At 36.4% G+C, this 142,597-nt stretch overlaps 7 protein-coding genes and 2 long non-coding RNA genes across 15 annotated transcripts in view; 6 read left to right on the forward strand and 3 right to left on the reverse strand.

Annotated features, from left to right (window-relative positions):
* Positions 1-17,865: 17,865 nt before the first annotated feature.
* LOC109158698 (putative F-box protein At2g16220) lies at positions 17,866-23,197 on the forward strand. Of its 2 annotated transcripts, none has more exons than XR_002050433.1 (2): positions 17,866-20,056; positions 20,843-21,388. XR_002050433.1 is itself a non-coding variant. In XM_019306594.1 (2 exons), exon 2 carries the CDS (start codon positions 21,778-21,780, stop codon positions 22,960-22,962), a length of 1,185 nt encoding a protein of 394 aa, XP_019162139.1. In that variant the 5' UTR covers positions 17,866-20,056; the 3' UTR covers positions 22,963-23,197. The 2 variants fall into 2 exon arrangements, 1 of the variants encoding a protein (XP_019162139.1); XM_019306594.1 differs by lacking the exon at positions 20,843-21,388 and adding an exon at positions 21,778-23,197.
* A 28,055-nt stretch (positions 23,198-51,252) lies between these two features.
* On the forward strand, positions 51,253-56,402 carry LOC109158993. 2 transcript variants are annotated; one of them, XM_019306954.1, is made up of 8 exons: positions 51,253-51,561; positions 51,984-52,342; positions 52,494-53,875; positions 54,017-54,703; positions 54,797-54,880; positions 54,983-55,058; positions 55,187-55,503; positions 55,662-56,402. In XM_019306954.1, the coding sequence occupies exons 3-8, from the start codon at positions 52,535-52,537 to the stop codon at positions 55,872-55,874; spliced, it is 2,718 nt and encodes a 905-aa protein (XP_019162499.1). In that variant the 5' UTR covers positions 51,253-51,561; positions 51,984-52,342; positions 52,494-52,534; the 3' UTR covers positions 55,875-56,402. The 2 variants fall into 2 exon arrangements, with proteins under 2 accessions (XP_019162499.1, XP_019162498.1); XM_019306953.1 differs by lacking the exon at positions 51,984-52,342.
* A 159-nt stretch (positions 56,403-56,561) lies between these two features.
* Positions 56,562-69,245, reverse strand: LOC109158992 (probable polyribonucleotide nucleotidyltransferase 1, chloroplastic). The gene is made up of 25 exons (XM_019306952.1): positions 68,798-69,245; positions 68,638-68,706; positions 68,311-68,417; positions 68,187-68,229; positions 67,575-67,658; positions 67,370-67,434; positions 67,117-67,273; positions 66,640-66,696; positions 66,188-66,301; positions 65,598-65,861; positions 64,425-64,499; positions 63,309-63,422; positions 62,451-62,543; positions 61,644-61,822; positions 61,235-61,418; positions 60,183-60,230; positions 59,933-60,005; positions 59,382-59,455; positions 59,199-59,303; positions 59,011-59,105; positions 58,488-58,551; positions 58,330-58,383; positions 58,206-58,247; positions 57,672-58,104; positions 56,562-56,933 (listed from the first exon to the last, which is right to left on the reverse strand). The coding sequence occupies exons 1-24, from the start codon at positions 69,056-69,058 to the stop codon at positions 57,739-57,741; spliced, it is 2,787 nt and encodes a 928-aa protein (XP_019162497.1). The 5' UTR covers positions 69,059-69,245; the 3' UTR covers positions 56,562-56,933; positions 57,672-57,738.
* Positions 69,246-70,997: 1,752 nt separating this feature from the next.
* Positions 70,998-75,582, forward strand: LOC109158995 (chromatin structure-remodeling complex protein BSH). Its single transcript, XM_019306955.1, has 10 exons — positions 70,998-71,143; positions 71,290-71,378; positions 72,132-72,226; positions 73,162-73,233; positions 73,354-73,401; positions 73,563-73,646; positions 73,956-73,994; positions 74,613-74,695; positions 74,822-74,884; positions 75,153-75,582. Exons 1-10 carry the CDS (start codon positions 71,091-71,093, stop codon positions 75,250-75,252), a joined length of 726 nt encoding a protein of 241 aa, XP_019162500.1. The 5' UTR covers positions 70,998-71,090; the 3' UTR covers positions 75,253-75,582.
* A 6,009-nt stretch (positions 75,583-81,591) lies between these two features.
* LOC109159118 (aquaporin SIP1-2) lies at positions 81,592-84,412 on the forward strand. The gene is made up of 3 exons (XM_019307143.1): positions 81,592-82,176; positions 82,485-82,757; positions 84,047-84,412. The coding sequence occupies exons 1-3, from the start codon at positions 81,883-81,885 to the stop codon at positions 84,197-84,199; spliced, it is 720 nt and encodes a 239-aa protein (XP_019162688.1). The 5' UTR covers positions 81,592-81,882; the 3' UTR covers positions 84,200-84,412.
* A 1,285-nt stretch (positions 84,413-85,697) lies between these two features.
* LOC109159117 (cytokinesis protein sepA-like) lies at positions 85,698-94,549 on the forward strand. 3 transcript variants are annotated; one of them, XM_019307142.1, is made up of 4 exons: positions 85,698-86,253; positions 86,349-86,471; positions 88,199-88,456; positions 94,537-94,549. In XM_019307142.1, the coding sequence occupies exons 1-3, from the start codon at positions 85,747-85,749 to the stop codon at positions 88,427-88,429; spliced, it is 861 nt and encodes a 286-aa protein (XP_019162687.1). In that variant the 5' UTR covers positions 85,698-85,746; the 3' UTR covers positions 88,430-88,456; positions 94,537-94,549. The 3 variants fall into 3 exon arrangements, with proteins under 3 accessions (XP_019162687.1, XP_019162686.1, XP_019162685.1); XM_019307141.1 differs by lacking the exon at positions 94,537-94,549 and adding an exon at positions 88,789-89,118 and having other exon boundaries at positions 88,199-88,435; XM_019307140.1 differs by lacking the exon at positions 94,537-94,549 and adding an exon at positions 88,789-89,118 and having other exon boundaries at positions 85,699-86,253; positions 88,199-88,431.
* Positions 94,550-103,196: 8,647 nt separating this feature from the next.
* On the reverse strand, positions 103,197-106,089 carry LOC109159119. The gene is made up of 4 exons (XR_002050502.1): positions 105,896-106,089; positions 104,682-105,779; positions 104,113-104,593; positions 103,197-104,010 (listed from the first exon to the last, which is right to left on the reverse strand). It is a non-coding gene; the product is annotated as an uncharacterized LOC109159119 (long non-coding RNA).
* A 13,470-nt stretch (positions 106,090-119,559) lies between these two features.
* LOC109158843 lies at positions 119,560-121,528 on the forward strand. 2 transcript variants are annotated; one of them, XR_002050450.1, is made up of 3 exons: positions 119,560-119,611; positions 119,734-120,835; positions 121,039-121,528. It is a non-coding gene; the product is annotated as an uncharacterized LOC109158843 (long non-coding RNA). The 2 variants fall into 2 exon arrangements; XR_002050449.1 differs by having other exon boundaries at positions 119,574-119,996; positions 120,728-120,835; positions 121,039-121,523.
* A 19,063-nt stretch (positions 121,529-140,591) lies between these two features.
* The window catches only part of LOC109158871, a 2,539-nt gene continuing 533 nt past the window's right edge, over positions 140,592-142,597 (reverse strand). For both annotated transcript variants that reach the window (XM_019306758.1, XM_019306757.1), the window contains exons 3-5: positions 141,127-141,304; positions 140,866-141,022; positions 140,592-140,795 (exon numbers count right to left, since the gene is read on the reverse strand). In XM_019306758.1, coding sequence (XP_019162303.1) covers positions 140,790-140,795; positions 140,866-141,022; positions 141,127-141,281 — 318 coding nt within the window. In that variant the 5' untranslated portion in view covers positions 141,282-141,304 and the 3' untranslated portion in view covers positions 140,592-140,789. The remainder of the gene's footprint in view (positions 140,796-140,865; positions 141,023-141,126; positions 141,305-142,597) is intronic.

Consider the following 142,597-nt stretch of genomic DNA (forward strand, 5'->3'; position numbering starts at 1 on the left):
GCACTTTATGACTATTAAGTGGTAGCATTAATGTTGTAACGGAAATAACGTTTTCCGTTACAAAGCCTATATTGATGGCATATAAGGCTATAAAAGTGTAGGCCCTGCCACTGCTCCGGAACACCTGAAATACACCATCTATACTGTCTGGAGATCAAGTGGGAGACATTGTTGCTATGCAGAAATTGCTACTAGAAGATTTACAATGCAATGCACCAAACGTATCAACTATGGCTGGAGTTTTTCTTGATTCCTACGCTTCCGCTACGAGGTTAGATCATTACAAGTATATGATTATATATTTATTCTAACATTTGGTATCAGAGCCTGTTTAATCTCTGCCTAGTTGTTTAAATTACTTGATAGATACATATTTTGAGTTATATATATGCAGTATATATTTTTACTGTTTTTTCCTTGAAAATATGTATCAAGTGTGTATATGTTTTGTATATAAAATGTATATGCTATACGGATACTCGTTGCCAATAGAATTGTTGCATTTTTAGAGTATATATACATTAATGTATACAAGTTTTCAATTCACTGCATATATACTCATAAATATAATTTGTACATTCTATAAAGTATGTAACTGCATATGCATATATAATTTTGTTTTGAAAAATTATTCATATGCAAATGTGTTCCTTTGCAGATGATTAAATGCATCAATTCATTCCTGTATATACATTTTGTATATGTTTATTATTGAAAAAATTGTTTCGAAAACATTTTATTTGTGTTAAATATTTATACTTGCCGGAATTCCTTTTTGCCATCATTGTCGGCGAAGCATCGTTCCTGCTGCCGCCCATTCTGATGGATGTTGAGTGACACGATCGAGAAACCAACAATGGTGGTACCTTGAGCCGTTAGAGCTATCATCACCACTCCTGGTTCGTGTTCCGGCAGAGGGAGGCAGTGACGATGGTGGTAGCATGACGCTCCAGTGTGAAGGAGGTAGCGACGACGGCAATCCTCCTTGTCGCCTTCCGCTCCGTGTTAATCGCAGGGCCGTAGAGCCGTTTGCTTCCTGTATAAGGAATATCGCAGGGCAGAAACGTTGAGAAGAATATATATATATATATATATATATATATATATATATATATATTTGAACACCGGATCTGCCTTTGTCCATCGTCTGAGCGCTGTTAGAGCTTTTCGACTAGCACCGTTGGGAGCGGTGTTGTAGTCAAATAGTGCCAACCTATATTTGGTTTCTTGGCGATGAGCAGTGCCATTGGGCGTTGCGTCCAGTATCTGCCTTATAGTTGCGGCGTAGTTTGGCGATGATGGCTGTTACAAATGGCGGAGGTTCGGAGAGACCGACGCAGTCAGGCGTGGTCTCAGCGTTCAACGTTCAGCGTTCGACGGCGTTGTAGCCTACTGCTATCTTCGCTGGAGTTGTCTTCCGGCGGTTGACAGTACATGGAAGGATCATTGTATCGCCATTGAGGTATGCAAAGTTTGCCTTAATTTGATAGTTAATTGCTTTGTGTGTAATTTCTTCCGTTTTGGACTCAAGAGGCTGGAGCAATGCAGATTTAAATTTTGCTATTAATTCCTCCCTTTTCTCTATGAGTAATTATCGGCCTGTATTTCCTTTTCTAGATTATAATTATCAAAAATTAATTGATTTTATAATGAAAAATGGAATAATTAAAGGGATATTAATTATCAGTATTTGTATGAAATGTTTTATTGTTATTAATGGCGATTATGTATGCAGAATCTCTTGATTGCAAATTAGCTTTCATTTTTCGTGAATATTACATGGCTATTTTGTATATTACCATTTACTTAATTTTATAATTTTAGATTAATGGTAATTTCAGCTTAATATTAGCCTGATATTACTATAATTTAAAGATTTATTTTCGGTAATATTTAAGATGATTGACAATTGTTGGAATTGTTATGGTAATTAGTAATGTTAGTTGAAGCTGATTACTTTTGTTACCATAAGTAATTGTTTGACACGTTTTCTAGTCATTCAATTTGCATTGTGATTTTGCTGTGGTAATAATGACAATAAAGTTGCAGTCAAGACCCGCTTTTAGTTATGCCTTTATATCAGTTCATTAAAATTGAAAATGTTGGTTATTATATTTTTCAGCTTTAATGATTTTCAGATTTTAATTTTATTAAGTTTTAAATTTTCCGAAAATGTTTTAAAGGCTTGCGGTTTCAGCAATTGCTTTTCCATGTTAAATCTCCTAATTGTTATAATATTATGTGATTATTGGGGCTATTCATTGCAATTTCATAATTTTGCAACTTTGTCATAATTCGATAATATTTTTAATTATGGAGTGTAATTTTGAATAACAATTTTGGAAAATGCATATGTTGGCAATTGAATATTGTTTTCCTTTCCAGTTTTGCCATGATGATTTGGATTATGATGTTAAGAATCATATTTTGAAATTCATTTGAATTTGCTTATCCAAAACTTTTATAGTAATAATGATGATATTATGTAACATTTAATAATAATGATGATTATCATTATTATAATTAAATGTTGTTCGGTCACAATTAAGAAAATTGGTTATTCCGTTATTATTGTTATATAATAATTATTAGAATTATTATAGTAATAACGATTATTGGTTTTTGAACCTGGTAGGGAATATCCCGACCGACACAGCTTCACCACAACCGAGATGCCTTTGTCCTTTTGTCTATGTCTTTGCAGGTAACAGGTCGGGCTCCTTGAGGAGAACCCGGTCGGGGACCGACCGGGAGTTGCCCGAGCGATGCTATGAACCCCGAGCGGTGGTCCTTAGGCGAGAGAGCTGGCTAAAGACACGTGGCGGCTTTCTACGACGACAGGCAGGGCACCCGGGAGGAGGACGCGTGGAGGCTACGTGGAGAGCATGCCGAACGGCCGGAAGCTTGTCTCCGGCGCCGCGGCTATAAGTACCCACAGTAGCTACAGTGTAGAGGACTTTTGGACGATCGATAGGTTGTTATTAGAGAATCCCGACCGCACTCAGTCGGTACTCAGAGCAACCAAGTAGATTGTACTTAGGAACTCTACCTTGATCAATAAAGACATTACTTGCTTTACTTGGTCTTGTGTTATTTATATTGCTTACGTAGAATTAGCAGTATCATTTTGGCGCCGTCTGTGGGAACCGGTGCAACGAGCCAACGTCTTGACGAGCACCCGGTCTCTCTTCCAACATGTATCCGTGGGCACACAACAACTTCGCCGACGACCAGGCGGATGCGGCGAGCTCCTCCGACCACTATGCTACCCAGCAGCAGGGTCAGACGATGGACCTCAACCTCAATCTCTCACCGCCACATCCGTCAAATACGTACCCGGCCGCCCAGCAGCCGGTGAATTATATACAACCGGGATACCCACCACCCGGTCTGCCATACCAGCAGCAGCCGATGATGTATCCCGCCCAGTACCCGTATCCGGTTCCACCTCCACCATACGGGTTTTGGCCAGGCCAACCGATGTGCTACACTTCCCCGGTTGGCTATCCACCATATACGCCTGCCTATACAGCTCCAGCCGCCGCCCCTCCAGTACAGCCGACCGCACAAGTAGAGCCGCAGCGTCAGTCCACTTCCCGGGCTCGACGCTCGGCTCATTCGCGGTTGGGGTCGGGGGGTGCTGATGCGATGGAGGCACCAGTTCAGGCCGTTCAAGCGGAGGACCCCGAGGAGGTTGCCCGGGCGGTAGCTTTCGATCGTCTCCGACCAGAGATGCGCCAGCGTCTGGGACCCCAGGGCCCGAATCCCAGGCAAGAGGATCTACAAATGCAGGAAGCTAGCCATGAGGCCTCGTCCGGGTACAGCGGGTCGAGATCACATCGACGCCGACGCGCTCGGGATACAGCCCAAGCCGCCCAGAACGCCGAGCTCAACGAAACCCGAGGATTGCTCTACAACCTCCAGGCTGAAGTTGCGCAGCTCAGGAGTGCGTATCCTACAGCACCCCCGACCGACCGATCGACCCTCCACCAGACGCCTTTCACAGCAGCGGTAATGGCTCAGCCTTACCCGCTCGACTTAAAGGTCTCGGGAGAGAAGAGCTACGACGGTCGGACAGATCCTGAGGCTCACGTGAACGATTTTTTCAGCAACATGATGCTGAAGGGCGTTTCAGACGCCGTGATGTGCAGGGCCTTCTACTCAACCCTCACCGGTCGGGCAGCAGAGTGGTTCCGCACCTTGCCCCCGGGGTCGATCGACAAATTTGAGACCCTGGCGATCAAGTTTGTACGGAAGTTCATTACTTCCAAAGTGGTGAGGAAGTCTTACATGTACCTCGAGAAGGCCAAGCAGCTCGAAAGGGGAAAGCTTGACCGACTTCCTCATCAAGTGGAAAGCAGCGGTCGGGGAGGTCGAGCCCATGGATGATGCGACCGCCACTCACATGCTTCACATCTCCCTCCGGGCGGGGTATCTATACCAGGATTTCATCCTTCACCCCCCGACCACATACGAGGAGGCCCTCCGAAGGGTCACGGATTACGCCAACGCGGGTGAGGCGAATGCCGTCAAGCGCTTGCAGGAGGTCGGCTCTTCTTCCCGTAAACCGGCCGGCCGGGCGGAGCATCGGTCGGGAGATGATCATCCCCGATCCCGCACCAGGCCTGGCGAGTTTACGGCCTTAAACCGATCCGCCGCGGAGGCTATGCAGTACGCCCAATCTTGCAACCTCATCAAACTCCCCCATCCCGATCGAGACGGCCCTGATAAGAGTAAGCACTGTGCTTACCACCGATGCGCCGGGCATGATACCGAGGAGTGTACCCACTTGCGCCAATTGTTGGAAGATTTGCTCAATTTGGGAAAATTGGACAAGTGCGTGGGGAAGAGAGAAGAAAGCAAGAGGAATACCGATCGGAGGGATCACAGGCGATCTCATCACCGCTCCGATCGGTCGGGTCAGGACCGAAGAGACGATCGAGGGGACGATCGTCACGATGACCGACGGGACCCTGATCCTCCGACCAGCAGTCGCCCGGTCGGCAAGCCCACCATCCATGTCATATTTGGTGGCCTAGAAGACGCTTCCCAGCCGAGGACGAATTGCCCGGTTGCGATTGTGGATTCCCGAGAGACCGGGAAAAGACAAAAAATGGAGCCCATAACCTTCACCTTAGAAGACCAACCTAGCAGCAGTGACCACGGCATGGAGGCGCTCGTGGTCACAATCGACGTCAAGGGAACGGACGTCCAGAGGGTTATGGTGGACACGGGTAGCAGTGTGAACGTCCTATACTTGGACGTATTCGAGAAGCTTGGCCTTGACAGGCAGGAGCTGACTCCGGTCGGTGTACCACTGTCGGGGTTTACCGGGGCCCTCATCTACCCCGAAGGCAAAATCACTCTCCCGGTCGAGATCGGCGCCCCCCCGAAGTCGATCAAGACAGAGCTTGAGTTCGTTGTGGTCAACCTCCATTGCGTCCACAACATCATCCTAGGCCAACCCGCCATCATGAAGATCGGTGGGATAATTTCCATGCCCCATCTCTGCATGAAATTCCCCACCCCCAATGGGGTCGGCGTGGTCCGTGGCGATGTCCAGTCCGCCCGGAAGTGCTACACCCGAGCGGTCAACAGACGCGATTCCGGTCCGTCTTCCCGGGTGAACACTATAGCCAAAGAGGAGGCCAAAGAACGGAAGGAGCAACCCGAACCTTCCGAAGAGATAGAAGAAGTTCCCCTATCCGAGGACCGCCCGGATAGGAAAATTAAAATTGGCCGGGCCCTAACCCCCGAGCTCCGAGCGGCGGTTCTGAGCATACTCAGGGAGTATGCTGATATTTTTGCGTGGGGACCCGAAGACATGCCCGGGATCGATCGATCGGTCATTTGCCATAAGCTAGCCGTCGATCCCGCAGCGAAACCGGTCGTGCAGAAGACACGACACCTATCTTCCGATCGCCGCGAGTTTGTCAGAGAGGAGGTCAAGAAAATGGCGGCGATCGAGCACATTCGCCCGGTTATCTACCCCGAGTGGGTGGCAAACATTGTTCTAGTTCCAAAGCCCCCAGCTTGGAGGATGTGCATAGACTTCACGGACCTTAACAAGGCCTGTCCGCTCGACCCTTATCCTCTACCGAGCATTCATCAAATGGTCGACGAGACGGCCGGAGCCGAGTTGATGAGCTTCATGGATGCCTTCAAGGGATATCACCAAATAATGATGCACCATGAAGACGAGAGCAAGACAGCCTTCGTAACCCCGGACGGGCTGTATTGTTACCGAGTGATGCCGTTCGGCCTCCGGAATGCAGGAGCGACCTATCAGAGAATGGTCAATATGCTCTTCGCCGATCTATTAGGCCGAACGATGGAGGCTTATATTGACGATATGCTGGTCAAGAGTCGGGACCGATCCGACCACACTCGAGACCTCCGGGAGTGCTTCCAGATCATGAGGAAGTACCAGTTGCGGCTGAACCCGACCAAGTGTACATTCGCGGTTCAGACCGGCAAGTTCCTCGGCTACATGATGACCAAGAGAGGAATTGAGCCCAACCCGGCCAAAGTTAAAGCGATTCTGGACATGCAACCACCGTCTACCGTTCGGGAGGTCCAGCAATTGACCGGTCGGTTGGCAGCCCTCAGCCGGTTCCTCTCCAAGTTAGCCGAGCGTGCTTTACCTTTCTTCAAGGTATTGCGAAAAGTTAATGGGTTCGTCTGGGACGAAGAGTGCCGAGCAGCTTTCGATGAGCTGAAGGAGTACCTCATGTCACCTATTGTGCTCTCAAAGCCTGAGCTCGGAGAAGAGCTAGACATGTACCTCGCCGTCTCCGATCGTGCAGTAAGCGCAGTGTTGTGCCGAACCGATCCGGAAGGGGTCCAGCGACCGGTGTACTATGTAAGCCACGCGCTACATGGTCCCGAGCTCCGGTACTCCCGGTTGGAGAAGGTCGTCTACGCCCTCTATACCGCCGCGAAGAAGTTGGCTCCCTACTTCCAGGGTCGAGCGGTTCGCGTGTTGACCGATCAGCCGATCGGACCAGTCCTTCGCACCGCCTCCTCATCCGGTCGCCTAGTCAAATGGGCGTTAATGCTGACCCAGTACGCGATCGAATACCGACCGAGACCAGCAATCAAAGGTCAGGCTCTGGCAGATTTCTTGGTCGAGTGCACCGCCCGGGATACCCGACCCCCGAGGTTGAGGATCCCGAGGCCGAGTGGTGGTCGCTAGCTACTGACGGGTCAAGTAGCAAAAAAGGAGCGGGCGGAGGAGTAGTGGTCACGAGCCCAGAAGGTTTCAAGGTGTATTTCGCTCTGATGTATCAGTTCCACCCGACCAACAACGAAGCCGAATATGAAGCATTTGTGAATGGCTTGCAGTGCGCTCGGGACTTGGGGGCTGAATACATCCGAGCCCAAACCGATTCTGCGCTCGTGGTCGGGCAAGTTCTCGGAGATTATGAGGTCAACGGAGAACGCCTACAGTTATACCGAGACCTCGCCATGGAGAAGCTTGCACAGTTCCGGGGGTACACCGTCCGACACATTCCCCGATTGGATAACGCCGATGCGGATATCTTGTCTAAATTGGCCCAAGACGCCCCGGAACACATGTCGAAGATAGCTCGGATCTTGGTGATCCCCAAACACAGTATCCACCGCCTGCCGGTTAACCCAATCCAACCGGTGGAAGATAGCTGGATCACTGATCTGAAGGAATACCTCGAGCACGGTCGACTCCCAGACGACCCGCAGCGTGCTCGAAAAGCCAAGCTGAGAGCCCCGAGGTTCCAAGTCGTGAACGGTCGTCTCTTTCGGCGATCGTATGGAGGCCCCCTTATGCGTTGCTTGACCGCATTCGAGGCCGAGTTAGTCATGAAGGAACTGCACTCGGGAATCTGCTCCTCGCATCAGGGAGGTCGATCCCTGGCCCGTCGTATCATGCTGATCGGGTACTATTGGCCGTCCCTCCAGCTAGACTGTGAGAAGCTAGCTCGGGAATGTGAGACGTGCCAACTGTATGCCCGGATGCCTGGACGACCGGCAACCTTCTACCAGCCAGTCACGACCGCCATTCCTTTCGCTAGGTGGGGGGTAGACATCTTGGGCCCCTTTCCTCAGCTGTCCGGTAGGAGAAGGTTCGTGATCGTCGCCGTGGATTACTTCTCCAAGTGGATAGAAGCCGAGCCCTTAGCCACGATCACATCTCAGCAGTGCGCTCGGTTCCTTTGGCGCAATGTCGTTTCCCGTTTTGGCGTGCCCGTACATCTCATCAGCGATAACGGTCGCCAATTTGTGAGCCAATATTTTCAGAATTTCTTGGCCACGATCGGGACAACTCATGTCCGGTCATCTGTCGCTTACCCGCAGGGAAATAGGCAAGTGGAAAATGCTAACCGGACGATTTTGGAAGGTCTGAAGAAGAAGTTACACTCGGCCGGTCGTAGTTGGGCCGATGAGTTACCATATGTCTTATGGACTTATCGGACGACCCCGAGGGAAGCTACTTCGGAGACCCCTTTCGCCCTGGTTTACGGAGCTGAAGCCCGGCTCCCGATCGAGGCTTGGATCCCGACCGATCGAGAGAGAACCTACAACGCGGAGGACAATGAACATGCCATGGCTGTGGACCTCGATGCGGTCGAAGAAAAAAGGGAGCTAGCCGCTCGGCGTATGGCCGAGTACCAGAAGCGCGTCAAGAGCTCGAAGGACGTCCGGGTCAACCCTCGTTATTTTCAAGTCGGAGATTACGTCTTACGACGAAGGGAGGCCAGTCAACCTTTAGAAGGGGGAAAGCTAGCTCAGAATTGGGAAGGGCCGTACATCATCAATGCTGTCATCCGGCCGGGAACATACCGACTAGAGACAACGACGGGTCGGTTAATAGAGGGGACTTGGAATTCCGAGCACCTCGTTCTTTTTAGGCATTAGCCTATTTTTTGTATTTTTAGACGAAGTGGGGGCTGGACCTGCGAGTTAGTCCCGGTCGTCATTCCTATGTAAATGTTATGGTTGTAAAATTAGTTCAACCGCCTGTGAGCGGGAAAATTTAATGTATATACGATCGGTGATTGCTCGACCGTTTGTATGCGGCGGCACGATCGGTTATTTTCTTTCACCCTCGTCATGAGCAGATCAATTCAACATTCAATCGATCGGGCGAAGTCTGTCGACCGGTCAAAACGCGCTCCACATAGGCGGACACTCAAGTCACGCCACCGATCGGGGAAGCCAGGAGCTCTCAGCATTGTTCCCCGATCCGTCCAACTTCTGTCCACTATCGCACCCACTCGTGCCTCGAGCGCACAATAGTGTGGGGGCTGGGATAAGGAAGTATGGTACAAGGCCCGTCGCTCGGTTACATTCCGACCGTAGAGGCTTGCTTGTTCCCGGCCCGTCGCTCGGTTGCATTCCGACCGTAGAGGCTTGAAAATTTTTTCGGCGAAGGCCTGGAGATCGGATAAACCCGATCGTTTGGCCAGTTTTGAAGTCGAAACATCGAACGCACGACCAGGCCGTAAGGTCGTGAGGTCGGGCGTTGAGCGGATCGAGTATCGCGAGACCGGGTCTAAAGGCCAGGTGGTCGAGTGATTATGATCAATGTGTGCAAATGGAGAGGCAAGAAAATAAAAAATGAGCGACATAAGATGGAGCAAAAACGAATTTTATTAATCAACAAAAGATGCCCGGTACAAAGCGGGACCGGGCTCCCGATCAGTCAACGTTACAAAAAAGGGGAGACAAGCCTAGCCTACTTCTTCGCCTCCCGAGCTCCGGCAGCTGCTTCCTTCCCACTCGAAGGGGCCGCCGACGATGCCCCGGGCTGGGAAGCCTTGGCTTTTGGGTCAAAGGGAGAAGGGCCGGGATCGGCTAGATCGGGGGGCAAGACCGAGAGGACCAGCTGAAGGTCCTCCCCCTCTAAAGCTTGCTCCAGCCGGGTACGGACCCGCTCGAGCATCTTCCGCTTCCCGGCCATGAAACCCCAGCGGCCGAACGAGACGATCAGCTCTTCACCGATCGCCGTTCCCCGGGCTTCAGTGAGGAAGGCCGAACCCAGGTCCTTGTCCTTGAAGGCGGCCCGCGCCAGCTCGCCCGGGTTCTCGAGCTGAGCCTTCAGCTCCCGGGCCTCCCCAATCGCCCGGCTGGCGACCTTCTCGGCCAGCACCCGCTCCTCATCACCCTTCTTCAGGGCCTTCTGCGTTTTCTCCAGCTCAGCCTGGAGTTCCTTGATCTCCTTTAGACGACGAGCAGCCGTCTTCTTGTGGTGATCGGCCTCCTCGGCCAGCAAAGCTTGACCCTGAAGAAGTTGGGTCGCCCGGGAGATCTGCAACACGAAGAAGATAGTCAAAGTTAGCCCGATCAACGATATTTGGGCAAAGAAAGATCAAAAGTTGGGACTCACCTCGGCCAGATCGTGGCCAATCCGTTCAGCCACCTGGGTCGGGGTCATCTTCCCCAAATCCGCTCGGGCTGGCGCGGCATTACCGATCCGTGCCAACACGGATGTAGGCTCCCTCTCCCGCCCGGCCGAAGGGGTCGGGCTGTGCTGCTCACGGCGGCGCTTCAGGCCGCCCGCCTCGGTCGCGCCCTGGTCGGCGACCTTTTCCTTTGCCCGGGCGACCTCCACCCGAGTGACCAGGACGTCCGGCTGCTCCACGATGAAGCCCTCGCCCGTCGACACGGTCGAGGCGCTCAGAGGTCGGGCAGATGGGATCTCCTTCTCCCCGGCCGCCTTGGTCTTGGCCTTCTTCTTCCCGCCGAGCGAGATCTTGACGGGTGGGGGAAGGGCGGTGTCTTCGTCACCAAACTCGGCCATAGCTGCAAAACAGGAGCAGAGTTAGTTTGTTCAAAAATAAAGCTAGGTCGGGAATAACAGCTCGAGCTAAACCTTTCTTCTTTCGTTTCGAAGGCTTGGCGACCGTCACGCCCATCGGAACGGGCAGATACTTCTCCGGCAGCTCGTACGTGGGGGGCGGGAGCATGGCAGCTGCGAGACTTTCAGCCGTCCGGTAGATTGTATATTCGTGCACCTCGCTCGAGATCCGGCTGACCGCGTCCCTCAGCGCTTGCGTCTCGGCCGGCACCACTTGCTTTCTGAAATGTGTGCTCCAGACGCGATCGACCGGGAAGACCCAGGGCTCGTACTTGAGGGAGAAAATCCTGTTTTTCCACCCCTTGTTGTTCCCGGGCAAGCCTCTGATCGAGCACATGTCCGTTCGGGATTGCAACATCAGGAACCCACCCCCGTAGCGGCCCGGGAGAACCTTGATCTGATAGATGAAGTTAAACAACTCCATCGTGCACTCGGCCCCGTGCCGAGCGCATATCTGTGGGAAGCAGGCCAAGATCCGATGAGCGTTTGGACAGATCTGGGCCGGGACGACACGGTAATAGGCCAGGAAGGCGTTCAGGAGGGGGGTGAAGGGAATGGCGATCGGAGCCATCAGGGAGTCGTAATGCATCCCGATCCACTTGCCCCGATGCCTGTCGATCACGTTCCCCAGCTGCCGGCTCGTATCGAATTCCGCCCGACCCCGGAGTACCTCGGCAATCCGAGCCGCCTCGCCCTTGGACAGCAAGGTCATCTCTTGCTCGACGCTTTCGCTGTTCAAAAATTCAAGCTCGACGGCTGGTACGGCCGGCCCGGCCGGGTCTTCTTCGGTCTGTTCGGGGGTATTTTCTCGATCACCCCCTCGAAGAGCAGCTTCCGGGTGGTCCCCAACCACCCGGGTGGGCGTTTCCCTAACGCCCTCGGTTGGAGAACCTCGCCCGCTTGACGTGGTCCTCTCTTCCCCTTCTTCGCTGGAGCTCCCCGATCCGCGTGAACTTGAGCTTGACGATCCAGAGGAGCTTGATGCGTTGTCTCGCTCGGCGGCTTGCTCGGGGGCTGACGTCGCTCGGGGACTGGCGTCAGGGGTGTAGGACATAATGTCCACCTCCTCGTCGCTGACGTGCTCGACCTCCTCGTCGTAATCGGCAATCGAGGCGTTTTGACTGTCCGAGTCTGTCATATCGATCTACCTAAAGGTCGGTCGGAGTTAGTAAGGACTTGAGACGTCCGGGACAGTTAGTTGACCTAGCAGTTCTACCTATAAATGAGAGCCTAAAGTAAAGAGGAGGGTTGAGAGCTTACCGATTGGAGGAAGATTGAAGTTCGAAGCTTGAAAGTTGGAGTTTGCTTGCTCGACTGCCTTGCTAAGCTGCTCTGCTCGGGACTCTCTGAGGGTACCGACTGATGCGAAAGAGTGAGGAAAGTTCAAATGAGGGCCTCAAGGGCCTATTTATAGGAGGACATTTAGGCGGGAAATGGGCCAACTTGGCTGACACGACCCGCGCTGAATCCGAGACGACGGATGGGATCGCCAAGGCCGGCAGAGGCCGACACGTGGCGTAGAATGGAATGACAGCTGGCAGGTCGGCTTGGTGGCTGACGGTTGGGCTTCTTCATCCCGTCCCGTTTTTTCCCGACTGATCAAAAAGGCCCGGGCTGGGGGGCTCTTGGTAGGGAATATCCCGACCGACACAGCTTCACCACGACCGAGATGCCTTTGTCCTTTTGTCTATGTCTTTGCAGGTAACAGGTCGGGCTCCTTGAGGAGAACCCGGTCGGGGACCGACCGGGAGTTGCCCGAGCGATGCTATGAACCCCGAGCGGTGGTCCTTAGGCGAGAGAGCTGGCTAAAGACACGTGGCGGCTTTCTACGACGACAGGCAGGGCACCCGGGAGGAGGACGCGTGGAGGCTACGTGGAGAGCATGCCGAACGGCCGGAAGCTTGTCTCCGGCGCCGCGGCTATAAGTACCCACAGTAGCTACAGTGTAGAGGACTTTTGGACGATCGATAGGTTGTTATTAGAGAATCCCGACCGCACTCAGTCGGTACTCAGAGCAACCAAGTAGATTGTACTTAGGAACTCTACCTTGATCAATAAAGACATTACTTGCTTTACTTGGTCTTGTGTTATTTATATTGCTTACGTAGAATTAGCAGTATCAGAACCGATGGATCAATGTTTTGTGTCGTTACTATCATCATTTGGTTTGAATTTTGATAGTATGATTTGAAATCATAATTTTGAAACCATTTCATTCTCGATCCAAATCATATGTGTTAATAATGATAATATTTTGTAGTTGTTGCTATTAAATGTCAGGGGCGATTACGATTGAGGAAATTGATTATTCTGTTATTACTGTCAGTAATAACGATTATCGGTTTTGAACTGAGGAATCAATATGTCGTAACATTGTTATCATTATTGTTTTTGGATTGTTGATACCCACTTTGATTGAGTATGGATGTTTGATTTTATATTCATATTTTTAAGTTTGTTTTATGCTTTAGTGTTATGTGAATTTGCAAAGAACATTTGGGACCGATCCAACCTTCCAATCCCCAATATTATAACGAATATTTTTCATATTTGGTTTGGTGAGCTCCTAAATGTTTTAGATTTTGATGGGATGTTATATGCAGCATCAATCCTCTACAATATTTGGAGAGCACGGAACGGGGCGGTTTGGAATGCTCTATTACCACGGCCACAATCTTTGTTGGCAGCAGCGAATTCGGCATTGCATGCATGGAGAAGGGCAAACCCGCCAGCAGTCCAAAACCACGTACCACTGCCTGCAACGCAATCTCAACATCTTGGCTCTCATGCGCCACTCGGACCTCACGGTATTGTACAGGAAGAGCCACCTCGGAGGCTATGTCGCATCGACGCGGGGTTTATACACAATACGGGCAAGGCTACGGTTGGGGCAATCCTCGTAGACATGAATGGAGGGTATGTCGCGGCCTTCAGTGCACCCCTCCCGGATTGTTTCTCACCACTTATGGCCGAGGCATTGGCATGCAAGGAGGCTTTGTCATGGTTAAAGGATCAAGGGGAACAGAACATCGAAATATATACAGATTGTTTAATGCTACAGCGTTATCTTACTACACCGTCTACTACGTTTCGCACTTACGTCGACTATGCCATTGACGCCTGCAGAGCAGCTACAGCTTATTTTCAGTCTTGTTCTTTCCATTTTATTTCTAGACTAGACAATTTTATAGCTCATGCCTTAGCTACTTCAGCATATCAGCAATCGGCTACTATGTACTGGGATCTTCTCCCACCAGACATTATTTCGACATATTTTTAATAAAGCACCACATATATTTTCAAAAAAAAAAAAATTAAGTGCATAATATTATTGTTTAAATTATGCAATTTAGTTTTGTGAGAATTTAATTCGTAAATGTCAACATATCATATGGTTTTGATATGGTTAGAATTTACAATTTTAAGCTAGTTCTCATAAAGTTTACTATATGCATTGAATCACTTTTGTATTGGGCCTACAAGTTAAAACTTTTCAATAATTGAAAAGTATATGGTTATTATAAATTATTATTCAAATTTTATGATCCTTTAAGTTTTGGATTTATGTTGTTATTTGAATAATAATTTTATAGCTCATTTTAAATTGTTATTATGATGTACAATTTATTTGGATATGAGCATATTGAATTTCACATATAATTGTTCACTAGCATAACATTATATTTTCTAGTTATGTGAATTTAATTATGCCTTTGGAGTTGCATAAGTTGGGAATTATAATAATTCCTTGTTAAGGTGAACCTTGTGTGTGGAATAATAAACGGTAGTGCATTATATTTAAGCACCTTTAGACCGTTTAGAATGTTCACTTGAGATTAAAAGTCTTTCCATAGGCGAACTATTAAAGATTTGGAAAGATTGCTCGTCAATTATGCCTTTAGTGTGAGAAAACATAAACCGGTGAAAAGTTTCTCGGGAATGGGCCAATGTGCTACTAGTTCCCTTGAAACATTACCCTGTCTAAGGAGTTGGTTATTTTTAATGAGGCTCCGTCCCAACCAACTTTCCTGGGAGTACACTTGGAATTGTTTATCATATTGTTGCATAATTATTTTTTAGGCTTTAAAGTTGATGCCTAAGATATTAAGAACAGTCTAGTGATCTTATAATTTTGATTAATTAAGTAATAGCCACGGTATCTTTGATTAATTGAAATTTTGTGAGATCACATACAGTCATAGACGTATTGATTGTGATTAATTATATGATATAATAAAATTTAGCCCACAGGCAATTTTGTTATGTTTATATAATTAATTAGGGTAAAAACACCAAACTATGATCATAATTTAGCCCACAGACAATTATGCATCGGAATATAGTTTTGGTGAGTTTTATCATTACAGATAGGAAAGTCAATTTATTTAACATATCGTTTTAATATAAATAAATTGGCGCCTTCTATCATAAAGTTATGATATATGTACATATTTAAATGTATTTTTTATGTGTACATTTTGTGGTATTAGTCTAGTTTCTTTTATGTGTATTTATTATGTATGGAAGAAATTTGGATTAATATCTTGGTACATTAATATTCTTTTGTGTACAAATATCAAGTGATCAATACAATTTCATAACTGAAATCATTAAGTTATTTTGATCACTTTGTGACTAATTACATGAAGTATAATAAAATCTACCCACAGAAATTTTATTATATTAATGTAAATAGTCAAGATAAAATATTAAATCATATTTCTTAATTTACCCACAGGGATTAAGAAAAGGAACATGGTTTGACAGTTTTATCATAAATTTGTAGATGGATCTAATTGAATAAAACTTTAGCCCACAGGTAAGTTTTATGTCACTAGATTCTTCTATCCCCTTTGATAATAATTTTATCATAAAGTTTTAGTTGAGTCTAATTGAACAAAACTTTAGCCCACAGGCAAGTTTTGTGTCACTAGATTCTTCTATTTGATTACCATAAAGTTTCAGTTGAGTCTAATTGAATAAATCTTTAGCCTACAGGCAAGTTTTATGTCACTGGATTCTTTTGTTTAAATTGATGATCAAGATAAAATTTTATCATACCAATTTTTAGAATTTATAACTTTAAGGCTAGTTATAATTCTATATTATGTCACATGGGTTGCATTGGCAACACATGTATTTTGTTAACCTCCAAAACTTTAGTAACTAGAAATTGTTACTGTATGTGGCTTACTGATAAGTGCATAATTGTTCATATTTATACCTCATGTCTACCCCATATTTAACCTTGTTTTGCTTATGAAGTGTCACAATGTTGTTCAAAATGATCTTTGTTTTGCTCATTTGATCCATTATGCACAATTCATTATCTTTGAGTAGAAATGAAGGATTTTAGATCATGTTGGATGCATTTGGAGTCAAGGGGAGCCAAGGTGAAGCTAAGGAGATGGATGCAACACTTCCAAAGGAGTCAAAGAGTGATGTTTTCTATGGTGTTGATCATATGGACAAATTAAACCAAGGCAAAAGTGGAACAAGTATCAACAAGCTGAAATTCTCGCGTGAATTGGACACTGTTCTGTTTTCGGGGCATATCTCGGTCTAGAAATATCTAAATTATGTGATTCTTGTCTGATTAGAAAGAAGACTCAAAGAGCTACAACCCATATTCAGACATCAAAGCCTAAAAAGAAATCCACAGTGGTCAAAATCATTCTTGAAGTTGAAGTTCCGAACTTACAGATTTCACCCGAAACTGACCACTGTTTGGTAATTTGATCATATCTCGATCTAGGATTGTCCAAATTAAGTTATTCTTGCTCCTTTTGAAAGAAGACTCGAATATCTACAACTTTCGTGAAGACACCGAAGCCTAATTCGGAAGAAAAAAAGGGTCAGCACTCAACATAAAAGAGGGAAAAGTGATTGATACCTACTCCACTACTTTCATTTAAGTGGAAGAAAGTAGTGGAATTTTCTCCTTTTTTGGGTGGATGCTCCATTATATACATAATGTAATATATGTGATTAGTGGAGTGGGTGAATGGAAGATAAAGAAAACCAAAAAGGGAGAGAGAGGTAGCAATTGGGATGAGTATAAAAAGGGGGTGAAGGGAAGACAAAGATTCATTCCTTTCATTCCTTTCATTCCTTTCAATTCCTTTCATTCCCTTTCACTTCCTTTCATTTCCTTAGCTTAGATTAGTCTAGTATTTAGGTTTTTTAACATTTTTCAAGCTTGTAATCAAGGATTCAACACTTGAATTCCAAGATTTACCATCCATTTCTTAGTGAAGTTTTCTTATCCCTTTTATCTCTTTATCTTGCAATGTTTATGCTTTACATTTATGTTTTTGTGTTCTTTATGCTATTGAATCATGAGTAGTTAGTCTATGGACTTGAGTTAGGGTTGTATTATCTATCTTGATGCTTGATTTGTGATTAAACCAAAAAGGGGAAGAACACTACCTAGGGTTCATGTGTTTATGAAGGTGTTGTGTTTATATCTTGTTAATGTTTGATGTACGCATTCATTAGCTTGTTTTTGGAGGATTCCTTGCTTCAACGAGAGTTGGGTGATGAATCCAAGCCACCCCTTGCATAGACCCGATTTCTTCCTATGAAAATAGGGGAAATTGGGGGCTTTAGATGCTTTGTGTGCTTGATGGACTTGGAATTGATTCACCACGAAAGTGGGGCAATTCTTTGTTCTAATTCTTGTTTATTAATCATGAGAATGGTTCGTAGACTAGGATACCTACGTGCATTCCCGTTTGATTCCTTGGTTACTTGTTCTCCCTAATCCTTTAGGTTGTTAAAGCATCTAGATGATAATTCTCCCTAGCTTGAGTCCAATTTCTTTATTTCGTATTTACATCTTGTTAATATGTGTTTGTGTTACTTTGTTTAGTTACCGTAACCTCAATCTCGTTATGATTTGCTTAGCTTCTTGTTGATTTCCTTATGCTAGTGCCTAGTTTCTTGTGATTGCATATTGCGTGCCATAACCCCCAATCCCCTGAGGACGACATTACACACCCATACACTCACCATCACTCATTTTTGCTACAATCACTTACTTGGTTTTTCAGCCCCCAACCACAATAGAGCCTTTGAATTTACTCATGATATACTTTTGGATCCTTATATTGGAATTGTACATATCTAGCCAAATTTCAACTAACTAAAGCAATTTAATTTGTTTGAGTAGTTGGAAATTGTGTCTGTTACATGTACATATTTAACATGTCCAACTATGGTGGAGAATTATAATCCTTGTTAAATTAGTTGGACTTGAGGATCATTAGTGTGTATATCATTTATGCTCAAGAATAACTTTATTAGTGAGAGTAATGGTTTGATCAGTGGGAGTGATCATTTGAAAAGATCCAATAAAGATACCTCGTTTGATCAGTGGGAGTGATCATTTAGAAAGATCATTAAAAGATGTCCCACCTCAAGATTGCTCCACTTCAAGGATAAGACACCTTACCTTGTTATTATAAAATCAAATAGTTCAAATTTGTTGAACTAGCTACAAGTTGTGCAACATATTTCTGAAAATGTTGTAACAACATTAATAGTTTTTATTATAACAATGACATTAAGTTTATGGTGAACTATCACGAGTTAGATTCTTCAGCATTTATTGGAGTCTTTCGTTTCATCAAATTGATCCTGGGCCATTAAGATTTAAAAGGTTCAAGATTCAATGTTGAGAGACATAAAGCATGCAAAGACTCATGATGTTGGTTCATATAGATGAATCTTGAGGATTTTTTTGTTTTTATGATGATACAATATTTTTGTTGTTTCATAAAGTTACATTAAAAAATCCTCGGTATTGCTCTATGACATGAAAGTTGGGCTTCCTTCCTTTGTTTTGGAGATCATTTATAAGGTGCATGTTTAAAGTTCCGTTTATGGGCTTAGACTCATGAATTTGTTATCTAAGTCGTTGGAATATGGACTACTCAATTATTATCTTTGGCTAAGATTACTAAGAGTATGAGTGACAGACGTGTCAACTCTGAAAACTTAGCTGTCAGCGATAATATTAAAGATAATGAGTTAGTCATGTAATATATTAGCATTTTGCTAATAGTTTCGGATCCCTACTTAAGGCATGCTTATAAGAACTTTAGGGATCGTACATGGTACATGGAACTTATTATGTGACTATATTGTACGTACATTTATATTGTCACTTCTATGTAATAATTTGGATGGTTTCTCCTATGGTTATGCGCATATTTATTTGAGAAACATCCCTAAGGTTGGACCAAGAATAAACGTAGGGTTTATTCATAAAGGACCTGAGTTGGGAATCAAAATGCATGTGATGCATAGATGGTATTACTCACCCTTTAATTTAGAGGACATACCACTATGATTCATGTTTTTTGATCTTCAACAAGGGTTGTGCCAATACTTGCACCAAGTGAAAAATTGTAACATTTTTTCCATTAATATTGTACAAATAAAGTTGTGCAAGTTTATTAGGCCAAATTTAACCATTGAGGCAATAATTAGTTTTGATAAACTAATTATAATCAAGAATGAACATAATGTTTATTCATTAAGTTTTGTTGCCACATAAAGACATAAAGTACTTAAAGGAAAAGTTACATTGTGGTCATAGTGGATACTACTCCCATTGAGAGGAACTATCTCTATGGTTACATTCATGTTTTCTATTTCTTTAAAGTTTATACTTGCACCAAGTGGGAGAATGTAAACAATATTTTCATTAAGTCACTTTAAATGTGGTGCAAGTTTAATGAGCACTTTATGACTATTAAGTGGTAGTATTAATGTTGTAACGGAAATAACGTTTTCCGTTACAAAGCCTATATTGATGGCATATAAGGCTATAAAAGTGTAGGTCCTGCCACTGCTCCGGAACACCTGAAATACACCATCTATACTGTCTGGAGATCAAGTGGGAGACATTGTTACTATGCAGAAATTGCTACTAGAAGATTTACAATGCAATGCACCAAACATATCAACTATGGCTGGAGTTTTTCTTGATTCCTACGCTTCCGCTACGAGGTTAGATCATTACAAGTATATGATTATATATTTATTCTAACATGATCTTCTTTTTTTTTTTGAAAACCAAAACAAGCTTAAATTAAATCAAAGGAAAGAGCATTACAGATAAAGGAAGGAGGGTTAGAAAGCTACTCCATACGTTCAGTCATAGAAACGGACTCCCTTGCAAGGAGATGGTTCGAGTCATCTTAGATTACCTAGGTAATCTGAGTCTGGTAATGTTTTATTACTTTGTTTGATTCAAGTGATCCACTCAGTCAACCTGGTACACTATCCATCATCTTATATAACGATTTTTTTTTTTTAGAAAATTACCGAATTAACATGTGATAACTTGAACCAAGTATATCTCTCTCTTTTTTTTTTTTTTTTTGAATACCTAGCTTTTTTGAAAGGCATTGTGGTCTAGTGACACACTAGTACAAAAAAAAAAAAAAAAAAAAAAAAAAAAAAAAGTTTTTTGAATCACATATAAAACACTTTCTGAGTCACCTATACACGTGACTCGAATCTCGGGGACTTTGAAAGTCCTTCACTTTTCGAGAGACCCATATAGAGTGACGCGGAAAGCGGAAGAAGATTTTTATTTTTATTTTTTTTAATATAGACTTCCTGAGGCACCTGCTCTAGAGCAGGTGCATCGGAAAGTCATTTATTTTTTTATTAATTTATTTTTGCGACACCCACTGATAAGTGGGTGCCGCGGAAAGTCTCCCCTTTTTTTTATTAATTTGTTTCCGAGACACCCACTCTTAGGTGGGTGTCGCGAAAAACTTTTTTTTTTTAAATATAATTACTTTCCTCAGCACGTCACGGATATATATATATATATATATATATATATATATATATATATATATATATATATATATATATATATATATATATACATATATATACATATATACATATATATACATACATATATATATATATATATATATATATATACAACACTAAGCAAGGGTAGGGTTTTTATGAACGCAGATTCGAGTAATGGGGAGAATAATGTTGTATTATTTCTCAAGGGTTTCAGCCGCTTAAGTGCCAAAGATTCGAGAGCGAGAGCTCGGAGCCCCTTACATGATGATCCCGGGAGATATTTATACTAGGGTACAAGACTCCTACAAGGAAAGTAGGGCCAACTCTATAAGGGAAGTAGGGCTGACGTAGAGCCAACTCAAATAAGGAATCTAGCCTACTTACCACAATAACTGTCTAAGCTAATAAAGGAAGTTGCTTAAATAAATGGAGAGATCTTCGTAAAATATGCTTATAACCGCCTCTGTGTGAGCGCGTAGCCGGAGGCGTCTCAACTGCCTAGGAGGGGTTCTGAGGGGCCGCGGTACTTGGGTGAAGACACCCCTGCCGTGGAGCTTGGTCGCCCGATTAAGTTCCTGAGTGATACCCGATCGAGGATATACCTTAGCTTCTTCATGTATTCGTTTTTACAAAATTTATTTGGGAGATTAATTTCCATTCCTTGAGATTGCTGCTTTCGAATTATTATTATTATTGCATTGATTTTTTTTATTTAATAATTGCACAAATTAAATTATATGATTATGGATGACGAAAAACTCATCGTAAATATACAAGGGTATGCACTAAATCTTATATTGTAACTATAATTAATAATTGATCAAAACGAGATAAACTAGTTTAGGTTGTCATTATTTAAACAGAAAAGGCTAAGATAATTCTAGTCAAATTTGTATTTACCAAGTTTACCAAATTATATTGTTTCAATAAATAAAGTGTATCAAGAAAGAAATAGATTTATAATAGGACCCAAATCATACCATAATTGTGTGTTTTACTCCCTATCAACTACTGTATAGCATCTAAACGCACTCTATATATATAAACCTCATATTTAATAACCTAAAAACTGCAACTATCATTCTTGATTGAATTTGCAGATGGAGGATCAAAGACAGAAGAACGCTTCAGCTTCAACTTCTATAACTCGTCTTCCGCGAGAGATACTTGTCAAAATTCTCACCGGTCTGCCTGCAAAATCTGCTGTACGATTCAGATGCAGTTGTAAATTCTTTTATTCTTACATACCGAAGCCACGCTTTGGCTTCAGAATCGTCGTCGTACTCCCATCCAGTGTACGTTCCGTATTAAGTTTAAACTCCTTGAGTTACAATGAAGAAAGCCATGGAAGGCTCCAAGCAGACAGTGCCCAAGTTTTAGATTTACGAGGTTTAAGATGGGCGGATTCTACGAGTTCCGCCGATGGAAAGATGGTTCTGCTCAACAACAAACTATGGGGAGACCAAGCTCTCTTCGATATTAGTACAGGTCGGCGTATTTCTGTGCCGTCCGATAGTAGTTTGTCGTATGTGAGCAGTGTGTTCACTGTTGATGTGGTGGCGTTTGACTCGGTTTCCGAAAGGTACAAGGTTTTCAGGTCATCACCACTGTATGAGAATTACAGGTGGGTGTTGAATCGGTATTGGGTTTTAACTGTTGATGTGGATGAGTCATGGAGGGAGATAGAATTCACTACTGGACACCTCTATGTTGCCATGGTCCACATTAATGGGATTATCTATTTCATACCTGATATGTCTGAATGGTCACCTGATGATATAAATGAATTGTCATCATCACCAAAGATAGCTGCAATGGATGTTGCGACAGAGAGTTTTATCACGTTTGTACCGTTTCCATCTGGATATCATCCGTACCCGCATGGGTATGTGTTGTGGTGGGTGCCATGGATAATGAAATTGAATGGTCGCATGTCTTTCATTAACTTTATTATTCCTGATGCAAGAGAAGACGAGAGAAAAATAGAGATATGGACGTGGGAGAGATCAATGGAGGAGTGGGAGAAGCAGACTATCCTTCTTCCATTGGAGGAGAGTAAGGTGATCAGTCAAGCTAGTTCTATGGGATTTGCTACAAATAGTATGGGGGAGATTGTGTTCTTGCTTCAAAGTAACACGATGTCTCCATTGATTTTAGTTTATTCGTTTGGAAGAGATGTTTGGAAAAGGTTTGAGATAAGTGGAGTTTCTAATTATAAGCTTCATCTATCAAGTATGAAAAGTCTTGTGCATGTTGAGGATGAGATTGCATATTTTTTGGAATGAAGAATTTTGGTTTTTGTTTTTCCTTGATAGAAGATCGAGGATGGATTTAAGCTTTGGTGTTCTTGTTTTGATCGAGCACCAAAGCTTTAATGTTATTGAAGAGAGTATATCATGATTGGTATTCTTAATGTTATTAAAGAGAGTATATATTTAGACGAAGTTAACTCCTCCATATCATGATTGTTTTGCTTATTTTGACAATTATTTGAAGGCTAAATGTCATTATGTATTACTTTTTCAGAATGAATTTAATTTAATTACCTTAATGTTATAATAAGACTATATTATTCTTTGATTGTGTCGTTAATTAAATTAATTTTCTATTCCAAATGAAAAACTGCATGAATCATTGTGCATAGGGTGAAAATAAGTCTGGGTGAAAAACGATCGTGGATCTTGATGAATGCCGTAACCAGGGCCCTTATATAATTCTTGTATGTATATATGTTTTAGTATAAGTATTAGGAAATAGACAAATGTTACAAGAAATTGGGTAGCCTAGTTGGCTGAGCATCTTTCATATGCTTTCAACACTACCTTTTCTTATTATTTCACATTTTCACTATTATTAATTATGCATATTGCTTCAACACAATTTCATATATATATATATATATATATATATATATATATATATATATATATATATATATATATATATATTAATAATAAGATGAGATGTGTAATTTATAGTGGATTTTTTATTCAAATTATTTTATCATATTGATTATGTTCATATTTTGTTATGAATATTTTTATAATGTTTTGATCTGTTTTATAATTTGCCTATATCCAACAATATTTATGGCTATACTTTTTAAGTTTTTCATTCTTTTTTCTAATTATCATTTTTGCTTTAATGTTTTACCCTCTCCTAAAAAAAAAAAAAATTAAATCCGCCACTGGCCGTAACTGATTAATTAAGACTCAGAATGGTCGCTTCCCGAGTCATACTTATGAGACGAGACGAGGTATCCGAGAGGTTACGAGCAAATGGCGAGTCGAGGCAACGAATCATTAGCCCCAAGCCAACCACTCGTCCACTCTGGTTAGCTTACCAGAATGGTTTAGTATAAAGTTTGGCATAACTTATACTTGCAAGGCCATTTTTCGGATCTTGAATGCATATGGATCTGTAAAGTTCTATTTAATTGTAAATGAAAATTAACTTATCTTTAATTACTTTGATTTTCATATAGAGAAAGAACAAAATTAAAAGACTAGTATAAAAAATAGAACTAGGGACTGAGTAATTGGTAACGCAATTCGGAGCTAAAACTCTTATGTTTGCGGGGCAACTCACATCAGTTAATTTAAATCCACTAGATTTCACCAAGATTATAGAAGTTGGTATTGTAACATTTTATCCGTTACTATTATTATAACATTAGGATAAGTTATGATAATATTCAGTGTTTGAAATGTGTTGCAACACTAATAACCTAATAGCTAGACTACCATTATGATTAGGAGTCTGGTTAGGGTTTAGGAAACCTAAAGACATACAACCACAATGATGACCAGTGGTTATATAAGATCACTAGTCCTCTCACTGCTCACATTACATAACACATACACCATCAAGAGAGAGTTGAGTAAAGTGAGAGACAAAATACTCGTGTTATCCCTGCAGCAGTCCGGATCGCTCAACTGTATCAAGAACTATGGCTGAAGGTTAGTCGGTCTTGTATCTCACAGTAATATGCATGTGATATATATAATCTCTGCCTAGTTCTTTTTTAATTGCTAAATATTTGCATATGTTATATATACTTTTCTGTATAATTGAATGTGAATATTTTTTTAGTATACAATTGTATGTCTGGGCTGCTGGAAATTAAGTTTTTTTTGCATTAAGAAAGAAAGAAAAAATTGGATATTTATTATGTGCGCTACTGCTACGTAATTAGGGAAGATGATGAAGATTAAGTTATTGGGCTGGGTTTGGCCCAATTAGGCCAAACCTAGGCTCATATTAAAAAAAAAAAAAACAAAAAAAAAAAAGAGATTTACTCGGCCAGTTTTGATTTTGGGCCAAATATAAATTGATATTTGTACTATATCAATTCATCTATATATATATATATATATATATATATATATATATATATATATATATAAAAGTAAAATCTTCCTAACAAATTTTCCCCCCAAAACTTTTGTAGTAAAACTTATTTAGTAAGTAAATGTCAAATGGAAATTAAATAAAATCTATTAATTGTTAATATTATATATGGTATTATATTCTATAATATAATTGGAGCTCTTGATCTCCTCTATATAAGAGGAGCAATGCTCCTCTTATAGCCATACAATTGCTTGCCCATCAATGTGGGCAAGTATTGAGAAGTCTAAAGGTTTTTTATAGTACTATTGACCGGACAAATTATGCTGTGAAATTGTGTCCACATTGCAAGGTAGACATGGTTCAAAAATAGTTCATAATTATGAATATAATAATCAATATATAGTTCAAAAATTATGAACATATAGTTCTATAATTATGAACATAGTGTTGTGAACATACTTATGAACACATAGTTATCTAATTATGAATATAGCGATTCAATAATTGTGAATATGAAGTTCAATTATTATGAAGTTCAACACATAATTGTGAATATGAACACATAGAACTATGTCATAGTTATTGAATTATTATGAAGCTAAATCGAACTGTGTTCAGTATTATAAAGCTTACATAATTGTGAATATGAACACATAGAACTGTGTCATAGTTATTGAATTATTATGAAGCTAAATCGAACTGTGTTCAGTATTATAAAGCTTATTATGTGTTGTATTAGTTTTTAGTCATTTGGAGCAAATTATTGAGTTACTATATAATTTTTTGGGGGTTTTGATTAAAGTTAAAATGATGAATTTGTTAAAATTTTGACGAATTTATCAATAATTAAATAAAATAATAATAATAATAATAATAATAATATAATAATAATAATAATAATAATAATAATAATAATAATAATAATAATAATCCAAACAAAACGATATACAAAATAAAATTGAAACTAAAATAAATAAGAAGAAGACAAAAGGGTGCCACGGACTCCCCTTTGTAAATGATGTTGGATAATTTGATCCCACATTGAAAATGTTTAGAAAATGAGCTATTGAGTTCCTCCATATAAGAGGAGCAATGCTCCTTTTACACACATAATAATTGTTTGCCTACCAATGTGGACAAGTATTGAGAAGTCCAAAGTTTTTTTTTTTTTTTTAGTACTATTGACCCGATAAATTATGCTGTGGAATTGTGTCTACCTTGCAAGGTAGACACGATTCCAAAATTGTTCATAATTATGAATGTATAGTTCAACAATTATGAACATATAGTTTTATAATTATGAATATAGTGTTGTGAGCATAATTATGAACATATAGTTATGTAATTATGAATATAGAGATTCAATAATTGTGAATATGTTCACATATAGTTCAGTAGTTATAAATATATAGTTCAAAATTTTGTTAAAGTTTTGGTGAATTTATAAATATAATCAAATTACAATTACAATAATAATAATAATAATAATAATAATAATAATAATAATAATAATAATAATAATAATAATAATAATAGTCCAAACAAAACAATATACAAAATAAAATTAAAATTAAAAAAATAAGAAGAAGACAAAAGGGAGTCACGGGTTCCCCTTTGTAAATGATGACGCACATTGAAAATGTTTGTAAAGATGAGCTCTTGGGCTCCTTTATATAAGAGGAGCAATGCTCCTTTTACAAATGAGAAGTTCAAAGGCTCTTAATTTTTTTTTAGTACTATTGACCCGGCAAATTGTGTTGTGGAACCGTGTCCATCTTGCAAGATAAACACGGTTCTAAAATTATTCATAATATGAATATATAGTTCCACTATTATGAACATAGTGTTGTGAAAATAATTTTGAACATATAGTTTAGTAATTATGAACATAGAGTTCTGTAATTGTAAATATAGAGTTCAATAATTATGAATATGAAGTTTAAGATTATGAATATATAACTTTATAATAATGAACATATAGTTCAGTAATTATAAACATAGAACTGTGTCCACCTTGCAAGGTGGACACGGTTCCACAGCATAACTATTCGATTGACCATGTTATATGTATACTTTCTCAACCTATTGAAGACCAACGTGTCAAAATGCTTTTATTTAAGAAACCTTATCTTAATGGCTTCTTATTTTAGATTTTTTTAAAATTTTATTAATTTATTAGGGGGTTTAAGAAAGATTAACCCAAAACGTATATGAGTTGTTTTAGTTTTTAAACGTTTGGAGCAAATTGCTAAGTTATTCAATAATAGTTTTGGTGTTTTGATTAAATATAAAATGTTAAATAGACGAATTTGTCAAATAATCAAATTAGAATAACAACAACAACAACAATAATAATAATATCAACAACAACAACAACAACAATAATAATAATAACAACAATAATAATAATTCAAACAAAACTATATGCAAAATAAAATTAAAATTAAAAAAAAAATGAGTCACGAGCTCCCTTTGTAAATGATCTGGGATCATTTTGATCGCACATTAAAAATGTTTGAAAAGAGAGAGCAATGATCCTCTTACAAACATAATTGCTTGCCCATCAATGTGGACAAATATTGAGAAATCAAAATGTTCTTATTTAAGAAGTCTTAACTTTGTCTTCTTATTTTAGTATTTATTTATTTATTTTTTATTATTAGTGGTGGGTTATGAGAGATTAACCCAAAATGTATGTGTTGTATTAGTTTTTAGCAGTTTGGAGAAAATTACTAAGTTATTATATAATTTTTTTGGAGTTTTGATTAAAGTTAAAACTTTAAAATGACGAATTTGATAAAATTTTGCCGAATTTATCAATAATAATAATAATAATAATAATAATCCAAACAAAATGATATACAAAATAAAATTAAAATTTTAAAAAACAAAAAAAAAAAAAAATGAAGTCATGGGCACCCCTTTGTAAATGATGTTGGATCATTTTGATCCCACATTGAAAATGTTTAGAAAAGGAGCTCTTGAGTTCCTCTATATAAGAGGAGCAAATGTTCCTCTTACAAATGTAATTGTTTGCCTATCAATGTGGGCAAGTATTGAGAAGTCCAAAGACTTTTTTTTTTTAATTTTTGATTTTTGTTTTTTTTTTTTGTTTTTTTTTTTTGTTTTTGTTTTTGATTTGTTTTTGATTATTATTGACTTGTCAAATTATGCTGTGGAATTGTGTCTACCTAGCAAGGTGGACACGATTTTAAAATTGTTCATAATTTTGAATATATAGTTTTAAAATTATGAATATATAGTTCTATAATTATGAACAGTGTTGTGAACATAATTATGAACATATAGTTATGTAATTATGAATATAGAGATTCAATAATTGTGAATATGAAGTTCAAAAATTATGAATATATAGTTTTATAATTATGAACATATAATTCAGTAATTATGAACATAGAGTTTTGTAATTATGAAAAAAAATAGAGTTCAATAATTATGGATATGAAGTTCAAAGATTATGAATATTTAGCTTTATAATTATGAGCATATAGTTCTGTAATTATGAACATAGAACTGTGTCCACCTTGCAAGGTGGACACGACTTATTATGTGTTGTATTAGTTTTTAGCCATTTGGAGCAAATTACTGAGTTACTATATAATTTTTTGGAGGTTTTGATTAAAGTTAAAATGATGAATTTATTAAAATTTTGACGAATTTATCAATAATTAAATAAAAATAAAAATAAAAATAAAAATAATATAATATAATAATAATAATAATAGTAATCCAAACAAAACGATATACAAAATAAAATTAAAACTAAAATAAATAAGAAGAAGACAAAAGGGTGCCACGAACTCCCCTTTGTAAATGATGTTGGATCATTTGATCCCACATTGAAAATGTTTAGAAAATGAGCTCTTGAGCTTCTCTATATAAGAGGAGCAATGCTGCTTTTACAAACATAATTGCCCATCATTGTGGGCAAGTATTGAGAAGTCCAAAGATTTTTTTTTTTTTTTTAGTACTATTGACCCGATAAATTACGCTGTGGAATTGTGTCTACCTTGCAAGGTAGACACGATTCCAAAATTGTTCATAGTTATGAATATATAGTTCAACAATTATGAACATATAGTTTTATAATAATGAACATAGTGTTGTGAGCATAATTATGTAATGTAATTATGAATATAGAGATTCAATAATTGTGAATATGTTCACATATAGTTCAGTAAGTATGAATATGTAGTTCAAAAATTCGTTAAAGTTTTGGTGAATTTATCAATAATCAAATTACAATAATAATAATAATACTAATAATAATAATAATAATAATAATAATCCAAACAAAACAATATACAAAATAAAATTAAAATTAAAAAAATAAGAAGAGACAAAAGGGAGTCACAGGTTCCCCTTTGTAAATGATGTTGAATCATTTTGATACCACATTGAAAATGTTTGGAAAGATGAGCTCTTGAGCTCCTCTATATAAGAGGAGCAATGCTCCTTTTACAAATGAGAAGTTCAAAGGCTCTTAATTTTTTTTAGTACTATTGACCCGGTAAATTGTGTGGTGGAACCGTGTCCATCTTGCAAGATAAACACGGTTGACACGGTTCCAAAATTGTTCATAATTATGAATATATAGTTCCACTATTATGAACATAGTGTTGTGGAAATAATTTTGAACATATAGTTTAGTAATTATGAACATAGAGTTCTGTAATTGTAAATATAGAGTTCAATAATTATGAATATGAAGTTCAAGATTATGAATATATAACTTTATAATAATGAACATATAGTTCAGTAATTATAAACATAGAACTGTGTCCACCTTGCAAGGTGGACACGATTCCATAGCATAACTATTCGATTGACCCTGTTACATGTATACTTTCTCAACCTATTGAAGACCAACGTGTCAAAATACTTTTATTTAAGAAACCTTATCTTAATGGCTTCTTATTTTAGTTTTTTTTTTTTTTAATTTTATTAATTTATTAGGGGGTTTAAGAAAGATTAACCCAAAACGTATATGAGTTGTTTTAGTTTTTAGAAGTTTGGAGCAAATTGCTAAGTTATTCAATAATAGTTTTGGTGTTTTGATTAAATATAAAATGTTAAATAGACGAATTTCTTAAAATTTTGACGAATTTGTCAAATAATCAAATTAGAATAACAACAACAACAACAATAACAACAACAATAATAATAATATCAACAACAACAACAACAACAAATAATAATAATAACAACAACAAAAATAATAATAATAATTCAAACAAAACTATATGCAAAATAAAATTAAAAAAAAAAAAAAAAAAAAAAAAAAAAGAGTCACGAGCTCTCTTTGTAAATGATCTGGGATCATTTTGATCGCACATTAAAAATGTTTGAAAAGAGAGAACAATGATCCTCTTACAAACATAATTGCTTGCCCATCAATGTGGACAAATATTGAGAAGTCAAAATGTTCTTATTTAAGAAGTCTTAACTTTGTCTTCTTATTTTAGTATTTATTTATTTATTATTATTTATTTATTTTTTATTATTAGTGGTGGGTTATGAAAGATTAACCCAAAATGTATGTGTTGTATTAGTTTTTAGCCGTTTGGAGAAAATTACTAAGTTATTATATAATTTTTTTTGGTGTTTTGATTAAAGTTTAAATGTTAAAATGTTAAAATGACGAATTTGTTAAAATTTTGGCGAATTTATCAATAATCAAATAATAATAATAATAATAACAACAACAACAACAACAACAACAATAATAATAATAATAATAATAATAATAATAATAATAATAATCCAAACAAAACGATATACAAAATAAAATTAAAATTAAAAAAAAAAAAAAAAAACTAAAAGGAATCATGGGCTCCCCTTTGTAAATGATGTTGGATCATTTTGATCCCACATTGAAAATGTTTAGAAAAGGAGCTCTTGAGTTCCTCTATATAAGAGGAGCAAATGTTCCTCTTACAAATATAATTATTTGCCCATCAATGTGGGCAAGTATTGAGAAGTCCAAAGACTTTTTTTTTTTGTTTTTTTTTGTTTTTTTTTTTGAGTATTATTGACCGGTCAAATTATGATGTGGAATTGTGTCCACCTAGCAGGTGGATACGGTTTTAAAATTGTTCATAATTTTGAATATATAGTTTAAAAATTATGAATATATAGTTCTATAATTATGAACAATGTTGTGAACATATAGTTATGTAATTATGAATATAGAGATTCAATAATTGTGAATATAAGTTCAAAAATTATGAATATATAGTTTTATAATTATGAACATATAATTAAGTAATTATGAACATAGAGTTTTGTAATTGTGAAAAAAAAAATAGAGTTCAATAATTATGGATATGAAGTTCAAAGATTATGAATATTTAGCTTTATAATTATGAGCATATAGTTCTGTAATTATGAACATAGAACTGTGTCCACCTTGCAAGGTGGACACGACTTATTATGTGTTGTATTAGTTTTTAGCCATTTGGAGCAAATTACTGAGTTACTATATAATTTTTTGGGGATTTTGATTAAAGTTAAAATGATGAATTTATTAAAATTTTGACGAATTTATCAATAATTAAATAAAAATAAAAATAATAATAATATAATATAATAATAATAATAGTAATCCAAACAAAACGATATACAAAATAAAAATTAAAACTAAAATAAATAAGAAGACAGATAAAAGGGTGTCACGGACTTCCCTTTGTAAATGATGTTGGATCATTTGATCCCACATTGAAAATGTTTAGAAAAGGAGCTCTTGAGCTTCTCTATATAAGAAGAGCAATGCTCCTTTTACAAACATAATTGCTTGCCCATCAATGTGGGCAAGTATTGAGAAGTCCAAAGTTTTTTTTTTTTTTTTTAGTACTATTGACCCGATTAATTATGCTGTGGGATTGTGTATACCTTACAAGGTAGACACGATTCCAAAATTGTTCATAATTATGAATATATATAGTTCAACAATTATGAACATATAGTTTTATAATTATGAACATAGTGTTGTGAGCATAATTATGAACATATAGTTATGTAATTATGAATATAGAGATTCAATAATTGTGAATATGTTCACATATAGTTCAGTAATTATGAATATATAGTTCAAAAATTTGTTAAAGTTTTGGTGAATTTATCAATAATAATAATAATAATAATAATAATAATAATAATAATAATAATAATAATAATCCAAACAAAACAATATACAAAATAAAATTAAAATTAAAAACAAAAGAAGAAGACAAAAGGGAGTCACAGGTTCCTCTTTGTAAATAATGTTGGATCATTTTGATCCCACATTGAAAATGTTTGGAAAGATGAGCTCTTGAGTTCCTCTATATAAGAGGAGCAATGCTCCTTTTACAAATGAGAAGTTCAAAGGCTCTTTAAAAAAAAAAAAAAAAAAAAAAAACAAAATGGAATCATGGGCTCCCCTTTGTAAATGATGTGGATCATTTTGATCCCACATTGAAAATGTTTAGAAAAGGAGCTCTTGAGTTCCTCTATATAAGAGGAGCAAATGTTCCTCTTACAAATATAATTGTTTGCCCATCAATGTGGCCAAGTATTGAGAAGTCCAAACACTTTTTTTTTGTTTTTTTGTTTTTGAGTATTATTGACCGGTCAAATTATGCTGTGGAATTGTGTCCACCTAGCAAGGTGGACACGATTTTAAAATTGTTCATAATTTTGAATATATAGTTTAAAAATTATGAATATATAGTTCTATAATTATGAACAGTGTTGTGAACATAATTATGAACATATAGTTATGTAATTATGAATATAGAGATTCAATAATTGTGAATATGAAGTTCAAAAATTATGAATATATAGTTTTATAATTATGAACATATAATTCAGTAATTATGAACATAGAGTTTTGTAATTGTGAAAAAAAAATAGAGTTCAATATTATGGATATGAAGTTCAAAGATTATGAATATTTAGTTTTATAATTATGAGCATATAGTTCTGTAATTATGAACATAGAACTGTGTCCACCTTACAAGGTGGACATGGTTCCACAACATAACTATTCGATTGACCATGTTACATATAATATCTGTTCATATAAACTTTCTCAACTTATTGAAGCCCAACGAGTAAAAAGACTCTTATTTAAGAAACATTATCTTGTGGTTTCTTATTTTAATTTTTTTTTTTAAAAAAACTTTTTTAATTTATTAGGGAGTTTGGGAAAGATTAAACCCCAAAAGGTATATGTGTTGTTTTAGTTTTTAGCAGTTCGTAGCAAATTGCTAAGTTATTAAAAAATATTTTGGTGTTTTAATAAAATATAAAATTTTAAACATGCGAATTTCTTAAAAATGGAACGAAAATATTTCAATAATAATGTCTACATCATCAATTAAAAATGGAACGAAAATTATGTAAAAATATCACTGCATTTGATATTCTAATTGACTAATTGACTGGAAATATAAAATGATAACTAATTGAAATTCTACCATTATATATTTTCACCCAAGTAACCCGTCCTGTTGGATTGAAGGTGTTAGCTCTAGACGAAGATGAACAAGATTGTGTTGTCACTACCAATGTCGTCTAGAAATAGGTTTCAATAATGTCTAAATATAACCGGTGATATTAAGTTTTTTTAAAATGAAAAATTGTTATATATCTAGACAAAAAAAATATATCTTCCATACAAATGAATAAGGATAGCAATTCATTTCTATAACTGAGCTGTTAGAGAACGAGCATATTTGCCTAATTTATGAAAATACTAAACAATGATAAATAAAATCTTTAAAGTTATAGCACCACATGCGTACATCTAGACATTAGTTATTAATTTGAGCAATTATTTGCACAAATTCAAAAAATAATATCATCAAAATATATAAACGATCTAACCCATATCTTTAATTACACTATATAATATTTGATGTTCTAATTTAAATAATTATATATAAATTCATATATTCTTAACAAATTCATTCCGTGCATCGCACGGGTGCAAATACTAGTTTAGTTTAATATCTTCATCATATTTGGACTTCTTCTAATTAAATTATCTAATTAAATTTTTTTTATTAAGTCTATTATTAAATTAAATTTTTTTATTAAGTCTATTATTAAATTATTATTCAACCTTAAAAGGCCTTAGCCAAATACGCATACACACTTAATCTTCAAAATACACAAAAAGGCCTTAGCCAAATACAAACTTAATCTTCAAAATATCTAAGTTGAAAGGCTTGTGCATGCCAAAATACAACTTCAAATTTCACCACGCCAAACACTCTTCTTGAAATAACCTTGAGAGGATTTCTACCAACTTAATATAGATAAAATAATCAAATCAATATAGATGATTAACCCTGCAAATTAATTCCTTAAAGTGTGTCAATAGAACTCCAAAATGGCAAATTATATCATGCACTGCGGTGCATAATCAAGTATGCACTGGACTTCAAAACGACATCGTTTTGTTTAATGAAAAGAAACAGAACCAGTTTCGCACCGTTCTGCAAAAAATAACTCTGTTATTCAGTTTCATTTTATATACACTGCAGTTTCAGTTCAACACAACTACAGTTTCATTTCGATATAACTACAGTTTCATTTGATAATATATAAAATAATGCGTGAGGCAATGTCGGTTTAGATATATAAAATAATACGTGAGGCAGTGTCGGTTTAGATACAATATAGTACGGAGTATTAGTTTAGATACACTGTACTTTCAGTTGATAATTAACACACCAAAAAATAGACTCTCTGTTAATAGTAACGGCGTGTCATTTCTTCACTTAAAAAAACGGTACCGTTTTAACCGCGGTCCACACTGTAATGACTGCTCCAAAATCACGCCCTTTTATACCCAAAATAATGTAATTAACTTCACTAATCATAGGCCCGAATTCCCTTGGATTAATGCTGACCATACGTTTAAAAATCAGCCTTAAAACTTGCTCAATCAAACTTTTTTTTTTTTTTTTGCTCAATCAAACTGAATTTAGTTAGATAAATTTGTTGATTAAATTCACCAGGCGCTGACTCACTTCCAAAAAATATCTGATATAGTCCCTGGCTGCAATACGGTCCAAACTAGTCTAAACAAATATAGCCAAAATTTTGACAAATAATTTAACCAATTAAATTAAGGGTGTGTTTAGAAACTCGGAAAATGACTTTTGAAAAATATTTTCAGAAAATGAGTTATTTTCTAAAAAATATTTTAATTTTTTATGTTTGGCTACACAATGAAAAATTGTCTTTGTGTGTTTGGTTCATTTTTCAGAAAATGAGTAGAAAAATGATAAAAATTGTATACTTCAACATTTTAATTATTTGATATCTATCTATCTATCATCTAGTAGTTGCACCCGTGCGATGCACGGCTATATATATAGTACATAGAATATTCAGTATAATATAATAAATGGAAAAATATACAGTTTAAAAACCTAATAAATTTGAAGTGATCAACTTTAAAATTTTATTACACATTGTTGAAGACTTCTTTGTACACAACATTTTAGTCGTACTTAGATATGATACATTTTCTCCACAAATCAAATTTTTAAAACTCATTGGGTTACTAACTCTTGAAACATCTATGTACATTTGCCCATGATTAAAGCCCGAATTTTTCAAAAACTATCTCATTTTTTATAGTGTTTTCCCTTGAATTTTGTTTATTGTCATGACATAAGATATCATCAAAGGATTTTGCATTATTTTTTGCCTTAAATATATTTTTTATAAGTACATTATTAAAATAATAAAAGTACCTTTGTATATATACTATCAAATAATATAACTTCAGTAAAAAAAAAATACTTTTAATATATTTAAAATGTACATGATATTCATGATCCACACAACCAGTTGGACCAGGCCATGATCAAACAATAATTTGCACTTAAATAATCAGAATTTATTAATATAATATAATACATTAATCAGGCCTTAATATATGTTAACATTATAATTTAAGGCCTTAAATTACACAGGCCTAGAACATCAACCTAACCCAGAGCGCTGACCTGACTTAATAGCTCGGAGTACAATCGTTATGCGTTGGACCCGTGTCCAGCATGCATGCTGGACACGGGTAATAGTGCCGTTAGGCACTGTTATCTTTTTTTTTTTTTTTTTTTTTTTTTTTTTTTTTTTTTTTTTTTTAATTTCAGACCGCTTCGTTATAGGGGTATATGTTCATAATTTTTATTACTATATGTTAATAACTGTACATTCATAACTCCATAACTGTACGTTCATAACTCTATGACTGTACATTCATAACTCCATAACTGTACATTCATAACTCCATAACTGTACATTCATAACTCCATAATTGAACATTCATAATTTTCGAAGCTCTATGTTCACAATTTTAGAGCTCTATGTTCATAATTTTATCACTATATGTTCATAATTGTAAGTTCATAATGTCAGAGCTCTTTGTTCATAATTCGATCAATAACTGTACATTCATAATTCCATAACTGTAGATTCATAATCTCATAACTGTAGATTCATAACTCCATAACTGTAGATTCATAACTCTATAACTGTACATTCATAACTCCATAACTGTACATTCATAATCTTCGAAGCTCTATATTCACAATTTTAAAGCTCCATGGTCATAAATTTTATCACTATATGTTCATAATTGTAAGTTCATAATGTTAGAGCTCTGTGTTAATTTCATAATTGCATAACTGTACATTCATAACGGCATAATTGTACATTCATAATAAAAAATAAATAAAATCCGTTAACGCCGTTAACGGCAAAACACGCGCGATTTTTTTTTTTTTTAACTAAATGACGCGTTTTTTTTTTTAAAAACGACGTCGTTTTGGGCCCGTGTCCACAATGAATTGTGGACACGGGTCCAGGGCATAATTTGCCCTCGGAGTATATAATCAGTTTTTGCCCTCATTTTTTACCATAGCACCGACCGTTCGTCTTCTTTCTCATCTCTATCCCCTCTTTGCCGTTCTCATTATCTTGGTCCGAATCTCTACATTCCTATCTCAAATCAAACGTCTCCGACCAATTTTTGGTTGTAGAATACTGACAATTTGTTTGTCGGAGTTTTATAGGGCAGCAAGAACAATCCTATATATAATAAAGCCATATGGTCTTGTGAAAATTAAATGTTGAACATTTAATTTTCACAAGACCATAATAATATTGTTAATTATAATAACAATAACAATAATAATAATAATAATTGCAACAATAATAATGATAATAATTTTCACTGACAGTTTCTAATATATATATATATATATATATATATTATTTGTTATATGAAACAAAAGAAAAAGTGAATGGGTTTCGAACCCTCAATTTAATTGATGAGAAATAATTAAACGACCTTTGAATTTTAAGGTTTGGATAAATTTGATTAGGAAGATAGGCCAAAGAATTTTAATGCCCAAAAAATCTAATTAATAACTTGACAAAGTTGACAATATTAGATCAATTGACATTCCTAGCTCAACCTTTTTCACTCGTTATATGAAACAAAAGGAAAAATTGATGGGTTTCAAACCCTCAACCTCGTGTACAACAAATGAGACTCTTCCCACCAGCTATTTCAACTTCAATTATTATATGCAGCTATTTCAACTTCAATTATTATAGAGTTAATACCCATTTTCATCCCTCGTAGGTAATACTCGATTTAATTTCAAAAAATTAAAAGTACTCAATTTAGTCCTCTAACTTGTAAAATCCACTCAATTTGATCCTCCGTTACAAATATCATCCAATAACTGTTAATTAGAGGGGCAAAATCGTCAATCACTATTCTCAACTACCTTTCTCAGGTCTTCCCTGGACCCTGGCTGGTTCGTAGTTCGTGATGCACTTGACGCGAAGGTAATACTTGCACTGGCCGTCGCAGTCACGCGAGAAGCGCATGCTCATAGCGCGCTCACTGGTTGGGTCCTCTCCGGCAAAGTAGATCCAGCAAGCAGCAGCTCCTCTGGCGACCTCTGGTTCCCAGCGAGCGAGCAAGGCAGCAAGCAGTCTGACGATGCTTAGGCAACTCCAACGTATCCTCCTACGGCATTGAGCTCAGCGAATGGCGTCGGTGACATCTCCCCTGTTTTCCGGCGAGGCAAAGCAGCAAGCAGATCTATGTCTCTGAATGCATAAAACCATATTATATTAGCATGCATAAAATTCTATGTGAAAAAAATATGAATCATCATCAGAAACAAGAAACTCAAGGGGGTAAAAAAAAATGGCAAAAAACTGTAGACACGCATCAGTTAAACTTTCTAGGATCAGTAACATTGATGTTCAAATGCTCATCTTTTAACCCCATTTTCTAGCCTTATTCCTATCCCATGCATTCCAACTCAATCTTCCTCTGCTCCGATAATCTGCAAAATTTCTGCAAGATTTCATCCATGGAGCCATGAAGTCTCTACCACGTCACTGGCGTAAACCCGACTGATCCAGGAGGATCATAACAAGCTGTTGCCCGGGCAAGTGGTCGAGAAGAGCGGCCAAGACTTGGTCGAGGTATGATTTCGTTTCTTCTTTAATTTTAGCAAATTGTAGTCACTCGAGCTAACGTATTCTATTTTGCAGCTGTCCCGAGCGATCCAATACCTTCAACGCCAAGCGTTATTGGCAATGATGCCGATGCTCTAAAGAAGGTCGCCGAGCGGCGAGGAGTGGAGAATGCCGAGCTCCAGGCCAACTTGAAGAAGGCCCAAGACGCACAAGGCATCGCCTAGAAAGCCGCTCGGGAAGCGCTGGCCGAGGCGGCCGTGCTAAAGGCCCGACTGGGCAATTTTGAGGGCCTGGCAAGGTTCCTTTGCCGGGATGAAGCCTCGGCCAAGAAATTTTTCAAAGAATTAATGAAGAATAAGCTCGGGGAGGACATGATCTGGACCTTCGACTATTGGGCCTTCAAGTCCGGTCAGCTGACGATGCGGGAGGAGACCCGAGCCATCATGGAGGAGGTCTTCGAGGGCGACGATCTAAAGTCCGTCCTGTCGACCCTTCCGGACGAAGTCCCCGACCCCGGCCCGACGCCTTTCACCGACTCGTCCGCCTCCGAGAACACGGCCGAGCCTAGCGGCGCTGCGAAGAAAGTAGACAAGGTCGTGTAGTTGCCGACCATGTAATAATTTGTTTTTGTGTTTTTTATGAAGTGTACTTCATCGGGAGTCCGGTCCCGTTTGTACCGGGCACGTTTTTTTGTTAAATGAAATAACTTTTTGTCAAACTTTGTTTTTGCTTAACTTTTGCGACCTTAGTCGATCGTTTCTTGGTCGTTCTTTGCCCGACCTATTGACCTACTGGCCTCCTTCTGATAGGGATGGCAATTTCAATCCGACCCGTGGATATCCACCCGAATCCACCCCGCATGGATCTGGTTTTTTGGGTGATGGTGGGTGGTGGGTCAGGGGTGGATCTTAAAAAAGCAAACCCGCGGTGGGTCGGGTTGGATTCGGGTTCTATGTACAAGACCCGCCTAGAACCCCACCCGACCCACCATATGTGTGTGTGTATATATATATAATAGTAAAATAAGTACTAGTATGTAGTTATTTATAAAAGTTTATATAACTTCGTGTATCTTTTTACTATTTTTTATATCAAAAGTACTAAGTTTATTTTTAAAAATTAACAATTTAGTTATTATATTTAAATATTTTCATTATTTATGTTTTAGTATGACTAATTGATTTTATTTTTTATTATGTGTAAATAATTTAAATATTATTTTTTGAAAAACATAATAAGATGATAAGTGGTGGGTACCCGTAGTGGGCACCCGCACCCGGTGGGGGTGGGGGTGGGTCTGAAAAAGTCTACCCGATGCGGGTTGGAGGTGGGGGTGGGTGGAGAAAATATAAGGTGGGTCGGGTGATGGATGTAGCCCTCCCCGGCCCACACCCGACCCATTGCCATCCCTACCTTTTGACCTGTTGGCCTTTTCATCCGGGCGTTTGCCCGACCACTTGGCCTTTCTTCCCCACCCTAGCCTCCACACTGCCGTGCACATGAGGCACGAGTGAGTGCAACGGTGGAAAGAAGTGAAGCTAATCGGGAATATGTCTTGAGGTTCTGCTTTCCCCGATCGATGGCGTGACCCGAATGTCCGCCGAAGATGAGCGTTCTAAACCGGCCTTCATAAGTCGTCCGGCTGAAATGTAGACAGCTTTTAAAGCCAATTAGGTTTATACCCCTATCGGTCGGAACCGAGGGAGAGGTGTGTACCTTGATCAGTTATAACTGAGATTAGACCCCGGTATACTCGGGCAAGTTTAAGCGACATTGTGGTCGTGGGGCTTTCGCCCCTCTCGATCGTTGTTGCTGAGTCTCGGTCGGGCGAAGCACGAGTAAAACCAACTTCTACTTAACATTTAAATGAAGCGCAAACCGATCGGGGCGCCGTGTGCAAACAGTCGAGCAATCACTGATCGTTGATACATTATTTATTCCCGTACGCAGACGGTAAAATATTTACAAAATTTACAAAGGCGATTAATGATGGCCGTGCCCACTCGCAGGTTGAGCCCCCACTCCATCTACAATTACATGATTACATTAATGTCTAAATAGCACAAGGTTTTCCGAGTTCCACGTGCCCTCGATTACTCTCCCGGTCGTTGTCTCCAACCGGTAAGTGCCCGGCCGCACGACGGCCGTAATGACATAAGGGCCTTCCCAATTCTGGGCTAGTTTGCCTCCTTCCAACGGCTGGCTTGCTTCTCGACGTCGTAATACGTAATCTCCAACTTGAAAATAGCGGGGATTGACCCGGACGTCTTTTATGCTCTTGACCCTCTTCTGGTACTCGGCCATGCGCCGAGCCGCAATCTCTCTTTTCTCTTCAACGCCATCTAGATCCACGGCCATGGAGTGTTCATTCTCTTCCGCATTGTAAGATCGCTCACTGGCGGTCGGGATCCATGCTTCGATCGGTAACCGAGCTTCAGCGCCATAAACTAAAGCGAACGGCGTTTCCAACGTTGCCTCCATAGGGGTCGTGAGATACGTCCAAAGTACATATGAGAGCTTATCAGCCCAGCTACGACCGGCTGAGTGCAACTTCTTCTTCAAGCCCTCCAAGATTGTCCGGTTGGCGTTCTCTACTTGACCATTACCTTGCGGGTAAGCCACAGACGATCGGATTGAGGTCGTCCCGATCGTTGCCAAGAAATTTTGAAAATATTGGCTTATGAACTGCCGACCGTTGTCACTGATCAAATGAACGGGCACACCGAACCGGGAAATAACATTCCGCCATAGGAACCTGGCGCATTGTTGAGAAGTGATTGTGGCTAAGGGCTCGGCCTCGATCCACTTGGAGAAGTAAACAATGGCCACTATGACAAAGCGCCTCCGACCAGATAGCCGCGGGAAGGGTCCCAAGATGTCCACCCCAAACGAGCAAAAGGAATTGCGGTCCTGATCGGTTGATAGAATGTGGATGGGCGACTGGGCATCCGGGCATACAGCTGGCATGTCTCACACTCTTTAGCAAGCTTATCACAATCCAACTGAATAGATGGCTAATAGTACCCGATCACCATGATGCGTCGGGCGAGTGATCTGCCCCCCTGGTGCGACGAGCAGATTCCCGAATGCAATTCCTTCATCACCAGGTCTGCTTCAAGGAAGTCAAGCACCGCATCAATCGACCTCCATACGACCGTCCTGGACTTGAAATCTCGGGGCTCTTAATTTCGCCTTCCGAGCACGCTGAGGATCGTCTAGTAACCGATCGTGCTGAAGATAATCCATTAAATCAGTGATCCAAGTTTCTTCGGCCGGTTGGATAGGCACGACCGGCAATCGGTGAATGCTGCGCATCGGGATCATCAGAATGACAGAATTCGAGCGATCTTCGACATGTGTTCAGGGGCATTTTGCGTCAACTTGGATAAGAAGTCCGCATCGGCATTGTCTAGTCGGGGAACATGACGAACGGTATACCCCCGGAATAAGGTAAGCTTCTCCATATAGCGAGGTCTCGGTATTCCTGTAAGCACTCTCCGTTGACCTCATAGTTACCCAAGACCTGCCCGACCACTAATGCAGAGTCAGTTTGAGCCCGGATGTATTCAGCTCCCAATTCTCGAGCACATTGTAGGCCATTGACGAAGGCCTCATATTCGGCTTCATTGTTGGTCGGGTTGAACTGATACATCAATGCATAGTAAACTTTGAAACCCTCCGGGTTTGTTATCACGACTCCTCCACCTGCCCCTTTCTTGCTGCTCGATCCATCGGTGGCCAACGACCACCATGCCGCCTCAGGATCTTTAACCTCCGGGGGTCGTGTTTCCCGAGCGGTACACTCGACCAGAAAATCTACCAAAGCTTGGCCCTTTATAGCCGGTCTCGGTCGGTATTCAATTGCATATTGAGTCAGCATCAACGCCCACTTGACCAGGCATCCGGAAGAAGAGGCGGTACGGAGAACTGCCCCGATTGGTTGATCGGTTAACACATGAATAGCTCGACCTTGAAAATAGGGGGCCAACTTCTTTGCTGCTGTGTATAAAGCGTAGACTATCTTTTCTAACCGGGAGTAACGGAACTCGGGACCATGGAGCGCGTGGCTCACATAGTATACTGGTCGCTGCACTCCCTCCAAATCTGTTCGGCATAAAATCGCACTTACAGCTCGATCAGAAACGGCCAAATAGACGTCTAACTCTTCCCCGAACTCGGGCTTTGATAGGACGATCGGTGACATCAGATACTCTTTCAGCTCGTCAAAAGCCGCTCGGCATTCATCATCCCGTACGAACCCATTGACTTTGTGCAATACCTTAAAGAATGGTAAAGCACGCTCGGCTAATTTTGAAAGAAATCGGCTCAGGGCCGCCAACCTCCCGGTTAGTTGTTGCACCTCCCGAACGATCGTGGGTGGCTGCATATCAAGAATGGCCTTAACCTTGGCGGGATTAGGCTCGATTCCTCTCTTTTTCATCATGTAACCGAGAAACTTTCCCGTTTGCACAGCAAACATGCACTTGTTGGGATTCAATCGTAGCTGGTATTTCCTCATGATCTGAAAGCAATGTCGGAGATCCCGAGTATGGTCTGCTCGGTCCCGACTCTTCACCAGCATGTCGTCAATGTAAGCTTCCATTGTTCGGCCTAGCAGGTCCTCAAAGAGCATATTGATCATCATTTGGTAAGTCGCTTCTGCATTGCGGAGGCCGAACGGCATCACCCGGTAACAATACAACCCGTCAGGTGTGACAAAGGCCGTCTTACTTTCGTCTTCATGGTTCATCATAATTTGATGATAACCCTTGAATGCGTCCATGAAGCTCATCAGCTCAGCCCCGACCGTCTCATCAACCATCTGATGGATGCTCGACAACGGGTATGGATCAAGCGGGCATGCCTTGTTCAGGTCGGTGAAGTCAATGCACATCCTCCAGGATGGAGGCTTTGGAACAATTACAATGTTGGCCACCCATTTGGGATAAGTGACCGGGTGGATGTGCCCAATTGCCGCCATCTTCTTCACCTCCTCTCGGACAAACTCTCGACGATCGGATGATAGATGCCGAGTCTTTTGAACGATCAGTTTCGCCGCGGGATCTACAGCTAGCTTGTGGCAAATTACAGTCCGATCGATCCCAGGCATGTCTTCAGGCCCCCATGCAAATATATCAGCGAATTCCCGGAGGATCGATAACACTTCCAATCGTAACTCGGGGGTGAGGGCCCGACCGATCTTGATCTTCCTCTCCGGTCGTTCCTCAGACAAGGGAACTTCCTCAATTTTCTCGGAGGGCTCGGGTTGTTCCTTCCGATCTCCGACGGCTTCCTTGATAATGGTGTTCACTCGGAAAGAACCAGCATCACACCGATTGACTGTCTGGGAATAGCATTTTCTCGCCAACTGGACATCACCTCGGACAACTCCAAGTCTCCAACCCCGGCCGGGGTGGGGAACTTCATGCACAAGTGAGGCATTGAAATGATTCCGCCGACCCTCATAATGGCCGGTCGGCCCAAGATAACGTTGTGGACGCAATGGAGGTTTATCACAACAAATTCAAGTTCCGTCTTTACTGATCTTGGTGGGGTGCCAATCTCGACCGGGAGCATGATTTTTCCCTCGGGGCGGATGGTGGCCCCAGTAAATCCTGACAAGGGTATGCCGACCAGAATCAGCTCCCGCTTGTCCAATTTCAGCTTCTCAAACACGTCCAAATAAAGGACGTTCACACTGCTCCCGGTGTCCACCATTACTCTTTGGACATCGGTCCCCATGATATCAATCGTGACCACGAGGGCTTCCATCCCATGGTCTCCGCTTTCCGGCTAGTCTTCTAGAGAGAAGGTAATGGGCTCCATCTTTTGCCTCTTTCCGGTTTCCCAGGAGTCGACGATCGCGACCAGGCAACTTTCCTGAGGTCGGGAAGCATCTTCCAAACCTCCGAATATAACATGGATGGTCGGTTTGGATGCCGGTCGGCTGCTAGATGGAGGATCGGGATCTCTGCGGTCTTGATCCGACCGGTCTGAGCGATGGTGGGATCGTCTATGATCGTCGGTTGCTCTTGTGCTTTCTTCTCTCTTAAGTAGGTGCCATTTAGCTACCACTTAGAGACGAAAATATCCGTCGCTAAATTTAGTTATAGAAATTTCCATCGTTATTCTGTTGTCGTTATAAGGTATTTAGCTACGAATTTATTACAATTTACGTCCGTCGCTAAATTTTAAAAAAAAAATTAAAAAATTATCAATTAATTAATATCACATACCTATATTAAATCATAATATAATACTTCAATAATATAATTGAAAAATATATAATATTTACAATCCTTCAATAATATAATTAAAAAATATATTATATATTATATTAAAAAATTCAATGTCAATAACAATAACTAAAGTATTCATAGAATGAAGTACATATAGAGTTGATGCTTATAAACAAAAAACCTCTTTTTGGCATGTCCATAGGAAATGGGCTCTGATGAAAAACGAAAATGTATATCTATATTTGTCTTCTTAAATCTACCAAAGTTTTTCATATCAATTAGTACGATTCTTGGGAACTTGAATCACCAATGTACTTGAACTGTTTGAAGTGACGTGGATGTGACATCTGAGAACCTGGATTCAGGAGAGAAAACAAAATTATTTCAGCAATCTACCCAGCCAAGTAATTTTTGTATTCAAAAAATCAAACCCTTAGTTTACTGAGCACCCTGAACAATAATGATAATGATAATAATAATAATAATAATAATAATAATAATAATAATAATAATAAATATGCATTTAGAAGACAGAAGCCATATTCATAACACTGATTTTGTGTTCAAAGGAATACTCAGACTTAATTATATATTTGGATATCTAAAAGAACACCCAAAAGAAATAAAAACAAAGCCTAGTTCAATAACATTCTATATGTGGTGGGTTCACAAGAATACTTAGTTATACATTCGGATATTTAAAAGAACAACACAAACAAAAAGCAGAATGCAGAGACAAACATATGAACAAAATTTCGCAAATTTACTTGGTTATCACATGCAGGCCCCCAAGCCTTTTCACTTCTAATCCCTCATTTAAACAATGTGACTCACAATCCTTCAAAATTGATAAGAATGTAAGTGCCATAGATGGGCCAAGAGGGTACATTTCAGATTGATCATCAGCAAGCTTCTGCAGCTCTTCCAATTCCATGGATTGGCTCATTTCTATAGATTCAAAAAAAATCTATTGTCAGTTTGAGGAGCATCTTGTGTTAGAGATGAAATTAAGCTGTCCTCCAAAATTTCTTTTGCTAGCATCTTTTTAATAAAAGAGGCAACAGGTCAGTCTAGTAGAAAGGCAAAAACAAAATTTGAACTTACTGAAATTGAATAAAGAAAAGAAAAGTACACTTGCCTTTGGATTTCCTCCTAGGATAATGTCAGTACCCCTTCCTGTCATATATATTAGTAGAGATAGTGATAACATGCTTTCTCCCTGCTTGGGCAACAATTTCGGCCTCTCTAGCAGCATACTACAAAATTCAATAATAATTAGATAACGGTCAGATTGAAAGAAGCAAAACAGTAAAATGCATTAATATATTTGAAAGAACTGTATATAGCTGCTAATATACTTACATTGGAATCATTGAGAAAAGAAGAAAAAAATCCTTACAACTAACCTGAAGTTGGGAAATGTCAAAGTGAACAGCAAGCGAGGCTCTAAACTGAGGAGATACGGAGATGACGACTGCTTTGCCTTTGTTTATAATTGAAAGGAACTTATCTAGCCTCTGCTTCTCAAGCATAACTATCCATGCAGATGTAATGCATATGTTGCAGTCAATAAATTAGACTAAGCACCTTAAACCAAGATACTTGAATTTCCAAGCTTCAACTTGAACAAATTGAAACATTGTTCAAGCATCCGGTGTACAAGGAAGAAAAGAAATACACCAGGATTAATCTTCAAAGGAACACCTTTACCACTTCTAAAACCAAAAATATCCGGGATGAGAAATTCTAAACTAGAACCCACAGCCATTTATAGTAATTATTTCAAATATATTACCAAGATTGTAACCAAGTTATTCCTAAAATCAGAAGCTATTCTGCCCATGACCTACATTGTCTTTAAGCTGTGAAGTTCAAGACTCTAATGAGCATATATTGAGGTTACTTTGTTGCTCACATTGTTTTCTACTCTTGCTCAATTTAATTCCAAATCAAGCCGAAGAAGATAACAAACATCATAATTAACACATTCAAAGGCATATAAATTAGTATTTTAGAATACCTTTCATCCATAATCATATACAGATCATTATTAAGCCCATAACACATGATAAAAAAAAGCTCTATACACTTCAACACCTTAAAACCCCTAAAACACATTTACAAACACATCTCTCCCCTAAAATAACATACAAATGATTAGAAAAAGGAAGAAAGCGAGGGGTTGTAAATACCTGCAGGCTAAGCAGTCCTTGAGAGGAATTTTAACAGGTCAAAAAGTAAATGAACATAAAGAAGGCTAAAAATTCAAAGCACTATAATGCGAATTTTCTGCATTACTTGAAAACATATAAATACACATGGGAGACTATAAATTTAAAGCATGTGAAACCAAAGTGTCTTCTTCTGGCCATTTTATTAGCAAATACAACCCCTAAAACTCATAACCAGATAGAAAAGTCCCTTGTTACTGCTTTATCTCACTTAATTCAGATCAGAAATCGTCATACTATATTCCAAACAATAACACAGAAAAGAAATTATGGTTTAAGAGATGGAACTTACCCCCATTGAACAGTAAGTGATTCGTAATCTCAATACTGATGTCTGCATAAACTCGAGATCTGGACATAGCTTTCGAGCTAATCCCCGTCACGGAGAAGCAAAAGAACCCGATTAACGAGGGGAGACTACTTGCGGCTGAGGAGGGCGGCAGGGGACGTAGACACACCTAAACCCACAAAAAATTACCCAAGGTATGCACTAGGTTAGGAATTTAGGATTATAATCTACAAGTTAAACATACCGACGGATTTTGAATCGGTCGCTAAATTATAAAATGGAGTAACTTTTAACCGTGTAAAAAATAGTGAGGGATTTAATCCGTCGCTAAATTATAAATATAAATTTTGGCCTTGTAAAGTTCAGCTCCGGATTCTATAATCCGTAGTTATATAATTGCGGGGAACCCGTCGCTAAATTATTTTAGAGTTAGTCCATGAATAATCCGTCTCTAATCCGTCACTAATTCGTTGTTATATTTTGCGCCAAACTTTGCCGCTAAGATTAGCTACGTATTTAACGACGAAAAAATTTCATCGCAATATTCATCGCAAATCCGTCGCTAAATGTTTATTTACTCAAAAAATTAAAATCCTTCGTTATTCTGTCGCTATTCCGTCGCTACATCAGCAACGAAAATTATCCGTCGCTAAATCCGTCGCTATATAGGCATTTTTTTGTAGTGCTTGCCAATACACTTATCTAATTTGCGCAATTGAAGCAAATCTTCCAATAGCTGTTTCAAGTGTGTGTACTTCTTCGTATCATGCCCAACGCACCGGTGATAAGCACAATGTTTGGACCTATCCTTCCCATCCAGTCCGGGATGGGGTAGACGAATAAGGTTGCAGGACTGGGCGTATTGCATGGCCTCTGCCGCTGATCGGTTCAACGCCATGAACTCTCCTGGCCGGGTACGGGGTCGGGGATGATCCTCAACCGACCGATGATCCGCCCGACCGGAAGGCTTTCGGGATGATGTCCCGACATCTTGCGACCTCTTGACAGCATTTGCCTCACCAGCGTTGGCATAATCCGTCACTCTACGGAGGGCTTCTTCATAAGTGGCTGGAGGGTGGAGTATAAAGTCCTGGTACAGATAACCAGCTCGTAAAGAAATGTGCAGCATATGAATGGCCGTCAGGTCGTCCATCGGCTCGACCTCCCCGACCGCCGCCTTCCACTTGACTAAAAATTCGGTCAAGCTCTCCCATTCCAATTGCTTGGCCTTCTCGAGGTGCATGTAGGGCTTCCGTATAACCTTGGAGGTTACAAACTTCCGGTTGAACTTCATCGCCAGACTAGCGAAGTCAGAAATAGAGCCCGGTTGTAGTGTTCTGAACCACTCCGCCGCCCGACCGGTGAGCGTGGAGTAGAAAGCCCTGCACATCACGGCGTCAGATACGCCCATCATCAGCATGTTGCCGTAGTAGGTGTTGACATGAACTTCTGGGTCTGTCTGCCCATCATATTCTTTGTTTCCGGGGATGCGCAAATCGAGCGGGTAAGGCTGAGCCATAATCTCCGCCGTGAAGTATGTCCTCAAGAGAGACGTTGTATGATCGGTGGGAGGCCTCACAGCGTGCTCGTTCTGCCAACGAGTAAATTTCGCCCGGAGATCGTTAAGCATTCCTCGGGTCTCATCATGTTCAACCATTCGGGCTGGTTCCCAAGCACGGCGTCGTCGATGCGATTTAGACCCACTATGCCCGGACGACCCCTCCTGACTTGCGACTCGCATAGGCGAATCAACCGAGCGTCTGCTTGGATCCTGCAGTCCCAATCTTTGCCGCATTGCTGGGCGGAGCCGCTCGAATGCCATCGCCCGGTTGGCTTCTAACTCAGGGTCTTCAACCTCCTGAGCATGTGTCTCCGGCTGAACCTGTGGAGCCTGCCGTGGTTCCTTCATGACCTCGGCACCCTGTGACCCCAACCTCGAACGAGCCGAGCGCCTAGCCCGGGGGGCGGGCTGAAGCTCCGGCTCGGTCGGCATGGTCAGGTAAACCGGAGGGGCGGAAGCTGGAGCCGTGTACATAGGCATATATTGTGGATAGCCGGTCGGTGGTAGATAATACATCGGTGTTCCTGGCCAACACCCATACTGAGGAGGAGGGATCGGGTATGGATATTGCCCGGGAAACGGGTACTGCGGACCGGGTGACGGATATACCGGTTGAATATAATTGATCGGGTTCTAGGCCGCCGAATGAGGTGGTGATAAATTGAGGTTCAGATCAACGGTCTGACCCTGATACTGTGTGCGCTGGTGGTCGGATGAACATGCTGCATCGGCTTGCTCATCCTCAGCCACTTGGTACATGAACGGATACATAGTGATGAGAAGGATCTGGTACTCGTCTACGATAGCTTTAGTACTAGATCCCCACGAACGGCGCCAAAATGATAGTACTAATTCCGGGTGTAATGCGGTAAAAGTACTTAAATGTGATCAAGCAATAGCAAATAAAGATATTTTATTGACCAAGAAGGACCTAATACAATCTAAATGATTATCCCAAGGGCTGACTGACTGCGGTCGGGCAGCTCTGTAGATAATCTATCGATCGTGCAAAAGTCTCTCACACTGTAGCAGCCGTGGGTATTTATAGCCGCTAGGCCGGAGACACAGCTCCGGCCAGCCAGCATGTGACCCACGTAGCATCCACGCGTCTCCACCCCGCGAGCCCTCTCTGTCAACGTGTAGCATTGCCACGTGCCTCTTCTCGAGATCCTAGCTCTTCGTAAGATAAGGGCCACTAATCGGGTGATAAAGACCCCGGTCGGGTCTGACCGTCTTCCTTTAAGAATATTCGACCTGTAAAACCTGCACAAAGAACGAGAGAAACCGAGCTATGTCGGTCGGGATATATCCTACCATATGCGTTTTCTCCTTCAGTTGTGCACATAATGTATGTTGAGAAACATCCCTTAAGGTATCAAGAATAAACATAGGGTTTGTTCATAAAGGACCTAAGTTGGAGAATTAAAATGAATGTGACCATAATGGACATTACTCTAATTAAATAGAGGACATGTCACTATGATTCGTGTGTTTTGTTATTTGATGAAGGTTGTGCTAGTATTTGCACCAAGTGGGAGAATGTAAGATTTTCCCTAATAATATATATTATATATTATATATTAGGGCCTTAATTAAGTGGTGCAAGTGTGCTAGGTTTATTAAGTGATCTGATTAGATTGAATAACTAGAAGTTGTTAGTCAACCTGACTCTGTGCCTATTATAATACTGTATTGATGGGATACAGGATGATTGATGATAGCACATTCAGTTACGGTACTCAGACTGCTCAGTAGATACCAATACACCATTCATTTTATATACATTGCAGTTTCATTACACCATTCATTTTATATACATTGCAGTTTCATTTCACTATAACTACAGTATCATTTTGATATAACTGCAGTGTCAATTTAGATATACTGTAGTGTCAGTTGGTGTTTAATACACCAAACAAGTGGACTCTGTTAACTCTAACGGCGGACCGTTTCTTTACTTAAAGAAACGATGCCGTTTTTTACCGCGGTGCACATGCACCGCGGTCTATAATATAATGACTGTTTGAATTGTGCACCGCGGTCTATAATATAATGACTGTTTGAATTATTGTTATCTTAGATAACCTGAATTAAATGTTCCCTAAAGAATTTAATGATCTTTGAAATTAGATGGGAATAGAATTTAAATTCCCTTCAATGAAACTGCATATTAAATTTGTTGGAATAATGTTTGAATATTGACACGAGGAGATAGACCCAACGTAACAAAAAATTGATTAAAAAATTTGAACTTGCAGATAATGCTCTTGTTAGTGTAATATACTTTCCATAAATTTCACCCCGTTAGTGTAATGCTGCTACATCACTCGCGGCACTGGTACAATTTACCGTGCTTGACGGCGCGTGCGTCACTCTGAGTGGTTGTTAACCCACATATATGCATACAGCGCCATCTTTCTCTCTCTCTCTCTCTCTACCCGCGTCGAAGCTGAACCGCAACCCGACCCGTAAACGCGACGGACCACCCCCGTCACCCGCCTCCGCCATAGCCCGGCACCTCTCATTCACCCGAAACACACGGACAACGCCTTCTCTCTATCTCTTATCAGTTCTTCATCCTCCCCTCCGCTCATTTCCAGAGCCATTCTGAGCACCGGCTGACCTCTTTGCTCCCGCTCCCATTCTCGGAGCTGGGAAATGCAAGCTCTGAGCTGTTTATTTTTCTGGTAAATTTGTAAATCGTTCGTGGCGTATCGGATTCATGTGGATTTTGTTTGCTCTATTTTTCTGCATTTTGGGAACCCTAAGTCGAATTATTGTTACTTCAGAATGAAATGTTTTGAAAAATTATGGTTGGGCCGTACTCGAAGAATGTATGTGTCTATCTGTATATATGAACGCATATATCTAACTACTACTTGAATTATTTAAATATAACTGCAAGTGATCTACTTTTATACAATATATAAGGTTGTTCAATGGTGATGCTAAGTGCCCCCCTACTTTTTCATAACTGAAAATATTTTTAGATTCCAGTTTAGATAGAATATTGTATTTAGTAGTTCTATGGTTATTTGAGTTGCTGTTTGTTTATCAATTTTTTGCTATTCTGCTCAAGCTTAACAGTGCAATGCTTTCATTTTTTGAGGTTGCTCTGCTCGAAAGTTAAGAGATAAGAGGAAACTTTGTAATTTGCAATCGGTTTCTTTGTGAAGCTTCGGGATTCAGTTTCCATACCCTTTGTGGACCATTACATCCTCAATCATTGAGACATATTGATTTCGTTGCCTCTTATTTACTTATCCTATGAATATGGCGGGAGCACTGCTGCCTTGATGCCTGTAACCCCACCTTATGTTGGTTTTGCAAAGAAAGGGGATTCTAGCTCATCTCTAAAGCACTCAGCAAACATTTATGAACTTTTACAAACAGAAACTGTGAAGTGGATGATAGAGAATACCATCATTGCAGTGAAATGAAGAATCTTTGTTGTGAAATCTTGGCAATGTTGAGTTTTTATTTTTTTATCCATTTGTGATGAAATATTCTCCTCCTTTAAATCTGAAAAGCAACAAAAATTTCTTCTGGTGGTTGAATGTGATTGCTTATAGTGGATAGTACAAAATTTTCAACACATCTTTTTCTTGTTTCCTTTTAGGGAGCACAAAATTCAGCAATACAACCTGGTTGGGCCTCTAAATGGTTGGAGAGATGACATCACTTCGTGCATCTGGATATGTTGATCCTGGTTGGGAGCATGGTGTTGCTCAAGATGACAAGAAAAAGAAAGTCAGATGTAATTACTGTGGGAAGGTAGTCAGTGGTGGGATATATAGATTGAAGCAACATTTAGCTCGGCTCTCTGGTGAAGTCACCTATTGTGACAAGGCTCCAGAGGAGGTCCGCTTCAAGATGAGAGAAAATCTAGAAGGGTGTCGTTTCAGTAAGAAACTTAGACGTGTTGAATATGATGAACAAACATATTTGAATTTCCATGTTAGTGATGATGCAGAAGAAGAGGATCAGATAGGATACAAGAATAAAGGAAAGCAATTGGCTAATGACAAGGGTTTGGTTATAAATTTGACTCCTCTCAGGTCACTAGGATACGTTGATCCTGGGTGGGAACACGGTGTTCCTCAGGATGAGAGGAAAAAGAAGGTAAAATGCAATTATTGCGAAAAAATAGTCAGTGGTGGTATAAACCGTTTCAAACAACATCTAGCAAGAATACCAGGGGAAGTTGCACCTTGTAAAAATGCACCTGAAGAAGTATATCTTAGGATAAAAGAAAATATGAAATGGCACCGCACAGGAAGAAGGCATAGGCGACCTCACACTAAAGAGCTATCAGCCTTCTATGTTAACTCAGATAATGAAGACGAAGATGAAGATGAAGATCACGAAGAAGAGGCAGTACATCACATGAGCAATGAGAAGCTTTTAATTGGAGATAAAAGAATCAACAGAGATTCGGGGAGGCTTTTTAAAGGGACATCTTGTAGTAGTGTGTCTGAACCATTACTAAAAAGATCAAAGATTGACACATTTGGAGCAAGGACACCAAAGACACCAATTCAAGCTCCTGGAAAAAAAGTAAAAACAGGTTCTAACAAAAAATCCCGCAAGGAGGTCATGTCTGCAATTTGTAAGTTCTTCTATCATGCTGGAGTTCCTCCTCATGCAGCAAACTCTCCCTATTTCCATAAAATGCTGGAGTTGGTTGGTCAGTATGGACAGGATTTGGTAGGTCCTTCAAGCCAAGTGCTATCTGGAAGGTTTCTACAGGATGAAATTTTGACAATTAAGAATCATCTTGCTGAGTATAAATCTTCCTGGGCAGTCACAGGTTGCTCTATTTTGGCTGATAGTTGGCAAGATACACAGGATAGGACATTAATCAATATTTTGGTTTCTTGTCCTCACGGTATGTACTTTGTTTGTTCTGTTGATGCCACTGATGTTGTTGAGGATTCAACATATCTATTTAAGCTTCTTGATGGAGTGGTGGAAGATATGGGTGAGGAAAATGTTGTGCAGGTAACTTACCGTATAATCGAAATCTATAAACCTTTTGTTTAGTTATCTTTATTCTTATGATAAGCTAACTCTGCACCATACGCCTTCACCCCCAACACACACACATTAAAAAAAAAAACCAATAATAACTTGTCCATGCAGGTGATCACTCAGAATACACCAAGCTATCAAGCTGCAGGGAAGATGCTTGAAGAAAAAAGAAGTAATTTGTTTTGGACTCCTTGTGCTTCATATTGTATTGATAGAATGCTTGAAGACTTTTTGAAGATAAAATGGGTTGGTGAATGCATGGAAAAAGGACAGAAGATCACAAAATTCATTTACAACCGGTTCTGGTTGTTAAATCTTATGAAAAAGGAATTTACAGTGGGACAGGAACTTCTGAAACCCTCTTTCACCCAATTTTCTTCAAGTTTTACTACCGTCCAGAGTTTGCTGGATCAGAGGAATTGTCTTAAGAAAATGTTTCAATCAAACAAATGGCTTTCATCTAGGTATTCAAAATCAGATGAGGGTAAAGAGGTTGAAAAAATTGTTCTGAATGCAGCATTTTGGAGGAAGATGCAGTATGTGAGGAAATCAGTTGACCCTATCTTGGAAGTGCTTCACAATATCAATAGCAATGATAGCCATACAGTACCCTTTATCTACAATGACATGTACCGAGCAAAACTTGAAATCAAAGCTAATCACAATGATGACATGCGTAAATACCAACTCTTTTGGGATGTGATAGACAGTCACTGGAATTTATTATCTCACCACCCTCTCTACCTGGGTGCTTACTTTTTGAATCCTTCATACCGGTATCGCCCTGATTTTATTCCGGTAGGAGAGGATGTTTTCTTTAAAGTTAAATTTAATTCAAAATGGTTTAACTTACAGTTATATCTATTTTCAAACACGTGTGCATAATTGTAGCATCCAGAGGTTATACGTGGACTGAATGCTTGCATTGTTCAACTGGAACCAGACAACCACCGAAGAATTTCTGCATCCATGCAGGTGAGAGTTTCTGTATCAAGCTTATTTTTGCTGCAGATGACTGATCTCGACTCTTCTGCCGTCTTTTGCTTGCTACTAAAAATATCTCCATCTAATATTCAGATATCTGATTTTAACTCTGCTAAAGCTGATTTTGGGACGGATTTGGCAATTAGTACCAGAATGGAACTTAATCCAGGTAATACTATGATTATATCTTTTGAAAATTGTATGCGCACTTCCATATGTGGAGTGAATATATGAAAATTATCCTTTTCTTCTGATTTTGTATGAAATTTGAAGTTGCACTGAAATAATTTCCTGTAGCTGCATGGTGGCAACAGCATGGGATAAATTGTTTAGAGCTGCAGCGTATAGCTGTACGAATACTTAGTCAAACTTGCTCATCTTTTGGGTGTGAGCATAACTGGAGTATTTATGATCAAGTGCACAGTCAAAGGCATAACTATTTGGCGCAGAAAAGATTGAATGATGTTATCTATGTTCATTATAACCTGCGACTTAGGGAACGACAGAGGAGGAAGATGTCCAGTGATCCAATTATCCTTGATAGTGTGCTGCAAGAGAGTCTGTTATATGACTGGATTGTAGAGTCAGAGAAACAAGTCCTACAAGAAGATGAGGTACTCAATAGTCACACCATACCCTAAGCAATTGAATTGGTTGACAGTTTCCCCCCAATGTTGCTATAATATTTCCTTCTATTTATGTCATCATAATGATTCTTCAATCTAAACTTCTCTTGGCAGTATATATGATCAAAATCTTATTTCTAATGCAGGAAGTTCTGTATAGTGAAATGGATCTCGGTGAATATGATAATGATTTCATGGAGCATGATGGTGGAAACGGGGAATGTAGCAGGGGGTCAATGGAAATGGTGACTCTAGCTGGCATTGCCGGACCTCTGGAAGTTAATCCTGGGAGAGCAAGTGATGATGATGACGAAGACGATGCTGATCTCAATTTTCTAGATGATGATATAAGCGAGTAGTATCTACCCTTTCAACTGACATCATGAGATCGGTATCCAGCTTCCAACTCAAACCCAAACAGGAATGATTTGGTAGTTGAATTCGTTTGGTAACACCCTTGTCTAGAAAGTCTTACTTTGCCTACCCAATGAAGTCCAATAGAAGAGAGAAGAAACCGGCAAGCTGAAGCTCACATTTAGAAGGCCAATTTTGGACTATACCTATTTAGAGAGCCTTGTTTTCAGTCACCTGAAGGGGGCAACGTGCAAAGCTCCTGGAAATACCATGAGTGCATGCATGAGAGTTTTTGTTGGAGATGTGGCCTGTATGCAAGGGAGATGATTACCTTTAAAAAATTTAAATTGCATGAAAGAAAGAAGAAAGAAAGCTTGTAGAAGAAGAATACGAGGTATGCTCCCTGGTTTTGTTGTTGTAATAACCTTGTGAATTCAACTCTTCCAAGCTTTGAAGAATAACGAGGCTGCTGGCGTTGACATGCTTATGCTGTCATTACTTTTGCTTACAATGCAACCCCAGTTCACCATAAATAGTGTAATTAATGGGCTTTTGGGGCCCAATTTTTTTTTATTTTTTTTTTTCATTTTTCTGGGGAAAGATTATTTGCTCCTTTTTTTTTTTTTTTTTTCTTGGTACTTATCAGGATGTTCGCGGCCATAAACAAAATCAGTTAACAATGATAACTAAAATTTTCAGAGTATAATGACAACTCTATAGAACTCAATATTGTTAACAGACACTGCCAGACTTGAAGCAATCACAATTAGTTCTTCCAAACTCGAGTAATTTGGCTTTTCTATTTTAATACAGTTCACCTGAATTGGCTTCCAATGTATGGTGCCTGAGATTTCTCCATCCATGAGCCTACTCAACGACAGAAGCTGATCAAAATGCACAACGTGGAGAATATATATATTTCCAATGAGTGATCCATGGGGTATCCCTTTTCCCGATCATTGTCGTATGAAAATAACTCACTTCATATGGCAACTGCCCCTTCCTCTCAAGTCAATACACTTGCCTTTCATATGGTGGTTCTGTCAAGGTCCAGTTATGAATTCCTGAGACAAGATAATTTATGTAAACCTTACTCAGTTTGTTGTTTTCATGATAACACATATTTATTAATTAGAAGTAAAAATACAGGTATACACAAATCACAACTCCATAGATCAGTGAATTTAGGCATGTAATAAGCCACCTATTATTAAGAAACAACTAGTGAAATCTTTTGATGTAATAGACCGATGTATCTTGTTGCTAAAACATCCGGGAACAAAAGATCTGTCTATTGCTAAAGGTGGTAGTTCAAGGAAAATTAGAGAACAAGCATAGCTGACAGAAAAGTATAATAAAATAAATGCGCCCTATTTGGTAACATAGTTAGTTTATCGGCCAATTTTGGCTTATTTAAACACTATTAGCTATTTGACTTAGTTAAACATTCAATATAAGTATTTGATTAGTTAGCTTTTTGTAACAACTTATTGTTTTACAATGCTAAAATTCAAAAAGCTGCTCAAAGTAGTTTTTTCGATAAGCTTTTTGAGAAAGTCACGTAATATCAGCTAACAGCTAATTTACCAAACATCTATCTACAATCAGCTAATGCTATCAACTATTCAAACCCACTAACCCAATCAGCTAAAAGCTATTTACCAAACATCCCCAATCTTATTTTATTTTTTTAAACAAAGTTAAAAGTCCACTGGTTAGATTCCCTATGCATTACCAAGATTAGTAGGGATGACCACATGAATCCCATAAAAACCTTATAATTGGATAAATGCAGTTCATACCTTCATTTGCTGAAAGGGAAAATCATCCACTGCATTAGAAAAAAGGAGCGAAACATAGAGCAGATTGCTAGCCAACTTTGGCCTCTCCATTCACCAGTGCACCTTCACTTTTACTTGAGAGGTTGACAACTGATTTATCACTTCCTTTCATTGCCTTGTCTTTGTCAGTATTTTGCCCATCCTTCACAGGGCTGACCAATTTCTTGGGTGGCTTTTTATTTTCTAATGTGGAATTCTTATCCTTTGCTGGATTAGCATTCGCCATTTCTAAATCATCCTTCGGCGCACTTGACTTAGTTTTACTTTTCTCAAGAGATTTCTGTGAAACAGAAGTGTCCTTTGCAAGGCTAACAGCTTGTTGCTTGGGTTTCTCTGGGTCAGGATTGGGCAACAAGGCACGACGGCTTAACCTAAGTTGTCCTTTGTCATTGATCTGTTATGGAAATTGCAAGTTAACATCAAATTCTGAAAATTTATGAGGTCTAGGAAACCAAAACTAGAAGTTATTCAAGCATTCATAAATACAACTGCAACCTCAATAAGTTTGACGTCAACACGGTCTCCTACTTTAACCACCTGAAACAGTGAAGAAATAGATCACCTACTTGTACAACTGTGTGTTTAAATTGCAAAACAACCTAGGTCAGAGAGGACTTACATCTTCCGCTTTAGCCAGCCAACTTTCACTCAACTCACTAATATGGCATAGTCCCTTACATTAAAAAAGTGTAGATGAGCAATTTCCAGAGTACAGAAGAAGAGATCCACCAAGTTTGTCTTGTAAGATCTAATCCTAAAATGCATAGCGGTACATACCTCTCGTCCAGGGGAAATCTCTATGAAAACTCCATAAGGAGCAATTGACTTTATCTCACAGTTCCTGGTTGAGGCAAGACAGAAGAATACCAAAAAGAAAAGGGGGAAAAAAGCACACAAATCAGTAGATTGAACTAGTACTCCCTCCCATCCCATTTTATCTGTATTAGTTTGATATTAAGTGTATTGTTAAATAATTAAAAGTAGACTAAAGATAAGTATCATGGGACCCATAAGCATTTAAAGTGTTAATTATGATACTCTAAAATTAATGATTAGATTTAGGGAAGAAGTTTCTGCTTTTAAAAATTGCACAAGTATAAAAGGCAAGTAGGAAAATAATTTCTGGCAGAGAGGGTTTTTAATTAAGAAACTGTGGCACCAGAAAATTGCATTAAAAAAAAAAGTTTATAAAAGGCACAGATTAAAGCTGCATTGGCTCTCTTTTAACAGCCAAACAAGTATTCTTTGGCCCTGTGAATAAATCTGTATACACTAAGGATCGCCAAGAAACCAAGAATACCTGTATATGTCACCAACAGTTGGAACAATTATGAGATTACTAATAATAGCTTTGGCCTTTTCCAGAGTTGTCAAATCCTTTGCAGTTATCTTCACCTGCAAATAGGCAGATGTGAGACTCATAAGCTTGTAGTATTGATCTTCCAGCGGGAAGCAGAAACTTTAAAATGAGATATTTATCTTGCTTACAACTCCATCTTGTGTCTCAATAGCGTCAACCCCTGTTTCTTCGATAATGCTCTTCACTCTTTTCCCACCAGAACCAATAATGAGGTTAATTTTCTCGGGTTTGACCTATGGAATCAATAAATTAGGGAGAGGGAAATAAATGACAAGATCATCATACTAAAAAAATATTGATCAAGACCAAACCTTCATCACATGAATTATTGGAGCGTATTTTGAGAGCATTTTTGAAGGAGGTGGTGAGCATTTTAACATCTCAGCTGATGAATATAAAATAGAGGAGCGAGTAAGCAACTGTACAGTGGAAAGGTTCAAGTAACATGGAGATTGAATGAAAGAGGAAAACACATGTACATGATATAACACCATAGCCATTGCTGCCTTGAAACTAGTAAGCATCTAACAAATTCTAGACTATTCAGTGACAGTAATGAATATAAGTTTTGCAGAAAGAATATAAGACTACTAGTAAGTCATTACTTTTGAACCATCAAGTTAAAATATAAAGGAAATCTTAAACCAAATTAACTTATAACATCCAGTGAGTTTAGGCACACAAGGAATTCTAAAACAAGTCAGGAGCTTATCTTTAAACATCCAAAACCCTTTCCCCTTTGTAGATTAAGTTATTAATGGTGACAAAGAAAGCACCATTTGTTTCCATTGATCAAAATTTCAATCTATTCATGTCAAGAGAAATGTTAGGAAGCACTCATACTACATGAGGTGAAAGTTACCAAGCAGTTTTTTCCGACCGTCTTTTGCTTGTAAGAGAGCCTGCTCCATGATTGGTAACGTAATTCCTACCACCTTTCATGACATGAGAAATGAGTTAAAGAGGTGAAAAGGTCTAGCCAATCACAAAGTAGCTGCTAGAGAAAAATAAGATCTTTCAACCTCTATCAAATAAACCCAAGTTCATCTGAGCTAAACAAATGTGCTAATCAGTTTCAGATGATCAAAGAGTAGAATAAATAGAATGGCTACCTTTATATCCATTTGGAATGCAGTGATGCCATCAGCATTTCCAGCAACCTGCGGAACCAAAATTGTTATTTATTTTATATAGCTTTCAGTTCTACAATTTAAAATCATAGAAATCAAATGTATGTGCTATATATTGCATGAATATACAGGAACAAATTTGTTTTGAATGTTTTGCACGTTATGTCACAACTGATAATGATGATTCAACTGAGTTCAAATGCTAACAAAGAAAAAGAAAAAAATTGAGTAGAGAGCTATCTGCAACTTCTGAAAACTTCAACCATATGATCTCATCAAAGGTAACTAGTCCTTAGCACAGTCCATTGCAAAAAAAAGCATTATGTACCCAGCACAGCCCTTAATGAAAGGAAATTTTGTTATAAACAATTTCTAAGTCAATAATTAGTCCGACACAAACATATATGCTGCCAAGAAATGTCCAGCCGCTATGGCTTGCACCTATTCATATAGGGCCCTGTAGCCAGTGCAATCTCACGGGTACAAAAGATTAGATCTCAAGGGTAATCTCACTACTGGATTTGATTGATGGAGCAATAGACACATTTAAGGTATAATGCAGCAATCCATTGCACCCAGATGGGCAAGTTATTCATTACTGTTACCTGAAACAATAATATAAGAATCCACAAAAATATGCAGAAGTTCAAAGAAAGAATGACTGTAGTCCAATAAATATATCCCCATCAATTCACACTAGTGCCAATTTTGTTCAATTAATAATTATTATAAAAAATGCATTATTTGCTCCCCTGAATAGAAAGCGCAGGCAAGCAGATCATGGTGTTACAAATATTGCAATTGCAACAGATCGGCACATATTACTTGGCATCAATGTCTGTACAGTTATGCTGACTCTTATACAGAGCTAAGGGAAGTGATCCATATGAAAGATTCAAGGTCCTATGTGATTGCAATTACCCATAAGGCCATAAATCTTTGGAACATAAGTGCTCAAAGCATTTAACCATTTTGTCCAAGTGACACAAACAAACATAAGCATAGGTAGATACAAGATATTCCATAAATAGCACCTTAAAATCCATATCGCCTGATGCATCCTCTGATCCAGTGATGTCTGAGAGAATTAGTGGAGTTCCATCTCCCCCAAATTCTTTAGTGTCCAAAACCATACCCATGGCTATACCAGCAATAGAGTACTTTACAGGAACACCAGCATCCTGCAGTGCTAAGCAACCCCCACACACAGATGCCATACTGTCACATAGAAATAATAGATGGTTACATGAAGACAAGAACATGAATTCAAGAATAGGCTTTTAAGATCTACTCTCCCCACAGCAGGAAATTAGTCATTGAATATGATCAAGACAATATAATAAACATGTTTATATATGTATATATATATATATACACACACACACACACACACACACACACACACACAACACATCATTAAGTAAAGTCTGCAAAAAACTCTACCTTGACGAGCCATTGCTTTCAGTTATAGTACTCTCAACACGTACTGTATAAGGAAAATCATCGTCAGAAGGCAATATAGGCTCTAATGCTCTCTCTGCCAGCATTCCATGACCAATCTCCCTCCTAGATGGTGCTCCCACCCGTCCAACTTCACCAACACATGAAGGCGGAAACGAGTACTAGATAACATCCAAGGAAGAAAAGTGTTTTACTTAGAAACGCTATTCAAAGAACATGATTTGATCAGAAAAGATCTGGGGGAGGAAAAAGGAAGACATTCAGAGATCTAATAAGAAACTAACAGCAACATCAATGAGGTCCAACAAAAAGCAGAGGGAACAAGATAAGAAAGCAGTTATGGACCAAAAAACTTTTGCAATAATCTCCTGGTATTGGAATATTCAAATAAAATGGAGGAATGAATATATAACTTAAAAAGATAAAATAAAATGGAAAACCTAAAAAAAAAAAAAAAAAGGTGAAGATCTGTCTGGAAGCTTTCTAGTTGTTACTTCTATATATGGTGATGGATATGCAGCAACTCAAAGAAAGTGAAAGACAAAGGAACTGGCAAGGATTGAGGCCATAAATTTGACTTCGAGTACTATTTAAGCATAAACTAGAACTAAAAAAACATCCTGAAGAACACAGATTCAGAACAGTGAAACTCAAACATTAGTTGCAAAATCATGCAACACTTTGGTGATTTAATCATCTAATACTTGTCAAACAAAAATAGGTATCTAATTGCACAAACAACTGAACAAGCATCAGAATAAAAAGCATACACATTTGTAAAAATGATACCTGGAGATAGAATCTCTTATATTCATCTTCATCAACAAGGTTGTCAATTTTTTGTGCCATTTGTTTGTCACCAAGTGTAACCACTGCTAAGGACTGAAACCAAAGGCAGTGAAAATAATTGGAAGAAAAAATTGAAAAATAAGGCAAGATAATATGATTTTTCCAAAGGAATGACTCAAATTAACCACTTGATGGTCAACAGATGAGATCCTCACTTTTCTATCAGCAACTTATCAATGAGAAATGCTTTGTCCATCATGTAAATCAAACAACCACCACCAACCGAATATATTGCAACACTAAAGAAACATTAGAATTAAGTTATCCAAGATGCTGAGTTATCACATTTGAGGTGTAGACAATGTAGTTAGATTCAATACAGACCCAACTCCCAACAGATGATTTTAAAGAAATGCAACAAGAATATAATTATCGTTATGAAAGAATGCCACTAAAAACCAAACTGAACTGAAAATTGAAATGCAAAAACCGCATTTTACACTTTTTGAGAATTATAGGATTAAATTGATTGAACAATTAATAAATTCTTAACTTCATAATTGAATACATTGTAATACACATTATATATTATTTGTATACACATTTTTATGTACATATATCCACTAGTAGATGAGTATATTTATGTATACACATATATAGCCCATGTTGTGAGTGTTACACCTTTGAGCATCATATTACAGTACTAAATTGATTAGCAGTTAGCATATAAATCCTGTTAGAAAACTAAAGACATTTGTACATTTCACACATCTAAGAAACATAGCAGACAGCCAGATAGCAGATGCAAGACAAATTTGATACAAATTGTTGAGAACTTGAGACCAAACAAATATCCACCTGTGTTTCTCCTCGGGTAAAAAGAGCACTTCCATGTGCTCTAGGAAGTATTCCACAGCACGAATTGATTGGCCGTAACTCCTGAGGAGTTCTTCCATCACTTCTCTTCCCACCCTGTACACCAAACAAATAAACACATCAGAATACAATACATTTGTTTAAAAAACATTGATTCCAGTATGATTCCAATTGATCGAATTAGACCAATGAACAGGAATCTGAGAGCCCTAGGAAGCATAAGGAAACAACTTTAAAAGCATCTCTCATCACTAATTGATAATGAATTCTAAAGTTTTGATAGTTCTATCTGCAATCTGCATAATTAACATATGGATCTATTAGGCAAAGGATATGCAAGATATATGAGTTATGATAAATGGAAAAAAAATATGAGCATCCACACATAGGCAAAAAGGAGCCATCTGAGTACCAAGATTACAACATAAGCAAATTTACTGTCTAGACATTGACTATTAATTGATGACTAGACATTGACTGTTATTTGAAGGCTATGCAAATGTGTCTACAATCAATCATTACATCTGCAAGAGTCAGTCAAGCTAGCCTGTACAAATTTTAAGCTTGTCCCTTTGCCCAAAATAATTGTCAGAAGGCTATGCAAATGTGTCTACAATCAATCATTACATCTGCAAGATTCAGTCAAGCTAGCCTGTACAAATTTTAAGCTTGTCCCTTTGCCCAAAATAATTGTCAGTACTAAAACTTAAAAAACTACTCATATTTATTTTACACAACACAGTAAGAGGTAGAATAATTTGGTCCTTTTCTTTATGGAAATTATATTAATTGCATCTCAAAGAGTATAATGATTAATAGAGAAGGAACATTTCAGTATCAAGTCTAAAACTATTCACTTTCCCTCAACAGAGATAATATATAAAGATAGGTCATATATTCTTTTTCTTTTTTACACTTCAGCATTAAATAAACCAAATGAGTAAAATCTTGTGATTCTCAAAACCCCAATTGGAGAAAAAGAAGACTTTCCATTCTAGAAACAGTCACTTCACAGAATCAGTATAAAAACAAGGTGTCAAAGTTTTCTTGAAAATCTAATTTGAACAGAGTTTTCTACATGTTTCATGGAAACTTCACCTCCACAATCCGCTTGCGCAAAAATTTGGATGTAACCTCTTTAAATACCAGCTTCACATCAACCTCTGAATATAGCTGAAAATGAAAAATGAAAAATGAAGCACGGCTTTAGGAAATTAATAGGAGAACAGTCATTTATGGATGAAGATGGAACTAACAGGAAAAAAATGCCTAGTAACCTATGTTTTCAATGAGCATATTTATTATTTAAAATGTAATATCAATCACTTAAATTCATATACCATGTCTGCATTCACCCCAAAAATTCATAATGACTTGAACATGGAAAATTTTGTTAAGGTTTCCTTAAGGGTAGTACCTGGGGGATATTAATCAACCAAATAGGATCTTTAAGCAAAAGATTAAAAATCAGGGATTTAAGTATTCCATCTATTCTCAAATGCTTGATATCTGACTTAGTAGAAGACTTGCAAAAGGCAAACTCCCAATGAATTCTTATTAGATTACAACCTCTATTGGTAGTGTAAGGAGAAAATATGTTGCAAACAAAGAAGCATTAAATTAACCTTGGAGGCTGGAGCACCTCACAGAAAATGCATAATAGTTGTTTACAAAAATCTTTTTATATAACAAGGGCCTTTCAGACTAGGTAGATCATCTCCCATCCCCACCTAAGTTCCATATGTATACACAGCCTTATAAAGCATATCACTTTCAGTTGGAAGTGTCTAAAATTTATAATTCACAGTATAAGATTGGTGCAACAAGATGCAGACTGATCTATATTAACAAATGAATATGCTATAGATTGCCTTTGGACACCCTGTTAAACCTGCTAGTTCTGGATTTGGGTTTACACAAATTTACTATAACTGATATTCTCATAAGATTAAAATGCAGATTGTATACATTACAGCATTGAATGTTTTTTGTAGGGCTTAAAAGTATGTTAAGATGAAAACCACATGAAACATTTGATGTTTTTCTTTATTCACAAACTTATTGGTGATATAGAAACTTAGCTGCATATTATGATGTACTTATCACATCAATTATGTTTCTGTTGATGCTAACCAATGTTAAGGCTCTAATACCAAAATGCTGTTCAAGCCTTCAAGGTAAAACTAGAGAATTATCTTACCAAACTCATTTTTAACACACAAGTGAATTAAGAAAGTAGGAAATTAAGAACCAAAAACTCTTGAGTACTACCAAGGGAATAGATTTCCTTCCAACCGGCTTTATGTGAACATCACCTTCATCAACTTCACCATCAACAACAACTTCTTCATCCTCATCTTCATCTTCCAACAAATCTGGTATCAGTTCATTGGATACAAACTCTTCCATCTTGCTAACATAGCCCTTTTCTGAAAGTATACTTTTAACCTTAGACTCCAATAACCCTAATGCCTTCCTTCTAGGAATCTTGTTTTTAATTTGTAGCACTTCCACTAATTCTGTACCAACAATTTCCTGGAGAAACATGTAAACATTTACATAATGAAGGGTATGTCCTGTGACTTGTGAGAACACAAACTAAAGGACCAAGTGAAAGAAAACAAGAACATTAAAGCATAGTTCAAAAGATTAAAGATAAAATAAATAAAATGGCATAAACAGAAAACAAAAAATACTAAACAGTAAAAAAATATAATAACAATTACGGAGTATAATTTTCTCTAAGGGAAAGAAATGACACTATGACAAAAATGTCTAAGATTTAAAATAGACAGAAAAATAAGTTGCACTCTCTGAAAAGAAGAATGGCATGAGTCTCCCTGAGAAGATTTATAACATACTTCAACTAAATTATAGAGTTCGGGAGGAGGTAACTTGATTGCATCAAGCATTTTTGGCTTTCCACAATTCTTCACTAAAGCTTTAACCTCCTTGCATATGGCCTGTACAGCATCCTGAAATGGTGAACATTAAAGAGTTTAGTCAATCATGACCTTCCTGTATATATTGCTTTTAACAGTTGTCAGTTCATATGCAACTACTTTGTATCTACTTGTAGCACAAAAGAGCAATTCCAATAACAAGAACTTTCAAGAGAAATGATAACAGTTCCAGACAAGAAACGCAAAATGAAGAGTATTTCAAGCAACATACCTAAGGAGAATCATAATGGATATCATATAGTGTTAAACTAATGAGCAAGCAATACCAAGAATCTCAAGAAAGAAAACACAGAATGTGGCAAAAATAAGTGAAGTGATACTAAAACAGCTATAAACTTAACATAAACTACCTGTCCCACTTGTACAGCTTCAAGCAACTTTTCCTCAGGAAGGAAATCACAGTATCCCTATAACAATAAAATATTAGAGTCTAGAGTCAAGATAAATGAGTAAGAAACTAAATATATAATAGCATCAACTAGAGAAAGCATATTTGGGCAATCATCGAGCTGCTGATGCATTAACAGCAACTTCATTTCTTAATCATTGCAACGGGCTGTTTCATCAGAAAGATTAGTTTCTACATTTTAGAAGCTACATGTTCAAGGTAGAATGCAAGAGATTCTCAAGGGAATTACAGGAAAGATAAGATGGGTAAAAAAAGTATGCACTGATATAAGTTTCCATGTATTTCTCTGTGAGGTTTATTTCCTCACTCATCGAGCTTGGCCTCGTGGTCAGTCGATTATCACAGAATTCACAACCCTGTGACTAGAAAAATTACCATGCATCTAACATAACTAGGTATCTCTGTAATGCAAACCAACCTCAATCATCAATATTGCATCATCTGTGCCTGCTAGTATCAAATCCAACTTTGACCCCTCCATCTCCTCAGTGGTTGGATTTACAATGAACTTGTCACCAATAAGACCAATTCGGACTCCTGCAATGGCCTTTGAATGTGGTACTTCTGATATGGCCCTGTAGCATTCACAAACTATTTGAGATGAAGTGATTCAACACACAATAAATCTGAAAAGGTAAATCCATTGGGGGCATTAAAGAGAAGTTGCTTACATGGCAATTCCAGCAGCTGTCAATGCCAAAGAATCAGGGGGGTGCAAACCATCATAACTTAATACCTGCAATTCATGGGAGCAATGGTAGTTGAAGATGTCATATAAGGACATAATGTTTGAATAAGATAAACATGTTACGTTACAGATGTAACATGCCTTAAAATTGCAGAAATATGTTCTCTATTAAAAGGAAAAGTGTATACCCAAGAAAGTACTTGAACTTCATGGTAGAATCCCTTAAGCATAGTTGGCCGTAGAGGTCGATCTATCAACCTACAAATGTGAACCTGCAAGAATGAAGTACTTTAAAATAAATAAATAAATAAATCTTACATCTTCTCAAAAATAATAAAAATTTTGGAATGTATTTCAAGCCAATTGATTGCTAATTTTGTTGAGTCTTCGTGGAACAGGTTCATTTAGTGAACTTGTGATTCAACCAGCCAGTGTACTACCTGAATCAGATTGAGTGCTTATTTTGTAGACATGAAGAGTCGCATGTATTTTATAGTGATTTTTTTCCACCCAAAAATTCTTCTTGCAAAAAGAAATATGACAGTAATGAAATATTCTGATGATGGGGAAAACAAACATATGCACAGCAATTTTAAAAAGCATCAATTTCATGTAGTGTAATGACAGATCATAGAATAAGTAAATGAAGTAGTACTGAGCAGAACTATAGGTAGAAGAACTTAAGTGCAACTAAACACTTGCGGATCCAAAGGAACTGTAGCAGTTATTACATATAATATGAAGATAAGACGGGACACTCAGAAACATTCAAAATTAGGAGATTCTGCAAAATGTAGTACCTCGTGATCCTTTGCTCTCCCTTCTCGTTTGAAAAATCCTCCACTGGAAATGGCAGTGTTTGTAACTATAACTTCATATAAAGCCATACATAGGAAAATGGAAATAATAGGAAGTGAGACCTACCTGGTGCGACCAGCTGCCGAAAATCTTTCTTGATATTGAACAGATAGAGGGAAGAAATCAGAAGGCTCGCTCGGATCATCAGCTAAGCATACAGTTGTATAGATAATCTGGAGAACATTTTTTTAAAAGTCTTTCCATGAGAAAATGACTCCAATATTTTTCCCACCGTTCAAAAATACTGAGAGATACACGTAAATAATCTACCAATGCAGTCTATAGGAAAAATCCAGAAGTGCAAAAATATGCTGCAAAAGCATTAACTTCCAACCAGAGTAAATAATTCAAACAAAACCACTAGTAAGTAAATCCAATTGGGAGAAAACTCACAGTTTCCCCATCCGTTACAGTAACTGCGCCACTAGCTTGCCTGCCGACATGACCTGTCTCAACCGTTATCTGCAAGAGGTAACCAAAAAAAAAAAAATCACTATAATATCAGAATTCACGAACCTATCCTGGAACGAAATTGAAAGAAAAGAATACTGACATAACGGTCTCCAACAGGAATCCTGACTGAATAGGGGCGAGGCAAGGAGGCAGGAGAGGCAGAAAACGACGAAGACGACGCTGCGTCCGAAGTAGCTCGAACAGCCAACTGATAACATAGTTTGCCGCTCTTTCTTCTTCTAGTCGGAGCTCTTCTTCTAGCAATGGAGGAAGGTGTGAGTTGCAGAGGAAGGAATCTGTAGCGAGCTGTGGTAGGCGTGAAGTGCAGAGGCCGGCCATGGAAGGTAGGGTTTGCCAACATTTCTTCCACTGAAGGAGAGTGACAGTAGTGAGAGCGTGAGGAATGGAACTTATCCGTTTCGTTACAGTGTCTGGAACGGTGGATAGCAAAGAAATCTGTATCGTGTTTATATATAGTCGCTAAAAGGCCGCCAGTTCAAGTGAGGCGCGACGAAAACCTTTTCTCCATCACTCCATTGCCCGCTATAATATCTGGATGTTCTAGGCTTCTAGTCCTAGCCAAGTTTAACTAGATACTTAACCGTTTAACTTTGATGCTATTTTTAAGAGATTTTTATAATAGTGATTAGGAAATAAAATATGGGAGGGAGGTTTAAAAAAAAAAAAAAAAGTGATATTAAAGTTAGAATAGCGACTACTTTGACTCGTCTCAGCGGTGCGAATTGCGTCTAGTTGCTCTTTTTTTCTTTTTTTTTTTCTACCATTCTCTTGATATTTGTAGGAGCATTATTTTTGTTTAAAATTTGTGCTTCCCATCTGTTGAGCTGCATATTACTGTACCAATCTCCCTCTATGGTGCGCTGGTGGTGATGCTCTTAGGCAAGCTTTAAAATGGTAAAATTTAAATTTATTATCCATTGCTATTGAAATCATAATGAAAATCAAATATTTAGTAAGGTACGATAATGATTTTTTGTGGAAGTATTTTGAATGTCTGGTTGTATGATGAAATTGAAATTATTATCAATAATACTAATGTTTGGTTATGCATGACACCGGGATAAAGGTTTTAAAAATGCAAAAGTAAGGAATTAAGACAATTGATCATACCAGGACTATGTGGTCCAATGGTACCCGGGTTGGACTTCCGTTTGGAAGGTTGTGAGTTCGAGCCTCAGTGGAGGCGTTATTAGCTCTTTGTGTTTCAGTAGGTTGAGAAAGTATATGAACAGATACTACAATGTAATAGAGCTAGTAGCATTCAAAAAAAAAAAGACAATTGATCATAATATAATGACATTTAAAACACCAATATGAACAACAAAAATCTAAAAACACTAATCCAAACTTTAAAAGCAAATTACCAATAAAATATAATGATACTTGTTTTTAACTAGGGAATGGGGGGTTTTAATTAAATGTGTAATCAAATCACATATTTGTGTTTTGAAAAGTTGTCAAAAAGAAAAAATCAACCAAACACTAACTATAATTTTGATTCTCATTGATTGTGTGTAACGCCATAAACCAAACACGCCCTTAAATATTAATTATCTCACAAAAATTAACTCGTAGTCCTTCATTTAGGCCTACAGCTAAGGGAAGAAAATTATCAACGACATCACCCAACATTCACCACTAACAATGTTATCCAATTTCCTTTAAAATATTGGAAAAGTCTCATACGCTAGCTAAATTCGTCGTTGCTTTCCTAGCACCACCAGTATTCAGTTTCACCTGCCCTTCATTGTAGGGAGATGGAGGACCAACCAATGCACATGGACCTGCCCCGGGTGATACATAATTCTTTTTGATAATTAACTTATCCACTTCTTTAGCAAGTTTAGTATCTAAAGTAGTCACCTCTTTGGTGATCTTAAGAATGCCAATAAACACCTTATCGTTCCGTGCCTTCAACAACTCTCAAAGAGTATAGGAGAATTTCACCTTCTAAAGAGTCACATCGTTGAGCAGTTATTTACTCAAACAATTGATTTTGGACCAAACCGAAAGCAATATGATTCAGTTAAGACTGAACAAAGTTGGACTAAGGGTCCTCTGCCAACAATCACGAGCCACCTCACAATCTCGGAATAGATGATTCAGGCTCTCCTCCTCTTCGCCACAGACCGGGCAACTGCATTGATAGCTATATTGGATTAATTTATAAATAATTAAAATACATGAATTAAATCAAATAAAACAGGATTTCACAGGTATATAAACCACATTAAAGAAAGTACAAGGGCCATATTGTATTTAAACCAAAAATAGATACCATTTTGTCCCTGATTCCCTCGGCATCGTTCTCCAAAATCCGCAAGTTGGCGCCCTAAATTCTGCCATCCGAGTTGGAGAGAAGCAAATACGCAATGAAACAGCACTCTGCTTGGAACTTTACGAAGACCCCCGTCAAGTTCAAGATGTAATTACTCCTCTCTTCATCTTCTCTAATATTTCTATCATTAATAAAATTTGAATTCCCATCAATTTCAGAACTCGTGTTAAATTTGCGCCTTTATCTTTCACTCATGCACAGTAATGTTAATGCGGTGTAATTTTGAATAACAGTCCGACTGCTGACAATCTAGTTCCAATCCGTCTAGACATTGAAATCGATGGCCAGCGACTTAGAGACGCATTTACATGGAATCCATCTGGTAAATCCTTTTACGTTTCCCAACAATTCGAGAGAAAAACTCTAAAATTGTTGCTGCAATGATTTGAAAGGAGATTTTAGAGGAAATTTCCTAAACGATATGCCTGAATAGCGTAGTTGGAAAGTTATTTGACAGTACGGGGCCATGGGGGCTGTCTGGTCATGGTTGGATCATGTAGAGTTATGATTTGATGCTTTATTTTGAAGGTTCTGTTGATTGATGGGCTGCTTGGTCTACATGATTTAACAAAAGTAATTCTACAGAAGGTTCCCTTTTGAAATAGCTCTATTTAGAAATTTGTTCGCTACTTGTAGGAAAAGATTTCAGCCTGAAATTCATGGGCTGACGCACCTAAATGTTAGCATTTGATGTGTTCCCCTAAATATCATTACTCATTTCTTAGAAAATTCCTGTTGTTTGTTTAATCTATGTTATCACTGAAAGTTGAGTTTGCTTGTGCATGCTTTGAGAGTCTTAAGTTACATACTCAGTTAGTATGGCATCGCACACTAATGAAACGTATTGGGTTCATTAGGTCAGAGTTGCTGGTACATGTGATGATTGACTTCTATTGTGTTACTTTCATAAATTTTAAAGTGTGTGGAAGTGACTGTGATCTTAAGCAGGAACTTTATTTCATCATTTGAGGAATATAACTAAATTAACAGTAAAGCACTTTTGTATGGTTCATATTATGAATTTTCAGTTTTATGCAATTTATTAGCTAAATATCTTCTCCAATTATTACTACAGATCCTGATACAGAGGTGGTGCTATTTGCAAAAAGAACTGTAAAAGACCTGAAACTTCCCCCAGCTTTTGTCACACAGATTGCTCAGTCCATTCAAGTACATATAAGAACTTCAACTTTCTTTGTTTGCATCTCTTGGTTGATTATGTTTTCTTTGTATCCACTGAACACACCATAGGATTTGCTTGAGGGCTATGTGTTCTCAAATGACAAGAAAAGCTAATTGTATAGTGATTTTTACTGACAACAAAGAGAATAAGGATCCATATATTAATACCACAGGAATGATCTTCTTCTTCTTCGTCGTTTTTTTTTTTTTCTGCAAACTCTCTCTCTCTCAGTCTCAAGGAGCTTTGACTTTTGTTTAAGAAGATAAAAAATAAAAATTATTAAAAAGCTTGAAAAAAAGTTAAGATTCATAAATCATAACCACAGGGGTAAAATAAGTATAACAATGAAAGGTATGAGTGGCATCTCAAAAGTCAAAGCTGTCCAAATTTGTAAATGTTCAGTGTTCATTCTATCTTCTAGAGCTTCTAGTAGACTTGTACAGGTATGCTACAAATAGGCTTTTTAGATACCATTGTCTAGTCTTGACTCTTGATGTTGCTGAAATTGCAATGTGCATACTCATTTTTAGATTCACTCACATTAGAATTCTTAGACCTCAAAATAGCTCGCCAAAATTCCACTTTTGATTCATGTTCTCTGTTCTTGTCATTTTGGACTATGCCATTGGTAAAAAAGAAGCACCATGGAACATTATCTTGAATTTTTTTTTTAATCAGTTAATCTATCAGTAGGTGGAAAGAAGAATGCCAATTGTTGAAGCGTTGAACCAAACTTCAAATGCAAGTGGTAGTAGAAAAATTAAGGCATATGGATCTCCTGCTGTATTGACTAGTGATACTTTAGTGCACAGCGAATTTCTATAGAGCTGTGCACCTCCAAAATTCCTTTATTTTCTTCATTTTTACATGTTTCTTCAATCTTCATTTATGATTATGCTTTGTTTTGCATTCAATTTTTCAGTCACAACTGGCAGAGTTTCGATCATATGAGGGACAAGAAATGTTCACTGGAGAAAAAGTTGTTCCTATAAAGGTTGGGAATGATTATCTCCAGATGTGCTTGATGACTTGCTATTTTTCATATTCTACTTTAGTCTGCCACCAGAATTTCTAGTTGTATTTTTGATTGATTAGATCTCGTTGGTTTGTTCAGCTTGATCTTCGAGTTAACCATACTGTGATAAAGGACCAGTTTTTGTGGGTAAGCTTAGTTCAAAATTGGACGTTGGATTCTTCAGTTCTATGATGACAATTGGTATTTTGGATAATTATATATTGTTAAAAATAATTAAACCATAAACTATTCTTCTGTTTTTAACTTTTTATTTAACCACTGATACAAGATGGGTAAAATAATTTCAGGACTTGAATAATTTCGAGAGTGACCCTGAAGAATTTGCAAGAAATTTTTGCAAAGATATGGGAATTGAAGACCCAGAAGTTGGAGTAAATACAATCTAATTATTATATTCACTACTTTATTGATGCAACTTGTAAATGATTTATCTGTTCGTTTAACTTTCACATGTGAAAATTCCCTTAGAAAGACAATTGACTTCTAGTTATATATCCCTTTGGTTTCTTCACTTTCTTGATTCTTTAATTTTTATTTTTTCACTTGAGTTAGAAAATGAAAATGATATCTAACTGGACTTTATCTGATGGCGTTTTATTTATTTATGGAGTCAATTAATTTATCTGCACTTGACATTGGTTGTGACATTTGCTTTATGAATTATTGCTTTGTGTTTGCAGCCTGCAATTTCCATTGCGATCAGAGAACAACTTTATGAAGTATGTGTTTCTGTACACCAACACTCGTCTTTCAGCAGTTATCTAGCAGATTTTTATTTATTTGTTTTTTTTATTGAACTTTTTTAATTTAAAAAAAAAAAAAAGAGGAGCAGGGAAAGAAAAGGGGAAGGAAATTTTGATCTCACCCCACCTTTTTGCCATTTCCTATCAACTCTAGTTCCAGAATGAGTCTATGGCTGTTCTATTAGCTCCACCTCTCACTAGTAGAACAACTAGAATTTTTCTGCTAAATTATAAAAACAAGTAATTACTTTGACCTCTAAACACTGTCTCGGTTCTATGGTACCAGGCTACCAGCCTGAGATTCTATAGCTAGGTCTTCAGGTACAATCTCCTTCCTGTCAGATGTACCACAAAATAAGTACAAATTAAATAAATACCTGTCTTGGTTTGTTATACAATACTAGCAATCTAATAACTTTTTTTTGGAATGCTACAAAAATGAAAGATAAGAACTCATTTCAGGGTCTGTTATTGAAATGGTGTTTGCCTAAAGAATCTTAGAGTAATTTTTGGATGTGCTACAGAGAATTAAGAATGCCTAAAGAATATTGTCTGGAATACATTATTAACATTTTATAGCGTGTCATGTTATAGATTGCTATTCAGAGTGTTGCATCAGCAAGGGAAAGCAGAATGCATAAGAAGGGGCGCAGAGGATTTGAACATTTTTCTGCCAGGTTCTCTTTTGTTTTCTAATTCTCATTTTTCAGTCATGCAATTTTGCGTGGTCTCAAACTTCACCCCCCACCAATAATCAATTTCATACATCTTCATCTTCCCATTCATCCTTTGTTACTTATCAGTAAGGCAGGTGGAGCTGGAGTGGACTTGGTTAAGTTATTTGGCAATAAAACCAGTGTTGTCCGGTAAGATTGCTCACCAACATTCTGTTATTGAATAGGGTGAAAAAGAAATAAAGAAAGAGCAACTTAAGATGAGAATTTGAATTGAAGCTATAATATTGGATTTTTAGCTACTAATCTCTAGCATTACAATTCCAAGAAGTCAATCATATTCGAGTTTATGGAGCAGATATTAGATGGTTATCAGTTTTATATCTTCTTCCAGCAAATCATGCTTGCTTGTTCACTTAGTTTGGTGACCTTACTCATCTATTGCGGCATCTTATTCCAGGAAAAGGAGGGAATGGGATGTATATGAACCTATTGTTGATCTCTTGTCGAATGAGGAAGTGGATGCTCTCGAGGCAAGAGAAGAAAGGAGTGCTCGATAATCTGCAAGATTGTACAAAGTCTGTACATGTGAATCTAGACTACGTATCCAGCATATCTGCCCATCAGGTGGACTTCCTGCCTATCATCTAGCATGATCATTCACCTGCAACAACTCTCAATTACAAACATGTTTTTTCCCCTATAGATATCAACTTTCATGAACCGATGGATGAATAGATTAGCATTTAGGCCTTCCAAGTTCCATCCTCTAAACATTTATATGTGGAATGTGGATCCAAGTTAGTATCTTTAAATTATGTTTGTATGCCTATGCAGAAAGGATTGTAAGTTGTTAGTTGTGTTAGTCATATTTTCTGTTTATTCTTATTCTCAATTTCTAAAATCACCTCTTAATTTTAATTTTGCTAGATTTTTTTTTTATTTTTTTTTACATTATCTGATTAATTTATGCTAGAATTAGTGAAATTTAAAGGTAATCAACTAGTCAATAAAGGTTTTGTTGTTTTTAAACATTATAAATTATTATGTGTTGAACATTGGGGATAAAATTAGATCCCAAGAATAGCATGATACCAAATTAATTGATTGCATAACTAATGCTTTTTACCATCTGAGTTCTGACATAACTATTCTATTACAACAATTACAATAATTTTTATTGCAATTATTACTTTTGTCTCATAATTATAGATTTGAATTGAAATTTTTTTTTTTTTAATATTACAAGGGAATGGAATTTCCAAACTACTAATCCCCTCCCATTAAGGCTTGAATCTATCACGTCTCACTTAGAGGAGCATTCGGATACCATTGGACCACAAGGTCCTTGGTAATTGCAATCTACTCTGAACTCATGATAGCAATTAATTTCATACCATAATTATTAGTTATTAATCATTCCAAAATTTTACTAAGAGAAGTTTGAGTAGCAATGAAAATCATTTTTTTTAAAAGATCAGGTGAAGAAGTAAACTAAAAAAGTATCCTGAGTGCTCCTCATTGTAACTCTCTCTGGCGCTGAGACACTCAAGCACTCCCCTTGTAAGGCTTGAAACACTCACCCTACCTATTGTGCGACACTCCGCCACACCATGCGACATTCTTGCCAAGTTTAATGCAGCCATCCATTGTGCCATAATGTCGTACACTGGCCTCTCACAAGTGAATACTCTCTCCCTGCTCTCTCTAATAGAGGGACCTCGTTTGTCTATGCTTTCAAAAACCTTGAAGATTCCATCTTTCATTTCCATTAACGAAAATAATACTTTAAAACAAATAATAACAACTGCAACTTCAACTAGTAAATCGGTTCTTAATATTTATTTGAGTTTGAGATGGATTTAGATACTTTCAAATATTTATTTGGGTTTGTAACAAATTCAACTAATTTTAAATGTATAAGTTAAATGTTCACAATTTACATTTTACAAAATTGTGAGCATTCATTATGTAAATTGCAGTGTTGAAAAAGACGCGAGGTACTTGCTTTTTTATTTTTTATTTTTTATTTTTTAGGGGTTATTTACCAAAAAAATTAAAAAAAATCAGGATTAGGCGGCCAACTGCGGAGGAGACTGATTTCGGCGTTTATCGACGCCTAGCGCCTAGGCGCGATCTTTGCAACACTGATAAATTGTTAACATTCAATGTTCAAACTGATCACTAAACGCAACCTGAAAATGCAATTAGGTCACTGAATGGAAAAAAAAAAAAAAGTGCAATTAAGCCAATGAATACCTCAAGTGTATGCATTTTCACATGATAACATGTTATCATTCATTTCATCATGATGTTTGCTTACGTGAAAAGTAATTTGGCATTTTTAATAATAAATTTTAAAAATAAAAAATAAAAGAAAAAGAAAAAAAAAACGTCGGGGTGTCGGTCGGCCACCCCTTCCCCGCTAGAGACGAAGGAGGGGGAATGGGGTGGACCTGTCTCACGCCACCCCCTTTCCTCTTTCATTCGTCTCTTGACGGAGAAGGAGGAGGGGGGCGGGGGTCACCCCGATATTTTATTTTATTTTATTTCCTTTTGTATTATAATTTTTATTTTTAAAATTTATTATTAAAAATACCAACTCACCATGTACGTAAGTAGACAACCTGATGAAATGGATGGTAACATACTATCAGGTGAAATTGCATACATTTATGGGCCGTTTGGTTCAGGTCATCTTAGATTACCTAAGTAATCTGAGTCTGGTAATGTTATATTACCTGAAAGCTGATGTGGCGGTAATGTTTCAAGGTAATGTGATTACCCCCATTTTTTTAGATAATCTTAGATTACCTTGAATTATTCCAACTTTGCCCTTGTTAACTGATCCTTATATAATAATATAATAATAATAATAATAATAATACACACATTATATATATATATATATATATATATATATATATATATATATATATATATACATCGTTTGTACGAAATGGTGTGTGCGGTTGATGGCGTGTGTTTAGAGAGTGCATGCGGATGGCGTTTGTTGAATTAGCATTAAGTAAAATAGGTACCGCACTGATTTGAAATTGTTTTATAAGCAATGCGACAAGTGTTTTGATATGACATGTGATTGGAGCTTTTTTTTTTTTTTTTTTTTTTTTTTTTTTTTTTTTTTTTGGATGTGTGTGCTAAACTTGGTTCTATATTTTAATTTGCTGTAAAAACTGAATAAATAGGGATTTGGTGTGTTACATAAGTTTCATATAGCCTGTGCAAGTTAGTTTTATGTCTGTGCGAGAATAGATGCTAGATTTTTATTTGCTGAAATAACAGAATACGTGATAGGGAAGGCGTGTGTTGCTGAATTGTTAATGTGCAACGTTCCAAGTTAGTTTTATGTCTGTGCAAGATTTCGCGATGATTGAGTGAAGCCTTTTCAAGTCAGTTTATTAGCCTGACATAATTAGTGTTTGAAGTTAGTTGTGGAAGATAGTTTTGCAAGTTAGATTGTACTATGTGCAATTCACTTTTAATACGAGTGCAAGTTATGTGCGAGTTATATGTATCACGCGTGTGCAACTTATTATACTGCCTGTGTAAAATGTATGGTATGTTGTGTTTAGCGTTCTCAAGATAGTTTATTTGCGTGTGCACGTTTTTGTTTTAGCCTGTGCAAGTTACTATTTTAGCGTGTGCAAGTTATTGTTTAAGCATGTGCAAGTTACTGTAGAGCCTGTGCATTTTATTTTTAATGACAGTGTAAGAGTGCAAGAGTGCAAGATATGTGCAAATGTATAGACATAATTTTATTATTAAACCACACGAAGAGTCATGAGTTAGTTGATGAAATGATGCTGTGTGATTTAATATGTAAGCGAATATGAATCATATGTTACAGGTGTGTGCGGTGCAGAGCCCAGTGGTGAAAAAGAACCAGAAAAGGATTGCAATATGGATATTAGCCCTGGGGGTATGAAATATTGGTTTACGGAATGCGACCCAAGCTTGAAACCATATGAAAGCCATCATTTTAACACAATGGAAGATGGATATCAATTCTATAAGAAGTATGTCGCAATAACTGAATTTGAATAACTCCCCTAGCCCAATTTGATTCACTGCTTTCCGTTGGCATGCACTTAACCGCTTTAGGTGCGAAACCAGATGCTTTGGCGATGCGCGAGTGTTCAGAGATGGGAATACAACCACACCATCACCACCGGACCCCACTTGCGCCCCACTCAAGGGCGGCTGAACTTGAGCTGGGATGGGCACCACAACGGGGGAAACTAGTGGAGACCCAACATGCACACCATCCAAAACCGGTTGTACCTGAGCAGGGGTAGACACCTCCGCGGGAGGAACGGGTGGAGCTGCTTGGGTAGTAGGAAAACCCACACCAGGAGGTGCTGCAAACAACTCCGAATTGTTCTCTACAAGGAAGACAACCAAACCAGATAAATTTAAAGCCATAAAAAATAATAGATGAAACAAACTCACCACCAATGTAATTCGCACTTGCCATAACAACGAACTACACACCAAAAATACAAAAGAACAACCCTAGACGAACTATTGCACATAGTTCGTAATGTATACTCTTGAACGAAAAACCATTTAGAAAAATAAAACAAGAAAATGCCATTGACAAATAAAATAGATAGATAGAAGACCGAACTATTACAAAATAAACAAAATTGATTAAGAAGCACGCACCATAACCTGCAGTGCACACAACTCAAATACTTGATATAAAAAATTAAATAAAAAAAAACCAATGACCAAAATGAAAATGAAAAAAAAAAAAAAAAGGTATTTATAACGAAATCGAACTTAAAACGCACATAATAAAATTACAACACGCCCTGTGCAAACAAGTGTACAAATTATTTCTCATACCCTACAGTTGAATACAAAGTTGCACCCACCACAAATAGCAAATGCACACAGCAATTGAATTTGCACACGCTCAAACCCTATTACGCAACCACCACCACCCCGCCTCAAACGGTGAACAAACACACCACCTCCGACTAAAATAAATTATTCTTCTTAAAAAAAACGCGCGAACAAAATCACCAACCACCCATCACCACCATAAGCAAACATAGACGGATGCATACAATAGCAAATTTAAACACACGCAGTACATATGTCACGTAATGCTAAATTAAATACTACAATTCAACGTAATGCAACAACATATCACCACACACGCACACACCGACATATCCATTTTCACTTCAGGGAAGCCATACTTTCACTGCACCGTGAGAAAAAACATGACCATTTCACATCGGCCAGTGGAGTTGCACACACAATAACTAACAACGCAAAACTAAGGCCAGTGGATTTACACACACCATCAAATGCTCGGACTAAAGAACAGACTCCAATACAAAACTATTTCGAAAACACATATATGAAGTCGTACGCACGAATAGACCAAACGCACGAAAAAAGAACTCCAAAACATTAAAAAAAAAATAGCTACAATTAAAGCAACAACTCACACCTCCATTGTCGTACCCCCACCACCCCATCGAAAATCACCACAACGACACCACCCACATCTCCCCCCCCCCCCCCCCCCATTAACCGGCTAAATACAAGGACATGCAAATACCTTAGAGCCCGGCCAACGCCATTACCCAGCAAAATAAAAAAAAAAAACAAAGAAAGCCCAGCACAATACGGAATAAACCCCGGACAAATAAGAACAGGATGCACACGCTGAAATCCTATAACGCACCCACCGCTTACTAAACATTACGGCAATCACACACCACTCGCTAAACATAAAGTCCTTAAAAAAGCAACAAAAAAAAAATGTGTAGAAACCATTACCCAGGCATCCAAAACACAAAAAACTTAGAACCCTAACATCCCGCTACAATCCACCCACCCAAACATACCAGAACCACCGCCCCATCCATCTCGCCGCTACAAACATGCAACACCAGCACAAACCCACATACACGAAGGAAAACAAAAAAAAAAAAAAAGAAAAAAAAATGCGGCTACCGGAAGACCCACTCCTCAAACGCTTGGACCGACGGTTGGTAGAACCGGCCATCACGATAGAACAGCACAGACAAAGATGAGCAGGGTCGGCGCTAGCCTAAAGAGATCGGACGGAGAATACACGCGACACAGAGGAGATCGCAAGAACCGAAGAGACCACATGAGAATACACGCAAAAGCCAACTACAAAGAAGTCGAATAGTCTGCAATTAAAGTTGCAAGAAAATAACACCCGATTTTGAACCATAATTAAATTGCACAAGCCCATAAAATAAGGCAAATAATTACTACTACCTATTAAAGATACAAAGAAAAATACAATAATGACCCTACATCTACAAATAATAAGCGCACAAAGCAAGAAATCTCATTAAATCTAGGACGTCCAAATATGCAAACAAACGTACAAGATTGAACCTCACCACCTCGCCTGACAAAGGTAACCTCACCGAATCCAAAATATATATATATTATTGAGGACATTATTGTAAATTGATCCATATAACTTAAAATATAACCTTGAACCAAACAAGGTAATATTATATTACACCATCCAAACCAAACACACAAGGTAATCTTACATTTCCAACACTTGCATTACCTTCTTGGAAGTAATTCTATTACTTGGGGTAATCCAAAATTCCGTGAACCAAACACCCCTTTAGAGTATTCAGTAGTCGAATTGTACCTTTTTTTTTTTTTTTTTTGTTCTCATTCAGTGACCTAATTGTATTTTTAGATTCTTTTTAGTGGTCAATTTGAACTTTATTCTAAATATAAATGGTATATTTAGGATTTGAGTTTACCTTGCAATATGGACCAGATCGAGAGAATAATTTGCCATGAACATCTTACTCGTCCCTAAAAAATATATATTCCAATTTCCAATTTCCAATTTCCAATTTCCAATTTCAGATGAACATGGATCTTACGTTCGACCTACTAATTACGTGTTTTCCATCTACACGAAATTCCGAATTATTCATAAAAATTTAACCAGTTTCCTACTGCTCGCTGACTGGGTGTCTTGGTAGGGAGAAGGAGAGTGATTGTTTAGGGTTTGGGGGAGAAGTAGGTAATTCATATTCATTCAGCGCCTCTGCCCAATACAAGCGTGGGTAGAGAGAGAGCTGTTCCAACAATTCGAAGCTAAATTATTGATTCAGATCGGAGATTAGGAACAGATTGGAGTGAATATGGGTGTGATTAAGGCAGCGATCGGCGATGCGGTGTTGACCTTCTTGTGGGTGTTCTCCGCCTCCACGCTCGGCGTCAGCACTTCCGTTCTCGCCAAGCTGCTTGGAATTGCCCATCCAATGGCCGTTCTCTCCGTCACCACCGTCCTTTTTTTCATACTCCTGTTCGTTTTTGGTATCATCAGTGATGCTCTCGGCGGCGCCAGCTTTAACCCTACCGGTATTGCTGCCTTTTATGCGGCTGGCCTCGGTGATGACTCTCTCATCTCGGCCGCCGTCCGTTTTCCAGCTCAGGTGGTTTATTTGTTTGCGTTAAGGTTTTCTGTGAATTTTTCTGTTGGAAATGAGATTTATGCTGTTAAATATTGAAGGTTAGATGTTTAGGTGTTATCAGCATTGCCTTGGATCAGCCAATATACTAGCAGTGCATCTTGTTCTAACTGGATTCAAAATAATTGGAAGACTGACAATTAGTGTTCATTGAGGGTGCAAAATGTTTTAGTTATGAATTGATACATAATAAACTAAATCATGATCATCCTTCTCAAATGACCTTGTGTCCTCCACATTACAAACATATGATTGCTGTGTGATCTTGACAGGCTGCTGGTGCTGTTGGTGGTGCAATGGCGATTCTGGAAGTTATCCCTCCACATCACAAACACATGATTATTGGACCTTCTTTGAAGGTTGACCTTCACACCGGAGCCATTGCTGAGGGAGTCTTGACTTTCATAAGTTCCTTTATTGTTTTTCTTGTCATCCTGAAGGGTCCTAAAAATTCATTTGTCAAGAATTGGTTGCTTACCATACCAACAGTTGTCCTAGTAGTTGCTGGTTCTAGCTATACAGGACCTTCCATGAATCCTGCTAATGTAAGTATAAATGATTTTTATTTCTTGGTTTATATCTAAGGAGCATGGCATGATTAGTTTTTGTGTGCACACATTTTTTTTGATGTCAATTGATTGCTTGATTGTTCATCCTAAAAGAGAATTTGGTCTCTTATTAATTTTATTTTCTGTGGTTCAGGTTTGATTAATGGCTTTACTACTGTTGCACTTGTATGCTCTCCATTCTCTGTTTTGTATCATTGTTCTCTTGGTTTGATTACTTTTTAATATGAGATCTGAACTTTGACTTTAAAGTGGATTTTGGTTGACATGTTACTGAAAGCCTGAAAATGTTGATGTGGAAAAGAATGTTGTTTAGTCTTTAAAATGCTCCTGCCAGGGTACTGAACAAATAATATAATATTGGTTGAATTCAATTATTCAATTTTCAAAAGCCAGACTTGTATAAAAGGTAAATCCTAAAGTCAGGCATAATGGAGATGCCGTTATATCATGACTCCTCAAAGTGAAGATATTTATTGGCTGGTTGTCCATACCTGATGGAAGCACTGCCACACATGTAGCGTTCTCTATCAGTAGTACAGTGGAAGATATTTAAAAGTTTTGATTGCCTACGGTCCAAACTCAAACCTTATCATCTGGGTGAAAGTTAATTATATTTTTGAGCCTGTATTTCTCATGTTAGATTAGATGTTACCATAATCTAAGAATGAAAGTGAAAGGTTTCCCTTTCTATCATTGTCTTTATACCCGTATTTGCTTGTTTATAATTATCATTTTCTAGGTTATTTTACTAAACTTGCCGCCTTCTTTTGTCATGCCCGGTAGGCTGGTAATCACATTACTTGAGCTACATTGACTGAAATCGTGGCATTATTATCATATTTGTTATAATAAATCACATTAATTATGTCCTATGCAATGCCTTTGATGATTCTTGATTGTTTCGTGGCTGCGAAATTTCTTTACGTGATTGCCCTCTTTATCATCACCATAATTTACATTTTAAAACCTGTTTTCCGATTTCCAATTTGGAGGAAACTGGATGTTGAAAGTGTGCTTTTTAAGTTTTTGGGTTAGACGTGTGTGCGCGCGGATATCCAGTTTTCCCTTTCATTTGTTTCTAGATGGCTGGAAATTTGTATTCTTTCTATCCTTCTTTCTCTTCTAGTAATATGATGGTATTTTGTATATGATTAAATACATTTCACACAGACAATTATATTCCTCTGTTTGTCATTTAATTTCCTGATTGAGTATCAAACTTCGAGGCTGTGATGTAAAGCTGGTTCCTGAATTTACGTTTGCAGGCATTCGGCTGGGCTTACATAAATAACTGGCACAATACGCGGGAGCAGTTTTATGTTTACTGGATTTGCCCCTTCATCGGAGCAATATTGGCGGCGTGGATGTTCCGAGCTATATTTCCACCGCCAGTGAAGCCAAAGGCGAAGAAGAACTAAAAAGACAGTTCAATAGATTGATTGTCCTGGTTTTAGATCGTTGCTATATAGTTATGATAGCTAAGTGGACGTCTAGTAAATGGACTCCGTGTTTTAGATTGATTCATGTAAGTTGATTGAACTGGAATTTTTATATCCAATAAATATCCTTCCCACATTTATAATGCTTTGATAGTCATTGATATGGAGTAATGGTATTAGCCTTGTTTTGCAGAACACATGCCCATAGCCCCATACCAACCGCTATTATTTTTTGTGGCTGTTAAGTTTATATATGAGCCCTAATGTAAGAGTGCACATTGACAAATTATTCTGTGGACCAGGTCCATTTGTAAGGTGAATCTGGGTTCAAAATACACAATTTACAATATGTTCACAATTTTGTAAAAGATAAATTGTGAACATTAAGTTGGGTTCAAAATACACAATTTACAGTATGTTCACAATTTTGTAAAAGATAAATTGTGAACATTAAATATGCAAATTGTGTACGTAAATTATGAATATTCAGCATTATGTAAATTGTGAACATTAATTATGTAAATCACTAAATTGTGTATATTGAATTTGAGTCCACCTTGCAAGGTGGAACAGGGTCCATGATATAACTATTGGTGTACAATTGTTACCAACACAAAATTTATATATGTTACAAATATTTATTTAATAGAGAGACAAAACATTTTTTGTCATTTAATTATTTCCATTTAAAAATATGTTCAATTTGGCCGCACCACCAATTCGAGGTAATTTTAAATGGGATGTAATTCAATTACAACCTAATTCTTTGACTATCTGAATTACCGTATTTGGTTGGAGGGAATTGTAATTTCATCGAATTGTAATTCTTTATTTTGTTGATTTGCAATTCACACCTTCCACATATAAATTGCAATTCAATGAGAAAAGGAAAGGGAAAAGGGAGAAAAAAAAATGACTTTTTGATTCTTGATTTATTATTAGTATTATTATTATTACACAAGTACATTTTAGTCTTATATCAATTATTCTCTTCTTATTCTCAATAATTCTATTCATTCTTACAAAACAATGTAATTTAAATTTCTATTTTATTTCACCTTATTCTTTCCCCATCGAATTACCATTCATTTCCCTCTTAATTCCATCATTCTTTCCAACCAAACGCCCTGTTAAGATTCAATTGGCTAGAACCCTAATTGATCTACAATTACAGGTCACCAACAGATTAATGAGTTTTATTGATCCAAAATAATATATTTGTGGGTTTAATTATAATTTCTAAAATTTTAAAAGCCTAATTAAGTTTTTGGGCAAAGTTTTATTTGACCATTTTTCATATTCTTAATGGTTAAGAAACTATGCATTGTTTGGTTGAACCACTCACTTTCCCCATTTTATGAACAAAATTACGGAGAAAAAAAAAAAGCTCTTCTAGACCCCTGTCATCTCCACGTGTCCTCTTAGATACTCCATATTGACAACGCAGTTACGCAGGCCCCACTACTACTACTACTTCAGTATAAAACCCGCTTGTCATCTCTATAATCTCGAGCGATCACACAAAAATGGAGTTTCCTTTCGGCCATCACCACCACCGTCACCACAGCTGCGAAGACGAGCCCCCACCGGAGGTCAGCTATGTCCACCACACTTCCCATGTAGGCAGCGGTGAGCCATACCCACCGCCGGGAGTCGGATACGTCCACCACCATGAATCATACGGCGGGGTTTATCCGCCACCGCCAGCCGCCCGCTACCCTGAACCCTACGACGGGGATTATCCTCCGCCACCAGCCGTCCACCACCCTGAACAGTACGGGTACGGCGAGCCGTATCCTCCGCCACCAGTCGTCCACCACCATGAATCGTACGGCCAGCCGTATCCTCCACCACCAGCCGTTCACCACTTCTCTCACGTTGAGGCTTCCTACGAGGAATCGCATCACCGCCCCGACGGGATCGGTAATAGGCCAACTGTTCGTGTTTTCTGCAGGGCCGAAACTAATCACTCGCTCTCAATCCGCAATGGAGAGGTCATTCTGGCCAGTACAGATCCCTCCGATCCATATCAAGTATATATGATCTCTTCCTATTTCCCTACTCCTATGATTCCTATCATTCAATATGATTTAATCTTATCGTTACTAATTTACGGAGTAATTTTCAGCACTGGATCAAAGACGAGAAATTTAGCACCAAAGTTAAGGATGAAGAGGGACTTCCTTGCTTTTCTCTGGTGAATAAAGTTACAGGGGAAGCCATTAAGCACTCAATTGCCGCCACTCACCCGGTATGCGTACGCAATCATCTGCAGTTTTTTTTTTTTTTAAATTTTTTTAATAAGTTTTTTTAATTTTTAATTTTTATAGTCCCGGTTCATATTTGCTTTTGTGCATATTATTATACTTAATTTCACCTCAATTATGCAATTTGATGTCTTATCCAGAACTATGGACTATAGTATCATATTCCAGCAAGTTACCTAGGGGTGTGATAGAACTAACTTTTGGTGATTGTGGTGAGAGAATTTTGTATTTGTACCAGTTGCTTTGTCTGCTTTAAGAAAAGTGACTAGCTAAAGGCCAGATGATTAACTTTATTCATCATTTATTATTTATTAAGTACCATCCATTACATTATAAACCTGTTTCTTTTGGAATTGCACACCTCAGATTTAAAACCCTTTAATTTGCACCCTTCTTATGAGCAGTATCAACTCATGCTTGATGCATTTGTTAGACTTTTGATCCTACCCCCAGTTCTAGAAACAGATGGACTTGTCCTTGATGCAATTGTATGAAACTATGAATGTCTTTTGCCTTACGCTTAACCATAGAGTTCTTTGGTTATCTAGTTGTCATATCACCACATCGCCACAATGCCACGTTTCGAATCGAGCAGGGGCTGAACTCAGCCAACCCGACCGATGCCTAACATATACCTTTTGGGATAACCAACTAGGTGATCACATTAGTAAAAGGGGAAGTCAGGGTTTAATTGAGTGTTCAAAATTCTGTCTCTGAAAGTTATCAAGACTGGAGAAAGAAATGAAACTAACTATAGTGTATATGTTGTTGTGTTTCTTTCTCAGCTATATAATCATATTTCTGATATAGAATTATTAGCTGATGTTTTCTTTCCCACTTTTCGGAAATTGATGCTTCGATATCATTTTTTTTTTTTTTTTTTTGTGTGTGTATTTCCTTGCATTTATGCTCAGAGTTCATTATATTATCTAAGAAGATAAAGGTTTTTATATCTATTAACAAGAAGGAAACAGAGAAACAACTTGATGTAATGGTGGTTGAAAGTTGAAACTAGAAAGGTCAGTCACTTAAGAGTAGAGTGCATTTACAAGACATAAATTTTTTTGATGATTTGCCAGCATCTTCCACTCCTTGGAACCATGGAATTTTGTGCTTGCTAATAGATAAAAATAACTCAGAAACTCCGGATCTGCATTTGACAATAGTTATTATAATCAAACGTACCCTTGTCCCTATAGAACACTAGATTTAACAAGAAAAAACCAATAGCTAAGTGACTAGTAGTGAAAGAGGACGGTATGGTTAAAATGGTTTGTTTACCATTACTGCACCTGTTGTGTAGCTATATGCCATAAGCTTCTTCTTCTTTACTAAATTCTACTTTGAGCCACATAGTTTGGAATTTTGGATGTATGTCCAAGCTATTCTGTCATTTCTGTGTTTTGTTGCAATGAGCATTTTGGTGTGTTGCCTTTATTAAGGATATTCTTCTTCTTCACTAAATTGTTCTTCTTCTTTACTAAATTCTACTTTGAACCACATAGTTTGGAATTTTGGATGTATGTTCAAGCTATTCTGTGTTTTGTTGCAATGAGCATTTTGGTTTTTTGCCTTCATTAAGGATATTAAAACCTGTCTTCCCCCTCTTAAAAAACAATGTAAAATTTGGGAAAACAACTATCAATCCTACTTATGTCTATTGATAATTTAGACTAATCAGCTTTAACAAGTCACTGAAAATAATTTTCAGGTGCAACTCATTCCATACAATCCCGACTATCTTGATGAATCAATATTGTGGACGCAAAGCAAGGAGACAGGTGATGGGTATAAAGCAATCAGAATGGTTAACAACATTCGCCTCAATATGGATGCATTCCATGGTGATCCAGATCATGGGGGTGTCCATGATGGGACTACCATTGTTCTATGGGAATGGGCAAAAGGACACAACCAACAATGGAAGATCGTTCCCTATTAATTGTAAGTCTTTTAACAATATATATATGTGCTTACTCTACTTAATTGTAAGTCTTTTAACATTATATATATGTGCTTACTCTCCCCCACCTTTCATCATTCGTACTGTTCCAAAGGAGTGAAAACTTTGGATGGAAGAATTTGCTTCAATCTACAAATGCCTCGTAATTCGTAAAGATTCATTATGTTCACCCCCAAATATATAGGATTCTTTTGTATTGAACCATGCAGGATCCCATTTGGCCATTTTCCATGTTCACCAAACATTGGCATACACTATTTTGGTTCTCCCTGCGATGCTTCTTCATATATATTCTTCAATTCAGTTCTAACTATCCATGCATGATACATTACTTGCAGGATATTTGGCCCGAATGCGAACGTGAACGGTGAATCCATCCAAATGCCAGCTTGTTTAATTTTCTGTTTGTGTGATTTTGTGTTGTGTCTGAAACGTCTTGGATCAGCTCTTGCACAGACCTTAATGAGTATATTTATGTGAGCATTATATTGCTTAGTGCTCAGCATGTTGACGTGGGAAACCATCCAACTTCTTTCCTATTCATCATATTTGCGTATTGTATTGTATTGTATTGTATTCTATATTTCTATGTATGAATGTATACTGTTGCTAGCTGGTTTTGAACTTCAAATTGCATTCAATAATAAGGTATGTTACCGTGTGTTAAATTCGTTTTTCTTATTTACATGGAGGACAGCCCCAGCGTTATTTAGGCTGTAACCACGAGGTTCCAAGTGTTGTAAAAAATTATGTACCAATATTTAGGATAGTGATAGTAAGTTTGTATCGTCATTATATAGATAGAGAGAGGGGGGCGGGGCGGGGGGAAGAGTTCAAATGCAACGACACCCTCTCATGCGGTCATGCAGCGGTTTTTAAAATACACTAATAGTGTTAAGAATATGTACTAATAGTGTAAGAGAACACACAACAATGAAGTGTGAAAATGCACCTAATAGTACTAATTCGTACCGTATGTAGTATGTACTAGATGATGTATATATGTATATGAATGTATAAAGAAGAAAGAATAACACAAGAAATATAGAACAAATGGGTATTTTTATTAGCCTTGCTCTTGTATGTTCATGTAGAGAGAGGGGATGAGAAGAATCCATATAGAGAGAGGGGGTCAGGAGAGGATCAAAATGGAATCCCCAAACCCATGGGCTAAAAGCCCCTTTTATAGGCCCAAAGGTGGCGGGTTTGACCCACTTTGAGGTTGACCCGTCACCCTTGACTTTGACCCGTAGATCGGACACGGGGTATATAACTTATCATGAAGTCCCCCAGTCTGTGTCCTGACGACGAGTTATTGGGCTGGAAAAACGGGTTACGCGGTCCGTGACATGTGCCGGTTGCCTCGTTAAAAACCTCAGGCTAACAAAAAATTCAGTGGGAAAAACTTTAGCCAAGGAAAAAAGAGTACAACGCTAAACACAGTCTAGTGGACCAAAATGGAGCGCCCGACCCAGTGGTCGGACTTGCAACGCAACTTGCGAAAGGTCGAGCCCAACCGGCTCAACGACTGGATTGCCGGGCACGACCGGGTGGTCGATTCGATTGCGATCTGGAGATCTATCTAACCAACTACGGGGTTGTATTTGCTTACGATCGAGAGGTTGGATTTACTCGGGCGAAACGTTACACGGGCGAAATGAACGCGATTTGACCGTTTTGACCGACGAACATGCTACTCGGGCAAACTAAAACGCAGACGAGCTACTCGGGCCGGCGCAGCCCCCACTCTCGTAGGTGAAAGAATCGTCAACATAAGGGTGTGGATACGACGAGTTGCTGATCGGGAAACGACATCGCGGTCGGGAAATGACTCGACCGGGTTCGCGATGCGAGTGCACCCGGCTATAACGTCGATGATCGGGAACGACACCCCTAATGAATGGTACATACATATCGCTGAAAAGCGGTAAAAAACATCGCACAAAGGTGGTAAACACATCGCTAAAGAGCAGCATCGCTAAGAACCGGGATAAACATCGCTAAGAAGCGGCATCGCCTATAGGCAGTAAACATATCGCTAAAAGCGGCATCGCCCAAAGGCGGTATATACATCGCTGAGAAGCGGCATCGCTAAGAAGTGGGATAAACACATCGCGGGAGAGCAACATCACTAAGAAGCGGTATATACATCGCTGAAAAGCGGCATCGCTAAGAGGCGGTAAATACATCGCTAAAGAGCGGCATCGCCAAGAGGCGGTAAATACCTCGCTAAAAAGCCGCATCGCTGAGAAGCGGTAGACACATCGCCTAAAAGCGGAAATAACATCGCTAAAACGCGGCATCGCTAAAAAACGGAATACACGTCGCTAAGAATTGCTCTGCAGACACCGCATTTCGGCAGAGGAAGGTAGCCAAGACGTCCATGTTCCTGAGCCGGGTTCTCATTTCCTCGGCTTCCTTCCAGGCCACGCGGGCGTTCTTCTTAGCCGTCGAGCATTCGTCCTTAGTAGCTTTGAGCTCTTTTCTCAAAGCCTCGATCTCCTGATCTCGCCGACTGATGATGTGCTTCAACGCCTCCGCCTCATTGGCTGATTTGGCCCGAAAGTGCAGACCAGTAAGAATCTGGGTCAGTTGAAATGGGATGAGTACACTATTATCCGACCGCGATTAAATTGAGTAAAAAGCAACGGAAAGAAGAGCGAAAAGGTGTTCCTGGATCAAGTCTTGTGCACCGCGCTCAGCCATCTAGTCAGGCGTCCAGTTCGCCATATCATCCTCATCTGGCAAGAAGGCATTGATCTTAGCCACGAGGGAAGATGGTAATGCCCCTTTGGTCAATACGGAGATCAAAGGAGTTTTGGCAGGGGGGTTGTGACGTCATCGCTTCTTCGTCAGAACAATCTCCTCCACGTCGCTCCCGAACTCCTTGTGTTTACCCCTTATACTCGGTGCTCGGATGGTCTGAAGATCGACAGCCTGGTTTCCGCCTGAGCCCCCTTCCACGGCAAGTGAGGACGTCCCTAAGGGTCGAGCCTCCGGAACCACTGTATCGCCAGACTCACGTTCGGAGGCGGAATGAGCGCTCGGTGCCTTACCTCCCAGTGTGGCCTTAGCTCGGGGTGCGCGAGCGGTGGTCGCGGCGACTGTAGAGAAATTCCGAACGAGTACCATACCTGCAAAACGACAATAAAATAATTGTCAACTGGTGTAGGCTCGGTATAGTAGTATCCCAAAGGGTGGACAAAAACCTTGGTCGGCTAGGCTAGGTGGGGGTGGAGACGCGACGATCGTAATGACGATCGGTTGTAGCGTGTACTTCTCTAGGAGATTGTATCAAGGAGGAGGGAGGTGAGCGTCGGTGTAAGCTTGCTTCGAGCGGAAGAACGTATACTCGTGGTACTCGCTCGAGATCCGAGATGTGGCTTCTGGAAGGGCCTTGGTCGGATAAGGTTTGGAGTTCTCTCTGAAGTGTGTCGACCGGGAGTATCCATGGATACTCCACTGAGAAGATCCTATTTTTCCATCCCTTATTATTTCCGGGGAGGTTAAGGATCGAGCAATGGTAATCTCGGGACAGAGACTTCAGGAAGCCACCACCGTAAATAGCTGCAAGAGGCTTAACTACGTAGATGTAGTTGAAAAGTTCCATCGTGCACTAAGCTTTATGCCGAACATAGAGTTGCGGAAAACATGCAATTATGCGGTGGGCGTTTGGACAAATCTGGCTCGGGAGAACCCGGTAGTAGCTTAAAAAGACTGTCAAGAAGGGAGAGAAGGGGAACATGATTGGGGCTTTCAGTGAATCGAAATGCATCCCGATCCACTTGCCTTGGTGGCGTTCCTTAATTCCCCCAAGGGATCGACGAGTGTCAAATTGCACTCGACCGTTCAAAAGGGTCGAAATCTCGGCTGCTTCCCTCTTGGTGAGAAGTCATCTCTGCCGATCCACCGTCTCACAATTGAGGAAGACCATTTTAGGGCCCTCCTCTGGCTCGCTCGGCTGCTTTCCCGTGGCTTTCTCGCTCAAAGCACCAACTAAACGATAAGACAGGTGGGGATTCGAGCCGACCCCTAGAGTGTGAGTGGGGGTGTCCTGATCGTCATCCAGGAACTCTTCTTGACAGCCGGATGTCCCGACTTCGCCCCCCACTGTGGTCGGTTGGGAGGTCCCCGTTGTGGATGTCGAGGATTCCTCAATCATCGTTTATCCGCTGTCGGTCTCGACCGCGTCTTCATAATCAGCTACGGAGGCATTTTGGCTGTCCAAGCAAGACATGTTTCCCCTTCATAAAGGATAGCACGATTGAGAGGGAGGCTCGGGTTAACATACACCCGGGTGTTAGGTCTGTTAGCAATATTATTATTTGTTATTTTATTATTGTTTGTTACTTTATTATTGTTATGTTTACTAGTCTTTACAGTAGGCCTAGTCTTATGTGGATTTCATAGTTGATAGGAGTTGTTATACTATTAGTATTGTAATCTCTATCCTAATTCACGTTGAATGAAATTCAAATTATCTCATCTGGTATCAGTTAGACCAGGAATCTTTTTTTCTCTCTCCGCATCCGATCGCCTCTCTCTCTCTCTCCGTAAACAATCCGGCCGATCGACGCCATGTCTTCCAATTCCTCCGAGCGTACCATCACTGCCGGTGGCGCTCCCTCTCCGACCTCTAACCAAAATACCCTCTCCGGTGCCCACCATTTTGTATCGATAAAGCTTACATATCGTAACTTCCTTTTCTGGAGAACTCAATTAGTCCCCTTCTTACGTGGTCAGGAGCTCATGGGGTATGTGGATTTCCTAGTTGATAGGAGTTGTTATACTATTAGTATTGTAATCTCTATCCTAATTCACGTTGAATGAAATTCAAATTATCTCATCAGGTCAAGCAAAGTGGGAAATGTGTGTGGGAATTAGAACCAGAACGGGGAAGTAATGGACTTACTGATCGTTAGCACTTAGAAGCTGAAGAAGAACGCGTGAAATGGCTCGGGATCGTCTAAGTGATTTTTACATCGTGAAAGCGAGGAAATAGCCTCCGCGGAGCGCGTATCTATATATAGAGTAGTTTGGCGAGAAATATTTTTCGGTTTTCGAGAAGGGACCATTTGAATCTTGAGGCTATCAGGGTGCGCCACGTGTTCGCAAAGCGCCACCCAGTCGTTGGCCCGGTGATACCATCCGAGCGAAGTGAGATCTGGGTCAGCCCGGACCATTTCTTCTCACCTCGTTGAAATGAGCCCGGGCTGGGGACTCTTGATAGGATATATTCCCGACCCTAGGCCCGTAACTCCCGACCCACATCCTACCACTGGCAATGTGTTTCCGACCGGCATGCCTTTCGTTATTTCTCCTTGGGCTGGGCACTTCGAGTTTCGGTTCGATTTTTTTCGATTTCAAAAAAAGTTAAACCATTCGGTTTAACAATAGAGTTCGGTTCGGTTTGAAAAAGTTCAGTTCAATTCGGTTTCGGTTTTGGTGAAAGTCCACTATTTAAACGTTTGTTTTTTTGTCTGATCGAATGTTCAGTCGGCTCACTTAGAGTGCCACTTGAAGTGTTTTGTAGATGACAAGATGAAGAATCATCTATCTACATAGTTAATATTTGAAAAATAAGAATTATTAAATCACCAAATGATGGGACTTACGACTTAGAGTTGAAGTCTGAGGACTTGAGGAGTTGAGATTATTAATTATTATAATATTTATATAAAATACTAACATTTTGTACGCGCGGTGCGTGAAAATTTATGCCCAAGATTAAAAAATTGATAAATGCAAATAATTACAAGTTATAGTTCAAATTATATTTTAGAATTCCTTGAAGTAGTAAATTTTAATCTTCGTATTTGAAAACTATAGAGAGAACAAAATTTATATTTTTTTTTATTAATAATGTAAATAATTTTGATCTAATTTATACTTTTTTTACAATAAATAAATAAAATATCTATAATAATAATCTAGTACCCGGTCACATATATTAATGTGTGTGTGTGCCTATATATATACACACACATATGATTTACCATTCATAGAAATTTAATTAAAATATAATCAATAATTAAAGTAATTATATAATGATTTTAATAAAATGATAATTAAAGAATAGGAAAAAGATATATGTGTATGATAATAATGATAGAGTTATGAAAGTTAGAATTAAATAGTAACGGTGTTATAACGGTGTAAATGTACTTTTGTCTAACAAGAATGTAGTAGGGATAATTTTGTCCATTATAATTGAAGTGTATAACATTTAATGAAAAACGTATACCTTTATTATCATACAAATGTAAATATGGATACAAATGTGGTTATAGCTTAATGGGTAAAGCTTTTATTTTGTAATTAAATGATTAAGGGTTCAAACCTTACCTTGGACATTTAATACATTATATATCTATTATTATTATTAAAATTAAAAAAAAAAAAAAAACAGAAAACTGATTCGCACTAAAGGGTTCAAACCTTACCTTGGATAGCCACATAATCATTATAAAGTGTATATGCACATATATCAACACAGGCGAACCTCGTTTACGAATGGATACAGACGTTTAATTATGTAGTGTAGCATGTTGTGAGCCTAGGTGTCGTTTATGTAGGATCTATGTATAATCTTTGTGCTTAGCAGATTATGCCAAGTATTCACAGTTACGCAATAACAAGCCTAACATGTTTGATAATTAACTATTTAAAAACAGAAAACTGATTCGCACTAAATTTGAGCTATGGACATTTCGACCCTGGTAGAAGACTTTTTACAAGTTTTGAACCATTTCTGAAAAGGTCACCCAATATTTTTACAAAACACGTCTTTAAGTTGTCTGAGACGGCCAGTCTAAAATATGGTATCAAACAAACTCTGATTGGCATCAAATTTGAGCTATGGACATTTCAACCCTAGTAGAAGACTTCCACAAGTTTTGAGCCATTTCTGAAAAGGTCTCCTAACATTTTTACAAAACACGTCTTTAAGTTTTCTAGGTCGACCAGTCTAAAATATGGAATCAAACGAACTTTGGCACCAAATTTGAGCTATGGACATTTCAACCCTTGTAGACCCAAACCGAACCGAACCGACCGAGGTCCTCAAACCAAGTACCAATCGGTACTTCTGTTTGAGATCGAATCGAAATGCCCAACCCTAATTTCTCCCGACCAGTGTACCTCCGATCGGAACCCCTTGATCTTTTTCGTATTTGGACATCGGCGGGGAGCGACCTTACGTGTCAGTAGTAAGTGGTGCCAAGAGGGTAGTAGTCATGCGACGACATGTACACAGTACACCACCTGTTCAACATGCCGGAGGCCTGGAGGCGCTTCCTTTTCCTTGTCTCTATAAATAACCATCCTCAAATGAGAAGAGGGGACTTTTGGAAGATACAAAAGGCAAGCTTAGACGATCTCGATCACCACTTGGTCGGATAGCAGGCTAGGCTATAGGCTATTAATTTATTCTCTAGTCCACGTGTATTAGGACTATCAATTGTCTATGGACAGAAGAGCCGCAATAGAGTCAGACTTGAGTAGCAAGATCATTAACAATATCAAAGAAGCTTCAGGATCTCCAAACGGATTCAACTTCAATCTTGAAAAACAGTCAGCGATTCAAGTTTCGTGTAGCATTGAAAATTTCTTTCAATGTCTTATTGTAAGAATGTTTTATCATTCTATCGATCTTTTTGTAAACTTTTCATCGTATAATTAATGAATTAGCTATTTTTGTTTAAATAATGGAAAAGTACCAATGGTTTCTTTTTATTATATTTAACTAGTATTTTTACCCGTGCGATGCACGGAATGAATTTGTTATAATATAGCATCGAATATTATATAGTACAATTGAAAAATTGAGTTGTATCGACTGTATTTTCTAATGTTATCATTGCTTGAATTCGAGCAAATAATTACACAATTAATAACCAATGTGTAGATCAATAAATGTAAGCATCCGGTGCTGAAAATTTAGAAATTTTATATATCAGTGTTTATGATTTGTATTAAGTGGCAAATTTTCTCGTTGTCTAGCAACTCAGTTATATAAATCATTTGCGATCTTAATTTATTTGTATGGAAGATACAATTCCTGTGTAGATATATACCAATTTTGTCATCCTCGCATAAAAAGAAAACATAATATCACTGGCTTGAATTACACATTATTGAAAAACCTCTTTGTAGACAACATTGGTAGTAGCAACAAAATCTTGTCCATCATCGTCTCGAGCTAACACCTTCAGACTATCAAGATGGGTGATTCGGGAAAAGCCACATACAATTGACCATTATTACTATTTTCTCAGGGAAATCAATGGGCTCGGATTCATATGTATCCCATATAATACATATATTATAGTTAATATGTCTTCTTTTTGAAATAGTTAATCATGGATCACTTAGAATTTTGAGTCAAATAGTAATATTCATTTCCTTTTTCAATTGACCTAATTTATGTGCCATTTTTAATCATAGTCAATTATTTTTTAATACATATCAATTAGTTAATTATTAATAACAAATTTTTTAATATTTTCAGTCAATTATTAATAATATATTATTTTTCCAATTTACATATACTATTATTAATCCGTTTCTTTTTTGAAATAGTTAATCGGGGTCATTTTTAATTTTCAGTAAATTATTAATATTCATTTTTTTAATTACCATATAATTAACATAGTCATGCATAATTTTCGTGTCATTTTTTATCTCAGTTAATTATTATTTGTGAGTACATATCAATTAATTAATTATTAATAATAGATTGTTTTTTTAATATTTCCAGTCAATTATTAATAATAGATTCATTTTCCAATTTATCTATACTATTATTTGGCGGTCTGACCATTTTTTTTTCATTTGAATCAATTTGTGATCATTTTTAATCAAGTATTATTGTATTAATATTCATTTCATTTTCCAATTAGCCTAATTTCCGTGCCTTTTTTATTCTCAGTCAATTATTATTTTTCAATACATATTAATTAGTTAATTATTAATAACATATTTATTTTTAATATTTCCAGTCAATTATTAATAATAGATACTTATTTTTATTTAATCATTTTTTTATTAGTGCTATTGTTATTATTATTATTATTATTATTTTTAAATCTGTTGTTATTATTATTAGTATAGTATTATTATAAATTTTATTTTATTATTGCATAATAATAATAATAATAATAACAATTCTGGGCAGAATAATAATAATAATAATAATAATAATAATAATAATAATAATAATAATAATAATTATTATTATTATTATTATTATTATTATTATTATTATTATTATTGGTGTAAAATTAATATTCAGATTATTATTATTTGTGTAAATAATAATTAATAAATTATTATTTTCTTATAAAATTACACAGAATTTTCAATGAATTTTTTCATTTATTATGCAGAATTTTTTTTCCATTTTTTTCAAGGACGCGCTTTGCGCGAACCGTCATGCCCAACAATTAATTATAATGTTTTAATTTTTTATTTTTTATTTTTAAAATGAGTATGTTCTAATTTTTAAATAATAATATATATAATTTTTAATAATTGTTATATGACAAAATAAATAAGAATACATAAATAAGTTATTTAGATACCAACATGATATACAAGAATTGAATTAGAAACATGCGGGAGGACATTAGATTTGGTTTTGAGGGAGAGAATGAAGATGTTAGATAGAATAATGTAGTGATTTTCTAAAAAAAATGGAGTGTTGGAATGATGGAGAAAAAATAAGACAAAGATCACATCAAGGCAAAGAGAAAGAAGACAAAAAAGTAATGGTAAAGTTGTTATTTCTTTAAAAATTGAAGGCAATTAAAATGAAAAAATAAATTAAAAATTAGATAAAAAAATTTCATCAATTAGATTTGAAATCAATGGTAAGCAAGGGGTGCCATTTTTGAGGGGCAAATGACAACTCCCAAATATAAGTATAGGGGAGATAATTATTCTTAAAATTTGGTAACCATATTTCATTTTTAAGTGTATATTGACTTTAATTTGTGATAACAATTCATTATATATTAATTAATTTTCATATAAAATTTTGTTACCAATTAAGCTTTATTAGTTTTTTTTACCAATTAATTAATATTCATATTAGTTTAAACGGGAAAGTTGAAGATGATGATTTTACTTTTATTAACCGTATAGATTATTATTATTATTATTATTATTATTATTATTATTATTATTATTAATTTTAATCTAGAATTGTATTAGGAATAAGAAAAATATTGTGCGAACCTTAATAGTATAGGAGTCTTTTAAGTGGGAAGTTAAATTGAGGATTTTGTTTTTATATATAGTATAAAAGTATAGATTAGAATAGAAATTTTAATTTAGAATTATAGTACGAATATGAAAATATAAAATAGTATATTTTTATTAAAAAAATTATGAATTAGGCGGAAAGTTAAAGTTTTGGAAGGATTTTATTTTTATATATTAATATAGATAGATGTGATCTCACATTAGAATACTGTTAAACTTTAATGTTTCCAGGTATTACTTAGGGAATATGGTTAAATTTCTGTAATAATAGGCTGTCTGTTAAACTTTAATGTTTCCACGCATTACTTAGGAAATATGCTTAAATTTTCCATATTTAATAATTATACCAATTATAAACGGATGATCCGCTCTCTTGCAAAGACGGCAACTAATACCAACATTCCGTATTTAATAATTATACCAATTATTTAAATACGATAAGGGTTAGGATTTCGAGGTACGATAGCCCTATATATATATATATATATATATATATATATATATATATATATATATATATATATATATATATATATATATATATATATATATATATTCATATGCATCCATAGCGGGCAGCAGCCAGCAGCCAGAAACATCGGCAAAAGGAGCGATGAGTTCTTCAAAGTTGAGTGCATCGGCTTCCTCTTTTCTTCCACGAGAGGATTTACCTTTTCTTCCACAAGAGATTCTCGTCCAAATTGTGAGTAAACTCCCTGCCAAATCTCTGATGCAATTCAAGTGTGTTTCTAAATTCTTTTCTTCTCTGATTGTTGATCATCCCTTTGCCGATCTGCACCGCAACTGGTCCTTAACCCTTCCCAGTAGGATGAGCATTCTAGTCCACATGAGACGCAATTCCCATTACACAATAAATTATTCTGAAGAAAACCAAGGAATGCTCCATGCCAATCATCTCCAGTATATCGATCTCTTTCGAAGGGTTTATATAACCTCTTCCGTGAACGGCCTCATTTGTTTCTGCGCACGCTCACACTACCAAGACGCCATTGCTATTCACAACCTTAGTACCCGACACCATATCTCTCTTCCATCAACCTGTCCAAATGTCTCCAGGAGCGGGATCGGGATTACTGCTTTTGGGCTCTTAGGTTTTGATTCAGTCTTGAGAAGATACAAGGTGTTGAAGTTAGTAGACTATACCCATTATGTAAAGTATTGGGTTTTTACACTGGGCGTGGATGAATCATGGAGGGAGATTCATTCTTCTTCTTCCTACCACCCTTACAATTATTTCAATAATTTTTTTTATTCTCGTACTAGTGTTCATATTGATGGCGTTATTTATTTCTTTAATTCCTTGAATAAAGGTGAACTAGTAGCGTTTGATGTTAGGGCTGAGAATTTCCAAGTTATACCTCCTCCTCCCACAACTATTATCCCAGGATTGTGGGTAGAGGACCGGTGCGGTCGATCTAGATTGGTAGAGATAGATGGTCGACTAGCTTTTATTGATCTTTTTATAAGTGACGACCGTGACAACCTGACCCTGTTGCGTTATGGTATGACAATATGGATTCTTGAGGAATCTATGGTATGGAAGAATACATATTCCATTTTTATTCCCATCCCATGGCAAGAAATTGATGACTTGATGACAGGTGTGTTAGAAGTTGCTACCAATCATGTTGGGGAGATTGCAGTGTTAGTGAGACTGAGGGCATCTCCTATTTCTATTTTATTTTATAACTTTAGAAGAGAGAGTTGGAGAAAGTTTGATATATGCGAGTTGCCTTGTCATCCATTTCTTGCCATGGACTTCATCTTAGACCATGTTTCTTAATTTTATTTGATGAATACATTCTCCAAAAAATTAATATATTATTATTATTATTATTATTATTATTATTATTAGCTCAGCCTTGTTGTTCTGGCCAGAATAGTTGTCTTGGATCCTATGGTTTCACATACGCTTGGTTCGAAGGATACTCATTTTGTGGATGGGGTGAATAAAGGTGGGCAAATTATGCTCTGGAAACGTGTTCACCGTGGTGAACACAAAGCCAAACGACGTCGTTTTTAGGTATTAAAAAAACAAAAAAATCGCGGATGTGGAGTTAACGGCGCGCGTTGATCAAATTATGAATTTTCTGTTATGAGATTATGAATTTTCATAATCGCATAACAGAAAATTCATAATCGCATAACAGAAAATTCATAATCTCATAACAGAAAATTCATAATCTAATAACAGAAAATTCATAATCTCATAACTGAAAATTCATAATCTTATAACAGAAAATTCATAATCTCATGGTTCCAAAGTGAATGTGTAGGCATGGTTCCAAAGTGAATGTGCAGGCATGAATTCATAATTTATGAATGTCCGTGATTTCGGATGGGAATGTGTAGGCATGGTTCCAAAGTGAATGTGCAGGCATGAATTCATAATTTATGAATGTCCGAAATCATTGTTCACCTCAAATTAAAGTGAAATCGCAAAATGTGAAAATGAAGAAGAAAAGTCACGCAATTAATTTAAAAAAATAAAAAATAAAAAAATAACGGTGTACTAACACCGTTGGAACCGTGTTCACCATTCATGGTGAACACGGTTCCATGGCATAACGCTCCATAAAGGTGATCCTACCTGTGGAAGATGGCCTTTGTACTGTAAAAGATATTTTTTTTTTTAGCACCAAACAAATCGTGAGGCACTCACTTTCAAAATTTTCATCTCAAATAATCAATGCAATCATCAGCAAATCATATAGGGAACCAATCCATAAGATTGTATATCAAAAACCCAAAATTTCAATCAAAACCTCTCAGCCAATCGGGCAGTGACTGCTCTAAGCTTTGAATACACTTTTCCTGTAGGGGCGCCAAAATCAGACTACAAAGCGAATCCCTTGCAACCTTAATATTCGCAAACGAACCTAGTATATGATGTTAGACTAAATATTATACAATCATAATACTTGTAATGATCTAACCTCATAACGAAAGCGTAAGGATCAAGCAAAAAACTCTCACCATAGTTGATACCTTTATTTATTGCATTGTGAATATCGTAGTAGCAATTTTTGCAGGGTAACTGATAGTTTTAATGGGATCGGATCGGATCCACCATAAATCAAATATACAACACGAAATTACAAAAGGGAATGTATAATTAATACGGGCGTGTGGCCCAACAAAAGACAAAAGTACGTGCAAGCCCAATGCAAGGCCCAGAACGATACAACATCGAAAATATGTGACAAGATAAGATAATTAAGCAGCGGATAAATACAAGCTAAATAAACAATACCCGGAGTGCATGGCCATGCCCAATCTCATATTCCATCAGTAACAATGTCTCCCACTTGAACTCCGAACAATATAAATTGGGGAAAAAGGTCAAATAGGCCCCTGAACATTACTCAATGAGTCAATTAGGCCCTTGAACTTTCAAAATGTGCAATTAAACCCTTAAACATATTATTTTAGAGCAATGAGGCCCAAAAACCGGTTGATGACCTACAATTACAGGTCAAAAAGATTCCGGCGAACCTTCGACAACATTCCGACCAAAAACCGGCGAAACCTTCGCCGGCGTCATTTGGCTGCCATCTCCGGCGAAGGAGAAGGCAGACCAACTGCTTTTTTGGTCAGCCTTCCCCTTCGCCGGAGAAGGCAACCAAGCTGGTTGCCTTCCTTCTCCGGCAACTGGACTGGTTGCCTTCTCTGGCAACTGGAGAAGGCGACCTTCTCCCGTGAAGGAGAAGGGTTGGGTTGCCTTCTCCTTCGCGGGAGAAGGCGACCCAGTCCTTCGCCGGATCTGGTTCGCCTTCTCCTTCGCGAACCAGATCCGGCGAAGGAGAACAGAACCCATCTCCTTCGCCGGATCTGGTTCGCGAAGGAGAAGGCGAACCAGATCCGGCGAAGGACTGGGTCGCCTTCTCCCACGAAGGAGAAGGCAACCCAACCCTTCTCCTTCACGGGACAAGGCGACGGCGTCGCCTTCTCCAGTCGCCAGAGAAGGCAACCAATTGGTTGCCTTCTCCAGTTGCCGGAGAAGGAAGGCTACCAATTGGTTGCCTTCTCGGGCGAAGGAGAAGGCTGATCAAAAAAGCAGTTGGTCTGCCTTCTCCTTCGCCGGAGATGGCAGCCAAATGATGCCGGCGAAGGTTTCGCCGGTTTTTGGTCGGAATGTTGTCGGAGGTTCGCCGAAATCTTTTTGACCTGTAATTGTAGGTCACCAACCGATTTTTGAGCCTCATTGCTCTAAAATAATATGTTTAAGGGCTTAATTGCACATTTTGAAAGTTCAAGGGCTTAATTGACTCCTTGAGTAATGTTTAGGGGCCTATTTGACCCTTTTCTCTATAAATTGTGTATTTCAGGTGTTTCGGAGTAGTGACAGGACCTATACTTATATAGCCTTATATGCCATCAATATAATCTTTATAATTATTTCCGTTACAACATTATGTTACCAATTAATAGACATAAAGTGTCCAATTAAACTTACACCACATTAATGTGACTTAATGAAAAATATTGTTACATATGAATCTTAGTATATCAGCGATCAGGATACATGTCTTGTACTGTAGAAGATACTCTTACATCCAAGAACACATAGATTATTGTTATATGGTCTTATACCTAGCTGACAATGGACACACAAAAGAACAATAACAATATTCTCCCATCACGCCGCAGACTGAAACATTTGAACCATTTTTTCCATTTCTTGATTACCCATGCCTCGAATCTGCTGTTTATAATCCCTCTCTTAGGTGCCCTTTCTGCCCATTATGTCTTCACTCTCACCACCTTGCAGGACGCAATACTCAATACATGGCATCTCCTCAAGCTCAACCTTGCACCACTTCTTGTATGCACATCATTCCTGCCTTCTGGGAAGATTTGCTGGCAGATTCCCCAGAATGCGAGCTATTTTTCAAATGGTAAGGAGTTGGATGGTTGCATGCGAGCTATTTTTCAAATGGTAAGGAGTTGTACTGCCTTCCAGGTTCATCATTACGTGGTAGCAGTATATTCATTTCCAGGCTCATCATACGTATTCGCGGCAGCTTCCATTTTCAACGTAAGGATACGTGTTTGTAGCTAATTTATTTCCAGGTTCAATGCAGCAGCTTCTGGTTTCATCTTCAGCAGACATTAGGCGTACATGCAACATAGAAAGATTGCCACTCCAGGAGGAAGAGCTGCCGCGGGCGAATGAAGCCACGTCGGAAGTGGAAGAACGAGAAGGGGCTGAAGAAGAATTTGGGCATTTAGGAGCATTGTCAGTATGCTCCATTCCAAGGTACTGCTCTCAATCACTACAAAATTCATAAATGTGCATAAACACAAATTTAATTAGAGCCACACATCAAAATAGGGGGAAATTTATTTTAAAGGAAAAAAACTAAGCCAGGCATTACCTCAAAGCATTTTGACAAAATATCAGAGTCCTCTTGGTACTTAAAATATCCCCTACAAACTAATGCAAACTTCCACTGAAAAGTAATTATAATTCAATTTACTGTCGTGCACTCATGTACAGTATATTCTAACTGTTCTCCAATAACTATGCTAACAATAATTTGGTTCACAAAATGGTACTAAATAGAAATGAAGGGGCTGAAGATGTATGAAGCACCACAGGGTCAGGGATTAAAATATATCTACCTATTCTAACCACCAGGCACCAGCAGATAAAAAACACAAAAGATTCGATGTAATTATATCCAACATATTGGATTCTAAGGCAACTAGACAAGACAGTTGGAAGGGCAGATATCCTAGTCTCTTCAAATCATAAAGGCTAAGCTAATAGCTTATAATGCATTTTAAGTTGCATGGTACAAGATTAAGATGCAGGAATATGTAACAACTTCTCAAATGATTCCAGATTTTTTGTCCCTGCAGTTATATAAAAACCAACTATTACACACTGTCACACGTGCAAATTGGTACCAAATGCAAAGCTATTACACACTGACGTACTAACATTGGTATCCATGCCCCGTGTGCTAGTAGTCCAGAAATCTTCTGATGTGCTACATACTGGAGCCATGTTATCCTTTGTTTGGTGACTTGTTAGAGGATAAAATCAATTTTGCCTTATTATCACATCCAAGACAACCACTGCTCTGTGTTACGAATGGGATTAGGTTCTGGAAGAATCAATTTTACTCAAACATTGCATAGATAACAATAGCAATGCCAGCCTTATATAACTTTCACAAAATACAGTACATCTTTTGTGGGAAAATAACTAGTTGAGTGCCTACTTAGGTTTTTGAACAGTCACAAATGACTAAGAACCAGAACAACATACCCAGTGCAAAAAGAAGTGAACTTAGATTATTGATCAAAATAAAATAGAAAACCATTGTGACAAACTAACTCTAGACCACTCTGCCCAACTAGGTTGGATGCATGACTGAGACAATTCAATTTTCTCCTTTTACTCAGATGGCTCATATATGACAGCATGCCATACTAAAACTAACTGGAACTCACCATTTAGCATCAGAGTGCAGATATGGGAAAACTGTGCACACCCTCAGTTATAGCCCTTTCTTAACACAAAAATCTAAACCAGCAGTACACTATTTCTCTTTAAGAAATCAGGGTTACCAGAATGTCCAATAGGTTCATTCATGACTAAGAACCAGAACAACATACCCAGTACAATCAGTTCATAGGATAACAAAATATAAGATCAATCTTGATAATAGGTTTTACTTTTATAATAATAATAATAATAATAATAATAATAATAATAATAATAATAATAATAATAATAATAATAATAATAATAATAATAATAATAATAATAATAATAAAACAGTTATAATGTGTTTCGTTTGAATAAATAATGGAAGTTCTATTTGAAATTGAAAAATCATTTGAATAAATAATGGAGGTAAAATATATAAGTACCCGCTCCCCCAAGCCTTCCGGCGACAACATAGTCCACAGAGAATTCAATCCGGGCACTCACTGTACTTACAAAATTCAAATTGTAGCCTTCGAAGGTCAGATATGGTACAAGAACAAACCAAAAGACACAGTCTGTAAGCGTTACAGCTCCAGCGTTCATCTCTTGACAAGTAAGAAGGGCAACTATTGGCAATATGGTGGAAAGTAGATAAAAAAAAAAAGGAGAGAGGATAGAAACAAAAACAAAAAGCAGCCAAATGGTCCATTGAGGCTTACCTGGAAAATTATTTGAAAAGCATAGCCGCATAAGTGCTGGAATGTTCAGCATATGTAGATGGTCTCCCAGATCCATATCCAGAATCAAACCTGAGTGATGGATGAATTAGGGTTTAACTCTTTCGTTCTTTTCACAGCTACGGGCGGAGGCGGAGGTGTGAGACGGCGAATCGAAGAACACTGGAGGCGTGAGGTTTTCTTTTTTTCCAAAGTGTTAAGGCGTGAGTGTTTTGTTTGGCAGGGAAACTTTTAATCTTTTGTTTTTTATGGACTAGTAACCTACTAGGTGCACCCGTGCGATATAGGGATATATGATTTAGTAGTACAATTAACAGTAATAATAAAATAAAAAAGATGAATAAGGGTCAAATTGGTCACTGAACGAAACCCGAAAATGTAATTGAATCACTGTACTAAAAAAGATTGCAATTACACCTTTTAACAAGCTAAATGTGTTCAATTTTACCAACTAGAAGGTAAGCTCCCTCTCCTTCCGATTACCTGGTGATAAGGACGCTGAGTTGACAATTATTTTATTGTTCTTTCCTCTCTCTTCCTAAGGGCATCCCCAATAAGGGATCTTCACCACATTTTTAGAATAGTAAAATTTCTTGGGATAGACTTTGACAAATGGGGTGGAAAGATTTTGAGGAAATTTTTCTCCTGCAAAACCAAAGATTTTGTCAGGTAAAAAAAAATAAAAAATTACAGCTTTTTCAGAGTGGCCAGTGGGCCACTCTGAAATTTAATTTTGGCAATGGCCAATTTTCCGGCCAAATTCTGTGACGTTGCCATTGCAACGGCACACCTTCTTTCTTTTTCTTTTATTTATTTATTTATTTATTTATTTTTATTTATTTATTATTATTATTACTAGTATTTGTCTCGTGCGATGCACGGAAAATATGTTATAAAAATATACCCTATATGAGGTTTATTCATATATAAAATTTTTGTTATTTAATAATTATTATGTGTGAATTCCTATGATAAAATTATGAACATAAATATATTTACAATTAAAATAATATTTAAGGTGGGTGATTACTACATATTTTAAACTATATTAAAAATTTAGTACATAGTATTTAATATTACAAATTTTTAAGAACTTAGTAAACTACAATAGTAATTGAATTATAATTTTAGAGTCACCACGAATCAAAATTTTTAGACCTTTGAGATTTCTAACTCTAGATGTAGCAACATACAATTGACCTTTAAAGACCAAAATCACAATCTTAGTTCGAACATTGATTTTTTCTTCCAAATACTATCGAATTAAGTGTGTAATCAATAAAAGATGAGAACTAATAATTCGAGAATATAATCTTTATGTTACTAAGCCTACTTCACATCAATTAAGTTGGAGAGTGTTGTTGGATAGTATCCGATGAATCCACGAATAACACATCTTTATCTCCGTAGTCCTTAATATGCACATCAACAATCTTAAATATTAGGCCGCCTAGCTATGCCATATATTAATTTCAAACTTATGAACTTTGGGGTTGCATGCAATAAAAAGTATATTTTAAATATACTAAGGGTACATTATATATGCATGTAAGGTACTTTCAATATAAAAATAATGTATTTTTAATATATTAAAAATGTATTTGATATTCATGATCCATACAATTATGTGGACCATCGTTCACAAAATAATTTGCCAGTAGAAATTGAAATATAAATATAATATATATATATATATATATATATATATATATATATATATATATATATATATATATATATATTGGATATTATTATCATTATTATTATTGCAATTATTATTATTATTGTTATCGTTATTGTTATTATAATTAACAATATTATTATGGTCTTGTGACAATTAAATGTTGATTATCACCATTTAATTTTCACAAAATCATATGACTTTATTATATATAGGATAGGATTATAAATATCACATCTTTCACAAACTTTAACATATTTCAATCTACTCCTAATTTATTTTTATATTTCTCTCAATTTATTTTTGTAGTTTAATTTTTAAGTAATTATTTGTTTTTTTCATTCAATAACTATCGTATTAATTAATTAGGCGTACTATGTTTATTTTAATTAAGTTTGGAAAAGAAATTTTTAAATAATTATTTATTTAATTTTCATATTTAGGTATGTTCATTCATTTATGTTTATTATAAAATTATAAATATATAAATTAAATAAATAAATAAATAATTAAAATATGAAAATAAAATGGTGAGTCAAGATTTTGTGATTGAGTGAGATAGTGGATGATGGGGTGGATGTTGGGGCCCACAAAAATTTGGAGTAAAATCTCCAACTATTAAGGATGTCCTAACAGCTTGTCTTTCCCACAGCCAGTCAACCAAGTTTCAGAACTTCTATTACTCCTCTGATCCAACCAAGCCATCGGGATTTACTATAGGACGACGCCATGATGGTCAGGTTGTGGAATGTATTAGGATCAAAGCATCGGAAACATTTCTCTGCTGAATCTGTTCTATCAGCAGTAGAAGAACACGACGACTGTCGCCGGTTCCCTGAGCGAAGCTGCAGAAACCCACAAACAAAAATGGAATAACTAGAGTGGCTAACCTGATAACAACATTCGATAACAACGACGAAACCTTAATAAAGGTCAAAGGCAAATAGGCAATGGAGCTAGCGTAGTACGCTTAACACGTAACGACCGTTCCAACCACGTCCACAAAGTAGGAAACACCCCTCGCTTATACCTCTCCATTTCTATGCTCAAACTCTTCCACTCCCCGCTCCAGAACAACATCGCCGTCGTCACTGCCGTCGCCAACACAGACTGCCAAAACAAACAAAAAAAAATTAAAAAAAAAAAAAATCATACATTTTGATATTTAAGACGGAACTGAAACTTGTCATCACTTTTGGGCTTTATCTACTTGGAGGGAAACAAGGAACTTCTTGAGACACCTGTTGTAGACGCAAGGTCGCTCCAGGTGAACCAGGTGGTCTGCCTCCCTTAACTTATACCTTCAAATGTTGTCTTGATTATATATATATATATATATATATATATATATATATATATATATATATATATATATATATATATACACACACACACACACTTAGCAATGAAATGTTATATATAGGCCATCTTTTGATTGGTTAGAGTTTGATCTCATTCCTTGTTTTGTTCATGAGTCGATTCAAATGGGAATTATAGTTCAGGAGTTCATTACAGTGTTCTTTGAGTGTCAGATATTTGAAAAAAACTTACTCTTTCATGTCTTTAGCTAGCTTGACCTTGAAAAGCTGATCATTCTCTCCCCACAGAAGATGTATTCTCTGTGAAAACCAAGCATGCATCAACATATGCTGAAAACCAAGCACAAACCGCCGTTGTCACTACCGCCGCGCTCAAACTCTTCAATGCCTCTGTCATGGCCTCATAAAATTCCACATCAGCCCTAATAATGACCTTCTCGAACGCAATTAAGTTCCGTTAACGAGGACAGTACGTAATGCAAAAGAAGTCATGGTGTCGACCGTGAACATAGCCCTTAACATGAAACCAACGTCGACGTTACTAGATGTCGCCGAGGATCTGCCACTATAGTTGTCGAACACCAGAAGGAAAAGGGAAAAGGTGAGAAACACGACGGAGTGGAGTATATAAATACAAGGCGTGAACCTCTATGCATTGATAAAGAGAGCTAAAACGCCGGTGAAGGTCAACTGGGTTGAGATAAAAAGAGAGAAAGTAAAAATTTCAATGGAAAAGACATCTGTTAGGAAGAAAGAGGAAAGAAAAGGAAATTAATTGCCAACTCAGCGTCCATGTCACTAGGTAACCGGAAGGAGATGGAGCTTACATGCTAGTTGGTAAAATTGCACATATTTAGCTTGTTGAATGGTGTAATTGTAATCTTTTTTACTACAGGGTGGCCCAATTGCACTTTCAGGTTTCGTGGTCAATTTGACCCTTATTCCTAAAGAAGGCAAATTATGTTGTGCATCCGTTTGCACCATGCATGGTGCATACGGATGCACACGACGTCGTTTTAGAGTAACACGCGGTCTTATATCTTATATAAAAAAAAAAAAAAAAAATCGTTAACGGCGTTTGTTTCCTTTCGCAATTGTTTCTTTTCCAAGTTCCTTTTCCTTTCGCAATTGTTTCTTTTCCTTTCACAATTCGGTTTTTGGCAGTTACTCATTGTGGAATTGGCATTCAAGATCTGCGCATTCGCAATCGCAATTGGTATCGGAATTGCATTCAATTTTGTGTATTGAGTGTTAGATGGAGGAGGCAATAGAGCAGACAGATTCTGCAGTTGATGCTCTGCTTTCGATTCAAGGTGCTTTGCATTTTTGCGTTTGTTTTTGCATTTGTTCCTTTTGCGTTTTTGTATGGTTTTGCGATTCATTGCGATAAAATTGTTTCTAGCAGTATGTTTGATTGATGTTTGTGTTTAGAATCTGCCATTTTGTTTGATTGTGGTACAATGAATATGAGTTTGTTGTTTTGTAAATATTTATACAAAATTTCATAAGTAAATATCTATAATCGTATAACAATAATTCCAGAATTGCATAACTATAATTCCATAATTTTATATATACACATCCAGAATTGTATAAACACACATCCATAATTTCATAACTATATTTCCATAATTGCATAACTATATATTCAGAATTCGCGAGTACTCTGTTTTGACAGTTTGTTGCGTCTGCTTATCCAGAATAGCATATCTATATATCCATAATAACATACATATATATCCAGGATTTATTTTGCTGTTTGATGAACTGTTTGAAATAATGTTCACAATGTTTATATAATGTAGTTAGTGAAGGCATTATGGATGGTTCAGTGAGTTCAGACCAAGCAGGTGTAGACTTGATGGCTATTCTTCAATTCCAGGTTTACTCATAGTTGTTTATCTTTTAATTAGCAAATTCTGGCTAGGAATTATATTTTAAGGAAAATGTTTATTATTGTGTTATATTTGCAGTTGATCAAGATTTGGTTGGTTCGGTAGTAAGTAATGTTGATGAGGCTTATGAGTTGTATAACAATTATGCATATAGAGTTGGTTTTAGTGTGAGGAAGGGTCATCAATGTTACAAGGGATCTACTAACACAATTCAAATGAAAAACTTTTGTTGTTCTAAGGCTGGTTATAAGGCAAACAGTGGGGTTAAGGCTTATTCAAAAATTGACACAAGGACAAGGTGTGAAGCATTTGTTCAGTTTGATGTGGGTGATGATGGGTTGTAGACAGTTACAAAACATGAGAAAGTGCACAATCATGAGTTATGTGTGTTCAACAAGAGTCATCTACTTCGTTCACATAGAAGTGTTGGAGATAACCAGCTCTTATATTTACAAGGTTTGAAAGACAGTGGAGTTGCACTGGCGGATGATATTAGGTTCCTAAAACATCAATCAGGGGGGTCTCCATTAGTTGGTTTCACCAATAGAGATGCTTATAATTCAATGGCTGCTGATACAGTCAAGCGATTGGGATGGAACAGATTCTAACTCTTTAATTGAAATATTTAGGAGGAGGCAGTCCACCGAGTTCGATTTTTTCTTTGATTTTGAACTTGATTTGGATTCAAGATTGTGCAGTTTTTTTGGAGGGATGGTCAAATGAGACGAGATTATGAGGTGTTTGGGAATTTGTTAGTGCATGATACGACATATCGTACCAACAAATATGATATGATTTGTGGCCCTTTCGTAGGGATGAATCATCATTGCATGAATGTAATGTTTGGATGCGGGTTTTTGATGAACGAGAGGATAGAATCGTTTATGTGGTTGTTTAAAGCGTTTTTAAGGTCTATGGGTGGTAAGTGTCCACAGTCTATCATGACAGATCAATGTGCAGCTATGACTGCTGCTATTTCTCAAGTGTTTCCAACATCACGTCACCGTCTTTGCATATGGCATATTGGTGAGAATTCAAAGAAGCATATCAAGACATTAATGAATAATAAGGATTTCTTGGATATGTTTAACTACGTGTTGAAATACACAGAGACCAAAGCTGAGTTTCAATTTTATTGGACAAGGTATGTTAGTAATTAATGGTTTTTATTGAATTATATTGCATATTTATAGCATTTTGGATTATATTTCATATATATATATATATATATATATATATAGTATTAGACTTTCTGATCACTTAGTATATTTATTATGGATGTATAGTATAGGAATTTTGGATGTATAGTCTACCAATTATGGATGTTTAGCACTGGAACTTACTGCTGGTCTCTAAACATGTAGTATATGAATTATGGATGTATAGTTTATCAATTATGAATGTTTAGTATAGCAATTATGGATGTATAGCAGTTGAACTGACTGGTGGTCCCTGGAAATGCAGTATATGGATTATGGATGTATAGTATATCAATTATGGATATATAGTATTCCAATTATGCATATATAGCAGTAGAGTTTTGAGCATGTGTTAGAGGTGTGGTGATATTGTTTTGTTATTCTACTTCATAAACATTAGTGATTGTATCTTATCATTTTCAGGTTGGTGACTGACTATAAATGTCACAAGAATATTTGGTTAGAAAAGCTTTATGACTGTAGGGAGAAGTGGTGTCCAGCATTTAACAAGGATCATTTTTCTGTGGGCATTTTGTCGTCACAAAGGAGTGAAACTACAAATCATTCGATTTCTAAAAGGCTGTCCAAGACAGCAGGTCTTTGTGATTTCTATTCATCGTTTATAAGTGTAATTTCTGAATGGAGAAGTAAAGAGAATGGTGAAGATTTTCGTTGTGCTCAAGGGGTACCCGCTATGATGATGGAGCATGTGAAACTTCTTTCACATGCTAGAGAGGTATATACTATTGAGATATATTTTTTGTTTGGGGAACAATTTATGAAAGGCAGTGCTTGTCATCAAGAAATGGTGTTGAATAATGGCAGTCAACACAAGTATCACGTGTGGCGGCCAGATATAGACATTATAAGGCATGAAGTTAGTTTTAACCCAGCCAACTTGGACATTTCTTGTAGTTGCAAGTTGATTTCTGAGTTGGGAATTCTATACTGTCATTGTATACGCATTCTTCATGTACATTGTGTTTCTAGTATCCCTGACAAATATATCCATAAAAGATGGACTAAAAAGGTTATTGATGGTAGGAATGTCAACATTGATTCTATGGTTTATAATGTTGGTGTCCCTCCTTCAATTTGGGTTTTTGATATTAGTAGGAAATTTCAAAGATTAGTTATTTCTAGTCAAGATAGTAGTGTAGCTAGAAAATTTTGTGATGAAGTTGTTGACGATGCAAAGAAAAAGGTTGAAGCTAAGATTGGGTATGTGCATATTGAAGAGTGTGGTGCTTCATCTTCAAGTGGTGGTGTACAAAATCCTTCAAACCGGAGATTGAAAGGTGAGCGTAATAAAAGGAGGAGTGGTGTTATTGAAAAGAAGTACAGTCTTGCAAGGGGGAGAAGGAGTGCTGCAAATAAAGTTGCATTGAGTACGAAGGGTGTTGTTCAATCTTTGGTTTTGGAAGGCATATCAAAGCTTGCTGGGAATGGATATCTTGTACATCCAAGTTCTTCGAGTTCAGATTTTGTTCAGTTTAGCAAAGGTTTAGATGACAATGTAGGTGTAGATTGAGAGCATGTTAATACAAGTTGTTATTGTTGAACTTATGCAATTCTGGATTTATAGTTTTGTAATTCTGGATATGTAGGGTTGCAATTATGGATTTACAGTTATGCAATTATGGATTTAAAGTTTTGCAATTATGGAATTATAGTTTTGCAATTATGGCATTATAGTTATGGAATTATAGTTATGCAATTATAGATGTGTAGTTATGAAATTCTGGATTTATAGTTTTGCAATTGTGGAATTATAGTTTTGCAATTATTGCATTATAGTTATGCAATTATGGAATTATAGTTATGCAATTATGGATGTGTAGTTATGAAATTCTGGATTTATAGTTTTGCAATTGTGGCATTATAGTTATGCAATTATGGCATTATAGTTATGCAATTATGGATGTGTAGTTATGCAATTATGGAATTATAGCTATGCAATTATATAGTTATGGATTTTTAGTCATGCAATTATGGATGTACATTTATTAACTTATGGATTTGTAGTTATGCAATTATGGATCTACAGTTATGAAGTTACGTATGTGTAGTCATGCAATTCTAGATTTGATATGTGTAAAAAAAAAAAAAAAAGAATTGCATAGATCAAAAGTAAATTGGTATTCAGTGTTAACGTCACGCATTCACAGAGTCAAGTCACATTGTTAATGTAAAACACAAAAAGTTTCACATTTTTAGAATAGAGTCAACATGTCAAAGATATAAATTCATTCACTTCTTCTTGGAGACACCTTTGGCCGCTTTTAGAACGTCCCCCTCTGGCTGTGTTCATCCTCCACTTTATGAGATTGGCAGCATATTTCACTCTCAATTCGTATATGAAGCTTGCACGTAAATAAAGAACATCAAGTAATTAGTTTTATGCATTTTTTTAATGTATTTTGAAAGTAATATTTTTATTGTACTCTTACATTCAAGCGCATGTTCTCTTGAATCCTGGCTGCCAATTTTGTAGAGTCCCTTTGTATGTCTCCATATGCCTGAGTACATATATTCCACAATCGGTGACATTTTCAGTGTTTGCCCAGTCCAACTCAAGGAACTCTATTTCAACATTTTGCAAGCTCACATATAAGGAGTAGCATTCGGCCTTAAGGTAATCATTGAATGCTTCAATCTGGACAAAAAATTAGTTTAGTGTTGATAATGGTTTAAAGTCAATATATAGGTAATGATAAGAAGTTCAAGGTTTTTTTTTATCAATTTTACCAACAAACGTGGACAGTCTCCATATTTGTCACTCTCTGAAACACCAACTAGCAACTCCTTGTTGTCTATGATCTGTAATTTATGTTGTTTTATGTTGAAGCAGACCAAAAAGTAGTGACAATGGCGATGAACTGCGAAAAATATCTAATTCCAATTCAAAGTTAAAGCAATGTTAATATTTTTTGGACATGATAAAGTCAAATTGGACATGGGTAATAGAACTTACTAATTCTGCGTCACTGATATCAAGGTTCCCAAAGCTGGATATTTCATATCTTAATCGTTCATTGAAATTCTTGTTTTTTATGTCAGTTGGGAGATCCTTCATCCACTGGTCATTTGGATCAATCTGCAGCTGTATACACAAATGCAGGAATGAGTATTCATAATTCATACACTATACTTTGAAAATGTTAAAGTTATACATACAGAATTACATAACTACACTTCCAGAATTGCATAACTATATATCCATAATTGCAAAAACTATAATTCCACAATTGCAAAACTATAATTCCATAATTGGATAACTACACATCCATAATTGCACAAATAAATACCCATAACTACTTTTAGTGTAATTACTGTTATATAACTCTTAATGTAAATTCAAATTTTTAAAATAGGTGTTTGCAAGTCAAATACAAAAAAACACTTACATGTACTAGTGTGAAGAAGTAGACTCGATTTGTCTCCCCAACTGCACGGGATGTGTTTAGCAATGTAAAATGCAAGGACCAGACATCTAAGAAGCTGCTGAGTATCTCACCATTGCTCAGAATGGCAAAGTCATCCCTTGATAAGTAGTAGTCACCGTATTTGAACAATATCTCTCTACAACACAATAAATAAATAAATAAATAAAATAACATAAATTAATAAATAAAATTCATGTAAAATATGTGGATGGAAACATACCCTCCTGGGTGCTCAGTTGAGGTTTCCAAAAATGTGTAGTTTGAAATGACCTTTTCTTTGGGAGTTGCATTATGGATGGAGCCTTTATTCTTCGTCCAGTACGGCGACCTCAAATAAAGTGGGATGTTTCTGAATTTCCACACAGGTCTTTTTCTCACGGTGACATCTTCGACGTCAGATTTGCTCTCTTGCATAGCACTGTTGTTTACAAAAAAACATAGGCAGTTATGATACCATATATTCATAAATAAAGATCCATAAACTAACAACTATACATCCAGGATTGCATAACTACAAATTCATAACTTCACAAGTATAGATCCATAATTGCATAACTACACATCCATAATATGAAAACTATATATTCATAATTTGAGAACTATATATCCATAATTGTAACAATCAATGTCAATAGTTGAATAAGAACATATTCATAATAATCAAACTTCATATTCATAAATATTGATCAATTGAACATCATATTCATAGTTTAAACCTACATAAGAAAGCATTAACCTACCTATCAAAGTCATCAATCTCAGCAGCTTGGGCAACAGGTGTAGTAGGAGTGGTGGATTTTTCAAATGGCACTCTAATTAGTGATGGAGTTGCTTCCTTCTCCTTCGAGGTTGATACTCGTGCACTCCTCCCAATTTTCTCCACCATGATGTCCAAAGGTTGCTCTTGAGATTGTGGCGGTGTTGGAGTAGAGCACCCAAGTAGCTCAAACGACAGGGGTTCTAGTTCCATATCTTTTCTTGTTTTTTCAAAGGCTTCCACCAAAGAATTAACTGCTGCCGTGAAGCTTTCACTTCCGAAGAATATGTCATCCAGTTGCGAGGCAGTTGGGCTAGAAGTGGGTTGAATCGTGCTTGCAGCAATCAGCATCGTGGAGATTCCCGAAAAAGCCTTCTTCATATCTCAACTGGTGCCCCTTGCATGCCGATATCAGACATGACCTGACCGAATTCCAGTACATCTGTTGTAAGCCTCTAAAGCACACATGTCACTCTGTCAACATCAGAGAGTGACACATATTGAGTTGGAACGGTTGGTGTAGCAACAGGGCTGGGTACTGGTTTAGGTATCGCAGCAGCAGCAGGTGCAGGTCTGGGTGATGATGTTGTTGCAATGGTGGTTGGCCTTTGAAATCTAGGGATAACTTTCCCCTTTCCAAACCCCCCTGACTTTATTTCAGCTGATACCCTCTTACGTACGAGCATCTTTGTCCAAGCTTTGATTGCAGGGAATGTTCAGTTGACAATCATGCCTTTGAACTCTACCTGGTCGAAGTAGAACAGCTTCAAAAATTACAGAAGAGCATGTTAAAGAATTGAATAACTACACATCCAGATTTGCATAATTACACATGCATGATTGGATATCTATAATTCCACAATTGCACAACTACACATTCAGAATTGCATGACCACAAATCCATATTTGCATAACTATAATTCCATAATTGCAAAACTACACATCCAGAATTGCATAATTATAATTCCATAATTCCATAACTATAATTCCATAATTGCAAAACTATAATTTCATAACTGCAAAACCACACATCCATAATTGCATAACCACACATCCATAATTGCATAACTATAATTCCATAATTTCATAACTGCAAAACTATAATTTCATAATTGAAAAAATACACATCCATAATTACATAACTAGACATCCATAATTGCATAACTATAATTCCAAAATTTCATAAGTACACATCCATAATTGCACAATTACACATTCATAATAGCATGACTACAAATCCATATTTGCATAACTATAATTCCATAATTGCAAAATTCACATCCAGAATTGCATAACTACACATCCATAATTGCATAAATATAATTCCATAATTAAAAACACTTTATGTATAATAGGATCTTATCAGGATGAATACCATTGGCACTGCAAAGGATCTTGTAGGATGTTCCTTGTAAATCTCAATTGAATCAATCAGAGACATGTATGTGTATCGGCACCAATTCTGTCTTGGAATTGCCCGAATGTTGATTAATGACTTAAGAACTCTGTAGTTGGCATATCTTCCAGTGTTTCCTCGGAGTAGGCAGGAAACAACGAACACCACAAAGTCTCTCTTGAAAGATCACCATGGTCACTTCTTCTGATTATCTCATCAGGCATCTTGGTTGTTATAGGTCGTATGCATCCGTATGCACCAAGGATGGTGCATACAGATGCACAGCATAACGATTGCCTAAAGAATATAATAGTATATGAATTACTTAACCAAAAATGTATAAAATTGCAATTGTATAATACATTATTGAAAATTTATTTGTGTACGACAAACATAGTCGTACTTCCACATAGTACATTATCCGCACTTACAGAGGATAAAGTAATTCAATGAATACATTACCGTTTGATTAGATTTTCCATTAATTTGAAGATGTATCTTGCTCTTTGTTAAACCTACTCAAAGTTATACTAACATTACCTTCAATAAATGTAGGGATAAAACAATGTACAAATTATACCCACCCGACACTTCATCTTCTCTCTCAACTCCCGTCAAGGACACGATCGTTGATCCACTTTGTCTGAACACCTTCGTTCTACCCTCATTTCTTCGATCTAAATTGATCTACACTGTCCGAACACTTTTCATATATATATATATATATATATATATATATATATATATATATATATATATATATATATATATATATATTTTGCTTCAAATACATATATATAACAATAATTTTTAGTCAATATTACAATTCCTATTTTATGAGAGGTCAACATTTTCTACAAGAAAAAAAAAACAAATCATTAAAACAACTGCCATAACATATAAATCTCTTTATAAAAACCTATATACATGCTAATACTATACAATTAATACCTAGTACCATATACCATAAACAAATAAATTTAGAAATTCAAAATACAAAATTGAATATACAACATATAACATATTTAGCCCGAAATACATTACACATTTACACCCAATTATAAAATGAAACCAGTCCAATCCAAAATACATTCTATACACCAATAATATTAATTGGCCAATAGGATTGTGTAGCCCATCTCATTTTAAAACGCAGCCCAACCCAAATGATAAACCTAAACATAAGTATTTAATATGGGAAAATGGCACTTTTTCCCCCTATATTATATATTTATAGCACTTTTTCCCCCTCAATTATTTAAGTGACTCTTTTTCCCCCTGAAATGTTAAATGGACATATTTACCCTTAAAATAAATATTTCATTTATTTTTATTCTCCAATAAATTATTACTATAATTTGGTTCAAACCAGATACTATAGTAACCAAACCAAAATATTCCAATTACAATTTATAATCAAAACGCGATATTTAGAGTTTATTAAAATCACGAACTGGAATGGGCGGTTCATGTTCCAAACTGAAAAAATAAAATACATTTATTGTTGAATTTAAACTATTTTAAAATAAAAAATAAAATTTTAAAATAAAGACGGTTCAAAATCGCGAACGTTTTTTTATTCTTAAATTTAATAAATTGAAATCCAAATATTGGGTTCTAGATCTGAATCATAACTGAAAACTTTTAATTCGATTGCTATAGTGTCTGGTTCAGTTCGAACCGAACCGTGATAATCGCTACATATACGCAATAATTTGTTGGAGAAGTAAAGTAAATAAAATGTTTACTTTAAGGGTAGAAATGTCAATTTAATATATTAGGGGAGAAAATCACCACTTTTAAAATAATTGAGGGGGCTAATGTGCTTACATAAATAATTGAGGGGGAAAAAGTGCTATAAGTATATAACATAAGGGGGAAAAGTGCCATTTTCCCATTTAATATTAAATCGTTTATCTTCCCCATTTATGACGCACAGATCCTTATCTTCTCTCAATTGTTCCAGACCTTTCGATTTTTCTCCATTGTTTTTCCAAGATCAGTGGTAAAATCTAGTCACATATAGCTTCTTCACTTCGTGTAACAATTCGCCCAACAATGCTTCTTCTACTCGATTCGTTGTTCAACACTTTAGGGTTTTCATCTCCATTATTTTTTTTTTTTTAGCCCCAAAAGCGGGTGAAGGTTGTTCGTTCCGTTAGCCCCAAAATTGATTCTGCCTCCGATCAACAGTCCATTCAGCGCAACTAAAACCTAGTTGAATTCAACCCCCTAGCCGCGAAGTCAAATGAATCGGGAAATAACAAATGCTTCTACCAAACGTCTTCTGGATGTTATGTCGCCGGCCAACGGATTGCGAGAGGGGCGCAGGCAAAACTTGAAGTTTAAGCACTACGCCGGCAGGTCCCATGGTAATCCTGCCTCTAAAGGTACAGATACTATCTCGTTTACAATTTCCTTCTTCGAAAGTGGGCTTTTATTTTTTAAACATGAATTCAAATTTTATGCTACGTATAATCATATTTTTTTTTTACATGAACTTCAATGCGAAATAGTGATTTGTATGCTGTAAACTTTTATAGCCATTTGTAATGCTGTGTCCGTTCTATGTGCTTAATGAATTTGGTAACCTTAACTAACTCACTGTTACCCTGTGCAAGTTTATAGTATTGTTATTATACTGTGTCATTTTGTTATATGAAGAAATCTACCTTTATAGTTTGGAGAGATTGCTTCTTTGTAATTTCTGGCAATCTACCTTGTGAACAAATAAATATGGATAATGAAATAAGGACATTTTCACATTTAGTTAATATATTAACATACAAATCTTTATTCATAATTACTGATCAATTTATCTATGCACACAGACGATATTAGTAATCTATTTACACGTGTTTACTGTATGACAACTTCTGTGTTTACAAAACAAAATCTAGGGTTTAATACATCAGACCTTTTTAGACTGCTGCAACTTGGTGAGGAAGAAGATGATTAATAATCTATTTACCCATGTGTTTACTGTATGACAACTTTTTGTGTTTGCGAAATGAAATCTAGGGTTTGAAATCTGCCTTAATTAATTTGAATTACATATCAGAATTGGAAAGGTTTACAACACTATAAATAAGTACTGCCAATAAGTACTGCCTTTGCCCAGTTTAAGTACAGGTTCCTGTATATGGAGAGTGAAGGAAAATAGTGGAGATGTATATGGCAGGTTGGGAATGCATTCACAAGGAGAAAGAAGAACACTTGTGTACATTTGGTAAAGCTCTGTATCGCCTTTCAACTTTGTTTTGAATAAAAATATAATTCTAGAAATATGTTAAGGGATTCAGAAGTTTCTGGAAAACATTCCCAAATAAATTGGAACTTAAATGTAAGGTATTAGGAAAATCTATGGACTCCATATGCAATTTTTTGTGCAGTGTCAGTGTGGTTTGTTCATAATAATATTTTTTTTTTCAGAAATTGAAGTGGGTTATAATTTGACACAAGTTGCTTGAATGGAAGACTCGGAGACGTCGAGGCAGAGAGTGGAGATGCCGGGGAGAAGCGGAGAAGTTGAGAGAGGAGAATCGGAGGCTACGATGCTGTGAGACAGAGAGACGATGATATGGGTAGCTTGAATGGAACACTTGGGGATGCCGAGGCAAAGTTAGAGACGCCGAGGCAGGAGAAGAGACGCCGAGGTAGGAGAAGTAGAGACTACAATGCTGTGAAACGGAGATAGAAGATGAGAGAAGTCAACGGCTGAGAGAGTTCAATGGGTGTGGGGGGCAGAGAAGATAGGTAGGAGAGAAGTCAACGGCTGAGAGAGTTCAATGGGTGTGGGGGGCAGAGGGCAGAGAAGATAGGTAGGGTTAAGATTTGTCTGTGTATAACAATTTGTTTCAAAAAAATAGGATAAATATTATTATTCTACATTTAATTTGGATTAATAATTGTGTATTAATAAGATGTGTTTAAATTATTTTATGAATAATCTTTAAAAGTTTAAATTTAATTAAAAGTATATGACAATATTTAATTATTTGCATTATGTTAGAATAGTTTGATTTTATTAAAATTATTTGCATTGTTTAGAATAGTTAAAAATGTGACATAATAATCTTTTCGATTAGTTGTTCTTCAAGTGAGAAACTTTAGTTTATTCAGTTAAATGATTTTTAAAATTTCAGTTAAAATTATTTATATATATTCTTCCAAGTGTCATCTTGCATCATGAACTATATCGGATCGGATTTTTCATGCGGCATCTTGAACTTTCACAAGTGCTAATTCGATCCACAAACCGTTAATTTTTTTTTCGTCTAAAAATTTTTACAAGTTACCTACAGATTGCAGGTAATATATGTTGACATGGACCTTTTTTTTTTTTTTTTTACGTCTAATACCTTGTCTGTTGTTGGGCAGCCGTTGCCACTTCTCCTTCAATCTCTCAAACTCTTTCCTCAACTCCCCTACATTTTCCGACGGGTTCACCTCCACCGGAAACTTCTTCATCTCGCATTGCGACAACACAGTATACGAAGCTTCTTCAAACTATTCGCATTCCCAGAGGATCCCGACGAGGTCATTGTAGTCGCTGGCATCGTCCACTTCGGAGTGATACGAGAGTTCGTAGTCGTGCAACGTCCGATCGTCTAACAACTCAGCTCCATTGACGTAAACTGTTATTCTACTCACTAGAATTCCGTTCGGAATAGTGAACGTTCAGTTAAAAAAATGCAGGTGTACATTCACTGGTGAGCTAGCCAAAAAATAAGAAGCAGGCTGAAATAAACGTAGCCATGGCAGTTTGGTCATCCTTAAAATTATATAATGTTGGAAAAAATGGCTTGTTAAGTAGCTGTTTTGTGGTACAATTATCAGTGGGATCCACTTTCAATTTGGGTCGGGTCAAAGTGGATTCGGGTACTTCGTAGTAAGACGAAGAGATTGATATATTGTACGCTCAAAATAGACAATGGGTGAATGAGATATTGATTCTCAATGTGAATGAGATAATGGGTTGGAATGCGTAGCAATTATTGTATGTATTCATTTTTTTTTTTGTGTTTAGAGCCAAGAATACTACATACTACTCGTGAAACATGCATGAATGGTGTTTCAATTCCAAAAGTGCAAGTTTCCACTAATTCCTGACCTGCCCATCCACCCCTGTTTCCACTAATTTCCTGGAATCATTAACTCGTCGGGGAAATTTTTTTGCACGGGTTTCAAAATAAGGAAATTCCTAAAGTGGGATACAAAACAAGGAAATTGTCTTTAACAAAGGCGAGATTCAAGAAAAGAGAAGTTGCCTTTGGTAAAGGCGACATTATTTATTACAGGAAAAAAATCATCTATGTACAATTATACAGAATGAAATACATATATACAAAATTATACACAATGTAAAACAGATTTTTTTTTATTTTCTTTTATGATATGGATAATGATTAATGCAATTAATAAGTAATGATTAGCAACATAGAATTTAAAAAAAAAAAAAAAAAAAAACGTACACAAATTTTCATTCTGAAACATGCACCCCACGTTGTATCAACCATCCAAAACCACAGCAAACCTTAAACATTAATCAATCAATACAAAACATACACAAATTTCTTGGATTCATAGCACTAACATTTTTTTATTTTTTTTATTTTTTACGAGAGCACTAACACTTTTTAATCTGTAAATTTAAAGATTAAAAAGATTAACTTTTTATAACATCTTAAACCTACGATTTACACTTCATAACCTCAATACATAACTACTCCACAGTCTATACAATCCTCACGTTTTAAACAAATAAAAATTAAATAACATGTATTATTACCTCCAAAATATAATACTATGGTCTACACTGACTTGACTTTTGTTTCTGTACTCCACTAATTGCTGTCTTCGTAGTAAATCTGTCCCACCAAAATGGAGTCAAAACTACAAATATATCAACAAATTTGGGACCACAATGTTCAATGAATTTCTTGAGATATAAGGGAGGGGCCATAATAAAAAAAAAAATGGATAAAAAGAAATTTTGAGAAGATGAAGAATGAGGAAAGGGAGATGAAAGTTTGGCTGATTTGAAAAAGACTTATGGAATTCGTGCATATGAAAGCACCATAATATGGAGTATTATTTATGATGGCTGGAATGTGTGTACATTGGGAACTTGCCTCTCAATGCAATTTTCAGATATTTTTTTTTCTTAAAAGAGGATGCAATAAATAAGGTAGGTGGAGTAAATACGGTGGATTACCGTATTTACTCGGTTCCTGAGCGAAATTAATGGAAAATACTATCTCGCCTAAGGAAAAGGCGAAATACCCATAAACCAATCTCGCCAAAGGAAAAGACACTTTCCCTTCTACGTATCCCACTCTTTACATTTCCTTGTCACGAATCCCACGTTAGGATTTTTCCTCCTCGGCAAAATCACTTCATGGCCGAAAGTGACAATTAGTGTCAACTTTTTTGTCACTTTCGGCCGGCCAAGTTTTTTTTTATGGCCGAAAGTAACACTTTCGGCCAGTTGGCCGAAAGCAACATTTTCGGACTGTTGGCCAATTTTTCTGGCTTTCCTCCACCCCTATAAGAAGGAGTGTTTGGCAGTAGAGAAAAATACGAACAAAAAGTTTACACAGCACGAAAGCATACTTTTCAGTCTCAAAACATCTGTGCTTCTACTCCTTCTTTAAGCTATACTGTGTTCATAGCCGTGTCTTGCTCGCCGGATTCCTTGTTTGAGTGCTCAAACATTGAATCACTAGCAAGTTTTATCCTAGGAAACCTAGGCCACAACGCTCCTAGCATCTTTGGGAGGTGGCAAATAAGGTTTTAAGGAAAGAGTGCTCACTCGACTCTTGCAAAAACCCAACACCAAACACTAGCCAATTTTCTTCATCTTTTCTTCCCTCTTTCGGTTTTGGATTATGCTTCTAAGCAAATATCCTCCTTTTATGTTATAGCTTGGTTGGAATTATAATCTGTGTATTATAAATTCCATTTGGTTGATATGTGTATATCTTTTCCGTAGATATTCATGCATATAACCATGGTGGTCTGATTTATATATATATGTGTGTGTGTATATATATATATATATATATATATATATATATATATATATATATATATATATATATATATATATATATATATATATATATATATATATATATATATATATATATATATATATATATATATATATCGGATATAATATATCGAATAATATTTTATATACTTTGTGTGTGTATATATAAATATTATTGTACGATATTAAATCGATTTTTGGTTCAATTATCACCAACAATCTTAAAACCTTATTCCTTGTTTTCCCGTTGGTGGTTGTCTCGAATTTCCTTGAAGAAATGGAGAACCCGGTGTTGCCAATCGTTAACAATGGGGAAGAAAATGTTGTTGAAAACAACAATGGAGGAAACGGCAACAACGTTGCTAATTCCCAAGCTACACTAGTGAACGTTGGTTCACAAGATGGTGGGAGCACTGCGGGATATATTCCCATGTCTCGGGTACCTTCGGTACCGAGTGGTTCGGCAGAAAAGCCGGAGAAGTTCACCGGTGTTGGTTCGAACTTCAAGAGGTGGCAACAGAAAATGTTGTTCTACCTAGCAACTCTCGGCTTGGCGAGGTTCTTATCCAAGAGTGTTCCCAAGTTGAAGGAACAAGATGCACAATCCGTGATGGCAGTTGACTATTGGAAGGATTCGGACTTCCTTTGCCGAAACTACATCCTGAATGGATTGTGCGACACGCTATACGATGTATATCGAATGATAAGCACATCAAAAGCGTTGTGGGAAGCTTTGGATCATAAATACCGAAGTGAGGATGCCGACTCAAAGAAATTTGTGGTTGGCCGATTCCTCGACTTCAAAATGGTTGATTCAAAAACTGTGCTAAGTCAGGTAGAAGATTTGCAACTAATCTTCGATGAGATCCGTGACGAGGGCATGGTGCTAAGTGAAGCCTTCCAAGTGGGATCTGTGATCCATTTGTTGCCTCCAGGTTGGAAGGACTTCAAGAACTACCTTAAGCATAAGCGAAAGGAGATGAATCTGGAGGACCTGATCCAGCGACTCAGGATTGAGGAAGGGAACAGGACGAATGATAGGAAAGTTCCTATCATTGTTGGCGCTAAGGCCAACGTTGTGGAGCACGGTAAGAGCTCCAAGAGGAACAAGAAGGACAAACGAAAGCTAGGTCCGAAAGGTGGCGTTACCAAGAACAAGTTTCCTGGTGAATGCTACAATTGTGGCAAGCATGGCCACAGAGCATCTGAATGCAAGGCTCCAAGGAAGAAGAACAAGAGTTCTGAAGCCAATGTTGTTAGAGACAGCAATCAGAAGGAGGTCGAGATTAGCCTTTCGGCTATGGTGACCGAGGTGAACCTCGTGGGCTCAAATCCTCGTGAATGGTTCATTGATATCGGTGCAACCAGGCACTTGTGTTGCAACCGAGAGATGTTCAACACCTTTGAGACCGTTGATGGTGAAAAGGTATGGATGGGAAACTCTGTTCAGTCTGCTGTTGAAGGCATGGGCAAGGTGGTTCTGAAGATGACTTCCGGGAAGGAACTGACGTTGAACAACGTGCTGTATGTTCCTGAGCTGAGGAAGAATCTAGTGTCTGGCTCTCTGTTGAACAAGCATGGCTTTCGCATGGTGTTCGAGTCAGACAAAGTAGTTTTGTCCAAGTTAGGGATGTTTGTTGGTAAAGGATATGTAACTGATGGGCTTTTTAAGCTCAGTGTAATTCCTGTTATCAATAAAAGCAAAGTTAATTCTGTTTACTTGCTTGAGTCTTCTAATCTATGGCATGGTAGACTATGTCATGTTAATTTTAATTCTATGCGTAGATTAATTAGCATGGACCATATTCCTAACTTTAAAATTGACACAAATAACAAGTGTGAAATTTGTGTTGAGGCAAAACTAACGAAAGTACCTTTCAAATCGGTTGAAAGGGAAACTGAACCACTAGAATTAATCCATAGTGACTTGTGCGATTTTAGATCGATACAAACGAGAGGTGGTAATAAGTATTTTATCACATTTATCGACGATAGCACACGATACTGCTATGTGTATTTGCTTAAGAGCAAAGATGAAGCCGTTGATAAATTCGTTCTTTATAAGAATGAAGTGGAAAACCAACTTAATCGGAGAATTAAGAAGGTTAGAAGTGATCGAGGTGGTGAGTACGAAGCACCTATTGGTGACTTCTGTGCGAGTGTAGGTATAATACACGAGCGTACTGCACCTTACTCACCTCAATCGAACGGTGTTGCCGAACGAAAGAATCGTACATTGAAAGATATGATGAATGCGATGCTTATAAGTTCGGGCCTACCTCAAGATGCTTGGGGTGAGGCGATTTTGACAAGTAATTACCTTTTGAACAAGGTACCCGAAAGAAGCTCGATAAGACTCCTTATGAGCTGTGGAACGGTAGGAAACCTTCCTACCAGTACCTGAAAGTGTGGGGGTGTCTTGCCAAAGTTTTGGTGCCAACACCTAAGAAAGTAAAGATAGGTCCTAAGACGGTGGACTGTATCTTTATTTTGGCTATGCACATAATAGTAGTGCTTATCGGTTCTTAGTACACGAGTCCCATAATCCGGATGTACACGAGAACACGATAATAGAATCAAGGAATGCATATTTCTTCAAAAATACGTTTCCTTGTAGGTCCAACGAAGGACCAAGTACGTCAAAACGAACGTTTGACGAGACTATGGATAATGATAGTGGGGAATCTGAGAAAGAACCCGAGCTCGAGCCGAGACGCAGTAAGCGGGCGAGAGTTGGAAAATCATTCGGTCCTGATTTTCTAACTTACTTGTTAGAGTACGATTCGGGTACTCTAACTTGTTTATTAGAAAACGAACCTGATTTTCTATCTTGCTTGATAGAAAACGAGCCTCGAACTTATGAAGAAGCCGTGACTTCTACAGAATGACCAATGTGGAAAGAGGCTATAAAAAGTGAAGTGGATTCTATCCTACAGAATCACACTTGGGAACTTGTTAATCTTCCTCCGGGTAGTAAACCCCTAGGATCCAAGTGGGTCTTTAAAAGGAAGATGAAACCGGACGGTTCCATCGAGAAGTATAAGGCTAGGCTTGTAATCAAGGGTTACAGGCAACGCGAGGGCCTTGATTATTTCGACACATATTCTCCCGTGACGAGAATAAACTCCATTAGGATGATACTTGCCATAGCCGCGTTGCGGAACTTGGAAGTTCATCAAATGGATGTGAAAACCGCTTTCCTAAATGGCGAATTAGATGAGGAAATCTATATGGAACAACCCGAAGGGTTCGTGGTCCCGGGCCAAGAAAGGAAAGTGTGTAAGTTGGTTAAATCGCTCTATGGTTTGAAACAAGCGCCTAAGCAGTGGCATGAGAAGTTTGACCATGCGATGTTAACTAACGGGTTTAAAATAAACGAAAGTGACAAATGCGTCTACGTTAAGGAAACGATAGACGGCTACGTCATTCTTTGTTTATATGTCGATGATATTCTCATCGTTGGTAGTAATGATCGGATGATCAAGTCTACCAAAAACATGTTAAATGCGAGATTTAACATGAAGGATATGGGTATGGCTGATTTAATCCTCGGGATTAGAATCATTAGAAGACCTGATGGTCTCGTGTTGAGCCAATCACATTATATTGACAAAATCCTTGAGAAATTTAACAAGGATGATAGTCAAGTGGCTAGGACACCATTTGATACAAACATTCATCTAACCAAGAACCACGGAGAAGGTATTTCACAAGTGGAATATGCTCGGGTTATTGGTAGTTTGATGTATCTTATGAGCTGTACTAGGCCGGATATTGCCTATGCGGTTAGTAAACTCAGTAGATATACAAATAACCCTGGTGCTATGCACTGGAAGGCAATAGTAAATGTTATGAGATACTTGAGGTATACTCGTGATCTTGGACTGCACTACGGGAGATATCCCGCTGTACTGGAAGGCAATAGTGAACGTTCAGTGAAAAAAATGCAAGTGTACATTCACTGGTGAGCTAGCCAAAAAATAAGAAGCAGGCTGAAATAAACGTAGCCATGGCAGTTTGGTCATCCTTAAAATTATATAATGTTGGAAAAAATGGCTTGTTAAGTGGCTGTTTTGTGGTACAATTGTCAGTGGGATCCACTTTCGATTTGGGTCGGGTCAAAGTGGATTCGGGTACTTCGTAGTGAGATGAAGAGATTGATATATTGTACGCTCAAAATGGACAATGGGTGAATGAGATATTGATTCTCAATGTGAATGAGATAATGGGTTGGAATGCGTAGCAATTATTGTATGTATTCATTTTTTTTTGTGTTTAGAGCCAAGAATACTACATACTACTCGTGAAACATGCATGAATGGTGTTTCAATTCCAGAAGTGCAAGTTTCCACTAATTCCTGACCTGCCCATCCACCCATGTTTCCACTAATTTCCTGACCTGCCCATCCACCCACTTCATGGCCGAAGGTGATAATTAGTGTCAACTTTTTTGTCACTTTCGGCCGGCCAAGTTTTTTTTTTTATGGCCGAAAGTAACACTTTCGGCCAGTTGGCCGAAAGCAACATTTTCGGACTGTTGGCCAATTTTTCTGGCTTTCCTCCACCCCTATAAGAAGGAGTGTTTGGGCAGTAGAAAAAAACACGAACAAAAAGCTTACACAGCATGAAAGCATACTTTTCAGTCTCAAAACATCTGTGCTTCTACTCCTTCTTTAAGCTATACTGTGTTCATAGTCGTGTCTTGCTCGTCGGATTCCTTGTTTGAGTGCTCAAACATTGAATCACTAGCAAGTTTTATCCTGGGAAACATAGGCAACAACGCTCCTAGCATCTTTGGGAGGTGGCAAATAAGGTTTTAAGGAAAGAGTGCTCACTCGACTCTTGCAAAAACCCAACACCAAACACTAGCCAATTTTCTTCATCTTTTCTTCCCTCTTTCGGTTTTGGATTATGCTTCTAAGCAAATATCCTCCTTTTATGTTATAGCTTGGTTGGAATTATAATCTGTGTATTATAAATTCCATTTGGTTGATATGTGTATATCTTTTCCGTAGATATTCATGCATATAACCATGGTGGTCTGATTTTAAGGGTGTTTGCATGTGAATGCAACCCTATATATATATATAACTAAATCTAAATATATGGATAATATTTATTCAATATTATTATGATAGTATTACAACTATAGCTTTGTATATGAAAAACATAGAAACTTGAGTAGCTTAAATCAAAATCATTAAAAATAATACGTCTATAGTACAAAAAAATTATAATACGTCTATAGTACAAAAAAATTACTTGCTTTAATAATTAATTATTAATAAAATTGCTCAATATAAATTTACAATTATTAAAAATTATTTATGATAATTATTCGGCATTAAAAAAAGATAAATAAAAAAAAATAAGAAAAACAGAAGAGGAAAGAATATATAGATGTCTTATGATATTTTACATAAGGTAAATTGATATCAAATTTAATTTAGAATTAGAGTATGAATAGGAAAGTATGAAAGAATATTTATAGTAGGGATTGAATTGTCATATTCGTACAATTGTATTACGAATAGAATTGTATTATCATATATTTTACAATATTACGCAAACCTTAATAGTGTAGAAGTCTTTTGGGCAGGAATTAAAACATAGGATTTTGTTTGTATATATAGTATATAGATAGATTACTAATTGTTTTAATGAGCTTACTATTATAAAATTTGAGCGATTAATTATTAATATTCAATTTGGTTATATTATTTTCGCACAATCTTCTTTTTAAATTCTTGATACTGCCGATTGTTTATCATTTTCACTTTTTAAGGGAAATAATATACCATATTATTAATAAAAGTTTGTGCCTGAAAATTACACAGGAGAATTTTATTGTCTTCATTAGATGAAGAGGTACCTGCTTTTGCCCACATTCTTCTGAATCTTGCCTTCGACATTTTTTTCTCTATAACTTGTTTTAAAGCTGATTTTTTTTTTTGTTTTTGTTTTTGTTTTTGTTTTTTTTGCGTTGGCCTTCTTGGCCGCAACTTTCGCTTCTCTTAACTACAAAGTCACCAAAAACAGTGAACACGGGTAGTATTCCCTACTGACTCTGCAATCATTACATTGCACAAATAACAAAAATCCCTTAAATAAAATATATAAACAATATTACAAAGTTATTGTTTTAAACAAAGCAATAATACGAAAAAAAATACATATAATACAAAATTTTAAAAACAAAACAATAATTAAAAACTACGGAAGATCAATTATAGACAAAAATAATACGAAAAAAATATTTTTCTAAAAGAATTAAACTTGTTTGCATCGGCTTAGTCGGAGCAACTACAGCTGGTCTGGAGTGGCACCAACCCGGACAAATCCATAATAAAGAATGTAAATGAAAAAATAATAACTTTTTTCACATAGATAAAAATAGCTAGAAGATAAATTGTAACTTTAATGCTTTGAAACATGCATATTAGTTTGAGTGGCTATTGAACCACAATGATTAATAAATTGATAAATAGGTGATGAGAGAGTCATCTCCAAGGGAAAAGAGGGACCAAAAGTAAAATAAGGACTCATAAATTTTTTAGTCATCAACTCATTGTATTTATAGGTGAAAAATATGAGAATTATAAATTTGTAAGATTTTTCAAAAGGAAAGTGTATTATTTATTTAAGGTATTGCCATAATCAATTCCTTATATTGATATTCCTAATCAAATCATTATATTAATATTAATATTTCTAATTAATTTTATTCTTAATTAATTTTATTCCTAATTAATTCATAACATTGATATTACTAAATTGTCCTTAAGTTTGAGTGGAAAAATGAAATAGGAAGATTTATATATATAGATTATAAAATACCATACATATTATTATCAATTATGCTATTATATTATTACCTAATTAATGACTTTTCTACATGGTATTACTAATAAAATATTTAATTAATTAACTACAAAAGCTTATACGAAAAAATAAAATAGTTGAATTTTGCTTTTATATATATATATATATATATATATATATATATATATAGAGATTATTTATTACATTTTATTCTATGCTATTATTCTTAGGTTAATATTCATACTTTTATTTGTTTTATTCTATGTTATTAATATTTAGTAGGCATAAATATTACTGTAATATTATTTGTCGACCATATTTATTTGTTATAGATATAGATAGATGTAAATTTATAGGTAGAAAATACTAATTTAAAAGGAAAGTATAATAATTTATTTAAAAATATATAGAAAGTAAAGTAAGTAAGATAATAAAATTATTATTATTATATATATTAAATTAAATATTAAATATTAATTATATATAATATATCTATCTATATATATATACTAGTATTTGCGCCCGTGCGATGCACGGAAAGGATTTGTTGTAATATATTAAAAATATTTGGATCGATATATATAGAGTTAAATTAGAACATCAAATATTATATAGTGCAAGTGAAGATACAGTTTGGATCATTTATGTGTTTGATGTTATCATTGCTTGAATTTAAGTAAATAATTGCTCAAATATATATATAACAATTTTGTCATTTAAAAAAACATAATATCAATGATTTACTTACACATTATTGAAACATCTTTGTATACGACATTGGTAGTACCAACACAATCTTGTCCATCATCGTCTAGAGTTAACACCTTCAATCGATCAGGATGGGTGACTCGAGTGAAAATATATAATGGTAGAATATTAGTCAATTAGCGATCCTTTTATATTTTAAGTGAATTAGTAATATCAGATTCATTTTCACTCAATTATTCTTTTTTATTTTTAGTCAATTAGAATATCATATGTAGTGATATTTTTACCTAATTTCCGTTTCATTGTTAATTGATGATGTATAATATTATTATTGAAATATTTTCGTTCCATTTTTAATTTACCTTTACTATTGTTTAAAATATGCATTTACTATTTATGATGTAGAATATTATTATTGAAATATTTTGGTTCAATTTTAGTTTCCCTTCCATTTTTAATTAAAATGCAAGGATCTAACCATTTTTTTTTCATATTAGTCAATTATGGATCATTTTTTATTTGCAGTCAACTATTAATATTTATTTCCTTTTATATTTTCAGTCAATTAGTAATATCATATTCATTTTCAACCAATTATTTCTTTTTTATTTGTAATCAATTAGTCAATTAGACAATTAAAATATCAGATGCAATGATATTTTTACCCAATTTTTGTTTCATTTTTAATTGATGATTTAGAATATTATTATTGAAATATCTCCGTTTCATTTTTAATTTACCTTTACTATTGTTTAAACTATGCCTTTACTATTGATGATGTAAAATATTATTATTAAAATATTTCATTTTCATTTTTAATTTACATTTACTTGATTATGTAGAATATTATTCTTGAGATATTTGACATAATTGTAATTTGATGTATTATAATATCTAATATTATTGTGAAAAAATTAAATCAATGATCTGATCATTTTTTTTTCTATTTTAATCAAGTATTTTTTTTTCAGACAATTATTAATATTCAACTCCTTTTTCAATTAACATAATTTTTGTTCCTTTTTCTATCTTTAATTTTCTGTCAATTATTAATATTCATTTCTTTTTCCAATTTACCTAATTTTCATTCCATTTTTAATTGATGATGTAGAATATTATTGTGAAATATTGGTGTTCTTTTTTTTTCCATCCTTTTTTTTTAATTTATCTGTATTATTTACTATTATTTGGGCGGGAAATCAAGTAAATAGAATTTTGTTTTTAATTATAGTATATATTTTTTTCTTTTTATATTGTTTGGGTGGGAAAGTAAGGAAAGAGGTTTTTATTTTTAATAATAGTATAGATTGATAATTCTTTTATATTTTTCTATTTAACTAATTATTATTAGTATTAATCAGTGAATTTCGTTTCTTTTTTTCATTTTAAGTGAATTAAGGATCCTTTTTTATTTTTCTATTTTACTTCTAACTTTTAATTTTACTGATTATTAATAGTTTTAATTAATCAGTGAATTTCGTTCCCTTTTATATTTTTCGTAAATTATGGATCTTTTTTTATTTTTTCAAATTTTTTGGTAAGATTTTTTTACTATTATCCTTATTATGACCTTTTTTTTAACAACCTTTCGTTTTCTTTTTTCATTTTCATTGAATTAAGAATCATGTTTTATTTTCCAATTTTAATGATTATTTTTAGTATTAATCAGTTAATTTCGTTTCTTTTTTCATTTTTAGTGAATTAAGGATTTTTTTTCCTATTTTACTGCTAACTTTTTTAATGATTATTATAAGTATTAATTAATCAGTGAATTCCGTTTTCTTTTCTATTTATCGTTAATTAAGACTTTTTTTTATTTTTCTAAATTTTGGTAGAATTTTTTCTCTTTTTTTTTTACTATTATCCTTATTATGACCCATTTTTTCACAACCTTTCATTTTTTTTTTCATTTTCATTGAACTAAGACTCTTTTTTTATTTTCCTATTTTACTGATTATTAAAATTCCGTTTACATTTTCATTTTTAGTGAATTAATGATCCTTTTTTATTTTCTTATTTTACTTCGAACTTTTTTTTACTGATTATTATTAGTATTAATTAATTAGTGAATTCTGTTTCATTTTCTATTTTTTGTGAAATAATGATTTTTTATTCTATTTTACTACTAACTTTTTTACAAATTATTATTAGTACTGTTAATTGATAATTTTTTCTCCTTTTTATTGTTTGGGTGAGAAAGTAAGAAATGGTGATTTTATTTTTAATAATAGTATAGATTTTTAGTGAATTAAGGATCCTTTTTTATTTTTCTATTTTACTGCTTACATTTTTACTGATTATTATTAGTATTAATTAATCAGTGAATTCCGTTTCTTTTTCTATTTTTCGTGAATTAAGAATCTTTTTTATTTTCTAATTTTTGTTAGGATTTTTTTTTTATTATTGTTATCTTTATTATGGCCTTTTTTTTCACAATGTTATTATGGACTAAAAGTGTAATTTGCTTATTATGGCCTTTTTATTATTGTTATCCTTATTATTAAAAACAGCTAGAAGATAAATTGTAACTTTAATGCTTTGAAATATGCATATTAGTTTGAGTGGCTATTGAACCATAATGATTAATAAATTAATAAATGGGTGATGAGAGAGTCATCTCCAAGGGAAAAGAGGGACCAAAGGTAAAATAAAGACTCATAAATTTTTTAGTCATCAACTCATTGTATTTATAGGTGAAAAATATGAGAATTATAAATTTGTAAGATTTTTCAAAAGGAAAGTGTATTATTTATTTAAGGTATTGCCATAATCAATTCATTATATTGATATTCCTAATCAAATCCTTATATTAATATTAATATTTCTAATTAATTTTTTTCTTAATTAATTTTATTCCTAATTAATTTATAACATTGATATTACTAAATTGTCCTTAAGTTTGAGTGGGAAAATGAAATAGGAAGATTTATATAGATAGATTATAAAATACTATAAATATTATTATCAATTATGCTATTATATTATTACCTAATTAATGACTTTTCTACATGGTATTACTAATAAAATATTTAATTAATTGACTACAAAAGCTTATACGGAAAAATGAAATAGTTAAATTTTGCTTATATATATATATATATATATATATATATATATATATATATATATATATATATATATATTTATTTATTTATATTTATATTTATTTATTTATTAATTATTACATTTTATTATATGTTATTATTCTTAGGTTAATATTCATACTTTTATTTGTTTTATTCTATGTTAGTAATATGTTATTAATATTTAGTAGGCATAAATATTACTGTAATATTATTTGTCGACCATATTTATTTGTTATAGATATAGATAGATGTAAATTTATAGGTGGAAAATACTAATTTAAAAGGAAAGTATAATAATTTATTTAAAAAATATAAAAAGTAAAGTAAGTAAGGTAATAAAACTATTATTATTATATATATTAAATTAAATATTAAATATTAAATATATATAATATATCTATATATATATATATATATATATATATATATATATATATATATAATGAATGATATTACAAAAATGTCCCTACGTTTTGGGGGAAAAACTTGGCTATGATGATTTTATTTTTATATATATATAGATAGATATAGATATAGATAAAACAGAAACCTACTTTCCCTCCAAAAGAGATATGTACTAACTTTTTAATAGTTTGTAATTTTGATTAGTTTTTTAATAATTTACAAACAAAGTTAGGTAAAGTAAAATTAATTAGGGAAAAAAATTTCCCGCCTAAGAGTAAATGCATATTAATAGATTTGTAAAATCATTATTTTTTTTTTGTAAACCACGAGGTGGTCCGGGTCTTTCTCTGTCCGTTTAACTTTGTAAGATCATTATTGCAAATGAGATTAGCAATATGAATGCATTTTCTGTTATATTTATTGTCTTAACATTTAAATATTACAATGTATAACTATACTTACATTTTTAATAAAAATTAATTATGGTTTGTATCATAACATTACAACAATACTTATAAATTTTTGTCCATGCACCGCACGAGACAAATACTAATATAGATATATAAGTGTTTTAATCCATATGTGAGTTTTTGATAATTAACATACATTAAGTAATACCCAAAACCTACGCCGCAAATCGTAAAAGCCGCAATAGTCCTAAAAACGTAGACGACATTGTTTTCTATGTGCAGGAAACTGATTTTTTTTTTTAATTTATCAAAAGTTGTGCCTTTATTATATGTATGTATATATAGCTGTCAAAACGTTGGGGGTTGCTTGTCAAACACGATGCAGTTTTACCATCTACTTTCAATCCAAATAATACATATACGTCTTGAAGTTTTATACCCACCTTGTCGAAGGGCATGTGAAATACCTATTTGTTGTATTTCGTTCTTTTGGTGGAAGTTAAAATCAGAAAATCAGAAACAAAAACTCGTGGGCCGTTTACTAACTGAAAATTTCTGAAAATTTTTCCGGAATCTGGAAAATAGAAAACAGAAAACATGTTTACTAACACATTTTTCCATTTTGAAAACTGAAAATAATTTCTGGACATTTCTGAAAAACTGGAACACACTTAAAAACTGTTTTCGAAATGGAAAACAGAATCATCTATCATTTATTTAGTTATATGTCACTATAATCACATTAATTATCAACTTATTTTACTTATCACTATATTTTATCTTTTCTACTTACTTTACTTATTTAAACATAATTTATTTGCTTACACTTTAAAGTTATGCATTATTTACATTATCGAAATTAAGAATTAAACTCTATATAATGTTTTAGATTTTGATTGATCTCAATAGATTATTAGTTCGAATATTTTTAATTATGTTACATCATAATACAAGTTCGGTCCATATATCGGATATTGAAATCTCACATATATTAGAATTCAAAGTAAAAGTTATATATTCATATACATGTCATTCAAATGAATATATCAAAAAAAAAAATTAAATATTAGCTCAAAAAATATTAATATTATCTAAACTAAAATTTTCAGTTTTTTAAGTAAAAACTGAAAAATTATAAAATAGGAAAAGGAGAACAGTTTTCTTTTAGTAAATCAATTTTCTAAACAGAAAACAGAGAAGGAAAATTAAAAAATTAGAAAACAGACAACAGTTTTTTGTTAGTAAACGGACCCTCGAAGTTCCTAGTTGTGAACCGTAATACAGAGTATAATGGAATGGAACAAGCCAACTGCAAATTATGATGTATGCACCATGCATGGTGCATACGGGTGTAAAAACGACGTTGTTTTATTAAAAACGCGCGACTCACTTAAAAAAAAAAAAATCAGGTTCGATTCCCAGCAACAACATATGAATTAAAATTCCAGAATCGATAAACTATAATTCCAGAATCTATGAACTATAATTCCAGAATGAATGAACTAAAATTTCAGAATCTATGAACTAAAATTTCAGAATCTATGAACTAAAATTCCAGAATCGATGAACTATAATTTCAGAATCAATGAACTAAAATTCAATAATCTATGAACTAAAATTTCAAAATGAATGAACAACATAATATTGTTGAGGGGAATCGAAACTGATTTTTTTCTAAATAAGATACGCATTTTTAATAAAACGACGTCGTTTTTTGCATCCGTATGCACCATAGCATAACTATCCCTCATCTCAAGCAAAAATATAGGAGGAGATGGAGATTAATGTGGTGGTTGATGAGAAAATTTAATTTGGTGGTTGAGAGACAATTAATATCAGGGTTGTTGTATTCTTGACTTGGGCATGCTTCAATCTTCAGGAATCTAGGCAACCTTGCACGGGAACCAATGCTTGACTGCTAGAAATGAATGCCAAGTATACGGTTCCCTTGACCCTATACTGCACAATGCTTTGAATTCAATTTTCAATGTATTGTACATTTGTACATTCATAACACGTAATTTGATATGCCTGGCCCTCTCACTGTCACTCTCACTGTCACTCTTGGTTCTTGGAATATAAAAGTGTAATAAATAAGCTGTGTTGATCTTTCTTGGAAATGTGTCACGCCATATATAGTGCGATATTTTCATTAATGTCAAAAAAAGGTTATGTCGCTTTGCAGCTTTCTTGGGGATGCTCTTAGGTTATGTTTGGTTCATTGAAAATATTTTCAAAGGAAAATGTTTTTCTTAATTTGAGGAAAACTAAGATTTTTCTTTGTTTGATTTATGGAAAACATTTTCTATGTCTCCCCTTAGGGCTCGTTTGGTTGGCGGAAAATATTTTAAGAGAAGTGAGATTGAAATTCCATGGAAAAATAATTACTAGGAAGATGAATTTTATTGTTTGGTTGGTGGAAAAAGAATTACTGAAAATACTAATTCTATTGTTTGGTTAAATTTGAAATTGCAAGGAATAACGAGTATAAAGACCTATATGCCCCTACAAATTAATAAGAGTAATATAATTATAAAAAAAAAAAACAAGAGTAAAATTGGTAATCCATATCACTTTTTCTTCCCATCTCCCATAAAAACAAAATCCTTGGTCCAACCAAGGATTTTGTTTTCCTCAAATTTGAGGAATTCATTTTCCAATGGAAAATGCATTCCATAAGGGGAATTCTATTTGCACCACCCTATTTACTATTTACACCCACCTATTTAATAGGTATAGTAATAACTTTATAGGTGGTGCAAATACAAAAGTGCTATTTGCACCAACTCATTAAATATAGTCAATCATTAATTTTATTATTTATTTTTATTTAATAATCAAATTAAAAAAAAAAACTTCTCCGGTGAGAAGGCGATGGACTGCCTTTCTCACCGGAGAAGACAGGTTCATTTTTTTTTTTTAATATTTTAGTTAATTAATGTTTTAATGAGGTTTGACCATGGTGCAAATAGCAGTCTATCGCCTTCTCACCGGAGAAGGTGACAGATATTTTTTTATTTTTTTTTAAATAACCCATTGGGTTGTCTTCTTCGGTGAGAAGGCAACCCACTGGGCTGCCTTCTCAACGGAGAAGGTGACTGGATGGAGAAATTTTTTTTTTTTTTTTTTGTAATTAAAATAAATAAATAAATAAATAATAATCTTTGACCATATTTAATGCTGGCATTTACACCACCTATAAAGCTATTTGACCTACTAAGTAGGTGGTGTAAATAGAATTACCCGTTTTTTTTCATTTTGTCCCCAACTTACCCATGTGCTTTGATTTGACTACTCACATTTCTCTAAAAAAAAAAAAAAAAAAAAAAAAAACTAAAAGTAGGATAACATTAAAAATTTCAAATGCAAGGGTGTTTTGGAAAAAATAAAAAGATAATAGTGTTTTCTTCAAAAAAAAAATAGTAGTGTTAGAAAAGTAGACAATATTTTGGGACGAATGAAAAATAAAAATAAGACATATAAAATGAGACAGAAGAAGTACTTGATAATAGTAATAGATTTTGATAAAAATATTTAACATGATTTGTAGTATGGTAGAATGTGAATGGTTTGTAATAGTAGCGCATGAGAGTAAATAAAAGAATGAAACTCTTATTTTATTTGAATACAAATTTTTTAATTGATAGTATATTCAAAACTCGTAATAGCATTCAATCAACCAGACAATAACAATCACTTCCATACACATTCATATAAGCAAAACCATCAACCAAACACACCCTTGATGTATATTAATTATCAAAACCTTAAGCATATCAATTAAAACACATCAAGTGTTACAAATGGGACTGGACTTTTTGTTTCCACAACAGACACTATTAAATAACAATAACGATAATAAGAATTAGAAACAACTATAAATACATCAGAAGGATTCTACTACACATAAAATAGTTGAATCTCAAACTGCATTCTGCAAACCGTATTATAGCCATGGCTCGAGTGTAAATACTAATATGCAAGACCACATATTGGTCACACTACTAATGAATTTTTTTTTTTTTTTTTTTTTTTGAGATAGAGTGCTGAAATAGTAATGTGAAAGACCACATATTGGTCACACTACTACTTATGATTTTTTTTTTTTTTTTGAGATAGAGTGCTGAAATAGTAATGTGAAAGACCACATATTGGTCACACTACTACTTATCAAAGCTGAGATAGAGTGCATCAACAACAAAGTTTAAGGATTCAATTCTATCACTGACAAAAAAGGAAATTAAAGAAATGCAAACCTGTTATAAACCCAGAGAAGTTAACCCATGCAAAGGTAAGGATCAGTACATGAACAGAACTTGTTAGATTCCAATCCCAGCAATGTTAACAGTCCAGAGAAATTAGGTAAAAAGTGACATTTTTTCAGCAATACACAACCAAATGAACTAATAATTAACGAGATAACAAAACAGAATCAAGTGGAAACAATCCCAGCAATGTTAACAGTCCAGAGAAATTAGGTAAAAAGTGACATTTTTCTAGCAATACACAACCAAATGAACTAATGATTAACGAGATAACAAAACAGAATCAAGTGGAAACAATCCCAGCAATGTTAACAGTCCAGAGAAATTAGGTAAAAAGTGACATTTTTCCAGCAATACACAACCAAATGAACTAATGATTAACGAGATAACAAAACAGAATCAAGTGGAAATTGCCCCAGCAAATTCTTCCAAGCTAAGGCTGCAAGGATCAAACAACATATTATCAAATTACAATAATTATAATTAGTTTAAAAACAAAAACAACTTACCGTCGTCATAATATCCAAGCCAAGAGTTCCCAGTGCAAATTGCACATGTTCAGTAGTAACGATAAAATTGTCGTTCACTCCTTGTGTTGCAATAGATCTTTGCATTTCATTTATGGGCAGTAAATTCCTATGCTCTCCAATTGCTTTAGAAATAGCCCTGTACACATACCTTCCATTACTTATCTATAAAAATCACAAGTAACACAAACTCATATCTATATATGATCATATTTAGACTTTGGGGAATTGATTTATACTTACACATTGGAGATTAGAGCAATTATATCCGTCATGGAATTCTTCAATTCAATCACAGCCTCGTGACTCATTGTTGATGCATTTCCATACTTTTCATCTCCAATAACCAACACCATATCCCTCGAGATACTATCCAAATCAATATCAAGACTTGCCATTGGATTTGCGGCGCACGAATGATCTATATATTTACATTAACAATGTCGGATATATGTTAACCAAGTATATTCAACCTAAGTATATAAAATTCTTTTTGTTAGAGTGTAATATATAATTCTATTATTGAATAGTATTTGTATGGTATAAAACTTCTTTAGTTTAATATGTAAAAATATTATTTGTATGCTTCATATATGATTTTCTGCACATAAACAAATTTTTCTGCAAACAAGTTACCAAAAAAAAAGAGAGAGAGAGAGTGAAAAACCAAAACTAAGTCATACATATTAAAAGTCACACACTCATAACTCATTATAAGTCATACACTCACATATCAAAATGTAAACAGATTATGCAGTTAATCAAAATGTAAACAGATTATGCAGATTAAGGAGGAAATTTTTTCAAAAAACTACATAGAAGTCATAAATCTTTAATTTTCTCAACAAAAAAAAAATAGCAGTAAAGTATATCTAGTACTCTATTAGGACGGATCGAAACGGGCGGGGCGGAAATGGTGAGGAATTTTTTTGGGAAAGAGAATCCACGACACTTTTTTTTTCTTTCTTTGAATGATGCCAATGAGGAAAAAAAATACTCCATTTTGGCAGTGAAGAGCCCACATAGATTATAGTAAAAATCTCATGGCATGGCAGAGATACATAATTATCGGATCCATTGATCTAGAAGACCAGAAGGAATGCTTTCAAAAAAAGAAGACCAGAACGAATTGAAGCTAAGGATAGAAGAGCTGTCTCCTCAACGCTTTGTAGACCACAGGACTACTGTTAGCAAGTTACAAGAGAGAGAAGAGGGAGGGAGGGAGGGAGGGAGGGAGAAACTGTTCAGATTGCTAGGCTTAATGCTTTAGGGATTGATGATTTCATCATGAAAAGAGAGAAAAGAGAGAACATGTGTTTATTCATATGGAACTGTATGAAGTGAAGTATCAAAATACATGAAGGAGGAAGCTGCTTATATGCTGAGCGGGAAAAGAAGATAGAAGCGGTTATAACTAACTTAGGGGCTGAAAAGACATAAATGCCCCTAAGTTAGTTTTACAGAGATGGGCTGCAACTAACTGCTACAAAAGATGACTTAGGCTATGGTGCTTGATTCTGAATGCTTCATCAGAAACTAAAAGAGACAGATTCTTTACTGGGATATAACGGACGGAGAAGAGTGCGTGGAGACGACGAAAAACATCAGATCAGCTCATAACACTTTACAGTGTAATCTGTTTATTATAGATCCAAAAACATCAATCAAAAAATCCCAAAACTTAGCAAACCTGCCATCTTTGTTGAGCTTCTAA

Source organism: Ipomoea nil, unplaced genomic scaffold, assembly GCF_001879475.1.
Source record: "Ipomoea nil cultivar Tokyo-kokei standard unplaced genomic scaffold, Asagao_1.1 scaffold2826, whole genome shotgun sequence".
Classification (NCBI taxonomy): domain Eukaryota; kingdom Viridiplantae; phylum Streptophyta; class Magnoliopsida; order Solanales; family Convolvulaceae; genus Ipomoea; species Ipomoea nil.

Coding starts and splice junctions, on each gene's coding strand:
- LOC109159118 (XM_019307143.1), top strand. CDS start 81,883: ATGGGTGTGATTAAGGCAGCGATCGGCGATGCGGTGTTGACCTTCTTG. Junction 82,177..82,484: donor CCGTCCGTTTTCCAGCTCAG/GTGGTTTATTTG, acceptor TGATCTTGACAG/GCTGCTGGTGCTGTTGGTGG. Junction 82,758..84,046: donor CTTCCATGAATCCTGCTAAT/GTAAGTATAAAT, acceptor TTACGTTTGCAG/GCATTCGGCTGGGCTTACAT.
- LOC109158698 (XM_019306594.1), top strand. CDS start 21,778: ATGGAGGATCAAAGACAGAAGAACGCTTCAGCTTCAACTTCTATAACT.
- LOC109159117 (XM_019307142.1), top strand. CDS start 85,747: ATGGAGTTTCCTTTCGGCCATCACCACCACCGTCACCACAGCTGCGAA. Junction 86,254..86,348: donor ATCCCTCCGATCCATATCAA/GTATATATGATC, acceptor AGTAATTTTCAG/CACTGGATCAAAGACGAGAA. Junction 86,472..88,198: donor CAATTGCCGCCACTCACCCG/GTATGCGTACGC, acceptor AATAATTTTCAG/GTGCAACTCATTCCATACAA.
- LOC109158992 (XM_019306952.1), bottom strand. CDS start 69,058: ATGTTGGCAAACCCTACCTTCCATGGCCGGCCTCTGCACTTCACGCCT. Junction 60,231..61,234: donor CAGGCGATATGGATTTTAAG/GTGCTATTTATG, acceptor TTGGTTCCGCAG/GTTGCTGGAAATGCTGATGG. Junction 59,304..59,381: donor CAATAATTCATGTGATGAAG/GTTTGGTCTTGA, acceptor TTGATTCCATAG/GTCAAACCCGAGAAAATTAA.
- LOC109158993 (XM_019306954.1), top strand. CDS start 52,535: ATGGTTGGAGAGATGACATCACTTCGTGCATCTGGATATGTTGATCCT. Junction 54,704..54,796: donor ATCGCCCTGATTTTATTCCG/GTAGGAGAGGAT, acceptor GCATAATTGTAG/CATCCAGAGGTTATACGTGG. Junction 55,059..55,186: donor CAGAATGGAACTTAATCCAG/GTAATACTATGA, acceptor AATTTCCTGTAG/CTGCATGGTGGCAACAGCAT.
- LOC109158995 (XM_019306955.1), top strand. CDS start 71,091: ATGAAACAGCACTCTGCTTGGAACTTTACGAAGACCCCCGTCAAGTTC. Junction 73,234..73,353: donor AAAAAGTTGTTCCTATAAAG/GTTGGGAATGAT, acceptor TGGTTTGTTCAG/CTTGATCTTCGAGTTAACCA. Junction 74,885..75,152: donor AATAAAACCAGTGTTGTCCG/GTAAGATTGCTC, acceptor ATCTTATTCCAG/GAAAAGGAGGGAATGGGATG.